At 41.4% G+C, this 115,822-nt stretch overlaps 2 protein-coding genes and 1 non-coding gene across 6 annotated transcripts; 2 read left to right on the top strand and 1 right to left on the bottom strand.

Moving 5' to 3' along the window:
• Positions 1 to 8,537: 8,537 nt before the first annotated feature.
• On the top strand, positions 8,538 to 29,388 carry CLUH (clustered mitochondria homolog). Of its 4 annotated transcripts, none has more exons than XM_045836272.1 (26): positions 8,538 to 8,760; positions 15,495 to 15,697; positions 16,506 to 16,677; positions 17,620 to 17,763; positions 17,960 to 18,084; positions 18,181 to 18,335; positions 18,414 to 18,539; positions 19,104 to 19,251; positions 19,475 to 19,567; positions 20,401 to 21,095; positions 21,777 to 22,000; positions 22,192 to 22,296; positions 22,437 to 22,537; positions 23,338 to 23,490; positions 23,577 to 23,639; positions 23,743 to 23,987; positions 24,232 to 24,316; positions 24,485 to 24,638; positions 24,719 to 24,858; positions 25,686 to 25,766; positions 25,845 to 25,970; positions 26,053 to 26,174; positions 26,468 to 26,561; positions 26,656 to 26,790; positions 26,873 to 26,946; positions 27,927 to 29,388. In XM_045836272.1, exons 1-26 carry the CDS (start codon positions 8,661 to 8,663, stop codon positions 28,111 to 28,113), a joined length of 4,050 nt encoding a protein of 1,349 aa, XP_045692228.1. In that variant the 5' UTR covers positions 8,538 to 8,660; the 3' UTR covers positions 28,114 to 29,388. The 4 variants fall into 4 exon arrangements, with proteins under 4 accessions (XP_045692228.1, XP_045692229.1, XP_045692226.1 ...); XM_045836273.1 differs by having other exon boundaries at positions 22,195 to 22,296; XM_045836270.1 differs by lacking the exon at positions 8,538 to 8,760 and adding an exon at positions 12,577 to 12,931 and having other exon boundaries at positions 22,195 to 22,296.
• A 7,348-nt stretch (positions 29,389 to 36,736) lies between these two features.
• On the bottom strand, positions 36,737 to 105,598 carry PAFAH1B1 (platelet activating factor acetylhydrolase 1b regulatory subunit 1). The gene is made up of 11 exons (XM_045836244.1): positions 105,219 to 105,598; positions 78,805 to 79,026; positions 53,271 to 53,355; positions 52,956 to 53,030; positions 51,386 to 51,592; positions 45,195 to 45,363; positions 43,022 to 43,124; positions 42,074 to 42,302; positions 40,412 to 40,513; positions 37,830 to 37,986; positions 36,737 to 36,921 (listed from the first exon to the last, which is right to left on the bottom strand). Exons 2-11 carry the CDS (start codon positions 78,834 to 78,836, stop codon positions 36,848 to 36,850), a joined length of 1,233 nt encoding a protein of 410 aa, XP_045692200.1. The 5' UTR covers positions 78,837 to 79,026; positions 105,219 to 105,598; the 3' UTR covers positions 36,737 to 36,847.
• Positions 86,434 to 86,536, top strand: LOC123817844. The gene has a single exon (XR_006785542.1). It is a non-coding gene; the product is annotated as a U6 spliceosomal RNA (small nuclear RNA).
• Positions 105,599 to 115,822: the final 10,224 nt, after the last annotated feature.

The raw sequence follows: 115,822 nt of genomic DNA on the forward strand, positions 1-115,822 counted from the left end.
CCTGACCCTGGCTGAGGCTGAGCCTTCTCTGTGTCACCCAGGGATCCACGAGGAGAGCAGAGCCAATGTCTAGGTGAGATAAGCCCTTCTCGCATCACAGCCCCCATGAAGAAGAGGGGCAATCCCCAATCATACCCTCTTTCACTCCATATGTTAGAGGGAGTGGGAAATCGGCCAGAAGCAAAGCCCAGGCGCACACTCCCAGCCCCCACATACACAGTGCCCGCCCCAGCCTGCCACACTCAGGGCTGCTGAGACCGCTGAGTAATAACCAGCCTGGTCGAAGTGTCCAGCCACTGGGATGCAGAGGCCAAGGTATTGGCACCCTTGGGACAGACAGTGCTGTCCAGTCTAACTTGGACCACAGTAGTGGCCTAGGGTCCTTGCTCCACCTGCCCCTGTCCCTACCCTCCCCAGTCTCTGTGTCTCCCCTCCAGGGTGTGTAACTCAGTGTACCCTGTCAACCCCCTTTCACAGTGTGACTGGGTGAGGAGGCCTCTCTCTCTCAGCTGTACTCACTGGAAGGGCTCAGAGGACTGTGGAAAGGAGGGAAAGGGTGCCTTTCTGGAGGTTCCCACCCAAGCCCTCATCTTTACAACCACACTTTTGGGGTGAACAGGGTGACTTTGTCATGTTGATTCTTCTACAGAGATGGTGAAATACTTTAGCCACCTGCCCACTAAAAGCCATAGCTGTCCCCACCTGGCCTCCCCCAGCTCTATAGCAATAGCCCTCTTCCTTCTCCCTCCGGAACCCAAGGTGTCCATCTGGAGACCCCTACCAAACCCCCACCCCAGGGATCCTCAGGTGACCCGCCTGCCTCTCCCGAAGTGACCCTGATTGGCACCTCCCAACTCCTGTCCCTCTTCCAACAACTAGAGGTAATGACAGTTCACTGTCTGTGGGGTGCTTGGAGATCCCCCAGATGAAAGGCTCTAAGTGCTAGGGCGGCTGACTCAACTCTCCGCCTGGGAAAGGAAATAAGACAACCCTTCCCACTCCACTCAGCAAGCTGGGGCAGATACAGGATCCAATTTTAACAGACATTCCCTTTTCCCATCCCTCTCCTGGACTAGAGACTCCCCTCTACCCCTCTGCCCTGCCCCAGGTTTGGAACAAAACCCTCAGGGAGCAGAATGGGACTGGAGACAGTGGCCTGCCCTCAGCTTCTGGCGCCCCCTCCCTTCCCCTAGCGTGGGGGACCCCCCCACCAAACTAAGCTTGGAATGCTTAGGTGACAAGAAGGGAAAGGACTGTTTCTTCATCCCTCTTCTTTGCACAGATCCCATTGGGAGAGGAGCGTGTTGACATGATGATCAGGGGCCCTGGTTGGAGCTCCAGCCACACTCCAAGTGTAGACAGACCCAGGAAGGAGAGCTGCAGGTAGGGACCAGTGGGCAATACCGTGTGAGGGTCTGTGCCCCTGTCTCCCCATATCCCACCCGCAGTAGCCTGCAGTTTGGGAAACCAGTCCAGGGCTGTTAGGGGGTAGCTCTTCCCCACATAAGCTGCAGAATGAAGGCTGCCTTTGTGGAGAGGAAGGAGGCCTAGGGGTGTGGAGCACCTCTTCAGTGCAGAGAGCCGGGGATCTCTGAGCACTTGCTCATGGTGGTGCCAGCCTTGAATGGGAGATGGGCAGGGCAGGGCAGAGGCATCCTGCTCCAAATTCTCTGTTGGCTGTGCTTTTTAATCCAATGCTTTTCAGAGTGTATTCACTCACCCACAGAAATAGAGCCCTGTGCTTTAGGGGTGATTGTCATATGCCTTATTCTTAATAAAATATCTGAAAAATCCACAAGCCAGACTTCTTTGTGGGCACCCCACCCCACCCCTGTCCCCACAGGTGTCCAGGAGGATATGGAGGAGATAGTGGTTTGGGAGTCAGCCAGTGGGTTGGGTGAGATTGGAAGCTGAGACTCTATAGAGTACACTCAGTGGATATTTCTCCCACTGGAGAAATATCTGGATATAGGGAAGAAAGCACTCATCTAAGATGTCCAGATGCTCGGGCCAGCCCTGTCCCTCTCTCCATGCTACCCCAATTCAAGTGAACAAATGAGACCTTATGTCAGAGGCTCCCGGCCAGGTTTGAGAAGGATAGACTGGAAGTGCCCCATACCTGGGATTGACCACTGTCCTGGCCCGGAAGGAATCCTTGCATCTGTCATCTCTGGCCATGGTGGTCCTCTTCCCTGACACCCAGCGCCATCTGATCCAGCCGCAAGAAGCCCAGCACCCCACGGGGGAGCCCTGTGCTTCTCCTCCACTAGGGCGGTTGTCCCGGGACTGCAGCTGGACAGCTCGGCACATCCAGCACCCATGAGAACTCCGGCCTGCTCGTTTCAGTGTCAGTCTGTGTTGCAGGAGGCTCTGGGGCAGTGATTTGCAACCCCTGGGCCTTGAGAGTTTTGAAAACATGCACTACCTGACTAGTTAGTCAGGTGCACTGACCTCTTTTTCCTTAGTTTGTCAAATTAAAAAATGACGACAACCCACACAATAATAGCTGTCCAATGTGAATTAATCAAAATTATACCTATCTTTAAAATATTTTATTTATTTATTTTTAGAGAGGGAGAGGGAGGGAGAAAGAGGGAGAGAAACATCAATGTGTGGTTGCCTCTCACGTACCCCCTACTGGGGACCTGGCCTGCGACCCAGGCATGTGCCCTGACTGGGAATCAAACTGGTGACCCTTTGGTTCTCTGGCAGGCACTCAATCCACTGAGCCACACCAGCCAGGGCAAAATTATACCTATTTTTTGTCAGACTGGCAAACATATATATATATTTTTGGTGTGCCACAGAATTTTAGGAATTAGCTTATATGTGCCATGAGATGAAAAAGGTTGAAAATCACTGCTCCAGGAGAAAAGGCTGCAGGGGACATACTAGTTTTGCCTATAACCCTTCTGATAATAGGACCCATTTCTTCCTTTCGGGCAACTACCCTTCTCCCATCTCAGGCCATGTGTTGGGAGCTTTGACCCCACATGTAACTGAAGTCAGGTGGGTCACACTGATGGGATTGACTCATGACTCAGTCTGAGCCAATGAGAGTTGATCTCAAAACTTTTACTGGAACCATTCATTCAATATGCCAAGTTAGGAGCTAGAGGCCCAGCAGGGAACAAAACAGAACTATTGAGAAAGTCAAACTCTTAGACAGCAAAAACGGCAGAATATCAGCTTGGAGTTCCGGAAGGCTGTTTGCTACCACAAAACATAGGGCTTGCTGAGTATAAAGCTTCACAAAAGAAGCAGAGTCAGTTGAGATGGAGACATTTCCTAAGAATTAAGCCACCTGGATCCAGCTATGCCTACAGCCCATATACCCTTGCCCTTTTCAGATATATAGACCAATAAGTCCCCTCCCCCACTTTTGTATTGAAATGGTCAGCATTAATTTGTGGGGTTTTCCTGATTTTTATTTTAAATAATTTTAGAATTAGGAGAAAATTGCAATAACAATACAGAGTTCCTATATGTCCCTCACCCAACTTTCTCTTAATGTTAACATCTTACTTTATCATAGCACAATTATCAAAACTGAGACATTAACATTGGTACATGACAACTAAACCACAGACCTTATTTGAATTTCATCAGTTTCTGCACTCAAGTCCTCTTTCTGTGCCAATATCCCACCCAGGATCCTTTGCATTTAGTAATTTGCTCTTGGTCTCCTCACTCTGTGACACACTTTTTAAAGCCATTTTGAGTTGAGTTTTAGTACCTTGCCAATCTCGAGTCCTGTTGATGTCCAAGAACAATCAGTGGAAGAAAAACAAGAGGACACCAACAATAAAATCAATTGAATAAAATATTCATGGAGCTCTGGGGAGGGGTGACTACTTCCAGCTGCCAGGACTGAGAAGGATTTTACCAGGCACAATAGTATCTAAATTTGACTTCACAGACATGGGATGGCTCCCACATCTGTCCCCAGGATACTGCTCTCAGGGAAGCTGGCATACAGAAAAGGTAAGTAGCTTGCTCAAGGTCACATAGTGAAGAAGTCAGAGATGGGGCTAGACTTGAAGTCACATGCCCAGTGCGTTCAGGTGGAGCAGGCAGGCAGACCCACACTGTCCCCTCTCAGTTCAGTTCCTTGCTTCAACCTCTGGGAATCAGGTGTGAACCCAGGATGGGCTGGGACCAGACTTGTTCTTGGCCTTTTATTTCCTGGGGCAACTAGAACAGGAAAGGCCTAGCCCTGGATAAGCACTGGCCCAGGACCTTTGGGTCCCATGTATAATCTAAAAAAAAAAACAAAGGGAGAGAACACAGGGAAGGGAGAGAAGGAATTGGCCTTAGGGTCCCTCCACAGACCCCTGGAGGTGCTCTGCTGCGCCCAGCCGGTATCACAGTGTGTGGTGAAGATGTGCTAAGTCAGCGTCAGATAGCTCAGACATCCTCTATACAACCACCTCATTTCACAGATCAGGAGACTGAGGCTCAGGGCATCTCGCTGATTTTTACCCCTTCCCTCCTGGCAGTTCTGCCCACACAGGTTTGGGGGTGAAGGAGGTGGAGCACTTCCTTCCTTGTAGGTCCCTAGAGTAAGGCCAGTGAGGTAGGGGGGCTCCCTCCTGCTACCCAGAGAGTTGGGAATTCTGAAAAGGTGGAGGGAAATAGGAATGCCCAACTGAGCAGGTGCATTCATCATAACAATAATTAGGGAGGTAGGAGGCTTTAAGCAAGCTAATTACATAGGCTAGATTTAAGCCTTGATAAACCTCCCTCTTAGCATCTTTACCCAGGGTCCCTAAAGATGGGAAACTGAGGTGCTGGGAGTACCACCCAGGCAGCCCTGCAGTCCCTGGTGGGGACTATGTAACAAGAGCCTGCTAGGGAAGGGAAGAGGACCCATGGAAGTCAAGTTACAGGTTCTAAGGTGTCTGGAACCACTTAGTCACCAGTACCCATGCTGACCAGTGGACACTCACAGTCCCTGACCATAAGGAGGACGGGGAGGAAGGCCAGTGTCTTTCCAGGATTCAGCCTCGTGGGTCTCAGCCAGGTGTTGTAAAAATGGTCTGAAGCTTAGGATTCAAGGGTCAAAGCATACAGTACTCAAAGGGGATATCTGTGCAGAAAGCCCAATAATTATAAATAACAATGGAGATCAAAGGTGAAAGGCTGGGCTGCTAGAAACACTTCCCCCTTAGCACCCTGTGGAGCCCTTGAAAGGACTGCTTGGCACTCCTTACACCCTGCTCATCCATTCAGTCAGCAAGCAAGCATTAAACACCGATAGTACATCTGAGAAGATGCTGGGGATACCCAGATAAAGAGGGTGTGGTCCTTGTCTTCAAGAAGTTCCCCGGCATATCAGCTGGACTCATCACTTGAGAACCAAACATCCCAGTTTGGCCAAGACAGTCTCGGTTTGTGCCTGTTGATCCAATGTCATTGTTAATAGTATCCACTTTCACTCTCAGAAGTGTCCTGGTTTGGATGATAAATTATGTGGTCACCTTAACCATAGCACAATATATAGGCAATGGTAGAAATAGTCAGGGAAAGTGGTGGGAATAGTTGCTGTCATGAAAATACATTGATGAAGGTAGCTTGAATGCAAGAAACAATCTGTTCACTGTGTGATCAGAGGTGAGACCACCTGCCCATACATAAAGTGGTCAGATGATGACTTCTTATGTGTATCTTTCTCCCAATCCTCAAGCCTTTTGCCCCCAGTGTTAAAACTCCGTTGCTTCTGGTTATGAGTACTATTACCAACATGAAGGAGGCTTCCAATTTCAATTTCAGCAACACAAGACTTGGTACAATTTTCCAAATTTCTTGAGTTCCATGAATACAAACCAAGTACCCGTCAGTCAAGAAACTGGTTAAGCCCTGGCTGGTATGGCTCAGTGGACTGAGTGCCAGCCTGCAAATCAAGAGGTCGCTGGTTCAATTCCCAGTCAGGGCACATCCTTGGGTTTCAGGCCAGGTCCCCAATTGGGGGCGCTTCAGAGGCAACCACACATTGATGTTTCTCTCTCTGTCTTCTCTTTCCCTTCCCCTCTCTCTAAAAATAAATAAATAAAATCATTTAAAAAGTCTTAAAACTCTCTAAAATGGAATGAGAAAGCTCTTTGTGTACTGATAATGGAACAATCTCCAGAATATATTAAATTAAAAAAAATCAGGGTAGATTCCTGGCCAGGTAGCTGAATTGGTTAGAGCATCATCCCCATATGCTAATGTTGCAGGTTCAATCCCCAGTCAAGGCACATACAAAAATCAATCAATGAATACATAAATAAGTGGACAACAAATTAAGGTTTCTCTCTCTCTCTTTTTCTTTCTCTCTAAAATCAATAAAAAAAATTTTTCACAAAACAAATCAGGGTGAAGAAGCGCAGGTACAGTATGTTACCATAGTATAACTCAAGGGATATATATAAATGTATGTACACACACACACACACACACACACACACACATAAAAATACACTCTTCTTATTGATTTGAAAGAGAGAGAGGAAGGGGAAAGGAGAGAAAGAGAGAGAGAAACATCAATTTGTTGTTTCACTCCTTTATGCATTCACTGGTTGATTCCTGAATGTGCCCTGACCAGGGATGGAACCTGCAACCTTGGAATATTGGGACAATGCTCTAACCAACCAAGCTGCCCAGCCAGGGCCATACACATACACTTTTATATGCAAAGAATCTTTCTATAAGAATATTAAAAACTTGATAAACTTGTTGATTCGGGAAGGGAAACTAGGTGGCTGGGGCAGGCAAGAAATAGCACATTTTATACTTCATGAAGTTTGACCCATGTGAATTTACTACAAAAGTGTAAGTAAAATTAAAATGTTAAAAAAAAGAAATAACTAAATGAGTGAACAAGTTCCTAGTGTCCTTCCTTCTGTGTCTGCTCATATGATTCCACTGACTTGCTCATTAGAATCCTTTTTACCCTTCAAAGCTCAGTTCAGAGCAGCGTCTTCTAAAAAGCCCTCCCCGACTGCCTCCTCTGCATTCATCAGAACCTTCTCTAAAGGCGTTTATTCTGCAGCCTTGTACACGAAGTTGCTGTGCGCATCTCACTGCATCCACCAGACTGAAACTTTTCCTGGCAGGGACTGGATCCAGTTTATCTCTGATCTTCCTGTAGCACTGAGCTCTTCCGAGTGCTACCATCATCTCTTCCTGATAGCTAAGTGAGGCTAGGCAGCTAGGGGTTTTTATATGACAGAGGAAGTGCCTTTCAGCGGGGTGAAAATCAAGAGACTTGCTTAGGTTTACAAAAAGAGAAAAGGTTGCAGGATGCAAATTTCCAATCAAATCCAGCATTAGGTTTGTGCACTACCCTGGCTGCCTGCCTCTTATGTACACCCAGCAGTCTGGTCTTGCTCTTATTTCCAGGCTTCTTGTGAAATAGTCCTAACTTATCTCTTGATAGTGGAGCCCAGTCTGCCTTACACACCACACAGCAAGCAACCAGAGCATTTCTCCCTTCTCTTCCTCCTGCTTAAATGTTCAAAGCTTTTCACCAACTCCCCTTCCCACCACCTGTACTGCAGGACAAAGTCCACGTTTCTTTGCAATTTTTATGAAGCCCTAGGGCCTGTCCCAGCCCACCTCTGCAGCTTCAGCTCCCCAATTCCCATTAGATCCTGGAAAATGTCAGGAATATGCTTTAAGTGCTTCCCAATGGCTTCCTGGGCCTGTGCATAGAAGACACTCCCCACTCTCTGCTTCTGGAATGCGTCAGTTCACTGGCAAGACCAGGTAAATGTCACTAGGCAGCATTCTTTGACCTCACATCTTAGTCCCCACCAAGCCTCAAACATCTGAAAATATGAACCACTGTTAGTGTCCAGGCTGTGGATTTGGTTGGACCAAGCTGTACTTCTTGCTCTCTGTGCCACCTTGGTCTCTGCTTCCTCCACTGTAAAATGGGGTGACTGTACCAGTCTGAAAATGAGAAATCACCTGGTGGGGCTGTCGAGGTTGCTGGCAGGAAGAAGCTCGTTGTGGCTCAGGACAAAGTTTAGTGGTCCATTTCTAACACTTCAACACCATTTGCCACTCTCTACCCCTGCCTCTAGTGACCAAACCCTTGGCTGCCCTCCACCCTCTTCTTAAAAAGCCAAGCATCCCAGCCCCACCGCTTCGGCAGGAAAGGGCAAATTTGGAGAGGAAGGCGATGAGGGTCACGCTAACATCGCAGATTAGAGACCGCGTGGTCACTTGGCGGTTTTGCAATTGGAAGCAGAGGACCATTGGGGGAGGGGACGGTTGGCAAAGGCAGTGTCAGGAGAGTCTTCACTCAAGGTCAAGGTGCCCGCCCTACTGGGAGGGAACTCCCGGGACTTCTCTTTGAAGCCCCGCCCTTCCACCAGGAGGCCTGAAGCCTCTCCTCTGAATCAGTGTACGTTCCCTTTAAGACATTCGGGGAGAGTCACAGCATTGGTGGCGGACCAAACAAGCTCCACGCGTTTTGTCCCTCGCGGGCCGCCGTGGACCGGGTCGGGCGCGGAGGCGGGGCGGGGGAGCGGCGGTGGGGTCAAAGGTTACAGCGCGCACCACGTGGGCCGGTGACTCCGTCCTTCCCGCAGCGGCCGCGGAGAGCAGGGCACTTGGGTTAGTGGCGCGGCGGGCGGCACCGACAGTTGAGCCGGACGCCGGATCCCGCCGCCATGGTCATCAAAACGGACGAGTTGCCGGCGGCCGCCCCGGCCGACAGCGCCCGGGAACCTAGCTCACAGGCTGGTGGCAAGGGGCGGCCGGGCTCAGCCGGTGAGTGGGGCCGGGACCAGCCGGGAGTCAGGCGGTGTAGGCTGGACCGAGCCGAGCGGGGGGAGCTGGGTCGGGGTTCCACGGGGACCGCCGCCTTTTCTCCGCACCGGTGTGGATTATATCTCGCTGGGCCTTCCACCGGGCCGCCCCCGCCCTGAAGGTCACCTTCACTGTCGCCCCCGGCTGCAGCCGGCCGGGGCTTCGCACGTGGGGTCCCGGGAAGGGCAGCGGCGGCAGGCACACGCGCGCCAGATCGCGGGGACACGTGCGTGCACACGCGGTTTCGGGGTGCGCCGCTGCCGTAGATGGATAGAATCGGCGGCCCCACCCCCTCTCTGCCCGAGTCCTGGAGAGCCCTCTGGGCTGGGGTCACTGACACTTGCTCCTTCACGTCAGGGTCCCAAGTGTTGCTGTGCTCGACTGCAGCCCTGCAAGCGAGGCTCCACTTAGGACCTCCCAGGCTTGGTTTGTGAGAAGAGCGCTAGTTAGGATGAGTTTTGTCAGGGGGTTTCTCTGGTACCTTCTCAGAGTTAAGGCTTTAACCCTAGGTCTTCAGGCTCCGATCTCTTCCAGGTTAGGGGTCTGCCTGTGTGTGGGGCCAAAGCCAAACTCCTTGGCAGGAAGAGGTGTTTGTGCCAGAACTTGATCATTAACCCGCCTTATTGCGAAAAGAGAGTCAGTTCACAGCGTCAGTTTTTAAGGCAAAGGTCGGCAGTGTGGCGTGGAGCTCCCAGCTCTCTCCCATGGGGACTGTGTGGCCCTGGCTTTGGGAGTGGCTGCCGGTTTCTCTGGTGGGGCCTGCTTCTCTCCACTTCTCCTGAGCCTTCTGTTCCCTTCCATCATGTCTCGGAGTCCAGCTTTGAGGCTGAAGTTCCTGCCCAGCCTGTCAGTTGTCAGCTCCACAGCTTCCTCAGAGCCTCAGGCATTGTCCGTGGTGCTTTTCTTCCCCGAGTGGAGAGCAGAACTACTTGTGTTTCCCACTTCCCCCCAACTCTCCTCAGCAGGATGAGTCGTTTTCGTTTCCCTGCCCAACCTCTGGTGGTGAGTTGGGATGTGAACAGTGTCAGGTAGGCTCTCTGACCCTGCCACCTGTCACAGCCAGTTTACCTTGTAGTAGGGGATGGGTATGGTGGCAGTTTTGCTGATTGCCTGGACAAGGCAGAGTTTGGGCTGAAGGACGGTTGATGATGATGCCAACCTTGCAGGCTTTGCCCTCAGGTGGCTCTGAATGGAGGGGCAGATAAGAGGGGCTGGCTGACTTCCCCTCTAGCAAAGAGACCTGAAGAGATGAAGCGACTTGCCCAAGGTCACATGGTAATTTGGCTGTTGAGAGCATTTGGATCTCCAGCCCAAGGCCAGTATGCCAAGGCTGCCCTGTGTATCCCGGAAGAAGCTGGGACAGACACATTGGCTGGGATCATACACTGATGTGAGGGCTGAGGAGGGGGAGTCTATTGGAGTGTTCCTCTGGGGGTCTGAGTGAGACCCCTCCTCAGCTACATGCTGAGAAGCTCTGTCTGGGGCAACCTGCTTTCGGGGAAAGGCACAGCTGTTTGTTTTGGGGAAACTGGGAGCGTACTATTGGTGGAGCACTGATTGACTTCCTTACGTTTCTGGGAAGCTAGTTTAGAGAGGTAGGACTTGAATTCCAGCCCGCCTGACTATTCGGAGAAGGGGGGGGGGGGTATTAATGGAGACCCACCACAGACTCTTACCCAGGCTTCTGACTTCAGGACCCAGCTCTGGAAGGCTCCCCCATCCTCTTGAGGAGGTGATCAGGGCCCTTTGTGGGGGGAAGCAAAGGTCACTTACCTTCTTGGGAATAAAGCTGCTTTTAGGGGTTAAGAGAACAGGCAGGTTTTTCAAGTTTGCAGTTGGTGTGTCTAGTTTCTTCTGCTTTAGGGGAGGGCTCCTTGGAGTTGGGGCCCAGAGCTGAGAAGGGGCTGGAAGACTGAAGAGGAGCCTGGGGGCTCAAAGGGGCTCCCTGACAGGATCTCACAGCTCTTCTCTTGGTAGGTCAGAGTAAAGCAACTTGAGGAGCCTTGGCCCGGGCCCTGCAGACCTGCTTCTGGCCTGGGGGAACTGGAAGGAGGAAAGAGAAGTGTCCATATCCTTGGGGTCTTCCATAGGCTGCTCACCTGCCCTCACCTCTTTCCCTTGAAGCCCAGGACTCCTGGGATGGGTGATGTGTCTTTTGGGGCCTTACTTCCTGCTGGAGCCTCACGTGCTAGGAGGCCGTGGCTGGGGCGGGGCCTGGCCCTGACCTGGCACAGTCTACCGAGTGAGGCCATGCCAGGCTGGGGAAGGCACACAGAGGCCACCTGAGATGGCCTAGTTTCTTTTCTGCCCCCTCCGTTCTGCTGTTCATGGGGTCCCTGTGCTCCCAGGCCAGGGCAGGGCTGTGGCTTATCTCTCCATTCTGATCTAGCCAGTCAAGACTAGGGATGTATGTACTCAGTGCTGTTTGGGTGACCCCTTCCCATTCTGCAGAAAACCACTTTTTCTCTTTCCCTAATGCCCATATACTCAGGAATGCTCCCTGTGATGAGAAGAGGGGGTGCTGGCCCAGGGGTGTAGAGGCTTGTGGGGAGATCTTATAGCTGGGGAGAGATTTGCCTCCCAGGCCTAGTCCTGGAGCCTAGGAAGGGTGTCCCTGTGGGTGCCACAGCCTGGGGGAGTTGCTCTCAGATGCCGAAGCTTGGGCATCTCACAGACCTGGGGGTTGTTTTGTTTTGTTTTGCTTTTTGTTTTTGACTTGATTTGGCTGCCCGTTGCCTCTGTGACCTTGGACAGCTTGCTTACTAGCTATCTGGAACCTCAGTTTCATCGAGTGAGATGGGCTGGCCGAGCTGATGGAGCAAACGGCTGTGGGCTGGGCCTGGAGTGAGCGTTAGCTTTGTGGTGCCCTGAATGGAGGTGACTGTCCCCACCATCGCCTGCCCCACTCCCTTCTCCGGAGGGCTAGGGTGTGTTTGGGAAGGAGGGTAGGATAAGAAGGGCTCTGCCAGGGCCTGGCTCTTAGCACCACTTCTGGTGTATGCAGGTTGAACCCTTGGTGGGTGCTGTGGAGAGGCTGAGGGCCTGGCCCGTGCGGGGCCATCAGGACCACCTGGGACAGGACTGGACTGGAGGGGAGGAGGCTGGAGTGAGCCTGGCTCCCTGCCTCCACCCTGGCTAGTGTGGATGCCGGAGCAGCCCTGGCTGGGCCGTGGCAACAAGTCAGAGGCCCTGGGAAGGCGCCCTGGCGAGGCTGGGCATGTTCTTTCTCCACATGTTTGTTCTTCACAGCTGAACAGCCTTTGGCTTCTTGCTGCCAGCTCTGCTTCCCTCCCGGGGGAGAGACTTGGTGTTCTCCTGGCAGAGCAGGGGCTGCTGGGAAGGGAAGGCAGAGCCTGCCAGCTTCTTGGTGGAGCTGGAGGCCTGGGGCACGGGTGCAGTTGTTCTCTGGGAGACTGGGAGCCCATCCCTCCTCCCACCAGAACCAGTGACTTCTCAGGAAGGGTCACCTGCAGGGGACAGCATGAAGAGGCCCCAGCCAGCCCCTTGACCCAGGAGGCAGACGGTGCTCAGCGTCTGCAACTGGTAGACAGGGGTGGCCACCTCATGGCCTGGGTCTGGGTCTGCACCAGCTGTTGCCGGCAGCTGGCTGAAGCGGTCCTGCCCACCCCTGCTGGGATTGGGGCTGAGGAGAGGACCCCCTTGCTGGGCCCTGCCTCTGCCAGCCAGTCCCCAGGGCCCTCGATCTTCAGGGGCCCAGGTACCCCAAACTCTGGGTTCTCCTGCCCCCCTAATAGCTTTGTCAGTAGTGACCCCCTTTCTGGGGGGCACAGGGAGGCAGGTCTGAGTGCTGGTAGCAAGTCTACCTGGGGTCATGGAGCCGCAAGGGCCTCCTGGCCCACAGCTGTCCTTCTGGCCGACCTTGAGCAGGATTCAAGGCAGGGGGAGTGTGCCCTTCCCGTGGCCGCCCCAGCAGGCCTGGCCCCACTGAAACCCGAAGCCAGCCAGAGCTCCAGCCCTGGGCCGACCAGCTGCATGGGGGCAAGGGTAGTGGCAGAGGCCGGAATGAGGGACACAGACAGCGCCGGGCCTGAGCCGGAGAGCCAGTTGCTTTGCTGCAATGGCGGTCAAGAGACTCCAGAGCCCAGGAGAGGTCAGCTGCTGACCATACCAGGTGGGCTGCGGGGGCAGTGAGCCAGGTGGCCCGCCTCTTGTAGGGAGATCACTTGGTCTTAATGCAGTGGTAGGGAGACTTTTAGGGTCCCTTAGAGGAAGGAGGAGGGCTAGGTCTCACTGTCCAGGGAAGTGGAGCCCCTGGGAACCAGCCACATTCTTTTGAAATCTGGGGTAGGAACCGGGTGCCAGGTGCCTTCTGGGCAGGCCCCCTGGGCTGCAGAAGGGAGAGTGGGAGTTGTGGCCACCCTTGCCTTGTCTTCCCTGCCCTCCTCCCTGTCCCCCCACCCCCGGCCCACACTCAGCGAGTGCAGCTGCCTGTCTAGGTCAGGTCCCTGATTTCCCACTTGTGGGGTCTCAGACTTCAGAGCTGCTGCTCTGTATTGGGTGGGGGCCCTTTCCTGTGTCTCTTCTCATCCCAGGGTCTTGCCAGCCTACAAGGCATTTCTCAGAAACCCAGTTGGGGGAAGTGCCCCATATCTTCTGCCATCCCTCTTTCTGCCTTTTGAAAGGGACCAATCACCGCCCTTCTCCCTGCCCTCCTGCCCCTGTCTGCTTCATCAGAGTCGTCCAAGTTCTCCCCTTGGTCTGGCTGCTCACTTGCTAGGGATCTGGGTCTGGCTGTGCTGTGCACGCCCTGGAAGGAGCAGTCCTTGTGCATCCTTGTGGTTCTCGGGAGTTTTATTTCTGGTTTGGAGAGATGTGCTGGGGAAAGGGACTGGGGTGGTGATGGTCACTGAAGGTTCATGGTGGCCAGGGTGGAGGGCAGTGTGGTGGCATGGTGGTGTAGGAATCCAGGGTTCATTCTTGTCTCTTGACCTTGGACAGGGCTCTGAACTTTTCTAGGCCTCATATATCCTAATTTGGAGGAAGGAGGAGAGGACTGTATCTGAGTTCCTAGCAGTCCTGTTTATCACTGTGTTAAGGGGACCCAGGGAAGAGGGAGTAGCCTCCCTGGCTTGCCCTTCTGTGCTGGGCTTATCTGTTTTCCCAAGGGCCCTGCTCCATGTTTCCGTGGGTCTGCATAGGGCCCATGCAGCTCTGGGGAAGTGCACCCCAGCCCCACTGCTAACAGCTGGGTGAGGAAGAGGAGGTAGGTTCAGGACGGGATGAGCCGAATCCAGAGCAGAGCTGGGTGAGCTGACCTGTCCCGAGCTGCCAGGCATGCAAGGGGCCAGTCTGGCTGCCAGGCAGGCTGGGTGGGAAGGCTCCGTGGGCCGAGTGAGCATCCAGGCAGCCTGAGTTTTGCCGGAGGGCTTCTGCGGGGAAGTCCCCTCTCCCCAGGTGGCAAGGCTCTCCTTTGTCCCCCTGAGTGCCTGGGTGTGGTTGGAAGGTTTTGTCACCTCTTCCCCGCCTCTCCACAGCATGTGAGTTGGGTGCTTTTCACAAATATTGGACTTAACGACATGTTTACAGTAATTAATTCATTAACTTAGTGCCTTTCTATTGTGTCTGGGCGAGAAGGGAGGAGGAAGATAGAGCACTGTTGTGAACGCCACCCAGAGTATGGCAGAACAGGTGCTCCGAGGGGGCGAGCCTGACTTTGGGGACACCGGGAGGCAGTAATTCTTTAGAGAGGAGAGTTTATTTTGCTTAGGTCTTGTTGAATGAATAGAAGTTTCTGGATGGAATGTGATATCGGGCAGAATAAACAAAAGCACAGATGGAAAGGAAGACGTGTGGCCTGTTCTTGGGCTTCGGAGTAGGTTGGTGTTACTACTCCTTGTCAGGGAGAGCTGGTAGGAGCTGAGATGGACTTAAGGTTGGTGCTGAAGGGTGTTGGCCTAAGAAGCTTGGACCTTGTGAGCAGTGGGGAGTATTAAAAGGTTCTGAGTAGTGCTCTTGAACTAGGGTAAGTGGCCTGTACCGGAGCCGTGGCCACAGAGCCCCAGTCCCATGACCAGTGGAGTTTATGTTGGGTGGCTAGATTGGGGTGAATTCCATGCTGACAACATGAGTCTTTGGTGATGCTGGGAGGGATGCTGCTGAGATGCTAGACATGTTAAGGAAGATCCTTGGGTTGGGCCCTCAGAGTGGCTTTGGTGCCCTGGCTGGTGTGGCTCAGTTGGTTGGAGCATTGTCCTGTAACTCAGGGGTTGTGGGGTTGATTCCCAGTCAGGGCACATACCCAGGTTGTGGGTTTGATCCCCAGTCCAGGCACATAAACAAGGCAACTAATTTATGCTTTTCTCTTGCATTTATTATGTTTTTCGCTCTCCTTTCCTATCTCTTTAAAAGCAATGAAAAAAAATCATGGGTTTTTTAAAACATTTTTAAAAAAGGAGGCTTTGGTGACCCTGTGGAGAGTGGTTTGGACGCCGGGCTCAGCTGAAAGCCAGACTGGTAGACCGAGGGGCGAGGGGGATGGGCGGGCCCGGGATGTGGAAGGCTTCTGGCAGTGGCCTGCAGTGGAAGCTGTGTGCCCAGGCTGAGGCTGGACTGCAGGGTCTGGGGAACAGGCAGGCACCATCCTACAGGGCATGTGCCCACCCTGGTGGGTGAGGTGGATGCCCCACCTGACCAACTAGGCCCATCTCACTGAGTCCCTTCCTTGTTGCCCACAGAGCTGCCTACAGTCATGCTGCTGAATGGGGACTGCCCAGAGCGCCTGAAGAAGGAAGAGGGGCCCACCGAACCGCCGCGGGAAAATGGGCTGGATGAGGCGGAGCCGGGAGAGGAGACCACTGGACAGGAAGTCATTGTCATTCAGGACACGGGCTTTTCTGTGAAGATCCTGGCCCCAGGGATTGAGCCCTTCTCCCTACAGGTGAGATGGAAGAGAGGTGCGGGGTCCAGGGGCCAGGCTGCTTTGGGAGGATGAGGGTGGAAAGCCAAGCTTTGCCCTTGCTCGCCCTGGCCCTCCCGTCACAGGCTGGAAGCCTACCTTTACCTTGCCCAGTGTCACTCAGCCAGCCTGGTGGGTGTGGGGATCCAGGTTCAAGCCATTGTCCCAATGCTATCGGACAGCTGGCAGCAAGGATTGCCAGCCCTGTTGGAGATGTATGGTAGTGGCTGGTGGTGTTGGGGTCCCAGGGCTCCCAGCCCTCTGCTCTGTACTCAGAGAAGTCACATCTCTCTGCCTGCGTTGCTACCATTTGCCTGAGAGGAGAGTGGTATTGGGAGAGGAGAGCTCACCCAGAGGTCATGCAGACTGGCAACTCATAGGGGAACCAGACAATGCTTTCCTGTGTCCTCTGTACCCACAGGCTTGGTCCCAGAGTAACCCTTCTTGAAGTGGGGAGGCCATTTGTGCCCTGGGGACCTTGACATTGGGCAAGGGAGAAGGCAAGATTGCTGTTTTCTTTCCACCATTGTTATGTCTCCTGCTGCTGTGCTCAGGTCTGGCTCATAGTTTAAGCCTGAGGATAACAGGGCCAGACTTTGCCCTGCAGACATGTGTGTACCTTGCACGTGCACACAGCTGCAGATGGGCTTGTGTGTGTGGACAGGGCCTAGAACTGAAAAGCCAGAAAGTGGGAAACTGATTACTTGGGGCATCGATTCTAACGACCCACGTACTTTGGGCTGGGGAAAGTATGTCCTCACCAGGGTGGTCGGGGCCTTCTCTCTGGCAGGTGTCCCCCCAGGAGATGGTACAGGAGATCCACCAAGTGCTCATGGACCGTGAAGACACGTGTCATCGCACCTGCTTCTCACTGCACCTGGATGGCAACATGCTGGACCACTTTTCCGAGCTGCGCAGCGTTGAGGGGCTGCAGGAGGGCTCAGTACTACGCGTGGTGGAAGGTTCGTCTTGAAGTTGGGCTGTCAGCCAAGGGAGGGCACAGAGAGGCAGGGCCAGGCGGCACGCCACCCACCCCGGCTGGCCAGTGATGAGCCCGTGGAGGCTCGGGTGGTGGCAGACTTGTAGAGGCGGCATGGGAGCACAGTTCTGCTTCTCAGGCTGTCCCCTGCGCACCTTTCCCCTTTGTGGGTTAAATATCAGGGTTGATTAAAACAGACAATACCAAGCAAGGGCTTGGCATTAGTCCAGTGAAATTCTGTAGAGAAAAAGCTATATCTCTTAAGGAAGTTAAACTTTCACAACCCTTGAGCAGGGAGGTCAGGCCCAGTGTGGAGTGATCAGCTGGCGTGGTAAGGCTGGTTTGGTTGCAAAGCAAAACCTGTGAACTTGGGTCTCCTGGGGAGAAGTGGCTCAAAGGTTTCAGATGTGTCTGCTTATTAAGAGGATATGTGGAAAAAATGTGACCTAACTCTGTCCAAAATGGGTTGATCGTGGAACCTCTCTCCTCTGCCACCAGAGCCCTCGTTAACATTTCACAAAACACACCCTGGGGGGCCAGCGTTGTCATTCGGTCCAGTCCGGTAGGCAGGTCCTCGGGCTGCCTGGAGCGTGCAGTCCTGCAGGCCTGCTCACCCGTGACAACACTTGTGAACAGAGCAGGGACGTGTGAGCTCCTGAGGCCTGTGTGCACTTCCACGGGCATTTCTTGTGCCTTTTGGCAAAAGGTACTTTGCGAACAAAGGTCCCTGCTGACCAACAGGCAGGTGTGTGTGTTAGAACCAGAACTCCAGCTCTTGTGTCTATAATGGGATTTGTAAATGGAAACCTACAATGGAAAAATCCAGACCCCCGTGGTAGTACTGTGCTAGACTTCTCTATGCCGGGTGGGTGGTTGCAGGGAGCAGAGCCCTGGCAACACTCTGCCGCCAACTCCCTCCCGCCAGAGCCATACACGGTACGCGAGGCCCGAATCCACGTGCGCCACGTCCGAGACTTGCTCAAGAGCCTGGACCCGTCCGATGCCTTCAACGGGGTGGACTGCAACTCCTTGTCCTTCCTCAGTGTCTTTACCGATGGCGACCTGGGAGGTGAAGGAAAAATTGGGGCCAGGGCTGGGCAGAAGGGCCAGGAGAGAGTTAGCCAGGGGCCGGCGAAAGCGCTGAGGGCCTGGCTGTCTTGTCTGCAGGGGGTGGGACCAGAGGCATGCATCCTGGGGCCAATTTACTGGGGGAACGGAGGGCCCCTCGGTGGCCCTGTGCTGACCACCAGCCTCGGGTCCCTCAGACAGCGGGAAGCGGAAGAAGGGCTTGGAGATGGACCCCATTGACTGCACGCCACCTGAGTACATCCTGCCAGGGAGCCGGGAGCGGCCATTGTGTCCCCTGCAGCCCCAGAACCGCGACTGGAAGGTGGGATTCCAGAGTAAAGCTGGGAATAGGTCTCCAGTGGGGTTGGAACCGCTGTAACAGGAGGCCTGACCCACTCATGCTGGGCCATTCCTGCAGCCCTTGCAGTGCCTGAAAGTGCTCACCATGAGTGGCTGGAACCCGCCCCCTGGGAACCGCAAGATGCACGGGGACCTCATGTACCTGTTTGTGATCACAGCCGAGGACCGGCAAGTCAGCATCACGGCGTCCACGCGGGGCTTTTACCTGAACCAGTGAGTCCTTGTGTGAGCCCTTTCCAGGTCTGTGGGCAGCCCCTTGGGGCGCCCTCCCAGTAACCACCCTCTCTGCAGGTCTACAGCGTACCACTTCAACCCCAAGCCCGCCAGCCCCCGCTTCCTCAGCCATTCCCTGGTGGAGCTGCTCAACCAGATCAGCCCGACTTTCAAAAAAAACTTCGCTGCACTGCAGAAGAAAAGGTAGCACCTCTGCCTCCTCTGTGCCCCTTGTCTCACGTGCCACCAGGAGATGGGGTGAACCAGCCAGCCTGAACTCTAGCATTTCTTTTTTTTAAATATTCTATCTATTTATTTTTAAAGAGGAGAAGGGAAGGTGAAAGAGAGGGAGGGAAACATTGATGTCTGAGAGATATACTTCTATTGGTTGCCTCTTGCACACCCCCAACTGGGGACCTGGCCCGCAACCCAGGCACGTGCTTTGACCAGGAATCTAACAGGCGACCTTTTGGTTCGCAGGCCAGTGCTCACTCCACTGAGCCACAGCAACCAGGGCTGAACTCGAGCTTTTCTGCCCTAAGAATCTGTGCCCAACACCCCAGAGCCTCCCTCAGGGAACTAGCTGTCAGCCAGGCCCCGAGATAGCAGTTCTAGGAGAGCTGCCCTCACGCTTTGTGGGACCCACCAGCAGCAGGTCTCAAGGCAGGGAGACACTGGAGCTGGTTGGGGGAGCTCAGAGAAGAAGGGCCCAGGGCAGGGTTCTGAGCTGGGCGGGCTGCCCCATCTCCCCTCCTTTGCTTGTCATAGGGTCCAGCGCCACCCGTTCGAGAGGATTGCCACCCCATTCCAGGTGTACAGTTGGACGGCCCCCCAGGCAGAGCATGCCATGGACTGTGTGCGTGCCGAGGATGCCTATACCTCCAGGCTGGGCTACGAGGAGCACATTCCTGGACAGGTGCTTGCAGCCTGGCTTTGTCCTCTCTGGTCATCTCCCTTCTTCTCCCCTGGTGGGTTCCAGGTCGGTTTCTGTGTGTGTCCCTGGAAGCTCCATCTGCTCATCTGTCTTTTTCACTCGAGAGCCTATGGGGCACTCTGTGGGGAAGAGGAGGACGGGGCTGCCCAGAGCAGGTTGTGGGGCATGGGCTGAGCCAGTGTCTCCCTCCCTGGTCCCTTTGCAGACCCGGGACTGGAATGAGGAGCTGCAGACCACGAGGGAACTGCCCCGCAAGAACCTGCCGGAGCGGCTGCTTCGAGAAAGAGCCATATTTAAGGTACCCCTGTCCCCTGGTGCCTGACTGGCAGCCTCAGACCCACCTGCCACCATTGCTGGTTTTCTGGTGGACAGGTGAGAAAGCAGGGCAGGCTGACAGGGTGCCCTGCGGTGTGTTCTGCTGGCCCCCGACTCCTTTTTCTGGCCTCTCGGAGCCTGGGGTCCATGGGCAGGAGGGGGACCTGCCTCCAGTGTGGGCAGGTGACAAGGTCCATTCCAGCTTTCTGCCCTCCACTGACTGCCATCAGGTCCTCACCTGGGCACAAATCCCCAACTGTGATGTTGTTAGTACTTTTCCTAAGATAAGAGACCTGAGGGGAAGATAGTGCTTTCGAAAAACAAAAGTTAAGTTTAAAGTCTTACAGCCCAGAGATGATAACGGTGAGAGTGAATCTACGTGCTCTGGTGCCGGCTTTGCCGGGGGGCTGTGCAGGGTTCACAGGCCCTGCCCTGAGCTCCCTCAGCACCTTGTAAAGGTCGGAGTCGGCGCCTCTGTTTTTGCTACTCCACTGACGAGAAAACGGGTCCAAGGGTTGGCTTGTCCGGGTCCACCCGGCACGGAAGTGGTGGGTCCCACACCCATTCCAGCCCTTCCACTACTTGTTAGTCAGCTAAGCTCTCTTTCCTCCAAGTGATAAGTTAAAAAAAAAAAAAAAAAAAGCTTTCTTTTTTTGCCCTTTTCCAAATGTAAGGAAACTGATGCTAGAGCCCTCAGCCCCCAAGGTAGCCTGCTTGTCTCTGCCACGTGGGCGAGCCGGGCCACGTGGGAGGAAAGCTGGCGTGCTCGCAGATGGGGCCTCTCTGGCCCTCCCAGCCTTGGCCCTTCCCCTGCAGGTGCACAGTGACTTCACTGCAGCGGCCACACGGGGCGCCATGGCGGTCATCGATGGCAACGTGATGGCTATCAACCCTAGTGAGGAGACCAAGATGCAGATGTTCATCTGGAACAACATCTTCTTCAGCCTGGGCTTCGATGTCCGCGACCACTACAAGGACTTCGGCGGGGATGTGGCGGCCTACGTGGCACCTGCCAATGACCTGAATGGTGTGCGCACGTACAATGCAGTGGATGTGGAGGGGCTGTACACACTGGGAACAGTGGTGGTGGATTACCGCGGCTACCGTGTCACGGCCCAGTCCATCATCCCCGGCATCCTGGAGCGGGACCAGGAGCAGAGTGTCATCTATGGCTCCATCGACTTTGGCAAGACAGTGGTGTCGCACCCGCGATACCTGGAGCTGCTGGAGCGCACGAGCCGGCCCCTCAAGATCCTGAGGCACTGGGTGCTCAATGACCGTGATGAGGAGGTGGAGCTCTGCTCCTCTGTGGAGTGCAAAGGCATCATCGGCAACGACGGGCGCCACTACATCCTCGACCTGCTGCGCACCTTCCCGCCTGACCTCAATTTCCTGCCTGTGCCTGGTGAGCAGCTGCCCGAGGAGTGCACCCGGGCCGGCTTCCCCCGCAACCACCGGCACAAACTGTGCTGCCTGCGCCAGGAGTTGGTGGACGCCTTCGTGGAGCACAGGTGAGGAGCATGGCCGGACTGGCCCTGCCAAAAGGCTTCTGGGCCTGATCCTGAGGGAGTGGCTTTGGGGAGTGGAGAAGAGCTGGCCCTGGCCACAGGCATTACAGACTCAGCTCTGGCCCTGCCCACGCCTGCACCGGGCTCAGACCAGTGGCTCTCAGCTGAAGTGATGCTGCCCCCCTATGGAGCGTGTGGAAATCTGTGAGGGTGTTTTTGAAGGTCCTGGTGCCGGGGACTGGGAGAGGGAACAGGGGGCGTCGAGGCAGTTGGCATTTAGTGCTTAAGGATCAGGTACATCAAATGTCCCACCCCATGAATAGTTTTCCCTCTCACCATACCATTGGGTTCCTGTCAATTTTGAGAGCCCTGGCCTGCTTGGTGAGCCACTCCCTGACCCACACCTCACCCCAGTTGTCCTCTTCCCATCTGAGATCTTGCTTTTTGCTGGGACCTGCTGCCCCTGGTAGAGGTGCTGAGCTGGCACATGCACATAGGCGCTGATGCTTGCATATGGGGCAGGATGTGGCCTGTGCTGTCAGGGTGTCCAGCCCCAACGTTTGTTAACCCCAGCCAGTCAGGAGCCTAGGGCTGGGCTCTGGGCCCTGTAGCCAGCAGGAAGGCCAGCGAGGCTGCTGCCAGCCCTTTCTTGTCCCTGTCTCTGTCCTGTCTACTGCACTCTAGGTATCTCCTCTTCATGAAGTTGGCCGCCCTGCAGCTGATGCAGCAGAAAGCCAGCAAGGTGGAAACCCCCACCTCACTGGAAAACGGCAGTCCACTCTCTTTGGAGTCCAAGTCTGAAGACCCTCTGGGACCCGAGGCAGGAAGTGAAGAGGAGGGCAGCAGTGCCAGTGGCCTGGCCAAGGTGAAGGAGCTGGCAGAGACCATCGCCTCAGATGACGGGACAGGTGCGGCTGTTGTGGGTGCTGGGGGAGCCCTAGGCCTGTCTGTCTTGGCAGCTGGTGGTTGCCACTGGTGGCTCAAGACCCAGTCAAAAAGAGGCAGACAGAAATCTTGGCAAGGAGCTTGAGGGAGGCTTCGGACAGTGGGCCCACCAGTGGTGGAATGGGCTGCCTCCCAGCGGGTCCTATCTCCACAGCAGACCCACGGAGCCGGGAGGTGATTCGCAATGCATGCAAGGCAGTGGGCTCCATCAGCAGTACGGCTTTTGATGTTCGCTTCAACCCTGACATCTTCTCACCAGGCAGGTGGTGGAGGAGGGCGGGCAGAGCACTGTGGGATCCTCGATGCTGGTGGGCCTGGTCCCCCACCTGAGCAATGCCGTCTGTCTTGCTGTCTCCACCTCCCTTCACCTGGCTCAAGCCTCTACTCTCCCTCCCACAGGCGTTCGCTTTCCTGAGTCCTGCCAGGAGGAAGTGCGGGACCAGAAGCAGCTGCTGAAAGATGCCGCTGCCTTCCTGCTCTCCTGCCAAATCCCTGGCTTGGTGAGGACAGGGCCACAGGGGCGGGGTTGCAGCAAGGGGGCTGCACAGAGGGCACTGGTATAGGCTCAACCTTGGAGGCTTGTGGGACCTTCACAGGAGTGACTTCCTTAGACCTGCTGACTTGCAAGGCGGGTGGGGCAGGATACTTTTCCTGGTTGTACAGAGGAACCACTGACCTGGAGAGACCAAGGAAGGCTGCAGATATAGGCTCTGCTCTCTTGTGCCCTCCATGTGGGCTGGCGGCTGGGCGCTGGTCCTCTGAGCCCGTGTGAGAGAGGTGCAGGGGGGCATCTGAGAGGAATGGGGAGAGGTTCTGTCCTCTGCACCCTCACAAGCTTTATATGTAAACCTTGTGAGTGCCGAGGTGCTTGCTCCCTACTAAGGTAGCTCCATGATCAGGTGGTACACTTGTCTCCGCCCTTGGAGCCGAGCCTGCCATGCTGGCCGCCAGGCCGCCCAAGGGGCAGTCAGCTCTGCTCCTTCCCTCCTGGTCCGAGGGCAGCCTGTGCTGCTTGTTGGTCTCTCTTGGTTCATCGCCTATGGGGTGCCCTCGTCCCTGCTTCCCCGTCAAGTGCACCTGGCAGTCCCCCAGTTTCCTTAGCTTGTGTGGAAGGTTGGGAGACAATTGTCATGTCCTTGCTGCTGCTTTGTCTCCTTCTCTCTTCCTGACTGGGAGCTGGGGTCTTCATCCCCCGCTTCCCCTTGGGTGGACCTCATGGTAGTGTGAGCTCCCCAAGGGAGACCCAGGGTAAGAGGAGGCAGAGGGCCTGGGTGGGGCCCTGATCTGCTGCAGCCTGCAGGTGAAGGACTGCACGGACCACGTGGTGCTGCCCATGGACGGGGCCACACTGTCTGAGGTGATGCGCCAGCGTGGCATCAACATGCGCTACCTGGGCAAGGTGCTGGACCTGGTGCTTCGGAGCCCGGCGCGAGACCAGCTGGACCACATCTACGTGAGTGGTGCTCAAGGTGGGCTGTGGACGGTGGGGCCTGGGCTCGGCCTGGGCTCACCACGACTTCCCTCTTTCAATCATTGTAGAAAATTGGCATCGGAGAGCTCATCACCCGCTCTGCTAAGCACATCTTCAAGACGTACTTGCAGGTAGCACTGTCTCCTCCCCCAAGGGGTAGTGTGGGGGCCCGGGGCAGAGCCCTGGGTCGGGGCCCAGGGGCCCTCATGACTTGGGTCCAAACCTCCCTCACAGGGAGTTGAGCTCTCGGGGCTCTCAGCTGCCATCAGTCACTTCCTGAACTGCTTCCTGAGCTCCTACCCCAACCCTGTGGCCCACCTGCCTGCCGATGAGCTGATCTCTAAGAAGAGGAACAGGAGGAGGAGAAACCGGCCTCCAGGGGCAGCAGATAACACTGCCTGGGCTGTCATGACCCCCCAGGAGCTGTGGAAGAACATCTGTCAGGAGGCCAAGAACTACTTTGACTTCAGCCTTGAGTGGTATGTGAGGGGCATGGCAGGCACTGGGGACCTCCAACAGCCCATGGGGCAGGCAGGAGCAGGGGATGGGGGAACCTGTGGTGGAGCTCACAGGGGGAGGGGGGGATGAGGGCTGTTAGGTGCTGGCTAGAGTGTGCAGGTAGCCCAGAGGGCACCTGGACCCTGCTCAGGTGGAGGGGCAGCTGTTGAGAAGAGGGAGAGATGGGAGGGGGGCCGCTGAGGCCCACCTGCTACCTCTCCCCAGTGAGTCTGTGGACCAGGCTGTGGAGATGTATGGCCTGCAGAAGATCACGCTGCTGCGGGAGATCTCCCTCAAAACCGGGATTCAGGTAGGCACGGGGTGGCCTGTACCTCCTGTGCCCAGGCTCCCATAAGGTCCACGGGGCTGGTATTGGGCGCTGTCTCTCCATACGTGGTGGCAGGTCGGGAGGTTCTGGCCATTGGAGCCTGGGTCTGAGGCAGCCTGTGGGTATGTGGGTGTTGGCTGTGTCCCCCAGGTCCTGCTAAAGGAGTACAGCTTCGACAGCCGCCACAAACCCGCCTTCACTGAGGAGGACGTGCTCAACATCTTCCCCGTGGTCAAGCACGTCAACCCCAAGGCCTCGGACGCCTTCCACTTTTTCCAGAGCGGACAGGCCAAAGTACAGCAGGGTGCGTGGCCAGGTGTGACCAGGGGGAGGGGGATTCCCTGGCCTGGCCCTGACCTTGCCACCCTTGGGGGTGCCCTGCAGGCTTCCTGAAGGAGGGCTGCGAGCTCATCAACGAGGCCCTGAACCTGTTCAACAACGTGTACGGAGCCATGCACGTGGAGATCTGCGCCTGCCTGCGCCTCCTGGCCCGTCTCCACTACATCATGGGTGACTATGCCGAGGTGGGCCTTGAGCACCCGTGGGGCTGTGTCAGCAGAGGTCTTGGGCCTGGCCTGGCATTGGGATCTGGCAAGTGAGGGAGCCAGGGCTGCGTTCTCACCCCCTGTGGCTCACTTCCTAGCGGGGCCTCTGTCTCCAAGGGGCTGGAGAGGCTGCTTCCCAGGGTTAGGGGGGGCAGGGGGCACATGGAGGAGCAGGCAGAGACCAGGGGTCCAAGGAGTCCCTTGTTCTTCCTGGGCCTCCCCCATCTCCACCACTACGTAGTGACGTCCTGGGGGACTCCTGTGGAGTGGGGTGAAGGCTGGGCCTCCCTTCACGGGGCCGCTGGGGGGGATAAGTTCTGAGACTCACCGTGTCCCGTACCTCAGAGATGCTCCATGAAGCCGCTTGGGGCGCCCCTGCTGTTGTCCTTGGCCAGTCTGCCGCCTGCTGGTCGGCCCAGGGCTCCAGGGGCTGCTGCATGTTTCAGGCCTGCAGTAGGCTCCCCAGTCACCTGCAGTCACAGAGTCTTTTGTCTGTGTATGGGTTTCTTTTGTTTTCATTTTTTAAATTTTAGCTTTATATTTGTATGCATGTATTTACATCATTTTGTTTGGAGGAAACAAGGTTTCAGACACAGTTTTAAAAGGTAGAATAGTCTCACAGTGGGGCGCACACACAGCTGAACTCTGCTGAACCCCTTCTCTGCTGCCTTTGTGTATAGCAAAAACAGGAGGTGCAGCCAGAGGGGACGGAGGCCAAGCTACTGTGGGGACTGGAGGGTCCAGAGTCAGGTAGGCGGGGTGCAGGGAGGCACCCACCCCAGGATGACAGTCCCCCTCCTCTCCAGGCCCTCAGTAACCAGCAGAAGGCTGTGCTGATGAGCGAGCGAGTGATGGGCATCGAGCACCCCAACACCATCCAGGAATATGTGAGTGGCTGTTGGGGTGGGGGCTGCACAGCTGGGTGGGCCCGTGGCCGCCCTGGCCTGACACAGCTGCCCCTGCAGATGCACCTGGCCCTGTACTGCTTTGCCAGCAGCCAGCTGTCCACCGCCCTGAGCCTGCTGTACCGTGCTCGCTACCTCATGCTGCTCGTGTTCGGGGAAGACCACCCTGAGATGGCACTGTTGGACGTGAGTGCTGAGGAGGGGTGGCGGGGCGAGCCTCAGCCCCAGGGGCGCGGGAGCTGACCAGGGCCCTCCCGACTGCCCCCAGAACAACATCGGGCTGGTGCTGCATGGGGTGATGGAGTATGACCTCTCGCTGCGCTTCCTGGAGAATGCGCTGGCTGTCAGCACCAAGTACCACGGGCCCAAGTCCCTCAAAGTGGCCCTCAGGTGAGGCTGCATTGGGCTAGGGGGCTGGGGGGCCTAGGCCCAAATACCCAGGGCCACAGGGACAGGGTCCCAGGAAGCACTTGGATTGAGCACGGGACCCAGTGCTCTGTCTTTGGTCTGACTCCTGAGGAAATTTCTGTCACCTTCCATTCCTTCTCTGAGTCCTGGGCTTGTTGTACCTCGGGTAGATTCTAGAGCAGGGTCTAGATTGATCTGCATACCCACCCCATCAGGCCCCCACTACCCCGGCCTATTCATGTCCTTCTTTTGCCCCTGCACCACACTTCCTGTAGCCATCACCTTGTCGCCCGGGTCTACGAGAGCAAAGCCGAGTTCCGGTCAGCCCTACAGCACGAGAAAGAAGGCTACACCATCTACAAGACCCAGGTGAGCCTCGGCAGGGACTGGGGGCTGCACCTGGGCCTGGTGCTTGGGCAGCCCTGATCCCTTCTTGCCTGTGCCGCACTCTCCCCCCCCGCAGCTGGGCGAGGACCATGAGAAGACCAAGGAGAGCTCCGAGTACCTCAAGTGCCTGACCCAGCAGGCTGTGGCCCTGCAGCGCACCATGAACGAGATCTACCGCAACGGCCCCAGCGCCAACATCCCACCCCTTAAGGTATGCCTGGGATGGAGCTGGGGGCCCCCACCCTAACCTCCCAGACCCTACACTATGACTCATCTTCCCTGCCACCCCTCAGTTCACAGCCCCCAGCATGGCCAGTGTCTTGGAACAGCTCAATGTCATCAACGGCATTCTCTTCATTCCGCTCAGGTGAGGCCCCTCCTCCACCTGTCCCCCACTCCCAGTTGGAAGTTGGCCCTTAGTTTTTTGTTTTTTAAAACATTTAATATATTAACATGGCTCAAAACTGGGAAATATAGCCGCAGGTGAGACGTTTCTGATGAATCCTTATGGAAATACTCTGCATAATTGAATAAATAACTAATTTTTTTTTTTCTTAAAGATTGGGAGAGAAACATCAATGCGTGGTTGCCTTTCACGGATCCCCTCCTGGGGACCTGGCCTGCAACCCAGGCATGTGCCCTGACTAGGAATCGAACCAGTGACCCTTTGGTTCGCAGGCCGGTGCTCAGTCCACTGAGCCACACCAGCCAGGGCTATAATCTTTCTTTTTACCTTTTTTTTTTACACACAAAATTATAGCAAACATGCATAGGTATTGGTGTTTTTTCCTTCACTTAATATATTTTGGCGCTTTTTCCAAATCAGTATGTGAAAAGTGGCTTCCTTCTTTCTCTGACTTCCTGCTATCCCAGTGTAGGTCTGTGACTTGCAACCAACCCCCAGAGCTCTGGTGTGGCCCTTAGAAATAATGTTGCCTTCATGAGCGCCCCAGTCTTGTCTCCCTCCCACGGGGTGGGACACAGGTTTGGTCAGCCAGCGGTTAGGGAGTTCATGGGGGCCCTTTCGTGTGCTGACCACCCTCTCAGCTCTCGTTTTCTGTGCGTGATCTGTGGGAACCAGCACAGGAGGCGGCAGGTTTGGACTGGGTGTAAAGGCTGAGGGGGGGCCGGGCCTTAACTGAGGCCTCTGGCGAGTGCTTGGAGTTCTTACTTCTCTAGCAGTTAGGGGCCTTTCTGCTCTCAGCCGGGAAGAAAGCGCTTGTTCCATGCATGTATCTCACCAAAGCACAAAGCCTGGTCTGGTCCCGTGTTTAAGTTTAAGCAAAGCCAGTGAGGTGACAGTGGGCCCAGGCCTGCTCTGACACCAACCCCCATCCTTCTACTCAGCCAAAAAGACTTGGAGAATCTGAAAGCCGAGGTGGCGCGGCGGCACCAGCTCCAGGAAGCCAGCAAAAACAGGGATAAGGCTGAAGAGCCCATGGCCACCGAGCCTGACCCAGCGGGGGCCTCAGAGGATGCAGCCTCCCAGCCCCAGGGGGCCAAGGACCCTCCTTCCCCAAGCTTGCAGGGGTAGAGAGAGAGAAATGGACAGTCAGTCAGTTGCCCTGTTACCCAATGATCCAGACTCCAGGAGAGGGGGGCGCGCCCTGCAGATCGGGAGAGGAAGCAAGTCCCTCTTCTTCCGCATTTCCAACCCCAACCCCACCCCCAGCATCCTCCTGGGACCCCGGCCTGGCCTGCCTGCCCGCCCCCCCGAGAGATGTTTTTGCACTGGTTCAATGAATATATTGATACAGAGGCCTAATTGAAGACACATGAATGGAGTGTGTGGGCATCAGTTCCCAGCTGGGGGGCAGGTGCCCCTCAGGCGCCCCCATCCTCAAGCAGGTGTGTGTGAGTGTGTCCATGCCCGTTAGCGTCTTGATCCGTCCTTCCTAACCTGTACATAGCCCGAGTCAGGTCCGAGTGGGTGACGTGCAGATGCAATTTCTCAGGTCATTTGTATGTTTGACATTATGGCTGCTGCTTCTGCTGCCACTACCCCTGGGCCCAACCTGGCTTGCAGCCCAGGTTTAAAGCCAAAAAAAAGGGGGAGCTTTCCTATGTCCTGGGATGGGGAGTCAGCCCTGTTGCAGGGCTGAAGAGCTGGGGTGCACTTTAGCTCTGTGGCAAGATGAGAGCTGCAGTGGCTTTGTTAGTTGTGGTTGGGTCTGGCCTGGCTGTGCTTGGGGTGGGGGGGCCCCTGTGCCCAAACTGCACCTGTCTGCCTCCTGCTCCCTGCTCCTTAGCCGGGGATACCTTGGGGGCTGTGGTCTGAATGTATCCTTCTCACCATTTTAACCTGAGCTGCCTAACGCACAGTGGGGGAGTGGGTAGGGCAAGGGCCTGGGGGAACCAGGCCTGAATCATGGATTCTGGGGGTAAGTTACCAGGTACAGGAGTGATTGTCATTTGTGGAGCCCAGCTCCCTACCTCGTTCTTGCCACACAAGCACCTTCAACAGAGAGTACCTCTGGGTGTGGCAGGTGGGGACAGCATGGAAGGTGGTGGCCCCCACAGGCCCCGGCTGCTCCCTCTCCCGCCTGCCTGTGCTGCTTCTGTGCCTGCTGTTGGAGCCCTCGGGGGGCCGGGAGTGCCCCCCTTGTGAGCTTGAGGGAGCTGTTCAGAGGGGAGGCCTCTGCCTGGGGGTAGCTGCTTATGGGTATGGTCTGTCCAAACACCTTGTTTCAAAGGGAGTGGGCGTGAGCTAGCAATCGAGGCATCCCCACAGCTGATCGAGAACTTTTTCTTGTTTTTAAACCACCACGTCTTCATTTCACATTGGAATAAAGTGCGTTTTTGAAACCTACTGCCCCAGCCTCTCCTGTGTGTTCTGTGCCGGTCTGTCTTGATTGTGAGGGCCGTTGTCAGAAATGTTATTAGTGAAAGGTTAATGCATGTGGATGTATATGAATTAAGTCAAATTCAAGGTTATTGTTTTAATGTCATTTATATGGGAGGAAGAGCGGGGTCATAGACACCTGGCTGGGGTTCACCTGGCTGCCAGTCACTAGACCCATGGCAGTGGTGCGTAGATGAACTTCACCTGTTGTTGCAGGCAAAGGAAGGCTGAGGATTGCCCCCGTGTGGGGCTTTGTGTGCACAGGCTGGAGTGAACAGTGCTGCAAGGTGAGGGCCCAGGCCCTGGGCGTGCTAGCTCTGATGGGTCACTGATCACTGAACTCTGGGCGTCTGTCCTTGTCCCTTTGCTTGAGTAGCACTCCTGGAAGGCCAGGAATGCTAGCATAGGAGGCTGTCTGACGTGCTATACTGAGGTAGTGTATCAAGACTCCTGGCAATCCAGAGAGATGGGAGAGGAGAGCCCACCTGGGCTGGCTGGAGTGGGGCCTGTGAGGTGGACGTGAGGGGCGGGGAGGAGCCTAGTGGCTGCTGCTGGAGCATTCTAGCCCTTAGACTCAGGTGTGCTTGAATGCTCTTTGGCGTACTTGGAGTTAGTTCTTTGTGTCTTTGACATTCTGTAAAAATTCCAACCCTAATGTGTTTTACATCCTTGGCCTTGAGGTTTTCTTCCAACTGTTGCCAAAGAACTGACCTGGGTACCTTGACACATGCTCCCTGTCACCCCCACCCTCTACCAGTTTCCTCTGCAGTCTCCTGGTTGTTCTGAACATGCCCTCCTATGGACTTGATCCTGTGAACATTGGTCACGTGCTTCACAGCAGTTTGGGGGCATCACCTTGTAAAGCTGATGGAAGTTGAGAATGGTTCAGGTTTAATTGCTATTGTACTGGGAAGGCCTGTTTTTCATGGTTGATCCCTTAAGCATATTAGTGGTATCAGATACCTTGACAACCCACATGACAAGGGGCTGTTTTACCAAGGAAACAAGGCTCTAGGTGTAAAACGAACCCTTTGTCTTTCCCTTTTCTTAGTTGACAGATTTCAATTTTTAAAAACCAGTGAGTGCAGGTGCTCCCCCTCCCGGGGGCATGCCCTCGCCTTTCTGATGCCATTGCCTCCCCTAAGCTCCAAGGGCCCTTCTTCTGCTTGCGTAACTTGTTTCCTGAGCCTGCGCAGCCCAGCTGGCTCAATTCCACTACCTCTGTAACTTTCTAAATAAACTTTGTTGTAATTTGAAAAAGAAAAAAGGTGAGTGGTGGCATCCACAGGTTGGGTTGCTGTGAGAAGTGGGAAGCGGTAGGTCACGGTCTGTATGGACTGAAATTTAGTCCAAGGGGTGTGAACCACACACACTCGACCAACCACACCTCTTCACGTCCCCCGAGTCCTATTCACTTTCCACTCTAAATGGACTTTTCTTGTTTGGATTTTTTATATACATATTACTTTTATAACTTGAAAATATTTTTAAAGATTATAACCAAATTAAACTTTTAAGGTATCATCTGTCTGCACTCCTGCTCCTCCAACTGTCATTGTTAAATATGAGTATTGAGAACTGTTAGACTACACTGAGGAATTCTTACATATCCTGCAGCTGAGAATAAGGTGTTTCCTTGCCCCTAACAGTCTAAATTACCAAATCAAATAAGGCATGCACCATCAGGACACCTACAGAAGGCAGGTGGTCCTCAACTGAAAGTGAAATATCCCCAATTAAGTTGGCAAGTCTATTGATTAAAAGAGGTGCAGACCACTCAAGACAAAATAAACCTGGGGATAAAATCATCTCATGTAGAATGATTGAGGAGCCTTTGTAAACTGCACGTGTGGGTGACCTAATTCTTGCTTATTCATGCCCAGCCTCCATCCCATTCTTGATGGCCATCCCGAGGTGGTGTGTAATGTGAGAGGTGCTCAGGGATGGGAGGGCCATTCCTGCATTACTAAGTTTAAAAATTGCTCAAAAGATGTCAGGTCCTTCTAACCCTTAAAATAGCTAGTAAGTTTTATACAGGCAGAATCAGGTAAGGCAAAGAGCAACTGTGTTTGCGTTCATCCCAGGCTCACTCTAATAAGCCCTTGGTGCATGAATTCACAAGCCAGCCCATTTTCTAGTCCGTAGGAGACAGCTAACATCTGCCAGCAGAAAGTATGTGAGAATAAGGACGTACGTTGAGAACAGAGTGAGTTGGCGTCTGACATTCAAATACCAAGTAATTTCCCTCCACCTCCACTTTAAAGAGCATTGGTGACTAAGTGGGAATGAAGACCAGCTAAATATTCACAAAGGAAAAAACTCCACGTGTCAAAGTGATGGTGAAAAAGGAGGGAGATGTGAGTTTAAATCCTAGGTACCAGTGACTTTGGTCCAAATCTCTTCTTCAGTAAGAAGTTAGCTAAATGATTTAAACAAGTGGCTCTCAAACTTGAGCCTGCATCAGCATTGCCTGGGTGGCTTGTGAAAATAGATTTACTTGGATACAATAGGTCTGAGATGGAGACCTACTTGCATTTCTAACAAGTTCCCAGGTGATGTTGATACTGCTGGCCTGAGGAGCACACTAATTTTGTTAGTGTGTTCTGGCACACCAGCAGTTGGGCATTATCTCTATGAGTCAAGTTTTACATAAGACTAGACAAGGACAGAGCTGTCACATGGTGTATGTACAAGGTTGCAACACCATTTCCCCAAGTGTTTCACATTTCCACTCCTCATTCACCATCGGGGACAGGCCCATGAATCTCGGAAGGAAGCTTGATGTGTGTGAAATACCAGTGAGTTACTCCACAGGTTTTGAACAGCTCAGTCATTTCAGGATAATGATCATATGGCAAGAACTCCACATCTGGATTTCAGTCTAGGGGAAAGAAGCCCTGCAAGAAAGCAGAAAAGCTGCAAAACGCAAGAAACTAACCTCAAACAAATTACTTCGCTGCTCTTGACCCAGCTTCCCATTTGCGGGGGAGAGGCTATTCCCAGTAAGAGGCAGAACCGGTTTGTGAGAGCCACCTCATCATTCAACATGTCCTTTATGCATGAAAATATTTGGCTGTAGACTTCTAGGGTGCCCTAAAGGCACTTTGGACGATAGCTGAGCAGTACTTGGGGAAATGCAAAGTAGGACATCTAACACATTTAAAGCACAGAGAAAGCTGTGTGTTTCTGGGGCAAGGGTTAACACACTGGCACATTTCAACCAAAATTTAAAACAAAACCCCTACCCTGGGCCCTGACCACCACGAGTGAGCCAAGTCTTTTAAAATAGGAGCTGTAGTAAGTCATCCCTGGCTTCAGCTCTGGCCTCGGCTGTAGAGACACTGTCAGAAAGTGCTGCTGGAGGGTAAGGAGGGTCCTTGGAAAATAGTCTGCAGCTCCCGAGGGAGGGAAGGAAGCAGACAGCAAGGGCAGTGCTGACACTGCCCTTAAGGAAAAACAAGGCCCTGCTGCTAATTTGCATCTTACTCCAAGACTGCTGCTTAACAGTTTCATTTCCTATTAGGACTCAAAGGTTTTAAACCTGTGCACAAGGAGACAAAAATCACATCTAGTTTTATAGGCATTTAATAGTTTACCAATTGGTACAATAAGATTTTTAATATGCAGAAAACATGAATAAATTTTGTTTTACACAGTCTGAGCAACAAATCTTACTGTAAAACACAAGAGCAATATTATATACATTCCTTTACTGATTTTTTTTAAATTGTGTCAATATCCTCAGTTAGCTCTTACAATCTGGGGAACTGTTTCCTCCAATCACCACCTCTGCAATGTTCATATGAAATCAATGCTTGCCTTCATGTCAGTGTCAGAATCATCTAACTCGGAAGTTTGTGTTTCTGTCATCTTCGAGTGAGCTTTAGGGATGCCCGAAGGGTAGGCAGGACAAGAAAGCAGCTACTTACATGATATAGTGGAAAGATAAAAAGGCCAGTTCAGTCCAGTCGTGACTTGTAAATCCAGCTTGCCCTCCCCCCACCCCACTGGAAAAAAAAACCCAAAAAACCAAAAACCTTTTCCACCAATTTTGTACATGTCGCTTCTCTACCAGGAGATTCTTCTTTGCATCATCTAGATTAACACATTGGACTTATATACAGCTGGACAGAAAGAGTAACCATTTTAAGTGCCTTGTCCTTCAATCCAACAATTTTAACGTCAGTTGTTTAAGGATTATCAAGCCACCACTGTCAACAAAACAAAATATCCTTTACTTTTAAATAGTTTTTCTTTAAATAAATTTACAAAAAACTATTTAATGAGTGATATTACCTGGAAGTTCACACAGAAACAGAAAAAGGCGAACAGGAGAGCAGGGCACTGACAGAAAGGAGACTGGGCTTGGTGATCTAGAGCCAAAGCTTCCAAAGACTACAGCGAGCCCCACAGCCCAGACGACTTGCTAACACTAGTGACTTCAGAGCAGTGCTCTGGGCACACCATTGGTCACACCACACATGGACAAAACTGGACGGTCTTGGTCTCCTAAAGTGCAAGATGCCATGTTAAAAAGCAACTATTCTCCAAGCGATGTCTAAACCACAGTTTCCGTGGCTTGCACTTTCAAGAGTGCAGCTAGGACTTCTTGGGCACATTGTATTAGGGTGGCACTGGAATGTCTTTTCACACACACACAAAGTCAATAATCATCTGAGGATGCAATTCTACCAGCTTTTTATTTCTTAAGTAAATGGCCAATTTGATTGAGAAAGTGACAAAGCAGCAGTGAACCTCTAAACCAATTAACAATTTCCTCTACTTACAATCCAAACCAGTAACCTCATCATTGTACTTATCCCAGGCAAGGCACAGGGTCAGACAGCAGACAGAGAAAACAGAGGAAATAGGAAGAAAGGGCATCAACAGGGCAATTTCAAACAACAGTGCAGGAAACCTCTGAAAATCTGATTTTGGACTGTGGATGGACCACTCCCCACCTTCATTATTCAAACAGGGCTCCTTACATTTGGATCCAGTTGAGGACCATCCCTGAGATTCAATGTTCGCTGCTTCTTAAATGGAGGGTGTCTGGTAACTCAACTAAGCAGCAGGCTGTGGCAATCTCCCAAGTAAGGATAACTGTGTTTACAGAGTAATAATTTTTCTCCTTCTTTGTCAACAAAAGTCACTGTATGCTGCGGGTAAAAACCCCAGCGGACAGCAGCTTTGTTTCCCCCTAAATTGGTACCATTTTTTCCTTTGTTGTTCATATCTATGAGTGATTTCTAGATGTTGTGGCTTACCCTTAAACAATTTGTGTTGCTACATGCTAAAAATGAATTAAAATACAAGACATTTATACATGTACAAACGAATGTTAAGATGCACCATGTCTATGTATATTTCTTAAAACAGTACAGGAAATAGCAGCAAACAAGAACAAAGATATTTTCCGTAGCTTTTGTAGAAAAATCCAGTCAGAACAGCTAAGAGGAAACAAAAAAGGCTTCTCAAGGTGAGCAGGGTTGTGAGGCAGTATTGTCCTGAAAGTTATTCTACTGTATTTAAGCAATTAGCTTAAGGTATAATTTTGTCCTCAAAAATAGCCATCAGTTCTCAAAACACCTTTCCTTCCAGAGACGTTTCTCAGGAATTAAAAACAAACAAACAAAAGACACAGGCTAGACATAAAGCTGCTTCTAGTAAATACACGGTCTACTCTCTGTGCAGCTACAGGACATTAACTCTAACCCTTTGTCTTTTTCAGAAACCAGATTTCCATTAAATACTAAAAGGAACATTTTAAAAACCACATTTTATACAAATGAATAAAATGAAATTCAGAATAAATTTCTTTGTTAAATTGTCTTTGTTATTTCATTTGTTAACTTTTCAAATCACCTAAAAAAAAAATCCCCCCAAAAAACAAAACAAAAAAAAAAAAAAAAAAAACAACTGTTGGTTAGCTAAGCAATGGAATTATTTATTAATAATATGTAATGGAATATTGTTTCCAAAGTCATAGACAAATATTCTCTTAAATTTACTTGTAGTAACTTTGGATCACAATATACAATATATCCAGGGTGTGTACAATGCTGAATAGCCAGATTGGGGGTAGGGACAGATAATAGATATGATTTCCCTTTAAGTGGGAAAAATTCCCACAGCTCAGAACTAGTTTTCAAAAGCATTAGGATCAAAAAGGGTTTATTCTAAAGCATGGTATTCCATAGCAAGATTTATTCTATTTGTATGTTTTATTACTTCCTCTAAAACCCAGGACCCAAGGACATGGAGGTTGTATGTGTGTGATATACATATACAGACTTATCCACTTAACAGATAGGTCCATATACTTATAAACATTTATATATAAACAAAAGGTGAAAAACAGTACATTTTTATGCATGCTTCATTAAACCCTGTCTTTTTATAACTTGTAAGTTAAACAGTTCAAACTGGTACCAGATTCATGTAGAAAAACAAACTGCTGTATTTCTCCCACTCCCTTAAAATGAGCATACATAGCTTTTCAGTATTTCTCTGTCATTATGTAATGCACATTGCACATCTCTAAAAAACATCAAAACCCAATAGTGACTTGTGTCATGACACACTCAATGGGAAGATTAAATTCTACTTGTAACTTGGAAGTCACCTCACTATGCAGTCTAACAGTATGAAGAATACAACTATAAGTGTGTCTAGTGTGGAAAATAGAAGCTTACAGTATTACAGTGTTTTTCCCCCCAACCTTACAAAGCATTAAGACCCAAATGAAATAAAAGATTTGCTATTAGCCACTGAGATTTTTCTTGAGATTTACAGTCATTTTCTTACATAAATATACCACTAGCCTAGGCTGCCAAAACAAATGTATCCTATTGATTTGGCAAATGTGTCATGACAAAAATTCCAATGTGTAATCCTCAATAATTACATAGATGGTTCAAAAGAGTTTGAATTGTAGCCTTATTATCTAACATCCTTGAAGATTTATTAAGCACACTTAAGTGATGTTACATAGATACACATTTCAGAAAAGAGCCCTAATAACCACCACTTTCCCCCAAAAGAGGCCATCAAATCAGGCACCAACAGAGAGCAGAAAGAAAAACAGGAATTAATAATCCAACATAAAATGACACTGTCAATTATTCAGTTTAGTGCCCTAGTTCAATTTATTCGATTTCTGCCTTCTTAGGCCTGGTGTGACCAATGCCGGCCCAGGTTTTTAAACCCTATGGTACTTCTAGACAACGCATGTAAATTTACAGTATACAATTTGGATTCACCATGCATGAATACTTTGTGTGTAACATTTAATAAGCTCAATCTACATCCAGAATAATTTACATGAAAGGACAATATTTATTTAAACAGAGCTCAATAGGGTAACCATGGTATCATCAGAGTGCATCCAGAGGAAAAAAGGGAGGAGGGGCCAAATGAGACTCAATCAACGGCACTCCCACACCTTTACTGTTTGATCTACACTGCCAGTAACCACATACGGTGCCGTCTTATGGAAATCTGAAAGAAAAAGAAAAGGCTTATTTTAAAATCAGGCTGAGCCAGACACAATTTTTAGTAAGTTGCAAAACAAGAAGTCCAAGGGCCAGGATTACTCATGTTTTCCCCTATACATACTCACGAATCCACCCCTAGAAGGTATCAAGCTAACCACCTAGGTTAGGGAAACAGACTTGATGAAGTCTAGTATTAATACCTCAAAAAAAAAAGTACCTACTTCCATTACCATCATCCCAAATGAGGCTGAATAAACACTTAAATCTAACAAAGATAGTAGTCTCAATGTATCCATTTACTGAACATGTACAATGTTCCAAGCTAAATACTAATGCTTTATACTCATGTTAAATCCTTGGAACCATCTATGAGGTAGGCATTAGTCCTACTCTGCTGAGGCTTTACCTTTATAATTAGATCCATCATTCCCTAGTGTATCATATCTTACTATAGTCACTATCTTCAATTCTAGGTTCAGGTCCAGATGATAGTAAGGATGCTTATGAAACTTCAACAGAATTCTCTGAGTTTCTAGTACATGATCACATACACCTGCCACTGGGAAAGTGCTGAATAAGATTTCTTTTGAGAAACTTACAAACTAATGGGGAGAAAAGTTATCTACTAGAGTCATCAATAAGCATCCTTTTCATAATTCTATTTTCTAAAATCAAAGTTGTGCACTGGAGAAAGTAATTTTTTTATTATAAGGCTTAATGATGATGAGAGAGAGTTAAGGTGAACTTAAAACAGATGTTAAGAATTTGCAAATTTTTTAATTGTTCTTTTCTATTCTGCCCTAAAATCCACCATCATTTCTTACCTGGAAAAATCCATATGGTTACATGAAACCTGTTATATCTGGCACTCCAAAAATCTAACTGCTCAGAAACCTCATAACTAATACATACCCAAGGAGGTAACAAAGTGTTCATGCGCATTGAGGGTCTTCATGCATCGCTTGTTCTTATAATCCCATACACGTAGGGTCTTGTCATCAGCACAACTCAAAATAAACTTCCCCCCAGAATGGAAAAGAACTCCACGTACCCAGTTATCATGACCCACCTTAAAAACAAAAAGGTATGTGACTTAGTGAAAAGATAAATTTAAATAACAGCTATGAAAACATTAATTCATAACTCGAAGCACACTGAAACTGCATGCACGGAAACATTAACACCAAAAAAGACAAATAAAAAAAAAAAGTCTAGGGAATTCCAGATTAAAGAAAACTGAAAACTAACAAGTAAGTGCAATGGAGCAGTGCTTAATTGACTCCTGGATAGAGGCAAATAAAGTTATGAAGAACACTACTGGGATTAACTGAAGAAATTATGTAGTATGTTAATAATGTTAATTTCTTGAGTGTGATAATTTTATTCTGGTTGAAGGTAGACTATCCTTGTTCTTAGGAGACACATGTACAAGATCTACAAGTAACTCAAATTGTTCAGCAAAATATACATAAACACATACAAAAAATGTTAACAACTTGGGGGTCTAGGTAAAGGATATACAAGTATTCACTCCATATCTATCCATCCATCCATCCAACCCCCTGTCCTAGCATGTCCATTTCTTTCAATTCAGCCTAAAAAATAATTAAGAAGGTACTCAGAGATTTAGTGAACAAAGATGTCCATCAAAGCACTGCATGTAATCAGCCCTGGCTGGTGTGGCTCAGTGGACTGAGTGCTGGCCAGCAAACCAAAAGGTCGCCGGTTCAATTCCCAGTCAGGGCACATGCCTGGGTTGAGGGCCAGTCCCCAGATGGGGGTGTGTGAGAGACAACCAATCAATGTTTCTCTTCTTCTTTGTCCCTCCTTTCCCCCCTCTATAAATACATACATACATACATACATACATACATACATAATCTTTTTAAAAAACCACTACATGTAATCAATGTAGAGTGTATCTAATGATGAGCAAGTGTCATATAACCTCTAAATTAAAAGTTTACTACAAAGCAATATGTACAGTATAACATTTATGGGGAAAAAAAAAGACCTATCATATTCACCTACATAGTAACATAAGAAAGAGGTTTAGAACTGCACAGTGTAACAGGGGTAGCCATCACATGTGGCTATTTAAACAGAAACTAACTAAAATTAAAAACAATCAACAATTCAGTTCTTCAGTCTCACTAGCCCCATTTCAAGAGCACCATAGCTGCATGTGACTAGTAGCTACAATGGTGCATAGTGCAAATTAAAAATAAAAAAACTACCAAAGCAATATATCCTTTGCCTTGGTTTACTCTGCCTTTGCTCTTATTTACAAAACTTTGTTCTTTAAAGTGACCTATAAAAGTCACCAATCACTAGACATGGAAATCTCTACAAAAGTCAAAGCAGCCCTGACTGGTGTGACTCAGTGAGACGGGCGTAGTTCCACAAACAAAAAGGTGGCTATTTGATTCCCAGTCAGGGCATGTGCTCGTGTTAGGGGTATGTGAGAGGCGACCAATCAATGTTTCGCTGGCACGTCGATGTCCCTTTCCTTCTTTTCCTCCCTCCTGTCCCCTCTCTCTAAAAATAAATAAATAAATGAAATCTTAAAAAAAAAAAAAAAAAAGGCAAATCACATTTCGTGTGGCCACACTAAAATAAAGCAGGAAAAAAGCACACACACCCCCACCTGCCTTCAACTGAAAAATAGGAGCCAGAAACTTCCAGGTAAATTGATGGTGACCTGTGTTGTTACAGAAGAGGAGAGCATATGCTTTCTGATTTTAAATGTGAACCATCACTTTTAACAGCAATACAGCATATCTGAACTTCGCCCAGGCTACTACTAGAGGAGAGTAATCAATTATTAATGGTACTTCCATGTGTCTATCATATTCTACAGAGAGATAATCACTTCAAAGTATAGTTAGCACTTAAAGAATCTCTAAAACATGGATGTCAAATTGCAAAAACTGCCACTGGATTAATGCCCACAGATGCCCTTAGAAATTTAAGCAAACAAGAATGTCCACAAGTTATATATCCTCATACTGAAATCTAGGTGATCCTAAAATGAGATAAGCATTTCTAAGTCATAAAGCCAGCACCATTAATTTCAGGATAGTAAAATAAACCAAATAAACTGGAACATGTGAAAAAGCAGGTATAAAGTTAAAGGATTCATATTAAAATGAAATACAGTAAAACAGAGAAGCAAACAGCTTCAAAAGTAAGTGAGTCTATACAAAGTTCTCCTTCACAGATGTATCACTTTAAAAGATACAAGTGGACTAGGATATCCTTCTGAGCACTGTCTTCCTAGACCCTTTATATAAGATGACATTGATTAGGAATAACTTTCATGTCACTGAAACAATGGAATGATAAAAGTCGAAGAAAACCTATCTTTATAAAGAAGATATTTTAAAGCCTGGAAGAATTTAGATTAAATACATATTACAAGGTATCACACCCAAGAAGGTATACACACAGTAGAAGGAGATAAAAACAGAAGCAGTGAGATTATTCAAACTTACAAGAGTCATAAGGCACATGCCAGTACTGACGTCCCACATCTTGATAGTTTTGTCTCTGGAACCAGACAGCAAGAATGGCCCAGGCTTGCCACTTTTTTTAGTCTACAGAAAACATAAAAATTAAGTTTCCCATGCAAGAAGTTATATAAGAACTTTAAATTACTTCTATCAGTGATCTGTATTTCTAATTTTATAAAAATGCAATTATTGACAAGAATTTTTATCTATTTAAGCATACAACTTGATGTTTTGAAATATGTATACACTATAAAATGATCACTACAATCTAGCTTATCAGCGTATCTATCACCTCACATAACCTCCCTTTTTTTTGGTGATGAGGACACTTAAGAACTAGCTCCTTAGTAAATTTCCAGTATACTGTACATTACATCTCCAGTACTTACCCATCTTAACTCTCAAAATAGACAAGTTTTTTAACATACGCAGCCATACCCAGGACCCAGGTAATATAAAAACAGAAAATGTCCACTTTGGGTTAAGACAATAGCCCAAGTATTGAGTTTCTACAATACCAAGAATGATAAACTTGCTGATCAAGAGTCTGTAATCAGAAGGATTTTTGCCCTGGCTGGTTTGGCTGGCCAGTGAACCAAAGGGCTGCCTGTTGATTCCCAGTCAAGGTACATGCCTGGGTTGTGGGCCATGTCCCCAGTAGGGGGCACTAGAGAAGCAACCATGCATCGTTTCTCTTCCTCCTTCTCTCTCCCTCCCCTCCCCTCCCCACCCCATCTAAAAATAAATAAAATCTTTTTTTTAAGAAAGAGAAGGATTTAAAAACTAATTCAGCATTCAAATTTATGACATATGGTAAGTAACCACCACCAGAGGGCAGTAAAAAGAATTTGAAAATGCAAACAGCCAACAAAAATAGATTACAACAGAACCTTCATTTAGAAAAATATTGGGAAGGGGGGGAGGGGAGGCCTCTGTGAGAGTTGGCAAAGGAGATTCTCCTCCTTCATTTGTTAAAATGTAATTTTTAAGAATCCACATTAGAAAAGTCTTAAAAAATAGTTAACTTTGGCTCATAACAATTTATTCAGAGATAATACTCTATAATTTACTTTTAGAGTATATTATTTAATATATATTATTAAAATATATTAATTTACTTATAAAGTAATCATAAAAAATAAAGTCATGAAGAACACAAGAATAATAAAGAAATAGAATAAAACTCAAGACTTCGTGCTTCTAATGATCAAGGGTATCAGATGCCTCCAATATGAAATATTCTTCATTTAAAACAAATATTTAAATAGTAAACTGCATTCCACCAAAAATTATTTTATAAATAATTATGTTTATTAAAAGGTGATTTTCTTCTCAAAGATAACTTTAACCTCTCCCATAAGTTTTATTTTGCACTGGTATACTCTTAAAACAATAGAATTTGATAAATTTGAATGACCACTTTTACTTTAGGAGAACCCCCACCACCATCACAGGCCAGCTGACAGCAATACCGTCACCAGTTAAAAAATATAAACACATCGGCAAGTTGAAAAGAGTAAAGAAGTTCAAGATTCAGAATGTTGGAATACAGATTTTCAAATGCATTAATGGCCCTGGATTTGAAAATCAGAAAATTCTGAGACACCAACAATAAAATCATGAAATGACACACAATCACAGTACCTCAGATCCTGTTGCTTCAGAGATGGAAGAATATGAGCTTTCTGGAGCCCAGGAAATGCACTCCACCACATGCTCATGTTCTCGAAGTTCAGCTTTGCATTCCTTTGTTGCCACAACCCATACGCGTACAGTCTGGTCATTGGAACAGCTGGCTATCAGAGTGCCGTCCTGATTCGGTCGCACCATACGTACCCATTCTCTGTGTCCTGTGAATGTCTTCACACAGTAGCTGTCAAAATAAGCAATAATTTACATTGTGAATGGCAATCCATTGGAAACACTTCCCAGAACCTGCTATGTGTACTGGAATAAAGAGAATGGCAACAAGTTAGTGAAACTGTATGCACATAAAGTCAGCAGAATAAATGTACATTCCTGGTTAATAAAAGATGAGGACAGGCTGGAAAGTCAAACATCAGTTAAAATAAGCTGATGGGAGTATCATTAAGGAGCTAACCAAATCAACAGAGTATAGAACGTAAAATATACAGAGAAAATCTTTTCAAAACTAAACACACACAATAAACTTAACAAAAACATTTCTAGCCACGTCGGGAAAAAGGCATGCTCTACTAATCTGAGTAAAACTGGTCGGTTAAGGTTCTATTTTAACTATCATGTAATTCTAAGCACAATCAAATTAAACCTAATAGGGGCATACCTGCACAAATGTTATTTACATTTTATTTCAACCCAAAGAGGGATCACCTAAAAGAAGACCATAGAGAAAATAAGCCATTACACAGAAAATGGCTCCCAAAAGACATGAGTTTCTTTTGTAACTTCTCTGTTCTTTTTGGGGATACAGTCAGAGATCAAAACTTAGGTTTTAAAGTATATAATACAACTGTCATGGTGATCATTACAGGTGAAAGCCAAAACCACTGGAACATTCAGGACACAATTTTGTTCAATCGCTTTAGCAGACATTCAACTAAATCTACTTACCCAGTTTGCACTTCCCACATTTTTATAGTTTTATCCCTTGAAGCAGACACTATATGATCTCCATTGGGCATGATGGCTACTGAAGAAACATTGTGGTCATGGCCTAAAACACACAACATGGCAAAGTACTGAGTGATATACCAAGAGAAATTAAAACCTCACTTTACCATTAGATTTCACCATGGGATTTCAAATAATACAGCAACTTTAAACATACTGGGTTTTATATAAATTTGAAAGAAAGTAAATTTAGATTTATGCAAAAAAAGTTAAGGAACTAGTGACAATTAAAAAAATCTACAATGAAATAAGTAGTCAACTCAATTTATGATTAAATTTCAACCTATACAACTGTTTTAAAACCATAAGGCATCAGTATCATCAACATCTGAATATACAGGAGTAGATAAAAGTAAGTTTATAACTGTAAGCACATAAAACAGTTTATTCTTGTATTATTATTTATTACCTTTCTTTTTATTATTATTTTGTATACCTTCTTATGGTTTATCTTTTAGGTAATGATAGCTAGTAAATGAACCTACTTTTGCCCACCCTTGTATTAATACACTAAATGTTTATGTAGGAACACTAGAAAAAACACATTTTTTCCACTGTTGATATTTTAAGATATAAAATAGAAATAAAATCTGCAAAGCTAAAAAAATTAGGTAAGAAAAAACACCACTATATTTAAAATAGTGGTTGAAAATTTTTTCTTGGTGAGGTTCATGGAGGTAAAAAATGCATTACTCCATATACATTATTCATAATCCTAATCAACTACCTCTGAAGGAAAAAGCCTCAGAGAGTCCTCAAAACTATCATAGTATTTTAAGAAAATACAATGGCTGGAAAGAACTTTCTTCTTAAGTTAGAAAAAGACACAGACTGCTTAAAAACACGTATTAGATTTTACAAAAGGATTCACCAGAATTCCTTTACTTGGTAAGCTCCTTCAATGCATTTACTTAGGGAAGAAAACACACCCTTCAAATTACACCCACTATGCAACCACATAGCTTACTCATGTGCTAACATCACGGGATAATCTCTTTAGAAAAAACTTTTATTATTAACACAGTATGTGTCACATATATAAATCCAAACACTCAGACCTCATCATCTTTAAAGAAACAAAAACTCTTATTTACTGAGCACCTTGTATGTGCCAGGTACTAAACCAAGATAATTAAGTGCAGGAATCCCATTGTTTCATTGCACTTTGCAATATAAAAGCTTTTGCTACACTGCACTTCATAGATACTGTGTTTTCATCAACATACAGGCAAGACCCTGCACCAGCAAAAAGATTATGACTCAATGAAAGCACAGATGGTAATAAGAATTTCTTTAGCAATATAACGTTTTTAAAATTAAGGCATGTTCTTTTTTTACACATACTACTACTGCACACTCAACAGACTACAGTATAGTATAAACACAACTTTATATGTACTGGAAAACCAACAAATATATTCGTGACTCGCTTTATTGTGGTATTTACTTATTGTGGTAGTCTGGAATCGAACCCTCGATTATCTCCAAGATACGCCTGTATGTTATTTTATCCTCACAACACGTGTATGACTTAGGTATGATTACCTCTATCTTGCAGATGAAAGAGGTTAAAATTTCCTAATGCCATAAGTAAACAAGTAGAAATTTGAACCCAGATATCTGATTCCAAAGCTCTTTCCACAAAGCCAAATTGCCTCAGAGAAAGTCTCCACGACAAAACCCGGGACAACAACCTAACAATGTGACTACAGTATATGTGGAACATTAAAAAGTGAGCAAGGAAATCTGGATTCCAGCTTTTACTATATCCCTTCTCTCTGAACTTTAGTTTCCCAATTGAGAAAAGTGAAGAAACCCAGTAATTTCATTTTCTCAAAGATATGCAGATAGATGTCTTAGCAGTTTTTCTTATCCAAAAATATTTTAAAAAACAAATACTTTATGTAAACCACTTAGAGATACTTAAAACTTTGTAACAAAAACAACTTCCAACTATGGCAGCTTATCCATGGCCTATCTATCATATGGTCCTCCACCAACACAGGCAATTAAGAACTGAGTGAAGGGAACCTACACACTATTAGAAACAATATTCTTCTGTCTGCAATGCCATGTTAAAATCAATATCAAAATACTATCCTCTGCTCCTTACCGTGCATGGTTCTGATGCATTCAAAGCCCTGAAAATCCCATAGTTTAATGGTCATATCTGCAGAACAGGAAGCCAGAAGCTTGCCACTGTGGTCAAATGAAATATCCTGTACAGAGTCTGTATGCCCCTTAAGAGTTCGTTCAAAATCTCCAGTCTCATAATCCCACACCTGTCACGTGAACAGAAAATTGGTTATTATCAACCCATCACTTTCTCATTTCACATTTGCACTCAGCAGGCCAGTCTGGCACTTTACTAATTAACTGAGAAAGTGACAAAGGGTAACTGTCTTAGAAATTACCACATCCTCAAGTATAAATTGATCTTCTCTCTATAGAGAAAACTGACAGTGCAAGCCTTATCTACCATACACCTAATTATACTTGTGACTAGGTATATAAAGCCACAAGACAAAGTCCCTTCCCAGTCTGATAGCAGGCAACAGACATGCAAATAAGTAAATTTAAATACAAAAAAAGTTTGGGGGTGGGGAACTATACATAAAATGGAAGGAAGATAAAGGAGTAAGGATTATTCGATTCTACTAGACAAGCAGAACTCGGATATCTAAGAGGCCAAGAAGAGAGTTCACATGATGTAACTCCATGAACAGTAGATTAACAAAAGAATGTCATTCTGATGTAAAAACAAAGTCACAGTCACATATTTTAAAGATGACTTTTCTAAGGGAACAGAAATAATGTGCTATCAAGAATAAATACTATTAGAAACAGATCTCAAGAACATTTTGATGGTCAAATGCAAGTCTGAAGTTTAATCTTTAACCAAAAGCAATTACATTGCTCTAAAATCAAATGATTGATTCCATTCTTCCCATAAGTTCAAATTTAGCTGTGGCAGGGTATATATGTCAACCAATTTAAAGAAACTTACAAAATGCATTTTGAAAACTTGGAAAATGACCTAAATATTCAACATGGGTAATGGCTAAAATATAAAATTTACAACTGTAAGGAATTTATGACAAGCATACAATGTTATATAAAAAGAACACATAATTACATGAGATCATAATGACATAAAAAATGAACCTAAGAAAAAAATAAACTACCTTATAAAAATATTTAATAGAAAACTTCCATACCCTTCCCAATATGAACAAAAATTTTTTTCCCATTTCAGTATTCACATAGTTCTACATGGAAGTGATTGCTGTGTTTAATTTTGTTTGATTTAGCCTTTAAGTATTTTGTGGTTTCTTGATGCTATTGTACCATCAGTGGCATTTTAAAATTTCAGTTATTCATTGCTACTTTATACAAGTACAATTACCCTCTGTATATTGACCTTGTATCCTTTGACTGTTAAATGTAGAGTTCTAGCAGCTTTTTTTTTTTGCAGATTCTTTGGGATCTCCTACCTAGATCATGCCTGCAAATAAAGACGGTTTCATTTTTTTCTTTTAAATCTGTATGCCTTTTATTTCTTTTTCGTCTTACTGCACTGGCTAGGGACTCCAGTACAAAGGTGAATGTAAGTGGAAGGGACTGGACATCCAGCCTGGCCTTGGTTTCTGATCTCAGGGAAAGCACTCAGTTTCCAGCAATAAGTATTATGTCCACTGTGGATTTTTTCATATACCTTTATATGTTTTATCAGGTTAAAGAAGCTCCCTTCCTAGCTTGTTCAGTTTTTCTCATGAATGGATACTGAAATTTTGTCAAATGTTTTTTCTGAACCTGCTATGTTTCACTGCTTATATATCACATTTAATGTTTTTCAAATGTAGAACCAATACTGCATTATGGGATAAATCCTACTGGGTTATCATATATTAAAATTTTAACTGAACTGTTGGATTCAATTTGCTTGTAATATGTTATAGGATCTTGTGTCTATGTTCATAAATGGTATTGTATTGGCCTATTTCTTTTGTAATATCTTTGTCTTACTTTGTTATCTCAGTGTTTAATTCTTAGATAGAATTAAAGAGTTCAGATGACTATTTCACATACTGAAAGTAAGTAGGTTGATCTTGAAGTTCACTTCAGTTTCAAGTTAATTTTCTTTCCCTATATTCATTAAATAATACTAAACGTTTTCTCTAAAAATAAATATAACCAGACAATGAAATGTGTATCTCTTCATAAATGGTGAGCAAACAAGGCATTTCAGTTCATTTATAACTGTCAAGAATTAGTAGGAATTTTATTTTTCTTTATATTTACCTTTTGGATGATTATAAAAGTAGTAAATGCTCATGATAAAAAATCTATAATGCACTGATATAAAGGAAATAAAAAATATCTCTAACAATGGCATCTTTTTTTCATTTTCTCTATGCCCTTTAAGTATAGTGATTATATATACTTCATTATATTTCCTTTCCCGTCTTCCTTTTGCTTCTTACAATAAGAATTTTTCAGTGCTGTTAAAAATTTAGTATTATTTCTTAAAAGTATTCCTACTGCTGGCTAAAATTTTTCATTACAGAAAATATACATGTGAAAAAATCTTTGAATATTGAAAAATTAACTGTCCTCATTTTGCAATACTTAGGTCACAGTGATGGAAAAAAGAAAAATTTGGGTCAAAAAGTGTAAATTTTCCCAGCTCTTCATATTTTCTGTAAAATTGTTCTCCCATTAGATTGTATCAAAGTAATGAGAGTGCCTGCTTCATCAAATTCTTATCACCACTGGGAATTCTCACTTAAAAAGTACAATATCTTAGCAGATTGGTATATAGAATTTTCATTTTCATTTCTTCTACTATTAGTAAGACCAAAACCTATTATTGTTGATTAGCCGTTTTTCTTCTATTAATTATCTGTTCATGTTCCATGGTTCTTTTATTTTTTTTAAGATTTTATTTATTTATTTTCAGAGAGAGGGGAAGGGAAGGAGAGAGAGAAACATTAATGTGTGGTTGCCTCTCGTGAGCCCCCACCAGGGACCTGGCCCGCAACCCCAAGCATGTGCTCTGACTGGGAATTGAACCTGCAACCTTGCGGTTTGTAGGCCCGCTCTCAATCCACTGAGCTACACTAGCCAGGCCTCACGGTTCTTTTTTTTAAACTGAGATACTTGTTTTTCATATTTGTTTGAACTCTCTATATATTAAAGTTGGCAATCCTTAATCTGCTTTATTAGTTAAATGTATTTTTTAGTTTTGTTTGTTCACTTTTAAACAAATATTTAAGAATTCTAAATAACAACCAGCAATAGTTCAAAAATTTAAATGATGTAATTAAATATACTGTCATGAACTATTTATTCCAAATACCAACCCTCTAACAGTTTTCCTGTATTAAAGTTCAAATGTTGATGATGTCAATCAATGGCTCTAAAAGGAAATTCCCATTTATAAACTAACACAGACCTGCAGTATTTACCAGATGCACAAAACAATTATTTAATATAATAAAAAATTTAATTTTGTCTTAACTGTAATGCTGGCTACAGTTTTATTTTGTTTTGTTTTGTTTTTTTAATGATTTTGTTCAATTATTTTTAGATAGAGGGGAAGAGAGGGAGAGAAACATCAATGTGTGGTTGCCCCTCGCATGTCCTCTACTGGGGACCTGGCCCACAACCCAGGCATGTGCCCTGACGTGGAATCTAAATGGCGATCCTTTGGTTAGTAGTCCGGCACTCAATCCACTGAGCCACACCAGCCAGGGCACGTTACCTACAGTTTTTTGAGTCCTCACCGTCTATCTAAATCTGCCAGGCACTATACTGTTATGTACATTATATACATTACTTCATTTTAAGCAAAAGAATCTTATGACATATTTTTAATCCTCTTTCCCAACAAAGGAGAGAACTGATCCTTAAACTTAATCACTTTACCCAATACAGTCACAAAATTACAAAAAACTCATGTGTTCTCCTTTGAGTTTTCTGCAAAGTAATTCTATCACAACTATCACTTAGAAATCACCTAATTTAACATAACTAAATAAAGAAAATATGAAAGAGGAGTAGAAAGGGTTTTTTTTACCTTTCTACAAAATATTTGACCACAAAATATTAAAGGAATTTATGAGAAAAAAGCTTTATGAATAAAAATGAAAAGAACACTATTTTTGATAGTAGATGGCTAAACACTTTAAATCCAAAGGAAGATGTGTTAATGGTGCTGAAACACTGATGACACTAAGTACTCCTTTATAGTATACAACTGACACTGTGTTAAGCAGTTTCCCTGTAAAACTCATTTAATCCTCCCAAAAGCCCTGAGATAAGTATTAATTATCTTCATTTCACAGATAAGGAAAGGGAAGCATAAAAAGTTAATTTGCCCATGATCACACTAATCATTAAATGGGGCCTGACTGGTTTAGTCAGTGGGTTCGGCATAGCCCCACAGACTAAAAGGTGGATGGTTCAATTCCTGGTCAGGACACGTGCCTGGGCTGCAGGCCAGCTGGGGACGTTGAGAGGCAACCAACTGATGTTTCTCCCCTTTTCTTTCTCTGTCCCTTCCCCTCTCTCTGTAAATAAATAAAAACCTTTTAAAAAATAAATAAAAATTTTATCAAACAGCTGCGTCAGTACTTAAACACAGAATCTGTGCTCTCGACCACTAATTACCCTATAAAGCCTCCATGCAAATAAAACTAGTTTTAATTCATTAAAAATCATGATTCATTAGGAACAAAATAAGGTGTTTCTAGATTAAGTTTAATCTAAAAAGGAAATAAAACTAAATACAAATGCATTTTATTAATGAAACAACCCACCACGTGCACACACTGAATTAAGACTAAAAGGAAGGGAAACTGAGTAGTTGATGAATATGTGGTATGATTATAGATAATTTTAAAACTTTGTAATATTTTATTTTTTTCCATGGGGTAAATGATGTTTATTGGTTCTCTATTTTTATAACAGGAACATAGAAAACTTAGAGTTATAAAACAGATGTAAAGAATATATATACCTTGGCAATCTAAAAAATAATAAGGCTTACACAAAATTATCTGTTAAGAGAAAGGAAATGAGTATGTACCATTTGTAGTATTTTAAAGTTGACTCCACAGATATATTTTAAGACATTTACAGTTTTATTTATGCTTTTCGACCACCACTGCAAAGTCAATAGTTAAGACTAGGTTTTCAACCTATTCAAGAATGTCTGCCTTTACCCCTATGCCTCATGATAGGGCAGTTTTTTAGCAGATCAGCATAAAATCAGTAATTTAAAGACATGTCTACATACATCTGAAAAACAGCAATATATTAAGGTATTAGGTATGTAATCATCTCATCCTACAGAAATACGTGATGAACACATGAATTTAAGACTCCTCCAATGACTCTGCAGCCCGCCCCATGGATCACCACCCTACAGGATAGAAGGAAGCTGCTAATTAAGAAACTAAAGAAATCGTGTAAGAAGAACATAAAACAATGTTTAATATAAAAACCGGTTAAATATAATCACAATTATTTCCTGAATTTTATGTTAGACTGATTTTGTGCAATACACACAATCTTAACAATCTACCTACATTTTCTTAAACCTCTACAAATATAACTTAAACGGAAATAAGCCTTAGAAGAGAGACACCTACCTAAACCTTTTAACTATAGTTGTCTTTCTGCAGGTGGTTTATACAACTGTCATTGTCTGGATCAGAAAGAATTTTAAGTACAATCTTTTTTACTGATGAAACACATAACTTATAAAGTGATATGCCTCTGTTCTTACACCTGGGAGAGAACTACTGTTTAGTTTGGAATCAAAGCCAATACTAAATACATCAACGAGAGCCCAATTTAAATAAATCCTTTACTGAAATTCTTCTGCAGAATACATTCATCTGCTGAATTACTAATGTTGTAATCCTGTATTTTCATCTATCACTTCTGCTTAAAAGTCACACACTTACATATTGATTATTTAAGAACAAAAATTATTCAAGCACTAGGTGACTGAACTATTGTGCAACACTAAATTAGCCAATTCTCTCAAATTCATCAGTGAACTTATTTGGCAGCTTACCATACGGGAGCTACAATTTTATTCTAATGTTATTCTAATTCTTTCTTTTTTTAACACTCGAACCCTATCTAATTTTGTATTTTAAGGATTAGAACAAATCAGAGTTTCAAAGACTCTCTACTTTCTCTCTTTTTAGGTCTTCATTAATAAAATTTGTTTCACCTAATTAAACTTAAATCTTCTTTTTAGAATTATCTTTCATCTTGAAAAAAAATTACCTTAATTGTAGCATCCTCTGAAGCAGAGACCATAACACTGAACACAGGGTGGAAAATGACTCGAGTGACTGGACTCCTATGACCACTCAATGCATATTTTTCTGGTGGACGGGGAATCCATTCTTTTGGGTCTCGTTTCTGACCAAGAGGTCCACCCGATGTAAATTCTTCTTTCGCTTCATTTAGTTTTGATTCTAATTCCATAACCTGGAGAATCAATATGTGGTTATATACACAGATAGACTCCAATAAAATAATATATCTGACATTAAAAAAACCCTGCTTTTATTTTACATATGTGTGTGTACGCATGCAAGACACTTGAAAAATTTCAGTAATTTACATTCATCATTTATTAAAAATTATCTATATTATCAAAATTTTTGTTGTGAGACAAAATTGAAAACTGAGAAATATTCAGTACCAGTTTGACTTTAACTGAAAAAATTTTTTTCAATTTATATCTATTATTGAGAGGAATAGCAGTGCACTAGTGTTGATCCCTGTAAGTTTGCTACTCTTAGTAAATTCTTCCCAAACCAAGTATACATTATATATGCTAATATTAATATTTATAATAAAAGCCAATATTTATTTAACATCTATGTATTTGGTACTTTTCTAAGAGTGCTTTACACATTAATTCATGTTGTAACAATGTTATTTATTTATTCTAGCTTTGGCTACAAGAAGTATAAATTTTAGGACCTCAGTATTATTTATTGCCTTCATTTTACAAATCAAAATAAAAGCTCAGAGATAAAAATAACTTAAGGGCACACTTTGGTGTTCTTTTCTCAGCACCATATTGGCTCCATGCGTTCTTCCTATCCAAACAAGTACACAAGTCAGTTCTTATAGAAAGGGTTTTTTTAAAGATTTTATTTGTTTATTTTCAGAGAGAGGAGAAAGGAGGAAGAGAGCAGGAGAGAAACATCAATGTGTGGTTGCCTCTCTCACACCCCCTCCGGGACCTGTCCTGCAACCCAGGCACGTGCCCTGACTGGGAATCGAACCAGTGACCCTTTGGTTCACAGGCTGGCACTCAATCCACTCAGCTACACCAGCCAGGACCACAAATAATTCTTTACTATGAATTCCCTAAAGTCTGGTTTATGTAGATTGAATCCAGCCAGTACTCAAATTGCACAAGTTAGCAGGCATCAACACTGATCTGTCTGAGTCAAAGTTTTTTATAATGAATAGATGTATTCTTATTTGCCTTTTCAAGATTATATATAATTAGCCCTGACTGGTATGCCTCCGTGGGTTGGGCATTGTCCTGCAAAGCAAGGTCGCAGTTTGATTCCCAGTTAGGGCACACACCTGGGTTGAGGGGCCAGGTTGCTGATTGGGGGACATGTGAGAGGCAACTGACAGGTGTTTCTCTCACACACTGATGTTTCTCTCCTTCCTTCTCCTTCCCCCCTCTAAAAATAAACAAACACATCTTTTAAAAAAGATTAAATATAATTCTTAATTCATGCAGAAAAATGATTTATGTCAGTATTTCAGAAAGTTTGTGAGACCACTCCAAATACAGCTAACTTCAAAGAAAAAACTCAGTTACCTTCTTTTGTAATCTAATAACGGATGTCCACTTTTTTTCCAAAAGACCAGCATATTTCTTATCTAATTCTTCATTCTAGAGGGAAAAAAATTAGAACCTTTAAAAAAAAAACGGCTCAAGTATGATAGTTCAAGCCATACAGACCATTGGTCTTTGAGTCTAACCAAACATTACTAAAAATCTTATTACACCAAAAAAGGGGGGGAAATTAAATTTAGTGCCAAATAAATATAACAAATGATAAGATCTGTGAATAACTGAGGTGACTACTGATACTTAAGTAAATCCACTTATATTTTTAAAAGTCAAACATACCATATCTAATTCAGCTTCCTTTTTAAAAACAGAATATGCCTCTTCATAGCCATTTGAACGAAGATAATCTGCTATAGCTCGATTTCTGAAAGAAAACAAATTCAAATGACTGCTAAACAAAATTTCATTTCTACTTTGAAGAAATATTGTATTAAAAAGCTCATGACCGTCTTCTCTTCCAAAAATTAAGTGTTTCACAATACAAGGACCGCCCCCCCCAAGCCTCTGAAACATTTAGCCCTGTCATAGGACATCCATGTATTACATTATTCTTGAGCTTTTAGCTTTAAGTTTCTAATGTGATGATTATCTTATAAACTGTGGGCACTCTATATAGGTCAAGAAATGGCTTATATAATTAGGTATCAATTTGTAACAGTAGTCATTAATTTCATTCTTGTTTACATTTAGTCTTTCCTTACTACTTGTTATGCTGATACACACTCAAGGGCTAGTAACTGAAATTTGCACAAAGACTTGTTCTGATAAAAATATAATTAGTATTTTAATATTATAGACATCTTTAAATCATTAGAGTGGGTGAAAAAGAGCACAAGCTATACCAAGTTAGTATACTATTAGAGAATAAGACATTTCAGTTAGAATGATAAAGAAATCGAAGCTGAATTAACAGATTTCTTTTCATTCCCTCCTTACATTCTTTCAAAGAGAAAATTAGCTATCTACCTCTTAAGCCAATGTATTCCTCTATCTCAATTTTTTTTTGAGCCTTAAGTCCATTGTGATACAAACTGTCATTTGTGTGGAACTTTCTTTAAGACAATGTAAATTAATTTAAAAGTTAATATACACAAAAGGTTGAACAAATTTTACATATGTAAGTACACAGTAAAGTGTCTTTCCCGCCACTGACCCCCAATATTCCATCCCTGAGGCAATCACTTTAGTAGTATTTTATGTTTTCTTTCAGAGATAACCTACTTATTAACAAACATCCTTGCATAGCCCTTCTAGGGATAATACCTGTTTTTAAAACAAACTGTAGTATATTACATATGTGTTATAATGTCACATAAACTCACCCTTAACAATCATTCTTTATCAGATGTAAATCTGCTTTTACTTTTATATTTTATTCCACTATGGAAACATGCTTTTACTACTACAAACAATGCTGCTATGACTCTCCTTGTGTAAATACCAATGCCACTGGCCAGTAATGCTTTAGGAAATAAAAACACTACCAGTAGTATAGAATTGGTGAGATTACTTTTTAATTCACGGCATATTAAAAACATCCCATTCCTAGATAAGGAAGTTGAGGAAATGTCAATTCTTACTATTACTGTGAATCTTACTATGACTATTACTATGTGCTACTCATATCACAACCACCTGCACCTTCTGGCTTGCTCTCCTAATGATAACTTCATTCATTAAAGAGTATTCTCTCTACATAGAACTGAAAAATCTACTTCTTAATTTCGACCAAGTAGTTCTACTTGGGCCTTCCAAAACACCACAAAATGGGAAACAAGCAACATCTACTTCTTAGATTTTCTTCTTTTACTCTAAAAAACCAACAGCAAGCAAATAATGGGCAATATGTCAAGGGTAAACAAATCTTATATAGTACTTATAAATATTTAATGTTCCCACTTAGTTCCACTCCTACTTCAGGGTCAATCAAGCCCTAATGCCTGAAACTCTGCCTGCACACACTTTACAACTCTGAAGCTCACATAACAGATGATATGTGTATATTACATATGCACAAATTATAACGATTATAATCTTAAAAGACAAATGGTGATATTTTTCCTGGTAAAACTACTGAGAGGAGAAAAATGCAAACTGACTATTGTGTTTTCCTTATTAAAAAAAAATTCCAACACTTTGAGATTACCAATAACCTCTTTCAGCATAGTCTTTCCATACCATGATTTTTGCCCACATGTTCAAATCACGTGCACAATATGCATATGAATGGCTTTTAATAAAGTAATTTAATCAGCTAATTTCATTCAAAATGTGAAAATCTTTCCTTATCAGTAAATATTGTTAAGTTCCTACACCATCTCATCAATGTTATAACAAAAAGATGATATTCAAGGACCTGCTGTATTGCAGAAATTAAAAAAATTAACACCTACTCCATGTTAAAACAAGTTACATAGTTATTATACTCAAACAATATTCCATTATATAGATGTACCAACTTTTATTTACCCAATCATCTATTGCTAGATGGTCAGGGTGTTTCTAAGTTTTTACCAGTTTAAACAATGTTGCAAATAAATATTCATAGAGCTAAAGCCCTTTTCATATCTCTACATCTGAGTCAAAAGATACTACAGATTGAAGGCTTGTGTCCCCTCCCACCCCAAATTCTTATGTTGAAACCTAATCCCCAATGTGATGGTATTTAAAGGTGGGGCCTTCAGGAGGTGATTAGGTCATGAGAGCAGCCCATACAAATGGAATTAATATCCTTTTAAGAGACTATAAACCAAGAACTGAACCTCACTAGACACAGAATCTTCTAATGCCTTGGTCTTGAACTTCCTAGCCTCTAAAAATGTCAGAAATAAATCTTCCTTATTTATAAGCCACTGAGGTTATGGTATTTGGTTGTAGCAGCCAGAATAGACTAAGAGATAAAGGTTGTATATATTTTCGGACATTTTGATAGTTATTGTCAAACTGTTCCCCAGAGTTGTACCATTTATACTCTTACCAGCAGTTACAATTGTCATCCCTTTACAATCTTTACCTTTCAAACATTTTAGTTAATATTTACTGACTAAACAGTTGGTAGCTTTCCACTTCGGTTATTTAACTTTTATTAACATGAACTAGGTGTTCAATTTTTAGAATTTCTGCAGTACAGCAGGTGCTCAAATAACATGATTTCATCATAACTTGGTGAGTGCCTTAGGACTTAGCTCTTTTTTATATAATAATAGTTCTCTTCAGGTCCAGAACCTATCAATGATGTTAAGGGAGAACTTACTGTATATCCAAATTCTGTAGCTTAACCCAACATTTCATTTTTAAAAGATGTTGTGTGGCAAATACGATTAACTAGAAAGACATAGGTAATTCCAAATGTACATAAAGCATCACCTCAAAATATCTGTATGTTATATTTATACCTTTTATAAAATAAATCCAAGCTAAAACAACATACACTATTTTCTTTAGATCCTACAACCATCTTGTTAAAATAGATAGAAAAGTCTCTTATTCTCGTATTGGGCATTGGCAGACTGATTTATCTAAGGTCACAAAACTAGCAAGTAGTGAAATATTTAGGAAAATAATTCCAACTGACATTTATTGAGTAAGGGTGGGGAGAAACTGGCTAAGCAGGTAGAGTTCTGAACCTCCCTCTTTTAAATAGAATTGTTCCATTTTTAATATATTTCCATACATTTTATTTCTTCATAAATGTTTTCAAAATGGACTTACATTGCTGATAAAAAACCCTACATATAAATCCTTGAAACCAAGAATGACTCACACTTTTAACCACTAGGCTTTTGGTATGATAACTGACCAGATGTGAAAGATGGGGAAAAATAGTTAATTCCCAAGTTTTGGGTGGATAATAGTAACATTTACTTGGACAGGAAACACAGAAGGAAAAAAAAGAGGTAAGAATATATATAGCTCAGTTTTAAACCTTTTGTCTTAAAGTAGCCAAAATATATTTAAGTAATGATATATACTAGAAGAGGTAACTGAATATACAAGGTGAAAAGCTCAAAAGAGATCTGACATAAGAAAAGGACTTGGGAAAATTAGCAAACAGCTAGTGACTCTAACTATGTAAGTGGTGAAAGAATCTTCAGAAGGGACATATAATGAGAAAGAAAAAAGGAGATTAAAAAGTAAATAATGAAAACTTGTCAGATACTGTAAGAAGCTTCAGGTTATATGCCAGCTATACTTCAGTAAAAAATTAATTAAAAAAAAAAAAGAAGCTATCAGAAAGTGAAGGAGCCTAGTGAGAGAATTAAGAGAGATGACAGCAAGCCAATGGAGAAGAGAGTTTCAGCAAAGAAATGAAAATGGGTAACCATGACAAATATCTGAGAAAGGTCATATAAGTCTAAAAAGTATCCAAGTAATCTGGCTACTAAAAGGTCCCTGTTGACTTTAGCAAGTACATTTTCAGAATTTGAAGCCTCAGCATTCCATTCCACAATAAGGTTTCATATGAGCACTGCAAAATATTGGAGCTGGGAAGAAACAGTGAATTTTGAAAATATCAGTGATGGGAAGCTCCAGTCAAGATAGCATAGGTAAACGTAGTAACTTGGAACCTCTACAGCCACATCAAAATTACAACTAAATTATGGAACAGCCATCATTCAGAATGCCTGTCCTATAACCAAGAATATAAACGCCACTTCAAGACTGGTGGAAACTGATAGAAGGGGCAAAATTCGCAAAGGGCTGGTCTCACATCCACATGTGGAAGGAGGGTATCACCCTGGCTGGTGCAGCTCAATGGATTGAGCATGGTCCTGCACACCAAAAGGTTACCAGTTCAATTCCCAGTCAGGGTACATGCCTAGGTTGCAGGCCAGGTCCCCAGTATGGGGGGACATGAGAGGCAACCACACACTGAGGCAACCACACACTGATGTTTCTCTCCCTCTCTTTCTCCCTCCCTCCCTCCCTTCTCCTCTCTCTAGAAATAAATAAAAATCTTAAAGAAGGGGGGGAGGATATCTTGGTTTCAGAGGTCACCTGGAGGTGACCCCTAAGGGGTCCCAGTCCCACACTGGAACTCTCAGCCCAGGATTCCAGTGCCAGGAAGAGAAATCCCCAAAACAAAATCAGCAGAGATTGTGGCTGACTGATCATGGCTCCTAGAACCTCAAGAATTCCTATTCAAGGGCCTGCACACTGACTTGGACTGACTCTGGGCTCCAGCACTGGGGCAGCACATGAAAAGGCACCAACGACTATGGGGCACCAACAAGGCAGCCCCCTTAAGACTATCAGCTGATTTTTCAACAGAAAGTTTGCAGGCCAGAAGGGATTGGCATGAAATAGTCAAAGTGATGAAAAGCTAAGGCCTACAATCAAGATTGCTCTACACAGCAAGGCTATTATTTAGAATCAACAGAGAGCGCTTCCCAGACAAGGAAAAAAAAAAATCTGGAGTTTATCAGTACCAAACCAATATCACAAGAAATGTTAAAGGATCTCCTTTAAGAAGAAAAAAAAAAAGATAAAAAATAATATGGCAATAAATACATATCAACAATTACCGTATTTTGGACCATAAGCCACGACTAGGTTTTAAAGGAGGAAAATAGGAAAAAAATTTGAAGCAAAAAATGTGGTAAAATATTTAATAACATAAATAACATAATTATTTCACCAATGTAAATGTAAACAGAACTCAACAGCAGCATTAACAACTATTATTCCTCCCAAAATTGGGGATGGGGTGTATCTTCTAGTTTGGACAATATGGTACTTTAAATGTAAATGGAATAACTCACCGATGTCAAACTCATTTTCACCAGGGGCCACATCAGCCTCGCGGTTGCCTTCAAAGGGCTGAATGTAATTTTAGGACTATATAAATGTAACTACTCCTTAACAGTTAAATGAGAGTTTGGCGCTGCCACCAGGTAGAAACAAGGTGCAGGGCTGGATAAAACAAGGTGGAGGGCCAGGTTCAGCCCACAGGCCTTGTGTTTGCCACCTGTGGATTAAATACTCCAATCAGAAGACATTAAGATAGCTGAATGGATAACAAAACAAGACCCTGGCTACAAGAGACTCACTTCAAATCAAGGGACAGAAGAAGAAATTTTATGAAAATGGAAATGAAAAAACAAAAACAAAAAAGCTGGGGTAGCAATACTTATACCAGACAAAACAGACTTTTAAAAAAACTATAACAAGAAACAAAGAAGGACCCAGCAATTACACTTTTGGATATTTATACAAAGAAACCCAAATCACTAAATCAAAAAGACATATACATCCATATGTTTACTGCAGCATTATTTACAATAGCCAAGATATGGAAGCAACCTAAGTGTCCAATAGATGGATGGATAAAGCAGAAGTGGTACATACATACAATAGAATATGATTCAGCCACAAAAAAGAATGAAATCTTGCCATCTACAACATGGATACACCTAGAGGATATTATGCTAAGAGAAATGAGTCAGAGAAAGACAAATGCCACATGACTTCACTTATATGTGGAATCTAAAAAACAAAATACATGAACACACAGAATAGAAACAGACTCATAAATACAGAGATCACATTTATTTATTTTGAGAGGGGGACAGAAGGGAGAAAGAGAGGGAGAGAAACATCAATGTGTGGTTGCCTCTTGCATGCCCCCTACTGAGGATCTGGCCCGAAACCCAGGCATGTGCCCTAAGTGCCAACTGAACCAGCGGCCCTTTGGTTCGCAGGCCAGCACTCAGTCCACTGAGTCACACCAGCCAGGGAGAGAGAGCATTTGACAGTTGCCAGATGGGAGAGGGTTTGAGGAAATGGATGAGAAAAGTGAAGAGATTTAGGAGTACAAAATGGCAGTTACACAACAGTCATGGGAATGCAAGTACAGCGTAGGGAATACAGTCAATAATATTGTAATAACTATATATGGTGTCAGATGGGTATTCAATTTATCAGGGTGATCACTTCCTAAGTTTTATAAATGTACAGTCACAGGGTTGTACACCAGAAACTAATATAATATTGTACATCAACTGTAATGTAAAAATTTTTAAAAAATCAGTAATGGAATTTCCTTCTATTAAATGAAGCAAATATTTAGTTAATAACCCTATGACAGGTGAGAGTTTAGAAACAGAGAGAGAGCACATGGCGTCATGAATACAATACTGAATCCCCTGCAAAGCAAGATATATATATAAAGATACGAGCCCTGGCTGGCGTAGCTCAGTGGATTGAGCGCGGGCTGCGAATCAAAGTGTCGCAGGTTCCATTCCCAGTCAGGGCACATGCCTGGGTTGCAGGCCACAGCCCCCAGCAACCACACATTGATGTTTCTCTCTCTCTCTCTCTCCCCCCCTCCCTTCCCCTCTCTAAAAATAAATAAATAAAATCTTAAAAAAAAAAAAAGATACGACAAATAAATCAGACTTTAAATGAGTCTGATATCATTAGGAATAGTTGTACAACATATTAATGTATAAAATCTACAACCCAGACCCAGAAGAGTCTAGTCAATTCTACTTTCATATCAAATACAATTTAGTCAGACTTCTTAGTCACATGTCAGGCTAGTGATGTTGAAAGAGTCAAGAAACAGAAGTCAGGTTCCCATGGACAGCTAATTTTGGCACCATCACTCTCATTGCCTCAGCACTCAATATGTAAGCCAACTACTAACCCAATGAAGGAGTACCACCATCGCTTAACATAAGAAATATACTTAATATAAGTAAAACTAAATAATCCCTTGGTTTTAACCACCTAAAAGGTGCTTTTAGGGTTTGCTACTAATTTCAGTTGTTGATCTTGAGTTGATTTTCATCAGTTTTTTATTAAACATAAAAAATATCTCTTTTGAAACTAATGGACGTCAAGGCACAAGTTTATAATAATCTCTCAAGGCTTTAAATTAATGATTTCAATTAATCTATTAAGCCTCAGGAGAGGTAGAAAAGCAACCAATCACTAGAATAAAGGAAAAATTCATGTAGAAGTTAACACGTCATTTTGAGTACATGAAAACCAGCAATCCTTTACAGAATCTAAGAAAATGGTTAAAATCAAAAGAACTGAGATCAAGGACTTTTATCCAGGAACCGACTAGACAGAGCTTAAGCTTACATATGGAATAGGACCACACCAGAAATACTCTATCACTGCTTTTTTGAAACTATTACAATAACAAATGAGATTGTGTTTGTTTTCTACACTATTTCAAGTTTATTAAAATGTCAGGATTAGGTTTTAAGCATTTATCTGACTTCCTACACTGTACATTGTCTTTTATTCCTCAGGATAATTTTGTAGGTATAATATCAGTCACAACACTACACCACTACCAACCCACACACACACTCACAACTGAATAAACAGAGATAAGATTTTTAAAAACTACTCTGAATGCTATGAACTGCTAGTTAAAAAGTAACTCTAAAAAAGACTGGGTAACATCATCAATAAAAGCAGACTACTTCAGTGTCCGCAGCATCTCTTACAAATTTAAATTGAAGCACAGGGAATCACAGAACATGCATTAGAAGAGACTAAGATAGAATCTGTTTTTCAGAGATAAAGAAACAGGCTCACAGAACTCAACTGACTTTCTGGTAGCAAGTGAATCAAATTTGGGTCTTTTGAAGCCAAAATGATGATAACAGTGTGTGTTTGTTTGTTTTGTTTTAACTATGTACTCTAGCATTCTAAGATTGAATTAAAAAGTGTGAGACCTCTATAAATATTTTTAATTTCATTGTTCATATGACAAGAAACAAAGTTAAGTCAAAAGCTGACAGACTAACATGTTTTCTTACTGGACAATTAAAAGAGATACACACTGGCTGGCATAGCTCAGTGGATTGAGCGTGGGCTGCGAACCAAAGTGTCACAGGTTCGATTCCCAGTCAGGGTACATGCCTGGGTTGCAGGCCATGACCCCCAGCAACCACACATTGATGTTTCTCTCTCTCTCTCTCTCTCTACCTCCCTCCCTTCTCTCTCTAAAAATAAAATAAAATCTTAAAAAAAAAAAAAGAGATACACAGAAAAAGGCTGACCTTACATATTTAGGAATTAGGAAAGCAATGGAGTTAAGGTGCATTGTTCTAAAAGGCTGCAGTGGCCCAATGTATCAGGGATGCCCACAGGGTTATTATGCAGGTACACATTAAGATAATAGAGAAGACCAGGCAAGATCAAGCATATAAATTTACATCACCAGAAACACACTGTTATCTTTAGCGCCCAGTTCCTGAAGACAATCCTCACACCATCAAAGGCTACACTATTTCAAACACCAAGATGATCTCCATAGTCCTGAGAGGTCCTGAGGAAGGTGTGAATAAAGTTCATTTTAAGCAAAGACACACTACTGAGGGTTGTCACAGGACATCCACCAAGGCTCAAACAGGTAACGACTTCTTATATATGAGACAATTGCCCACTGAGTCTTTGGGGAAAGGACAGCACAGATGTGATGAGATCCTGGTCATAGGTCTTGCACCTTTCTAACCTCGTGTGCCCTAAAAAAGGGTGACAATGATCTTCCTTCACCATCATATTTGAAAGTACCTACTTCAAAAGGGTAGTCCAGGATTCAGCTACTACCAGTTCAGGGACTAGCATAGCAAGAGGTCACAAGAAGACCATTCTAGCAGTGCTAAAGAAAAGGAGAATGAAATTTAGACATATCAGGGTGAGTGGACCTTCATCTTCGCCATTAAGCAAAAAAAACATGTGTCTGGTATCCTAACCTATCAGTTACCATTTATCTTCAGCAGAGATATGGGACCAAGGTAACATCAAAACCTATCTACTACCTCCCTGGCTAGTGTGGCTCACTGGATTGGGGGCTGGCCTGTGAACCAAAGGATTGCTGGTTCAATTACTAGTCAGGGCACATGCCTGGGTTGCAAGCCAGGTCCCCAAAAGGGGGTGCTCATAGGCAACCTCACACTGATGTTTCTCCCTCTCTTTCTCCTCTGTCTAAAAATAAAATAAATAAAATCTTAAAAAAAAAACAACAACTATCTACCAACTAAGGATACCATATTGTATTTTTAGTCCAAGTTTTAATAGGCTCCCCATGCTTTCTACTAGATGCTTTTTTCCTACTGCTTTTCATCCTTTTCCATATATCGTACATAAGCAGGAAAAGTGTAATAAGCTTGTCTCTTTGATGCCAAGAAGATATTTTAGTCCAATCTTCACACTGCATTTTTTTAACTTTTTAAAAAGGTTTTATTTATTTATTTTTAGAGAGGGAAGGGAGGGAGAAAGAGAGAGAGAGAGAGAGAAACATCAATGTGTGGTTGCTGGGGGCTATGGCCTGCAACCCAGACATGTGCCCTGACTGGGAATGGAACCTGCGACACTTTGATTCACAGCCCACACTCAATCCACTGAGCTACGCCAGCCAGGGCTCCACACTGCATTTTTAAAGCAAAAAGAAAAAAAGCCATTATTCTTGTTCATTCTCATATTTAAACAAAAAAAAATCTGAGTAATAAAACCCCAAAGCAGAGGTTACCATTGAACAGCAGTTTAGTTTTGATATACCACTTATTTATGTTTGCTTCTTTACTTTCTTAGACTTGTTACTAAAAATAACCTTACTCAAAACTAAGATAAATGAAGATATGATTATATGACTTTACTTTAACTTGGCCAAATTCCCAATTATGTTGTTTCACGTTAATGATCCATGGCCTAGTTTTAGTCAAAGGTCAGCAATGTCTCCAGAAAGGGATAGACTCTGCCTCAGTTACTCAATACAACCTGCAACTTCCTAACATATTCTCCCCTTTCCTCTTACTTTAATATAAGTCTACAGTAATTGTGAGACATTTACTTAACTGTGAGATCTACTTGGAATAAAGTAAAATAATATTTTGCATACCTAAAAAACCTATAAGGAAAAGTCAGGCTGTATAATAATAGTAATGGTAGTAATATGCTACCATGTATTAAGAACATGGAAACATTTACATTTTTAAAATGTAAAGAAAATTTTCACTGTAAAACAAGGAAGAGGGAAAAGATGAGTGTCTGTTACATTCCCAGCTTCTACCAGGGAATATGAAAAAGGATTAGGTTGTGGTCTTACCTTCACTGAATACCAGGATAGTCCATAATCTACAATACTGGTAATAATGGATTTACATCTTTAGAATTAGTATCGATCAAGTCATTAATGTGTGGCTTTCTTTCCACTGCTGCCTGATGAATCATTTACTTGTCCCTCATCCCCTTTCATTGCTCTCAAACACCTAAATGCATCCCAGCCTTCAGCTGACCTCCAACATCATATGGAAAACAGACGCAACTTAGCATATATAAGTTTCTCAAATTCCTTATTGGAATTTGTGGCACCAGCCTTCCCTTCCACACATGTCTTTTCTTCTAATATAATCCTCTAGAATACAGTCAAATCCTTCAGTAAAATGAAATATGATGTGACACAACATAAGGGCTTTGTATGAGTTCTACGGAATGTCAATTTTGACTTTGAGGATAACATCTTATCTTTAGGAATGCCTACATTATACCCTTTGTCAACACACACTGAAATACATTTTTGAGACAATCAGCAATTTTGTGATTTTGGTTCATATTCACAAATAAATCATTTATTTTTATTTAGTGACTTATTGTTTTTGACAAGCCAAGCATTAAAAAGAGGAGAAAACACCAGTACTCCTACAGTATAGGATGTCATAACTTATTACCTGGAATGATCAGAATATAATGCATTGTACTAAGTGAAATACGTCTATTAAAAAAAAACTTCAAAGAATAAAATGATTAAATATAACACAAACTAAGAATATCTTAATCTAACCCTGGCTGGTATAGCTCAGTGGATTGAGCGCGGGCTGCGAACCAAAGAGTCGCCAGTTTGATTCCCTATCAGGGTACATGCCTGGGTTGTAGGCCAGGTCCCCAGTAGGGGGTGCGTGAGAAGCAACCACACATTGATGTTTCTCTCCCTCTTCCCTTCCCCTCTCTCTAAAAATGAATAAATGAAATCTTAAAAAAAAAAAAAAAAATATCTATCTATCTATCTATCTATCTATCTATCTATCTATCTTAACCTCCCTCTGAAACAGTGTCAAAGCAGTAATCTGGAATTTTAATGATCACTATATATAAAGTGATAATATAGGCAATCTGGTTAAAGCTTCCATGATTATCAACTTCTTAAAGTTTAAAAAATAGCAGAACTTCAAAACCTAAGCTACATAAAAGCAGTATATTCAAAAGTTTGTTTAAATACATATTTACTTTTATAGTCAATATAAAATAAAAACCTGAAATTGTGAGAATATGAATTACAGTTACAGTCTCAATTCAGCCCCTGCACCCAATTCATTCATGTATTTTGCTTCTGTTCCCCAGTCTGAAGAATTTTAGCCCTGGCTTGTGTGGCTCAGTGGATTGAGTGCCGGCCTATAAACCAAAGGGTGGTTGGTTCAATTCCCAGTGAGGGAATGTGCCTGGGTTGTAAGCCAGGTCCCAGTAGCAGGGGCATTCAACAGGCAACCACACAGTGATATTTCTATCCCTCTTTTTCTCCCTCCCTTCCCCACTTTCTAAAAATAAATAAAATCTAAAAAAACAAACAAACGAACAAACAAACAAAAAAAAACAACACAACCCTAAGTCACACAGGTAAGCAGTGCCAACAGCTCACTTACAGTATCAGAGGATGTTTCAATGAAAGAGAACCATAATGTTTAAAGATTTTTTTTAATTATTGATCTGAGAGAGAGAGACAGAGAGGTATCAGTTTGTTGTCCCAGTTATTTGTGCATCCATTGGTTGCTTCTTGCATGTTCTCTGATCGGGGATCGAACTTGCAACCTTGGTGTATCAGGATGATACTCTAACCAACCAACTGGGCTACTTGGCCAGGGTTGAGCTATAGATTTTAAAAGAAGTGGGAAATACCTGTTTGAAAGCTGAATCACTAACAAGATCAAAACACTGCTCTTATTCCTATTATATAGATCCTAAAGCCAGACAAGAGGTGTCCCAAAAGCACTGAAGCAACAGTGAAACCTTGGTTCTGAAACAATTAGGTTCTTGCCAAGTAATTCATGCAAAAATCGTCTCCACTGTCTAACAAAACTTCAGATCTCAATTCTCTATCAGACAACCCTTTCATGCCAATACCAGTATGATCAATTATGCATCTCTCATGTGACAAAGGAGAATCAGTTTTTGGACAATTCATTTCTCAAAAAGTTTTCTCAAACGAATTAAGTTCAAGAGCTGAGGCTCCACTGTATTTGTAATAGAATACTACCATGATGCAAGATACTGTACCCACACCTGTCTTTACAATTATTCACAACACAATGACAATCTGCGTATGTGCCAGAGGCCCTGTCTGACATCTAGCTCAACTCCATAAACATGTGTTGCTGTAGTGTATTCTCAAACACAATTTTAAGAATGTAGTAGTTAAGTGGAGAGCTTTACTTTTTTAAACACGAGGGCAGAATCACTTTATAATCCATGCTAAATATATATAGTGTTCAAATATATGCAAAGGAAAAGCCTGAATATCTCAACTGCAAATGTTAGTTTATTAAAGTAAAACATCTTAAAAATATATTATAATCATGAAAAGACATGGAAGAAATATGAAATGCATATTGCTAAATGAAAAAAGTCATTCTAAAAAGGCTATACACTGTATGATTCTAACTTCCTGGAAGTGACAAAACTGTAGAGACAGTATCAGTGGTTTGAAGAGAGGAAAGAATGAACAAGTATATGGATCATGGGATTTTTAAGTCAATGAAGCTGTCTATAGGTAAAGCAGGATTTAAGAGAACGTTACAGAAAATTCAGCTTTACATGTGCTGGTAAGAATTAGCTAACAGAGATAAACAATAAATTATCCAAACTGGCTTGAGATCCTTTAGGAAGGTAGTAGGCTCAGCTGTGAAAGATCTGGAAAGCTGAGAGGCAACGTGTCTTAGGGCCAAAAACTGTACTAATATAGAAGAAAGGTATTTTAACACAACATACTCAAACTGTTCTTTCCTACAAATAGAGCTATCTTCAAAGATATTAGTAAAAAGGAAGGATGCAATATAGGATCCAAGCAGAGTTTTTTAAAAGGAAAAGGAGAAAAGCAATAATGCAAATAGCACAAAGAGAATATGTTTAAAAGAGGAAAAATAACCCCAGAAAGAAGCAGAAAATTATAGATGAATACTCTATATTCTCAAAGAAATCTAAGGTAACAGAAAAAGATAAAATAAAAGGAATCCAAAAGACATATGATAAAACCAAATATAATAAAAAATAGGAAATATAGGCAATAAATGTTGTAGTAACTGTATAGTGACAGGTGGGGAGGGGTACTAGACTGATCGGGGGATCACTTCGTGAATTATGTAACTGTCTAACCACTATGCTGTACACTTGAAATGAATAGAAAATAATGTCAATTATATTTGACCAAAACATACATATTAAAAGAAAATGTTCCTCAAATAAAAAATCTCCAAAGTCTAGTTTAGTGAACATAAAGGTAAAATTACAGTGAATACCTTGGTAAAAAGCAGGGAGAAACACCAGGCTGACCTAAAATTTTTCCACTGCAACCCATGATTTCAAAGATTATCTACAGTTTATTTGTTTAAAAAAATCCATTCAAGTCTTACTTTTAACAAACAAGTAACAAATACATTTGCCTTATAAACACTGAAACAATACTGTAACAAATCTTTATTCCACCTTTACTCAATCTCATTCTCTTCAGAGGCAACCACTGTGAACAATTTAGAATATCCTTTCAAGCTTCTGTCTGTGCAACTATAAGATATAGGCACAAAAGAAATACATAAATATAGTTGTGGAGAGTGTTTAATATAAATATATCATACCATCTTATTTAGCAACCTGATTAATTCACTTACTAGGTCTTAGAGCTCTTTCCATGTAGATACACATAAATATATCACATTTTTAAACTGCTATATAGTATATCTCATAGAATGGGGGTATAAGTTTTAGGTAGTTACCAGTTTCTTACCACTGAAAACAATGGAACAAACATCCTTTTACATAAATATTCCTGGAGAAGTGTTTGCATATGTATTAAAAAAGTTCTTTAGAAATATGAACTGTTAGATCAAAAAACCTATACTTTTAAAGATATTATCAAAATGACTTGGAAAAAAATTCTAACAATGCATAGTCCCACCACCAACAGGAAAGAACCCATTTCCCTACACCCTTGCTAGCAAAGGCTATCATCGGAATTCTTTTATTTTGGATATTGCTTGGAGAACAAACCATACCTTGTTTTATTTACAGATGTTGAAAATTATTTAATTATTTATTAGCTTTTTTGTTTGTTTGTTTTCTTTGTGGATGGCCTTAGTACTATCTTTTTCTCCTTCTTCTACTGGTTGTAATAATTTGTAGCAATTTTTTTAAGTTAACCTTTTTTTAAGGTTTTATTTATTTAATTTTAGAGAGAGGGGAAGGGAAGAGGGAGAGAAACATCAATGTGTGGTTGCTTCTCACGTGGCCACCACCACTGGGGACCTGGACCGCAACCCAGGCATGTGCCCTGACTGGAAATCGAACCAGCTACCCTTTGGTTCAAAGCCCACGCTGAATCCGTTGAGCTACACCAGCCAGGGATTATGGCAATTTTTAAAACTCCATTATATTATTCTAAATGCCATTTCTTTGTTACATGTGTCACAAATATTTTCCCCAGCCACTTACTCCTTTATATTTTAATTTTGTTTGAGGTCTTTCTTCATATGGATATTTTATATTTTGCTATAAATTAACCAATTTTTCTTTTGGTTCCCATGTTTAATATCTCTAGGAAGTCCTTTTATACCAAGAGGTAGTATTTTCTTTTCTCTTAAATTTTTATTTATTGATTTGAGAGGCTGAGGCAGACACAGAGAGAGGAAGAGAGAGAAACATCAGTTTGTTGTTCCACTTATTTATGTATTCATTGGCTGATTCCTATATGTTCCCTGACTGGGGATTGAACCTGCAACCCTGGCACATCCAGACAACGCTCTAACCAACTGAGCTACCCAGCCAAGGCCAAAGGCAGTGTTTTCCTTTTATCACTTTCACATTGTTATTTGGTTTGTGTTTAACATTTGGGCTTTCACTTCATCTGGATTCAAGTTTACTTTATTTAGTACAACAAAGTTGTACTAACATCATTAGCTAAATAGCACATCTTTTCCTATTGATATAAAATGCCATCTTTATCGGATGCTACATTTCCAAGATAAATGGGTCTGCCTCTAAACTTTAATGTTCTCCTAACCTATTTGTCTACGCCACAGTATTTTATTTACTAGCTTTACAGTAATGTCTGAAAATGTATACAATTAGTTATTTTCTTATTATTCCTTTACATTTTTTTCTCAATTATTTTTCTCTTCCAGATTTTAGAATTAAGAATGTCAAACTCACAGAAAACTTTGTTTAAGTTTTGATTGGGATTGTATTTAATTTGGTTAATAACTTGGGAATTCTGAAATCTTTCTATTATTCACTTTTTTCACCATAAGCACAGCAAAAACGTATTTTCTACATTATCTAAAAACAAAAATAATTTCTTTTGTATGCCATCTTGTTTCTGACCACTACACTAAATCCAGTAATTCTAACTGTTGATTGTTTTCAATTTGTTATACTATTCAATATCTTTATGTCTGAGTTCATATTAAAAAATTAGACTGTTTTATTATTTTCCTCTTGCACAGTATTTCTATCAGGGTTATTATAGCCTCATGAAATGAGATCCTAAATTTTCCACCTCTTTCTATTCTGGAAGAGACAATATAATCTGGGAAGTTACTGGTCCTTAAAAACTCAAAAAGAATCAAGAGTTTAGGCTTGAAAACTGTCTAAGACTTGAAGTCTGTAACTATGTTACAATTTTTTTATAGTTAGTGATCTATACAAAATTTGCTACTTCTTCGTTAACCAACTTTATTATATATTTTTTTTCTTAGAAAATCACCCAGGTCATACATTTATGACATTTAATAAGACAGAACATTCTCATAATTAAAAAATCATGTTTCAGTTCATTTTATGTTGACTTTCTTATTACTATATTGTTCATTTGTGTATGTTCTCCCTATTAATCAGTTTTGTCTATTTTATGGTCTTTTTAAAAATCTAGTTTTTAATTTTACAATTAAGTTTATCAGGTAATATTCTCTATTTTATTAACTCTTGCTTTTACTTATTAATAATTCCTTCCCTCTGCTTCCTGCGGGCTTATTTTGTTATTCTTATTTTTGAATTAAATATACTTCATTTTGATCTTTTCTTCTTTTTTTTTTAAAGATTCATTAAAGACTATCTAATTTTCTGTGTGCTATGTTGGCTATAACCCACAGGTTTCTGTTAGGAGTACCCTCATTATTATTGACTTCTTCACTTCCTAAGTTTCATTTTGACCTCCTATCACCAGTTTTAGAAGTACACTTTTAAATATGCAAGGTTTCTCTTAGCTCTCCTTTGGCTATTAATTTTTATTTTTATTTCATTATGGTCAGTAATAAGGTCTATGTGACTTCTAGTTTTTTGGAATTGCAGGTTTTTCTTTGTAACATAATGAGTGGCAATTTTCCCCTTAATATTTATATAACTCTAAGTGGGGAAAAAAGTGGAAAATATTGGTCACCCAATTTCTACCTGTCATTCATTTATGGGAGCAAGAAAAATAGTATTCCCTAACATGCAAAGACTCAAGAAGATCCATTTATAAGCCCACCTTGACAAAGGTACATAATGACAAAATCTACCCAACAGAGTAATCAAAATTAGAATACAAGAAGGGTTCAAACTCATCAAATTGCACACATGAAATATGTGCAGTGCTTTTGTATGTAAATCACACTTCAATACAGCTGTTATTTTAAAAAATATGCAAAAATGAGAAGTTGTAGCACAACAGAATTACAAATGAGCAACAAATCAAGCAGAATGCAATTATCAACCAGGACAACATAAAAATATATTCATCTTTCATGGGGAAAAATGAAAAAAATCTGATAAAAAATTAAAGGTCTCAACTTTGTTAAAAGTAACTATTAGGTGAACTAACAACAGATAATACCATTTCCAAATTCACAGAAAGGGTGATAAAAACAGGTTGTAAAGTACAATTCTATTTTATAAATAAGAAAAAAATTCATGAATTTTAAATAAACACATGGAAAATATCTGAAAAGATTATAAAATACAGAGGTAATAGTGGCCACCTCTGGAGAGTGAGACTCAGAAACTGAGGTGGGGGGCTAATGTTTACATTTTGACTTACTAATTTTGGTAACAGAATTCTGTTCAATGAATAATGAACTAGAAATCAGAAAACTGGTTTTGTCTCTAATACTACTCATGAAGCTAAATAATTTTACTTTCTATAATCTTGAATTTATCTATAAAATATATTTGTCATACCCACATAAATGTTTTTTATAGTATTCAAGTTTATATACATAAAAGTAGAAAGAACATGGAAGGCAGGCAATACTGTACACATTTGTTCAGTTGAATCACATTTAGTAGCACTGCTCAAAATTACCTTTTTCAAGTATTTAAAAATTCATTTCATTTCTACCCAAAGAATATCTCAAAGAATTTTATAGGTTAAATGCTGACCAACCTATAAGAAATGCTAAAATATGAGGGGGTACACCTTGAGTGCCCAGCTTGGGAGATGAGAGAGGCTGTGCCTCTGGACTCTACAGAACACACACTGCATTAGGCCATTCTACCAAGCCTGGGAAGATAGACATAGCAGCTCTACCTAATACACAGAAACAAACACAGGGAGGCTTCTAAAATGAGAAACATGTCCCAAATAAAATAAAAGAACAAAATTCAAGAAAAAGTACTACTAAACAAGATGGAGAAAAGCAATCTATCAGATGCAGAGTTCAAAGCACTGGTTATAGGATGATCAATGCATTTTTAAAAATATATTTTACTGATTATGTTATTACAGTTGTCTCATTTCCCCCTTCCCTCCACCCTGTACACCCTCTCCCACCACACTCCCCCCTTTAGTTCATGTCCATGTGTCATAAGTTCTTTAGCTTCTACACTTTCCATACTATTCTTACCCTCCCCCTATCTATTTTCAACCTATAATCTATGCTACTTATTCTCTGTACCATTTTCCCCCCTCTCCTCCTCCCACTCCCCTGTTGCTAACCCTCTGTGTGATCTCCATTTCTGTGGTTCTCTTCCTGTTCTAGTTGTTTGCTTAGTTTCTTTTGGTTTTGCTTTAGGTGTGGTTGTTAATAATTGTGAGTTTGCTGTCATTTTACTATACCCTTTTTTTATCTTCTTTTCTTAGATAAGCCCCTTTAACATTTCATAAAATAAGGGCTTGGTGATGATGACCTCCTTTAACTTGACCTTATCTGAGAAGCACTTTATCTGCCCTTCCATTCTAAATGAAAGCTTTGCTGGATAGAGTAATCTGGGATATAGGTCCTTGCCCTTCATGACTTGGAATACTTCTTTCCAGACCCTTCTTGCCTGTAAGGTCTCTTTTGAGAAATCAGCTGACAGTCTGATGGGAACTCCTTTGTAGGTTACTGTCCCCTTATCTCTTGCTGCTTCTAGAATTCTCTCCTTCATTTTTACCTTGGTTAATGTAATTGTGATGTGCCTTGGTGTTTCTTCTTGAGTCCAACTTCTTTGGGACTCTCTGAGCTTCCTAGACCTCCTAGAAGTCTATTTCCTTTGCCAGAATGGAGAAGTTCTCCCTTATGATTTGTTCAAATACGTTTTCAATCTGTTGCTCTTCCTCTTCCCCTTCTGGTACCCCTATAATTCGGATGTTGGAACGTTTAAAGATGTCTTGGAGGTTCCTAAGCTTCTCCCCATTTTTTTGAATTCTTATTTCTCCATTCTTTCCTGTTTGGTTGTTTCTTTCTTCCCTCTGGTCCACTCTATTGTTTTGAGTCCCAGTTTCCTTTTCATCACTATTGGTTCCCTGTGCATTTTCCTTCATTTCTTTTATCATAACCTGCATTTGTTCATCTCATTTGCAACCAAAATCAACCAATTCTGTGAGCTTCCTGATCACCAGTGTTTTGAACTGTGCATCTGATAGGTTGGCTATCTCTCGGTCGCTTAAAAGGATGAGTTCTGGGGCATTGATTTGTTCTTCTGTTTGAGCCATCTCTCTCTCTTTTTTTTGGTCTGGTTGCTCCTGTTACAGTGAGGGGCGGAGCCTTAGGTGTTTACCAGGGCTGGGCACACATGTCACTAGATTGTGACCTATGTGGGGGCGGGGTCGAAGGGAACCAATGGCGGTTGCTCCGTTCTCCGTGGGACCTCAGTCCCTCCTCTGGGATCCTGGGTTGCACGCTCTGCCCTGCTCCACAACACCGCCTCACTGGGTCTGCCAGCTGCCACTTGCGTACTCAGGGACGACCCAATGCGATCTTGCGCATCCCAGATGCTTTACGCGTGTCCCCAGATGCCTTATGCGCCCAACTCTCTCTGCTCTCTGTGCCGTGACCCGCGCCCAGCTGCTTGTCTCTGCCCCTCCTACCGGTCTGGATGAACGGGTCTATTTCAACTTCTTGGCTGTCCAACTTCCATTCAGATAAATTTTCTATCAGTTCTGGATGTTATTCTGCCTCTAAATTGTTGTTGTTCCAATCTTGGTTGTGCATGGAGGTATGGTGCATCCACCTATGATCAATGCATTTACTGAGAACCTTGACTGCAGTAAAAAAGGACTAGTTAAAAACGAAGGATCTTGCCCTGGCTGGTGTGGTTCTGTAGATTGAGCACCCACCTGAGAACCAAGGGGACGCTAGTTCAATTCCCAGTCTAAGGCACGTGCCTGGGTTGAGGGCCAAGTCCCCAGTAGGTGGCACATGAGAAACAACCACACACTGATGTTTCTTTCCTTCTTCCTTCCTCCCTTCCCCTCTCTCTAAAAATAAATAAATAAAACCCTTCCCCTCTCTATAAATAAATTTAAAAAGTCTTTTTTAAAAAATGAAGGATACACTAACTCAAATAAAGAATAATTTACAGGGAATCAAGAGTAGAGTAGGTGAACCTAAGAATTGAATCAGCAATTTGGACAATAAGGAATCCCAAAAACTCCAATCAGAACATCAAAAAATAAAAAGCATAAAAAAATTGAAGATAGTGTAAGGAGCCACTGGGACAACGTCAAGCACATCAACATTCTCATCATGGCATTACTGGAAGGAGGAGAAAGAGTGGAAGAAAGTGAAAACGTATTTGAAAAAATAATGATAGAAAACTTCCCTCACTTGGTTAATGCAAAAGACATACAGGTCCAGGAAGTATACAGAATCCCAAACAAGATGAATCCAAAGAGGCCCACACCAAGACACATCATAAAATGCAAAAGGTTAGCCATGACCAGGTTGCTCAGTAGGTTAGAGCATTATCCCTTACACCCAAATGTTGTGGGTTCAATCCCCAGTCAGGGTGCATAAACATCAATGTTTCTCTCTCTCTTCCCTCCTCTCTCTCTAAAATCAATACACATATCCTCAGGTGAGGATTTTTAAAAAACAGAAAATGTTAAAAAGAGAATTTTACCTGGCTGGCGTAGCTCAGTGGATTGAGCGTGGGCTGGGAACCAAAGTGTCCCAGGTTCGATTCCCAGCCAGGGTACATTCCTGGGTTGCAGGCCATAACCCCCAGCAACCGCACATTGATGTTTCTCTCTCTCTATCTCCCTCCCTTCCCTCTCTAAAAATTAATATAAATAAATAAATAAAAATCTAAAAAAAAATCAAAAAAAAAGAAAGAAAGAAAGAAAGAAAGAAAGAATTTTAAAAGTACCAAGAGAAAAGCAGTTAGTTACCTAAAAGGAAGCTCCCATAAGACCGTCAGCTGATTTCTCAACAGAAACTTTGCTGGCTGAAGGGGTTAGCAAGAAATATTCAGAGTGATGGAAAACAAAGACCTATAACCAAGATTACTCTGTCCAGCAAAGCTATCATTCAGAGTCAAAGGACAGATAAAGAGCTTCCCAGACAAAAAAGCCTAAAGGAGTTCATCACCACCAAACTAGTACTGTATGAAATGTTAAGGGTCTTCGTTAAGAAGATAGGGAAAAGATAAAAAACATGAATAAAGTGGCACTAAATGTATATCTATCAATAACTGAATCCAAAAAATAAAATAAAGGAACAAGCAGAACAGAAAGACTCATAGGTATAGAGAACATGTTGATTGTTGCCAGATAGGGAGGGGTGGGGATTGGGGGAATGGGTGAAAAAGGTGAAGGGATTAAGTACAAATTGATTGTTCTAGAATAGTCATGGCAATGTAAAGTACAGCATAGAGAATATAGTCAATAATATTGTAATTATGTACAGTGTCAGATGGGTGTGAGATTTATTGGGACAATCAGTAAGTTATATAGTGTCTAATCACTGGGGTGTATACTTGAAACCATTATATTACTAATGTAATAATGTATGTCAACCGTAATTGAAAAATAAAAAGTTTTAAAATATTGGAAAAAATCCCACTAAATTATTATAAAGGCAAACTGAGCCCTGACCAATGTGGCTCAGGCGGTTGGGTATCACCCTGTAAAACAAAAGTCTGCTGGTTCAATTCCCAGTCAGGGTACATGGCTCAGTTACAGGCCAGGTCCCTGGTTAGAGGTGTGCTAGAGGCAACTGATCAATGTTTCTCTCTTAACATCAATGTTTCTCTTCCTCTCTCTAAAAATAAATAAATAAAATCTTTTAAAAAAGGGCAAATTTAGGTGCCAAAATTTATCTTATTTGTAAGAGGTACATAATCATGTTTCCATTGTTTTCAAAAATAAAAAAAGAAAAAAACCTTCATTTTATTCCCTTACTAAGAACTGGAAGAGTCTGCAATTATTTCCTAAATTTACATTTAGATCTGTTAAGACAAATTTTCTGCTTGAGTACCACTAAGTCAATTTTTATCTATAAGTCTCTACAAACTTAGCCACTAAAATTAGGTTCTACCTTTCTCAATTAATTTTTGTCCAAATAAAAAGCTCTATTTGTGGCCATAATGTTTAACTATTCATTTGAAAATGAGAGTAAAAAGCATGACTTGAAGTCAGCTGACACAAGACATCTAGGAAAAAGATCTGAATTGACTTAGGACAGATAAACCCAACTTATTTAAAGTAATCTAAACCACACAAAGAGGAAAACAAAACAAAGCTAATCAAGTAACTTGCAAGCCCAGTACAGTAAGGCCTCACTTCACATCATCAATAATAGATTTAATAAAATGACAGATAATGAGATGAATTTTACCATAGGCTAACTGATATAAAACAAAGAGTTAAGGTCCTATGGCATTTCATCAATGTTGTAATAAAATGAGATGCCTCTGAAGCAAATGACATTATTTGAGGATTTGTTGTATTTGATTATATATTGTCTTGGGCAGGATGCATGAGTGGAAAACTGCATACAAATTCTAAACCCTTTCCAGCAGGACTTTTTTCTTTTTGAAGTGGCATGAACGTAATTCTGAAACTATTTTAGAAGTATTACAAGATTGAACAAATGACTTGAGACTCAGTGTATTAAAAGAAGAGAGAGACAAATACCATAAAAGGAAAGAAAGAAACTAGAGGAATTAGAAATATCAGTATAGTCTGGTAATTTCTAAAATAAGTATGGGTATATGTGTATATATCTATCAGTGGTTCTCAGCTGGACATTCTGCCCCCCAAGAGGACAGTGGCAACATCCAGAAATACTGTTAATTAAGGCATTTAATACGCAGAGGCCAGGCATGTTGCTAAACAACCAAAAGTGTACAGGACAGCCCCCATAGCAAAGACTTATTCAGCCCAAAATGTGAACACTACCAAGATGAGAAACCTTAGTACACGTGTATACCAGGTGTCTGTATGTGTTTATATATATCTGTATTTCCTAGTTCTGTCTCTTTAAAGGGCCCAGAAGCAAAGACAACCCAGTAACAATAAGTACACTTAGTATCTTATATCTTGATGTCTAATACCTGATGTCTCCACTTAGGGAATCAAGGCTTGTTATATAGCACTGCTGATTCTAGGGTTAAGGCAAGATTGGTACACAATAAGCCTGGAACATATTGTTATGACAGAAAGTAAGAAAGTGCACATAAAAAATGATAATGGTATATATAAAAGCCAACTGTCTCCTATGGGATAATCTAGAACAATTCACACATCAAAGCAGTAAAAATAGCAGTGAATGATGAAACTATTGAAAATGAGAATCTATGAGCTCATACCAATAATGAAAAGACAAGTAAGTAAAAAAGAGAAAAAGAAGGTCCCTTGGTTACAGTAAAATGCTTAGTGCTGATAAGCAAATGTAGAAAGAGTAAGTGTTGAAAAATTATTACTGTGCAACCATGGGGGGCGTGGCACGAGGGGAATATTGGTGGGAAATAAGAATGTTTGCATGATCTTAAAGTGTCACCCCCATTATTTGTTAAAAAGAAAGGAAGAGTAACTATACAGGAGAGAAATCAGGGATCTTCACTGAGGGATCAAAATTAACTTCACTGAGGGGTGGATGAACATTATGGGTCTCCTGAGAACACAAAATTACTTACGCAGTATCCTGGCCAAGAATGCATACACTGAATCTACTCATGAGGAAACATCAGACCATTGCAAAACAGGGAACATTCTATTCAAGAGGAGGGGGGCTTCAAAAATGTCAATGCCATAAAAGACAAAGAAAGGTTTAGGAAATGTTCCAGACTAAATGACACTTATAACAACAATACAATACCTACTCCTGGACTGGATGGTGTACTAGAGAGGATTAAAATATTACCATAAAGAACATTACTGGGTCAACTGACAAAATTGAAATATAGAAGGTAGATTTATAAATAAAAGTATTGTTTCGATATTAAAAAGTTACTGAAATTGCAAACTGTACTGTGGTTTGATAGAAGAATCCTTATTCTTCGGAACTGCACACTAAAAGCACGTGGGAGAAAGGTCCTTGATGTATGCAACATACTTTCAAATGGTTTAGGAAAAATATATTTGTGTGTACATACAACTACAGAGTGCAAATGATAAAGAAAATGATACAAAATCTTAATAGGTGAATTTACATAAAATTTAATATATGTATATATTCTTTGTACTTATCTTACAAATCTAGAACTTTTAAATTATTTCCAAATAGAGTTTTCTTAAAAAAACAAACAAACAAACAAAAAAACAACAGGAAATTTTTAAAGACCAGAACACAAAACTAAATTTTCCCACTATATATTTCACCTACAAAAACAGAATGCTATAAAATTCTTTATAATAGCAGTGGTCAAATCATTTTCATGCCTATCTAATTAATGTATTTGCATATTAACTATTATGTTATCTATTGCATAAAAGTTCAAATCCTCTCTAACAGCCAAAGGATGATTAAAAAATACAGTAAGGCAAAGGAAAGGCCTTAGCAGTTAATAACAAAAAAGCTTTCATTTTTCTAATACATAGATCCACATAAAATAATTTAGAAGTGCTCTGACGCACCTATCTTCCAAATGAATGTGATAATATATTTAAGACAAACTTAAGATAAAACTTATCCCAAATAATTTGTTTGTTTTGCTTTTTGCTTATACACAACAGGTCACAAGGGTACGTAATGCTATGTCAAAGTAAGACCCAGTTTTAAAATCAGACCAAACTGCCCACATCAATATCTAAACACTCCTAACAATAGTTTTAATTTGAGGACAGATCTACCAAGGCTATATTTTAATTTACTACTTTGTCCTTTATAAGAGAATATTAGAAACTTACAGTTCATCTCGTTGTCTCTGGGACAGCACCATTTTGGCTGTAATGTCAAGCTTATTTGATATAGTGGTATGTCCCCTCCTTTGGGAAATCAAAAAGCTCTGTGATCCCTGGATTTATAATTAAATACGCCACAAAGTGGCTTCCACACAGGAGAAGATGATTCTTTCACAAGTGAATTCAACAAGTAACCAGGAGAGAGTCAACAAGTAAGATTCATTCCACCTGAGGAAAAAGAGAGAAAAGATTATTTCTTTCCCTTAGAATTTAAATTACTTCTAAATTATTACTGTAGTACACACTTTCAAAGATGAGATTTATTGTGATGCTAATATGAATATTAGCTGATTTATTAATCTACTATGAAAATCAATACCAAAATATATATCATTTTATGTATTTTAAATTATCTTTAATAGTTTACAGGACTGTTTTTAGATTTCCCCACTCCCAATCTGTATAACTTTAACCAGTTTCACCTCCATAAATTCAATAAAAAGGAAAAATAAAAAAATTTTTAACTGGAAAAATAAAATAACTTACCCTCTCCCTACCATGTCACCCACCAGATATACTCATACTAACTTATTAAATTTCAAATATTAACATATAACCTCTCTAAGAAGACTATGATACTCCCTTTAAAGATAATAACAATTCTAATTTATCAGAAAGGTATAATCTGAAATAGGCATGACAGATGATTTCAGAAACTGTCCACAAACCAAAAGGTTGACAACTATAACTGAAATAACCTTCAAGATTAAATATCAGTCACCAATAATCTTAGAATAGCTAATATTGGGTTGGCCAAAATGCTTATTACATTTTTTCCATAAGATGGCTCTAGTAGTGCTTAGTTGTCTTTTAACTTCATTCAAAACAATTTTGCTAGATTGTATTGTGATAACTGTCATATCAGCATGCATAAAAAAATCAAAATTAGTGAATCTTTAAACAATATTTTATTTATTATTTATTTTTAGACAGCAGGTAAGGGAGTGAGAAAGAAAGGGAGAGAAAGATCATGTGTAAGAGAAATATTGAGTGCTTGCTTCTCACCCGCCTCCTACTGGGGACCTGGCCCACAACCCAGGCCATGCGCCCTGACTGGGAGTTGAACCAGCAAGTGACCTTGCAGTTCACAGGATGATGCTCAATCCACTAAGCCACACCAGCCAGAGCAAAATTGGTGAATTTTTATGTGGCCATTTAAATATTAAAGATGGAAGAAAATACACAACATTTCAACATATTATGCTTTATTATTTCAAGAAATGTAAAAAGGTAATTGAAACACAAAAAAGATTTGTGCAGTGTATGGAGAAGGTGCTGTGACTGATCGAACATGTCAAAAGTGATTTGTGAGGTTTTTTGGTTACTTTTAACATTTTGGCCAAATAATTCTCTTCTTTGTGGCTACCTCCCTCCCCACCAGGGGCTTTCCAAATAATTCTTTGCTGTAAGGCTGTCTTATGCATTTAGAAGATGTTTAGCAACACCCTTGCCCTCTACCTACTAGGAGCCAATAGAAGGAGATAGCCAACATACTCAAAATATCCAAATCACCCATGTAACTGATAAAAGTAAAAACGTGTCTTTTAATTTTACGAAAAAACATACAGACATTTTGGTCAAACCAATATTTACAAATGTAAATAAACTAGTAATGTAATGCCTAACTAATGCATTTCTTAACTAATACATTTAATCAAAAAATAATTTGCCCCAGCTGGTGTGGCTCAGTGGCTTGAGTGCTGGTCTGTGAACCAAGAGGTCGCTGGTTTGATCACAGGCAGGGTACATGCCTGTGTTGCGGGCCAAGTCCCCAGTTGGGGGCATGCTGTTTCTCTCTTTTTCTCCCTCCCTTCCTCTGTGAAAATAAATAAATAACATCTTTTTTAAAAAATCAAGAAATAATTTAAGCCCTGGCTGCTAGGGCTCTGTGGATTGAGTGCTGGCCTACAAACCAAAGAGTCACTGGTTCAATTCCCAGTCTAGGGTACATGCCTGGGTTGCAGGCCAGGTGCCCGATAGGGGGCACACGGGAGGCAACCACACATTGATGTTTCTCTCCCTCCTTTCCCCTCTCCAAGAATACGTGAAATCTTAAAAAAAAAAAAAAAACAACAGCCCTGGCTGGTGTGGTTGCTCAGTGGATTGAGCCCTGCGAACCAAAGGGTTGCCAGTTCGATTCCCAGTCAGGGCATAGGCCTGGGTTCTGGGTCAGGTCCCCAGTGGGGGTATGCAAGAAGTACCACACCCTGATGTTTCTCTCCCTCTCTTTCTCCCTTCCCCCCTCTAAAAATAAATAAATACAATGTTAAAAATAAAAATAAAAATAATTTAATATTATTTTACTTCATTTTGTATCCTTCAGAATCACGTGTTTAAAAAAAACATGGAATGAAAGCCCTGGGTGGTGTAGCTCAGTGGATTGAACACGGGCTGCAAACCAAAGCATCGCAGGTTCAATTCCCAGTCAGGGCACATGCCTGGGTTGCAGGCCATGGCCCCCAGCAACTGCACATTGATGTTTCTCTCTTTCTCCCTCCCTTCCCTCTCTAAAAATAAATAAATAAAATCTTTAAAAAAAAAACACACAAAAAACATGGAATGAACCGCCCTAGTTTTTAGGTACTCACACAGTAAGCCAATTCTCTAATCTAGTTTTTAGACAATGTTACTTAATATTTCAGAGCCCCTTCTTCACACTTATAACATTATAAAATCAATTTCTATACAATATCCAAAAAGTATCACAGTATAAATAAAAGAAAAATCAAACTTTCTTAAAGAATTATTCTTCAAATCTCCCATTAAAAAAAAAGTAGTCTTATCACATTGTACAAAAATAAGAGAGAATGTCTACTGTATTTAGAAAATGTATTTGAGATATTCTCACTTAAAATGCAGACTGATATTACAAAATTAAATCGGAAGGGGCACTTTAAAGAAACAGAAAATCATCCTCCAAATGAAAGGAAATGAAATTAACATCTAATGAAGGGCCTGTGGGACCACTGATTATCAAGAGACAAAACATGGACAGAAGAGACAGAGAATACTTCTTTAGTACCTTTTTTCATGCCTCAGCAGGCACTATTCCAGGCACTGAGGATATAGTGATGAATAACCTAGTCCAGGAAATATGAAAGAGCAAACCCTGGTTTTAAAAATGTGAGCTCTGAATGAAAAAGTGAGTACCCAGATGTTCCCAGTGGCAGCTGCCATTTTAATGGAAATCCTTCTATATTGAGCAATTCTAGTAAATATAATCAGGGATTTATTTTATGATCTTTAATTATACTTCCAACCTGGAGGGCAGCTAGCTCAAACTGACAGCTGAAAAACATCACTACCTCTATGTCTAAATCAGAGATATATGACTGTGAATAAGAAATAGGAGATGGAGAACCAAACACAATGGACAACTCAGAAAACCATCCCTCTTGGTATTTAGAAACTCCTAATTATGTAAGCCTCACTTTCTAAGCCTTAATTATCACCAAATTAAAGCATCTAGGGTCTCATACACTCTGAGAAAGGTCACAGTAGGGTAAGGATTACTTGATGGTGGTGACTATCTGAATTGTCTACAGGTTTCTTGTATTAACTTAAACAATGGTAATCCACTGACAGACAATCATATAAATCAAAGTGAAAAAGAAACATGGCAAAAATCCTTGTTTTAATCAGGAAAAAAAATCCACTATATTATGTACATTACAAGGTCTTATTTAATTATAGAGAGACTGTTTCTCCCCTAAAAAAGCACATGGATGTACAAGAATAACAGTACTGGAATACAAGGATGATCTAAAAACCAAACAAGACAAACCATTGAATGTATGTTGGTGTACTGCATACGTTAACTTACTCATTTAACATTTATAAAACACTATGCATGTGCCAGGAACCATGTGTAATGAGGAAAATAACTTCATCTTACACTCAAGAAGTTACAGTCTACTGGAAGAGTCATCCAAGAAATGGGCAATTTAAAGTGTGAAAAGTGTGACAAGTATTACCACATAGGGGATGACGACTCAGGATGAAGGTGAGTAGGTTGGTAGGAGGCTTGATCACAAAACACACTCAGGTCTTTACAATTTGTCCTAGGAATAATGGGAGCCCTTAGATTAGCTTTTAGGAAAAATCATTCTTACTTCTATAATGAATGGACCAGAAAGACTGGAAAGGAAGAGGCCAGATAGGAGGCTTGCAGTAATGAAAGGGATAGATAGATGATGGCGATTCGTACTAGCATAGCAGCAGTAAATGAAGAGAATTAGATGAATTTAAGTTATTTAAGGGGAAAATCTTTGTGTAGGTGACTAGATATGGGCAGCAGGAAAGTGAGAAAAGTCAGCTAAAAAGTCAAAGACAACTTCAAGAGATTTCTGGGTCTGAACTTAGTTGAACAGAAAACGAGTGAGGGGATGAGGAAAGTATAACTCATTCCATTTTAGATATGTTAACTCCAAAGTGCCTGTGAGATTTCTAGTGTGAAGTTGTACAAACAAGTCAGCTCTGAAGAGAACCAACCTACAAAAACGAAGACTGGTACTTACCAGCTTGGAGGTGATACAACTGAAGCCGTTACATCGGCTGAGATTGACCCATGGGAGAATGTGTAGAGCAAAATAAGCAGAGCCAGGCACATCAATGCCAACACTTAAAACACACCCCCCGCCCCCCCAGAATCTAACAATTGAGGCTGAGAGAAGGCAGTTAAAGAGGTAAAAGTAAAAACAGAAAAGAGAGGCAAGTATTTCAAAGAGAGGCAATCAACAGTATCCAAAGATATCCAACTATTGAGCAAAATACAGTCTTAAATAGGTCTGCTCCATTAAGTATTTAAGTATAGAGCTCACTGATAACCTTGATAAGAATGGTTTCGGTAAAATGGTAGGGACATGGTTTAACATAGCAAAAACCATATTAAATGGACTGCTGAGTACAAAGAGATGAAGTAAAGACAGTACCATAAATAAATATCTTTGAAAGAAATGGAAATGTTGAAAAGCCATTTTTCTGGTTGTTTTCTATTCCAACTAAGTGAAATGTTTAAATGCGATAAATAGACACCCCCCCCAAAAGACACAGGGAAAGTGGACAAATGAATTAAGAATTTTAATTATCACCATTTTCACCTTGTAATCAATCGAAGGCAGACAACTGGAAATGACAGAATAACACAACATAACCTATAAAGTATTTTTGCCAAAAAATCGAATCTGAATCTGTTCAAATGTCTGGCTCCAATTATCAATTTGCAAGAAGTATGGATGGCAGAAGAATATGCTTAAGACACCATGGGATAAACCAGCAATATCCAGACTGTGAAAAGCCCTATAAAATAAATGACCCAATTTCTTAAAATAAATTCCAAGAAGAGAAAAAGAGCTAGAAAAGGAAATTTAAATGAGACAAGGGATATATCAAACAACTGCAGCTTATAAACCTTATTTTGATCTGGATTAAAAGAATTAATTGTAAAATGAACAAACCAGTGAAAAAACAACTGGAGAAGTTTTAAAACTGGGTATCTGATGATATTAAAGAATAACTGGGACTTTTTCAAGAGTATTAATAGTATTGTGCTTATTTTTAAGTCTTTTAGAAATACATAATAAAAAATTTATCAGTTAGCCGTGGCTGGTGTGGCTCAGTGGATCGAATGCTGGCCTTCGAACCAAAAACAGTCGCTGGTTTGATTCCCAGTCAGGGAACAAGCTTTGGTTCCAGGCCAGGTCCCCAGTTGGGGGCATGTGAGAGTCAACCACATATTGATGTTTCTCTCTCTTTCTCCTTCTCTACCCCTCCCCCTAAAAAGAAATAAATAAAATCTGTTAAATGGAGGGTTCATCACACTATGCCCTAATTTTGTTTATGGGTCTGATATTTTCTAAATAAAGTATTTTTTTAATCACAGGAAAATAAGAAACAAGGAGCTAAGGACAGAGAGAGAGGAATGCGATCCAAACTTAGAAATCTTACATATAAAGATGGGTCACCTCTTCCACCATGTTAGAAAGAAGAATGCAAATATGTTTTTTATATTTTGGGAAAATAGGAAGTAAGGTCATTTGCTGAATAGGCAGGATAAGGAAGAAGGCATTAAGAGGCTTGAAATAGCTGCTATGGAGAACAAAGAAATGGAACAGAAAGAATGTTTTTTAGATGGAAGACTGAATTTTTAGTGGTACCAATGTACAAAGATGTGATTTTTTTTTTTTAAGCAAGTATTTAGCTATAGCTGTGTCTGCAGCTACAGTCCAGCTGCAGACACAGAAGAGTTAAAGGTTTAGAGATCTAGGGTTAGGATGACAATTTCCAAAGTTTAGCGTGATGAATGTATAATGAGAGATGAAATAATAGTTCAAAGAGCCTAAACTGCATTGTGTAGAAAGTGAAAACAGGAAAGGAAAATTGAGAGTCCTAGGGATCAAGAAAGCAGGTCTCTAACCTGAGAGAACAGTCAGAGAATGGAAGATTAAATTTAAGACTTCCCAATTTGCTGTTAACTGTATGTTAATAATGTTTTATACAACTAGCTAAGTATTGAGGATACATGATAAAGACAATGCAGATGAAGAAAATGTGGTCTTGAGTCTGTAATCAAACTCTATAACCCTGAATAATTCATCTAACTTTCCTGGAAAGTAGATAACATCTAAGGTTCCTTTTAACTTAGATATTTCATCCTCTATCAATTTCCTACCTTTAATATATAATTTTTTTTGCTATCAGAAAGTATAAGTATGTGATTCAGTTATCATACTTCAGAATATAATGTACCTTTCCAGTTACCTTTTAGCTTAATATATTACTATGTAATTGCAAAATATCACATGACAATAGAAAAAAATGATTCTCAAATGGAACAAAGGATATAGTTTGAAGTATTTTGCAATTAACAACATATAAGCAACCATACAAATAAACCAGGCAATACTGTCCTACCAACTGGTGAAGGAGTTCTTAATCTTTTTTTTTTTTTTTTTTGAGGGGGGGAGGGATGAAGTCCACTGGATTCCTTTGAGAATGTGATGAAAGCCTGGATCTTTTTGCTCAAAGAAGCACTTATAAATATAAACAAAATATTACATGCATTTTAGAGGGTTCAGAAATCCTCCTCAAGTCAATATAATGAATGAAAAGACAACATTTTTAAGAAATATTTTGGCAGTCCTTCAGTAATCCCTTCTAAGCTACTTGTATATATTACAAACATATTTCAAAGAGTCTCATTTATTCATTTGCACATCAATATCCAGGCATTAATTTCAGAGATCAGATCTGTGTTGCCTGAGCCATAGAAACAGGCTTCAGTATGCTTTTTGGAATGCAGAATTCTTTAGCATTCTATATACTCTAATATATCCTGTTATTTGCCACACCAATGCAGCTCTCTTAGCAATGTTTTACTACCTGGGTAAGTACCTCACCACAAAAAGAGAAAGGGGAAGAGTAAAAAAGAAAAGATAAAGAAAATAATATCACATTTAAAAAATCTTATAAAACAGAATGGTGAGTGACTTAGTAATTTAAATCTTTTCATTTTAAGTTTCAATGTGGTAACACAGAACAAACTTTGTTCTTATCAGAACAAACTTTATTATTTCAGTGCTCTCTTTGGCAGCACATAAACTAAAATTGGAATGCTAGAAGACTAGCATGGCCCCTGTGCAAGAACAACACACAAATTTTTGAAGTGCTCTGTATTTTTTAAAGAAAAAATATTATTTATTAATAACCTATTTCATACATTGGCCTTTGCCAAGTAGGAGTTTATGTAATAAGGGGAAATAACCCAGAAAATTAAGGATGTGTGTGAGGGAACACAAACAGTAGAGACATATGGAAATCACGAGATTTACTTATTATTAGATGTAAAGTAGGCATTTAAGAGAGCCACTAGTAATTGGGTGATTACCAATGGATCTAGCTCTTAAGAAATTGGCACTTGATAACAGTTTATTTAAAGAGGGTTAACAGATTATCTACCTTGCTTGAACAGTACATTTTACAGCTCATAATCCCATTCCAAATACTCAGATACAGCAATGAGGCGCGGCAAAAGCTACTATAAATCAAGATTTATTGGCCCTGGCTGGTGTGGCTCAGTGGATTGAGTGCCAGCCTATAAACCAAAAGGTCATTGGTTTGATTCCCAATCAGGGCACAGGCCTGGGTTGCTGGACAGAACCCCAGTAAGGGGTGCACTAGAGGCAACCACACATTAATGTTTCTCTGCCTCTTTCTCCCTCCGTCTAGAAATAAAATTAACAAAATCTAAAAAAAAAAAAGATTTATTGAGCACATTTTCAGACTAATTTTCAAGAGCTAAATAAAATCTGTTGTTTTCCAATTAACTGTATGCTTCGTGATACTCTGCAAATCATCAGGATTTTAAAAAAATTAGTTCCAAAAAACAAGGTTTTTCTTAAAGTACTAATGGCACAAAAGGTATTTTATTAATCTGTATGACTATTCGTATTACAGACATACCTCTTGATATTTTCAAATATTTTTACCACCTTATCCATTATCCTTACATAGATTCTGTACACAATAATCCAATGCAGAAAACAAAAGCTAACCTTTTCTTAAAACATTTTTTCTATAGAGGAATATCTGTCTATAATTTAACAATTTAAGATTTTGATTTGAGTTAGACAAATAAAAGCTACTTTCTTAGTTATGCTGGCTATACATGGTGTTTTAAAAGAATTAGATCAAGGTTTAAAAGGCAAAGGTAATCAGTACCCAACAAAAAGAGATATAAAACTTGGATACTCATATCACCTGTCTTAATGTTCCTATCTAATAATCTGTTTTTTAGACACTCAAAAAAGAATCAAACTGCAATATCATGTAAGAGAATACTGAGGTAGAATTACAATAAAGTTCATGAGAATTAGACAATTTTTTTTATTTAGAGCCTGTACATTTCTATTCTAACATAAATGTTGCAGTTCCAACAATGTTGTGAATGCAAGACTTCCTCTATTTAATATTCAAAGCTTTATTTTAATAAAATATTATCCAATTGTTAACACAGTATTGGCAAAACAAATTAATGGTGTTGTATTTTCTTGTTTTAATTGCCATACTGAAATACTAACAGGGTTAAACCATATGAAACTGCCAATAACAACAATTACACAGGTTCAATCTAATACTTACCAATGGTATCTTAATAGCATTAGCAAAGTTCTTAGCAGCTGGTATAAATAGCAGAACAGGAATTTATTTACATAGTGGTTTCTGTTTTAATTTACTTTTAGAGAGAGGGGAAGGGAGGGAGAGAGGGAAGGAAACATCAATGTGCAAGAGATACATGGGATCTGTTGCCTCTCACTTGCCCCCACTGGGGACCTGGCTGGCAACCCAGGGATGTGCCCTGACTGGGAATTGAACTGTAGACCTCTTGGTTCGCAGGCCTTCCCAGGCCAGCACTCAATTCCCTAGGTCACACCAGCCAGGGCTTTTACATAGTTCTGATGAAAAACTAAGCAAATAGAGCAACTCCCTCCTCTGATATCAGTTTTTTGTACATACACATATTTAACACTTCTCACACTACACTGTAATGATCTGTCTTGATGATGTCTCCTCAACTGTCCTCCAAAACTGCAACAAATTTATTCCTCATTGTGTCAAATATCATGGTAATTAACAATAGGTATCTAGTTGGTTTTTAAATCCTCACCCAAGGATATATTTATTGACTTTAGAGAGAAAGGAAGGGAGAGAGAGATCAATGTGAGAGACAAACATGGACTAGTTGACTCCTGTACATGCCCCAACTGGGGATGGAACCTGCAACCTTTTGGTGTACTGGAAGATGCTCCAAACAACTGAGCTATATACTGCTACGGCAGTATTTAGTGTTTTTAAATGACTACTACAGGCATCACAGTAACACTAAAAGAAAAATGTATTGTATTCTCAGAACTAAAGATGTATAACTTTATTCTCATCCTCTTGTCTTAAAAATTCCGAAACATCATAATCTGAAATATGGGCAATATCTAAGTCCAGTTGCTTGGGGCTGGTTTTGATGTAATTTTTTTTCTTTTTAAAGATTGAACACTAACATATCAGAGAAAAGTACACCAATTTTAAAATTCTGTAGAAAAATCAATAGGCTGTCTTAATAGTGAAACTTTAAAAATTAAAGACCTTTATTCATACTCCTCATCTGGTTTCTGCTTACAAACGCTACATTTTCAAGTGACAATTAGATAAACATAGCTCCAACAGCCCTGTAGATCTGATTTTTTTAAAGTCAAAAGTAAGTCTCACACACACACACACACACACACACACACAAATACACTAAATTAAAAGAAGAAAAAAGCTTGCTAATATTTCTGAGCATACAAACAATAATAAAAGACATACTATTGTTCTATGTGTATTTTTTTAAGCATAAGGTATGGTTAACACTAATGCAGTTAACCCAAAGGAATTAACAACAAAGGCAGAAATCACTGTAGTTCTTAAGAAAGGGAACAATGTTCTAAAACTGGTTATTTCATGGTGATTGTTTTGGAGATAATATATGAGATATTAAAACAGGAGGAGGCTGGAAGATGAGAGAGGCTTGGACTAGGATGGAAGCAATTAGAATTATTTGAAAAAAGAGCTTTATGGTCAAATTGCAATTATGCAAAAGCGGAATTTTGGGCGGGGGGTAGGGACACAATTCACTAGTTGCTCTTGGAGGATGGCTTTCTCTAGGATATGATCTTGGTCCCAAAGGCAGATCTCTTGTTTACAACCGAAGACAAACTGCCCAGGTGTTATGACTACCCAACTGGAAAACCTGAACTAATTTTAGATTATATTATTACCCACACCAATGTCTGCCTCCAATGAAACAAATAATTGAGAAGTAACTATATTCTCAGTGTCAATTATTCAATTTATTTACTTAGAATGTACCAGGTACCCAGTACTCAAACCAAACAATATATATCTGTGGCCATCTAGCACAACACAGTTAACTATGTGCCTCATCTGTAGAAAGCTACATGTGACATAAAAGCAATGTTTAGTCCCATCTCATAAGAAACTTACAATATAGTTCAAGATATAAGCTATACAGCCCTGGCTGGCGTAGCTCAGTGGATTGAGCCCAGGCTGCGGACCAAAGTGTCAGAGGTTCGATTCCCAGTCAGGGCACATGCCTGGGTTGCAGGCCACGGCCCCCAACAACCGCACATTGATGTTTCTCTCTCTCTCTCTTTCTCCCTCCCTTCCTTCTCTAAAAATAAATAAATAAATAAATCTTTAAAAAAAAAGATATAAGCAATACAAATCCTTTCATTCACTGACTATTATGCTAGACTCTCTATGAGGTTTTAAAATAAACAAACATGAACAAAATGAAATCTACCTCTAAGGGAGCGTACAATCTAGTTAGAGTGAGGTAGGAGGGGTAGGAACTGGAAAGCAGGTAACAGAATGTAACACAAGCTAAGGACTGACCAAGTCAGCCTTCTAAACTGTTTTAAAATGTTTAAAAAAAAAAAAGAAAAAACAGAACTTGTCTGAATATAAATCCCATGATAGAATGACAACAAACTTACAGCTATTAACAACCAAACCTACAAAACAAACAACTAGAACAGGAACAGAATCATAGAAATGGAGATCACATGGAGGGTTATTAGCAGGGAAGTGGGAGGAGAGAGGGGGGAAATGCACAGAGAATAAGTAGCATAACTAGTAGGTAGAAAATAGACAGCGGGAGGTTAAGAATATTATAGGAAATGTAGAAGCCAAAGAACTTATATGTACAATCCATGGACATGAACTAAAAGGGGGATGTACAGGTGGGAGGGGGTGTGCAGGGCAGAGGGGTATGGGGGGGTGGGACAACTGTGATAGCATAATCAGTAAAATATATTTTTTAAAAATCTCATGATAGGCCCTCTGACAGCAAGTTGAATAGGTACATGGAGGTTCCAATATCAACTTGGTCACTTACAAATTATGTGATTTGGGGCAAATTTTCATCAAACTTTCTAAGTCTACAACCCAGAAAAGGGCTAACTAACATTATCACCTACCTGAAACAGTAGTAGTGAAGCCTAACGAGATAATCAGTGTCCAGGGCTTGTCTACCATTTTACTTCCCTCAATAGAGCTCAAGAATAGTGAAGATGTGTAAAGATGACAATTTCACTTTGAAAGCTACAATACAGCATGGTACCTTTTGCACTAGGTACACACATAAGCGAAGTAAAAGACTGTTATCCTAGTGTCCAAGGACAGAGAACAAATCAGTTTTGCCAGCACAAGGTCACAGAAAGTAAAGGTAGGATGCTCTATTACTATTATCACCAACCACCTTAATCACTGTCACAATAATTATCTACCAACATTGAGTATTACTGTGTATTAAGTACTGTTCTAGACTCCTTAAATGCAGTAACTCATTTGATACATCAGGGAAAAAATTATATAAGCTACATGAGAAAAACTTGTAGATTACCAATTCACAGAAAAAGAAAATTTCTTTCAGATGAAAAAAATTAGGGAAGGTTGCCAGGAAAAAGAATCTGGTACACAGATTCAAAGGATAGGCCAGAGGATACACAAAGAGGAGGGAGGGAGTGGTAAACAGTGACAGACAAGAACAGAATATATCTTCATAAGGCTGAATCCCAGTATACATGGCAGGCAATACGAAAAAGGATGAAAATGTAAGCCAGGACTCATTAAGTCCTTGAGTGCTCATTTAGGATCAGACTAACATGCCCTTTGCATTTTCATATACATAGTTCCCTAAAGATAGTAAAAAGCTGATGATAGATTTTTAACAATAAAGTGACTTGAGTCCTGATGGATGTGGCTCAGTTTTGTGGCATCTTCCCACAAAACAAAAGGTTGCCAGTTCGAACCAAGGTCAGGGCACATGCCTGGGTTGCAGGTTTGGTCCCCTGGCAGGGCACCTATGAGAGGCAACTGATTAGATGTTCTTTTTACCTCAGTGTTTTTCTCCCTCTCTTTCTCCTTTCCTTCCCCTCTCTCTAAAAACAATAAATAAATAAATAAATAATCTTTAAAGAAAAAAGAAGAAAAAGAAAGTGACTTGAGAACTGTGGTTTAGGAAAATTAATGATTGCTTTATGTAATATCCCATATAATCCCCCCCCATTCTTTACTATGGCTAGTAATACCCAGTTTTCCAATTCCACCCAGTCAGCCAAACTACAGATCTGAGATGTTTTCTAGTATCTCCCTCTCCCCATCACACTACTCATTCACAATTCTACCTCACAAATCTTTCTCCAGTCAACAATTCTGTCACTATTGAATTTTAAGCACTAATCATTCTTTCCTTAAAAAGACTCCTAAATGACTTTCAAACTCCAATTCATATTACTCACTGGCTCCCACATTACCTATCTAAAATATACATCTGATCATAATGCTCGCCTTTGCTTGAAATTGTCTGATTTCTAAATTGCCTACAAACTATACAGAATATCAAATTCTATCAATCTGGCTCATATGTACTTTTCCATGCTCAGATCCATATGTACCCACACTACAATCCCTTCTACCAAACTGCTTTCCAGATTTCTTCTCATGTCCACTCCCATTCATTCAAGGTTCAGTTTAAATATCATCTTTCCCAACTATCTTTAGTGGGGATATTTGCAGGTACTGCAAAAGCCTAAGTGACAAATATCATATACACTGTAAACCATACAATACAGGACCCAGATTTTATAACTACACTGAATTTCCTACCCATTTAATTATTTCATTAAGAATCTAGAAAAAATTCAACTCTAACTGGTAGCTCAGTTGGTTAAGCAATGTTCCGCAAAACACAAAGTCTCAGGTTTGATTACAGGTCAGGGCACATGCCTGGGTTGTCAGTTTGGTCCTCAGTCTAACAAGAGGAAACTACTTAATGTTTCTCTCCCTCTCTTTCTCCCTCCCTTTCCCTCTCTCTAAAAATAAATAAACAAAATCTTTTCAAAAATCTAGAAAAATTCAAAATCAAGCAAATTCTAATTTCTTTTTTTTAAGATTTTATTTATTTATTTTTAGAGAGGGAAGGGAGGGAGATAGAAAGAGAGTAATATCAATGTGCGGTTGCTGGGGGTTCTGGCCTGCAACCCAGGAATGTACCCTGGCTGGGAATCGAACCTGAGACACTTTGGTTCCCAGCCCCGCGCTCAAGCAAATTCTCATTTCAACCAAGTTTTTTTCCCCCTTTTGTAAAACTGACAGAAAAAAATTAAAATTTGACAACTCTAGAAATAGGGAGGGAAGCTAAGATTTATCTAAGGAATGAGGCAGTGATGAAATACTCTGGCTACCAAAGTTTATTTATTATATATGAATAAAAACGAGAAACTGGATACAATAGAATTAACAATTTTTAATTTTTTAATGACTCAGCAGTCACTTCAAATTTTTACAGTGTTACCACGATGTTATTTATAATTACAATATTAACATAGAGATATAACATAAAAACAACATAAAATCATTATTCAAGCTTTCTGGCTCTTTGGATTTGGGCTACATGAGACTTTCCTTCATAACAGCATATTGTTAAAGAAAAATTTATCTCCACCTACTGGAAAAAAATAGCTAAGGCCTATAAATTTAAAAAAAATTAAAAACTATTACAAGCTGTTTTCATTTTTATGAACCCATCACAATATGCCCCCAAAGGCTCAAATATCACTAGCACAGAAGACTCTAAGATCCAAAGTACTTTAAAAATACCACTTTTAAAATGTTAGAAATAATACTTTATGTGGGAGTCAACCTTGACCCTTTTCTTTTTCCCTCTATATCCAATTAATTTTACCAGCCAGGTTTACCTTCTCAGTATTTGTTAAATTATTCTGTTCTTACCACTACCTACCACAGTTTACATCATCATCTCTTACACCTGGACTAATTTCAATTAAGACTCCCTAAATCCAGTCTTGGCTTAAAGTTAGCAGCCCTCAGAGTCATCTACTTCAAGTACAATCTAACCATATCACTTCTCCACTTAAAAACAACCCTTCAGCCCTGGCTGGCATAGCTCAGTGGATTGAGCGCGGGCTGCGACCCCAAGTGTCGCAGGTTCGATTCCCAGCCAGGGTACATGCCTGGGTTGCAGGCCATAACCCCCAGCAACCGCACATTGATGTTTCTCTCTCTCTCCCTCCCTCCCTCCCTTCCCTCTCTAAAAATAAATAAATAAAATATTTAAAAAAACAACCCTTCACTGGCTCCTATTTTATATTTATTTAATAAACATTTAATATAGCACTTACTATATAATAGTCACTGCTTTAAGTGTTTTACATGTGTTCATTTACTTCTCACAAGTACCCATGACATTTAAACAACTAGCTTTATAAAGTTGACCCTTGAAAAACAGGAGGGTTTATAGGGCTGCTGACCCCCCACACACATACACACTCAAAAATTCATGTGTAAATTTTGACTATCTCAAAACTTGACTACAATTGTCCCTTGTCCCAGGGGACTGATTCTAGCACCCTCCAAGTCCCTAATAAAAAAAGCATAGAACAATGCACATAGTTGGCCCTCCACACCTGAGGATTCCCAATGGCAGATGAGAAACCTGGATATGGAGGGCCAACTATACATTGAATATTTATTGAAAAAAGCCCACATATTAGTGGACCCAAGCAGTTCAAACTCCTGTTGTTCAAGGGTCAATTTTATATTTTTATATATTTACATATATATAGTTATATAACACAGCCATCTATGAAGCAGAAATGGAAGCTAAACCCAGGTATCAGGGCTCTTCCACAGTCAGTGCTCTAATCACTACACTATGCTACCTTCTCCCTGTTTCCTAAAGCCCACATGCTTTAACACAACTCAAACTATTTGATTAGGTTCCTGCCCACATTTCAACTCTCATTTCTAATCAAGCCCCACTCTGCTCACACTCTGGTAACACTGAGAACCTTGGGTACCTTTCCTCTCCCACTTTGTGACCTTTATGACTCCACTGCTATCTGTCCCATCTGTAGCACCTTCTAGTACTCAGGACAGCTCCTACAACAGAGTGCACTGAATACACTCCTATGAAGTATAAAATTCCTCACAGTTAGTGAGCAATAATACACAAAAATGTTCTATTAGTTATTACACTGATGGACATATAAAACACAGAAATACCCTGGCTGGGTGGGTCAACTGACTGAAGCATCATCCAAACACCAAAAAAACGGTGGTGGGTTTGATTCCCAGTCAGGTTGGGGGTACAATTCCCAGTCAAGGTGTGAGTGGGAGGCAACTGACCAGTGCCTGCCTGCCTCTCTCTCTCTCTCTCTCACACACACACACACACACACACACACACCAACAAATATATCCTTGGGTAAAGTTTTTTTTTAAATACAGCATTTTTTTAAAAAATACACACATACACACAAAACACCAAATGTTTTAGAACTCATGTCTTCAATGCATCTAATGGTTATCCCGTTAAAACATATACAAACAACAATAACCAAAAAAAAAAAAAACCCTTTCACCAAGTTTGGTCCTTTCTCAACTCACTCTTGTTCCTTCATAACATCCACATCTACTGGACAGCCCAAACAAGAAAACAAACAAAAACCTCATCTCGATTCCTCACTTTCTTCATTCCTTGTCTCCCTCACTTCCCATATCCCAACCTTTTCGGCACCAGGGACCAGTTTCATGGAAGACAACTGTTCCGTGGACCGAGAATGAGGGATGGCTTTATAGCCTGCCACCAGATACAGCTTAATCGTCACTTGCCCCTTACTAATAGGGTTTTGATGAGAGTCTGCAAGCAATTGATTTATCATGGTCTCTGTGTAATCAAACCTCTCTACTAAAGATAATCTGTATTTGCAACCTCTCCCCAAAGCTAGCATCATTGCCTCAGCTCCACCTCAGATTATCTAGCATAAGGAGCCTGCAACCTAGATCCCTCACATGCGCAGTTAACAGGAGGGTTCAGCTTCTAGGAGAATCTAATGATCTGACAGCAGGCAGAACTGAGGCAGTGATGAGAGTAACAGGGAGAGGCTGTAACTACAGATGAAGCTGGGCTCACCACCACTGACCTCCTGCTGTGCAGCCCCATTCCTACCAGGCTACTGGTCTGTGGCCCAGGGGTTTGGCGACCCCTGACATATCCAACTGGTTACTAATTTTATGCATGTGTCATCTCTCTCAAATCCATTCTTTCAACCTGCATTTAAATAGTCTCACAGTCTATCTGCTTCCATACACTCCACAGTTGCATCTTCCACAATGCTAGTAGTGCCTTTCTAAAAAAGGAAATCTAATGATGTCACCATAACTCAAAATCGTCCTCCACTGGCACCTCAAAGGGCAAAAGCAGTGGTTCTCAAAAACAATAAAACTAGGGAGCTTATTAAATATGGAGCACACCCAGGCACTATTATTGCCTTTCCTAAGCTCCAAGGGCCCTTCTTTTGCCCTGTAACTTGTTACCTGAGCTTACGCAGCCCAGCCAGCTCACTTCTCTCTACTACCTCTGGTGACTTCCTAAATCAGGGGTATCAAACTCATTTTCACCAGGAGTCACATCAGCCTCGTGGTTGCCTTCAAAGGGCCGAGTATAATTTTAGGACTGTAAAAATGTAAGTACTCCACAACTGCTAAGGAGTTGAAATTACATTAGGCCCTTTGAAAGCAACCATGAGGCTGATGCGGCCCCCAGTGAAAGTAAGTTTGACAATCCTGTCCTGAATGAACTTTCTCCTTTGATTTGAGTTCCTTAGCTCTGAATTCTTTCTTTGCCGAAATCAAGTCCTGAGGTCTAACTCCACCAGTAACATGAGATGCCATTTTGCTGCTAACAATCTTTCTGGAAAGTTTTTGTTGTGGATGACATGTGTATTGACACATAGTAAATATTTGGAGTGGGATCATTTCTATGGCAATTTTACCATTGACCCCTTGCTCTCTCATTTCAAATAACAAGAAAGGAAAAATGCAGATATACGAGGTGCACCCCCAATTCCACTTATGCAGTGGAATTTCTACTGCATAAGTCTAAGATGGAGACTAGAAATTTACATTGTTTAACAGGTAAAAATCCACATCTGATGAAGATGGTCCATGTACTTGTACTACCCTGTTTTACATGCCAGATCAGGGCAATGTACTCACTTTCCTCTATACTCACCCATCACTCCAGCTACCCTGAACTACATGGGACTTCCCTCACAAACCAACATGTACTTATGAGACTGTCTACAAATGTGCTAGAACCCCAATGTAACAAGATTTCTTCAAAACTGTTCAACCAAAATCTTTGTGAAGACTTCCTTGAAAATTCTCGGCCCTCATCTCACCAAGTAGATATTTTTATTACAGCACTATTATGCTACTTCTGTAGACTAAATATGTATTTACATACTTTAAGATCTTTGAGGGCAGGAAAAACATGTAATGGTGTGGGATAATTTTTTAAAAAGTGGAAACCCTGTCCTGGCTGGGTAATGCAGTTGGTTAGAGCACCACCCTGATATGCCAAGGATGCAGGTTCAATCTCCAGTTAGGGCACATACAAACATCAACCAACCAATACAGAAATAAATAGGACAAAAAATTGATGTGTCTCTCTCTCAAAACCAATAAATAAAAAAATTTCCCTGGCTGGTGTGGTTCAGTGGCTTGAACTCCAGCCTGAGAACCAAAAGATCACCAGTTCGATTCCCAGTCAGGGGACTTTCCTGAGTTGTGGGCCAGGTCCCCAGTTGGGGGCATGCAGGAGGCAACTGATCCATGTATATTTCACACATTGTATGTTTCTCTTTCCCTCTCTTTCTCCTTCCCTTCTTTCCAAAAAGTAAATAAATAAAATCTTCTTAAAAATTAAAATAAAGAGTAAAAAACCAATGAGATTCTCTATGCAAGTATTATAATGGATAAAAAAACAACTACAAGAACGGTAATAACTGTACTCCTCAATCTTAATCATTTTCCTTAATGTAAAATAAGTATTCAGGACATGGGTCTACCAGTTTTGTTTCTAAAATAAGAGTCTAAGAGTCTAAATAATCAAAATATCTTGTTTTCTCTGTTGTCGTACTTAAAACTTTTTGAAGGAAGGAAGGAAGAACAAAGTATGTTCAAACACTAGATCTGAACCAATGAGTAACATACTCTACTTAATCTGCTTCTCAGATCATAGTAGTCTCCCTCTAAACAAGTCCCAATATAGGGAACTCTTCTCTAAAATCCCAACACTAAGCTCACTTTGAGTAATTTCTAGAGGGATATAAATTCACTTAAATAAGCTTCTTCAAAGACTTCCTCCGAGACCTGGCTGATGTGGTTTAGTTGGTTGGAGCACTGTCCTGTAAACCAAAAGGTCCTGGGTTCAATCCCCAGTCAGGGCACATGCCTAGGTTGTGGGTTCAGTCCTCTGTTGGGCTGCATATGAAAAGGCAACCAATCAATACTTCTATCTCACACTGACATCTCTCTCCCTCTGTCTCTCCCTCCCAGCCCCTCTCTCTAAAAATCAAAGCATGTCCTTGAGTGAGAATTTTAAAAAGACAGAGAGACTTTCTCTGATCTTTATTTTCCAAACTATTAAAAACTAGAAAATTGGGGGGAGAGCATTTAAATTAATAATATTTAAAATTCTAGCCCTGGCTGGTGTAGCTCAGTGGATTGAGCACGGGCTGGGAACCAAAGTGTCCCAGGTTCGATTCCCAGCCAGGGTACATTCCTGGGTTGCAGGCCATAACCCCCAGCAACCGTACATTGATATTTCTCTCTCTCCCTCTCTCTCTCTCTCCCTCCCTCCCTTCCCTCTCTAAAAAAAATAAATAAAATAAAATTAAAAAAAAAATCTAAGTGAAATTTTTCTAATAATATAGATGTAAATTGTATTAGTAAATAGGGGAGAGGAGATGAGTCTGCCTTACAAAAGAATTTCAAACAATATATGTAAACACTCCCCACTCTGGGACACGGAACTTTATTCACCAAAGGATAAAGTAGGAGGAAGGAAAAATAGTAACTTTACAACAGAGAAAATGGCTCACACTACATTGACCAAGTGATGAAGGTTAACACCACCAGTGAAGTTCTGTGGGTATCAGATAGCCCCTGACATATGAAAAGTGCAGTTCACCTCTGGTAGTTTTCCCAAAAGGCCATAATCCTAGTCTACTCATAAATAAATAAATAAATAAATAAATAAATAATCGGACAAATCCAGTTTAGGGGCATTTTACAGCAGACCTGACCAATACTGCTCAAGACTGTTAAGGTAATGAAAAGAGAGAAACTGTTAGACCAGAAGAGACTAGGGAGACATAACCAAACGCAATGTGGTACCCTGGATTGGATCTGGAATAAAAAGAGGATATTAATGGAAAAACTAGTGAAATCCAAAACAAGTTTGGAGTTTAGCTAATAGTAAATGCTAAGACTGACAAATGTACCACAGAAAGATAAGATGGTAACAATGGGGAAAACTGGGTGCAGAGTATTTATAACAACTGCACTATCTTTACAGCCTGTCTGTAAACCAAAAATTATTCTAATATAAAACATTAAAAAAGTAAAAATGTGATTATTAAATTAATATTTTAAAATACAAAAATTTTCTGATTGCTAAAATAAAGTTGTACTTTGCAGTGAAAAATGTTTATTTGCAGTATATTTTTATAAAAAACTAAATTTTTCCATTTGGCATTTATTTACACAGCACTTATTGCCTACTAAGAAACTATGAAGCCATCACTGGTTTCAGATACATATAATGGATACCAAAGGGCAAAGAATCCTCAATACTAATTCTTAAGAAACATACTCAAAAGTATAAGAACTATATTTATATGCATATTCATAAGCTCAAACTGTATATTAAATTATCTTCCTTAAAAAAGTGTCTAAGAATAAAAAAACATTTTTTTAATATTTTGTTTATTTTTTAGAGTGAGGCGAAAGGAGAGAGATAGGGAGAAAAATGTCTATGTGAAAGAAAAACACTGATTAGTGTGCCTTGCAGATGACCAGATCAGGACCGAACCCACAACCCAGGCATGTGCCCTGACCTAGAACTGAACTAGCAACCTTTGGCTTTGCCAGATGACGCCCCACCAAAGTTTTTTATTTCAGGGCCAATAAAAAACATTTACTTAAGGATTTACAGGACTTTTATCATTCAATATTAGTAACCACCCTATGAGTTGGATATTATCAACATTACCAATTAACAGGTATAGAAACTGAGGTTTCTCCTCAAGGCATTTGGCTGGTAAGTTGTGTAGTTAGGATTAGAATCTAAAATATTCATATATGGTTTTAGTCAACAGCTTTAATTTTCTCTGATAATGGTAAATGTATGGCTTTGTCTCACCCTTAAACATCCTTCTATCTTTGCCACAGACTAAAAGTGGATTAATCAACAATGTACAAAATCTTAATAAACATAAATCTTTGTATGCCTTCAAAAATTAAATCTTAAATATTTTCTGATTATCTTTCACTCCTATCAAAAGATAGTCTCTTAGAAAAAATTTTAACAGCCTAGCTTAACTGTAAATAATTCTTGTCAACACCAAAGAGCTCAAGAGCAAACAATCAAAATGCAAAGAGCAATTATAAAATGCAACTGTCCAGTTGGGTTAATTCACTTCTTATAGTTGAGAATTTTCTGGCCCTGATAACTAACACAAATGTGATGCTGTTCCCTGGGACAATGTAAAGTCTCTGTAAAGGAAATATAAACTCTTTTCCTTCACCTTAATTCCCAAGAGATCACTGCAGGTTAGCTATTACAAAGAACTAGAGAATAGCACATTTCCTTTCACATAAGCCTGCATTCAATCAAATGCAACAACTATCTACTCGTTAACACTACTTTTGTTTACCTAAATATTAATTTGATATTTAATTATTCTTACTACCTGTACACCACTATATGCATGCAACAAGTCTTTATTTACTTATTACTACTGTAAAGCAATATTGGGCATTTTCTGGGCACTTAAATCTCTAAGGCCTTATGCAGGCAAAAGAGTTAATAAAAGACCATATGTTTAAAAAATGTCAATTTAAATAATGCAGGCAGTAAATGCCACTGATTTTCACCATTGTAGGAAAAAATTAACAAACATGAGAATAGTCATAAAAAAAGTCTATTCCATTAAAAGAAAAGAGTGTTTCCTTGCTCGTACAAGGCAAAATCCAGTGGTTCAGTGCCTGTTATATTTACCTCATTCTAACTAACTGAACATGCGACCTTAAGAAAAGAAATTCTTAGTTTGTCTTCTGATCCATAAAAATACCAACCTACCTCAAAAAGCAGTTGACAGGAAAAAAATGAAAGTGAGTAGCATATATATTTACAAATCTCTAGGGAAATGTTTATGACAGTGTTAAAGGACAACTTCAGAGGATACCTTTCCAGAAGTATCCTTGGCAAATGCAAATATCAATCCTAACTAGGCAAGGTAAGATTCAACCAAGAGCCACTATCTTTTAAAGAGAAAAACAATAAAACAAAATAATAAGCACTTAGGATGTCTCTATCCAATTAGTATAAAAACATTTCACAAATATCAATTAAGGCTATAACTGCCATGGCAAGTTTAAAGATTATACCCATAGCAGAAGCTAAACCAAGGTTCCATTGAAATGACTAGCCCAAAGTGTCACACCAAAGCAGCAACAAGGCCAAAAAAATGCAAAAAGCCTTCACTGCAGTTAACTATTGGGTTTATATAATACACTATCTTTCTTCATGAAGAAATGTTTGTCCTTCAGTAACTAGGATTTACTCTACAACTAAGCATCTTCAAAAGAGTAGATTTTTTCATTTCATAACTTGTATACCATGAATTCTATTCTAAATAGAGCAACTTTTTAAGTAAAAAAACTATTATAGCTGCATTGTAGATGACAGAACAGTGGCAAAGAATTTCCACTTCAAACTTAACTCTCTTTTTTCAATGTACATGAAACAAGTTGCCTGTCATTATGAAATATTTCACAAAAGAGACTTAGAGGCAAGTAAAATAATCTTTTAAAAGCACTGCAGACATGGCCAGCTCAGTTTAAAATCAAGTTTCAAGTCCTTTTGGCAAAACTGTGCATGATTCACTGCTTTAGAACTCAATGGGAAGAATTGGAAAATTCAGTTTGATTGCCTTAATATTTTGTTTGGGGTTTGTTTTTTAAAGACATCTCCATCCCAATGTTGATAACTTCCATAGTTTCCATGGCTTATTTATTAAAATAAGCTGTGAATAATATGAACCACATATAAACAAAAAGTAGTCATATATATTATATTCTTGCACTATTATTTTTATATGTACATAATTTAGTACATAGGGATCATTTACATTGAAAAACGTATAGACTATGAAACATGGATGTTCTAGCTAGAAAACCAAAAATTATGATACTGACTTTTCCGTTCCAGAAACATATTCAAGTCTCTTGTGTACTAGAGTTACTTTATCTGGAAAAAGAACCAAGTAATTCTACTAAAAAATAAAATGTATCCCAATCTCATTAAAAGTTTTATGAATATAGGATTATGAATAATTTTAAAAAATCGATCTCTAAATTAAGCAAAAGATTCTGCCACGAGTATCAGAAACATACACAGATACACATTTGGAACTGAAGCTCTCAATTAAGTCAAAATATTTTAAGTTCCCAATCAACTAATAATCTACTGAAAAAAAAATCACTACTCTTAGTGTACTTCTATAACTACAAATACTAGGGATGGGAATATGTCAGACATATAACAGTGATTTGCCATTCCTAACCTTACTCATTCCTTACTATATGAACCCTGCTTTCTAATCACATTAAAAATAACAAAAGCATAAAAATATAACACACTGAGAGTTATAAGGCTCATTGAAATCACAGTTACCTCAAGAATTCAACATTCTTTTGAATATGTCTATTCATCTGAATGTTTGATACGAAACATTAAAGTAACCTCCCCTCCCTTATGGTAGGACCTTACAAAAAGGACCCTTTCAAGGGACAACACACGAGCCTTTAACACAAATTACCTTATCCTTTTTACTCATCTTTGATAATCATTATTTTTTAAAAAAATCATAGCTTTACTGTTTTAATGCAAACTAAAGCAAAAGAAAACATCTGTAGTGCTCTTATTAGATTTCTGCAATATTTCTATTTCTTGCCAAATGTTTCTGGCATTCAATAATGTACACTTACTTGACTAAAACAATAAAAATGTTAAGAAGGGCACATACACATGTGTGGGTGTGTTATATATACAGGTTCATATAGACAATAAGTGTCTGCTTTAGAACAGGGACATTGCTTTTTACCTCAATTATTCAATACCCACCTTGCAAAAAAGGTGGAAACTAAAACATTAGATTTTAAGATTTACTATAGAAAAATGCCTTTGTAGAAGCATCAATTAGCACCAAATAACCTTACAAAACACAAGTAAGAGAAAAAATGCTATGAAAGGGTAATCTAAACCTAGCATTTCACAGATTCTGCTCTCCTACTCCACCCAGGCTCAATGGCTGTTCACAGCATCCACAAATATTAGCCCATTTTTAAAAAAGGGGCCGCAGGGGCACCAAAACAGGGCTAGCTCCATCAAAATCAATATATGCAGAAATATTTTGTGAAAAATTGGGTTCTAGTCTGATTTTTTTAAAGCTTCAAATTTGTTTTAGATCCCCTTATGAACAAACCAAACAACGATCATTTATAATAGAATATGAAAAAATAAATCACTCTAAATACAAATTACTCTTCTGCTTTAATAAAAAGTGCAATTTGCAACTGCCAATTATTTTTGCAAAACTGTGTCCTGAAAGATCCCCATGAGATTAAAAGCTAGCTAATGCCATAGATTCAAATCAAAATTTAAGTAAAAGCTTTTTATATGTTTAACATTATCTTACTACAAAATATATACAAGCAGGAAATTTTCCTGATTAAGAGATCAGACCCTGCTGCAATTACCCTGCTATAAAAATAAATAAATAAAAATTTAAGCAAATACTACTGTGGCAAAAGGGGAGGGATAACATATGAAAGGCCAAGCACTCTCCTCCACCCTAGCCTCAAAATGAAAATCACACTAAACAATCCATCCCCCATCAAACATAGAATTACCAAAAATGGCACAAATTTTTTGTTTAGCCTTTGAAATGTTATGAATCTCAAGGACTGTGTGTTTAAGTAGCGGTCGGAATATCAGTAATATCTTCATTTTCTCCAGATTGCCTCTTAAGGAAAGGGGGAAGGGGGACCTTGGCATGACATCGCCCATTGAGAACCACAAACCTTATTCTTCTCTTCAAAAGCACAATTTCCCAACCAACTGGTTGATATAAATTGGACCCAGACCCAAACAGAAAATCTCCTGCCCTCCTGCCAAGGAGTTTCTTGCCAAGTCACTGAAGAAAGATAGAATAACAAAGCCAAGGCACCTTGCTCTCTTTTATCTCGATATTAAAAATCTCCTCCTCCTGTCCACTCGTATGCTTAGAGGAGTTAAAATTTGCCCACCATCTCAAAAGCACTTCTCACCTGGGAGACTAAGGAAGAAGGCACTGCGTTTCTTCAAAGAGTGGGGAGATTAGATGTAGGGGAATAGCTGAGGGCCTGGAAGCTCAGTGTTACAACGTCAAAAGGCAACTCCCGTTTGAGAAGCCAATGGCAGAAAAAAAATCCTGCCTCATTTGGCGGGTGGATGCTGCAGATGGTTCAGCGGGCCAGGCCGCTCTTTTTAGAGGATGTGAAGGCTGGACCACCGCACAGGAAGGCCAGGGAAGAGGCTGGCCATCCTCCTCAGGTCAATCCCATCCTAAGGACAGGCGGGGGACGGAACTCCTGGAAGGCCTGTGGGTGCCGCGTCGGCCCTAGGCTGGGCCCGGTCCTCGAGCCGCGGACAGTGGATAAGGTGGGGAAAGCCGAGCTCGCTTTCTGTGGCCGGGGAAAGGAGGGCCGAACCCTTTATCCAAGATCAGAGAGCGACCTGCTCTCCACGCCCTTCCTACCGAGGAATACTTTTCTTGCTAAGTCACCGAGGGAGAGGGCGATCCCTTCCCGGGAAGGGCCGCGGGTGGAGCTGAGGCGGCCTGGCACCCCAGAACCCGGGCCGGGAAGGAGGAGAGTGAGGGCAGCGCCCTCAGCGGCCTGGTCTCCCTCCTCTCGGGTGCCTCACTCAACGGCCGTCGCGGCCGCCATTTTGAGAGCGAGGAGAGAAGAAGAAGGAGGCGGCGGCAGGGGGAGGGGAGAATGGGAGGGAGGGGACCGGCGCAGCCACATCGTCAGGCCGCCGGGCTCGGCCCGCAGCCGCCCGAGCTCAGTGGAGAAGACAGAGAGAAGGGCGTAGACCCTTGTCGCCTTACCGGAGCGCTGCACAGCTGCCTCCGCAGGGCCTCTTCCGTCCTTCACTCCCATCCACCGGCGGGGGAGGGGGAGAGGGAGAGGGAAGGGAGGAAGGAGGGAGGGAGGGAAGGAGGGAGGGGGAGGATGGCGCGCTGGGCCCGGGCCCGGGAAGGGGGAGGGGAGGGGAGCGGACGGGCTCCTCAGCCGTTCCGGGGCTCGAACCCAAGCCCGGCGCTCGCGGTTTCTCTCGCTCGCGCCCGGGCGCTCCCCTCTTTCTCTTTTTTGATCCCTAGACTCCGGGGTCGCTGCTCTTTCGCTAGCTCACTAGCTATCTCGGCCGCCAGACTCCGCCGCCGCCCCGCCGCTCCAGCTCCGTCTGTCACAGGAGCTGCCCCAACGCCCTGACGTCACTGCGCCGCCGCCGCCGCCCCAGACCCGTCGGGAAGAGGGAGGGGAGAGGGCCGAGAGCGGAGGAGGGGCTGCAGCGCATGCGCCGGCCTGGGCCCGGCTTGAGGCTTGCTGTTTTCCGCTTAGCAGGCGGGTGGCCGGCTGGCGCGGCTTGGCGGTACTCGAGAGCTAGTAAGCGAGTTTGCGCACTAGGCTCTTCTCGCGCCCCGCACACTTCGGTAACCTTGGAAATAGTCTCTTGGTTCCCTTTCCCTAGACCCTCATCTCACGAACTCCGCCTCTGTTCGCCTCCCCGCCCAGCTCTTGCCTGTAAACGACGTTATCCCGCTCCCCCGACCGACAGCCGGACCCGTGGGCATCCCTGGATTCCGGGGCCCCGATTGGCTTACAGAATAAAGCCGAACCTGAGCCAAGCTGCCGATTCTTCTACCTCCAGCCTTTGGGTTTATTTCCCAGTTGGGGGTTGGGGGTTGGAAGTAGGTTGGGTTCGCTTGGGGAGAAGAGTTGTTCGGGTTGGAAGGCTGATGGAACGCACAATTGTCTTCACTGTTATTATAGATTTTTAATTGGGAGGATTCGCTTTTAGATGTGATTCAGCTATTCTTTTCCTTAGTCACATACACACATCTGAAAGTCTGGAAGTCTAAAAACTGAAGCCCAAAGAAAGATCTGGAACTTTTTCCCTACAAGGCGCGCGCGCGCTTGTGTGTGTGTGAGTGTGAGTGATGTAGCTAAATTATGGGTTGAAATACTGATGATAAGTCTGGGGGATTTGTAGTCAACTTATTCACACAGAGACATTCGATTTCAAAGAGTCCAGATTGAAGGTCCTGAATCATTCAGTACGGGATATTCTTTTAATAACAGGTATCAAGTATTAATACTTCATCATTAATTTGCATTGTCCAAGGAACCTTTCCTGAAACATAAGTTTAGGGTTATATTCATTTATTTTATTACTTCCCTTTGTATAGATAAATACATACACTGTCTTTAAGCAGCAACTGAGTTAAGGAAAGAGATAACTTGGGCGTGAATCCTGGATCAGCCACTTAACCAGAAATACCACCTTGGCTAAATAACTCTCTCTGGCCTGAGCTTCTCTGTAAAATAGACGTAAATAACCAATTTGTAAGGCTTTTGTGAGAATTAGAGAGGGATGTTGCATTCGTAAAGTATATTTTGCTTTAGTAGGGAATGACGGGTAACTCCTGTACCTATTACTTGTTTTGATACCAAAACAAGTGTCCTTTTATCAAGAAAGGTGGTCTTTATCCCTGGAGGAGTTAAAGAGGAACATGAACAAATTCAATGAAAAAATTGTCTGGAAGGTTTGGGTTTTCTCCTTCATTAAGGCAGAGAAGAAAATCAAATAATCTCTGGAAGGTCTTTTCCAGGTTTATAGTTATGGCATTCTCTAGATGAAAACAAGATGAGGCACAGGTGTGGTCTGTGCTTCGTCCAATAACAGTCAATAAACATGAAATAAATTAACATCTCTTGTTCTAAGAATCTACCTTCGGTTCATTTCTGCCTTTTAAAATATTTATTATTGCCTGATATCACACTAGTTAATATTTAATCAGCTGAGTAAATCAGTTCTTTATTCTTTAAAAAAATGTTCTAAAAGCCAACAAAATTGCCCAGGAAGGAACCAGAATCACGTTGATAAACACTGATTTAATACAAGGAGGTAACACTAAACCCTATGAACCTTGGGCTCATAGACTCATGTATTTAGAATATTTTAAAATATGTACTAAATTGAGATCAGTATATTTCTATAGCAATCTTTCAAAAAAAACCCAATAAACTCACTTGGGAAGAATGTATGAAAACTTTCTTCCTCAATAATAATTCTTCTGAACAGAAATAAAACTGTCATGTGTTTAACCTGATATGGAGCAATTCACTCTGGTTCTGTGCACTTTCAGTTGCTAATGTGATAGATCCATCTTAATCAACACTTGTCTATTGAGAATGGAAAATTAGGACATCTATACTGTCAATCATAATTCATAAGGACTTACATGAACCTACTACATCCACCCAGGAAACATTTAATAATGAATATTTGGGATGATGTTTCTAAAAAAATTAAGTATAAACATCCATTTTACTTACAACTGAGTTCATCTGAATTAGAAATCTTTGTTTTTCCAGCAGACATTTTCAAAATGGAAACATTTGTTTCAATTGCTGTTGTAAAATGAACGTTACCTTAAACAATTCTGCAAATAAGCTAATTGGAAGAAACACTCCAAAAATACTGCTATTGGGGAGAGTATAAAATGTCTTCTAAAAGTAGCTCCAAAACAAAAATCTCTTTACAATGAGCACAAATGTTAAAATATTATTTTGGGAATTAAACTATCCTCTGTTTACAGACAAACACATTGCTCTGTGTGTATATTTGATAGAAATTTGCAAATGGTGAGAAGGTCGCTTTCAGGCCTACAAGTTACATGTATCATTTGAAAGAGAACCATGACCCAACTGGTAACAGACTCACTCCAGGAGATTTTAGCTCATTAATTTGTGTGCCTGCATTTCCCCAAAGCATGGACATGTCAATGAGGGCAAATCCAACTAAACCAGTCATTCTCCATCTCAGCATCATGGCATCCACATGTGTCACGAGCATTGGGAAGCCATAGAAACAAATTAAAGGCTATTAAAAAATTGAAACTCTCAGCTGGACATAGAAATAGTATTTAGAACTAGGACTTTGTAATCTAAAACCTTTAAAATATATATAAAAATAATTTCAAAGTGCTAACTTAAACAATACAAAAAGATGTATTATTCATTCTGGGTTTCACCACAGCAGAACAGGTGAAGGGGTAAAACAAACTTTCTTCCGTTCTGTGTCTGTACACCCAGTACAGTAAAAGATTAATTCTCATTTAGAGGACTTAAAGAAGATTTTATGAAGGAAGTGATTTAAAGCAGACTTTTAAACATGGCTAGAGTTTTAATTAATTCACTCAACAAATATTTACTGAATGCCCTCTATATACCAGACCCTGTGCTAGGTGCTGATGAACAAAACAGATAGAATCCCTGAGCTCATGGAGTTTGTATTCTGGCAGAAGACAGGCAAAAAAAAGGTGACAAAGCTATAAAGGCAATACAGTAATGAAGTGGAGAAAAACAAGGGACAGCCCTAGTGAGTGCAGTAAGAGAAGATATTTCTGAGGAGTGAGTGACATTTAAGCTGAGGCTTAAATAGCTAAGAGATTCCAGATTAAGAAACAAGTACAAAGGCAGGAAATGAAAGAATGTCCAGGCAGATGGAGTGAAATGATGGTGAGGAAGAAGACCTCTTGACCGCACTGGTCTAGAAATGGACCATAAGACGCACTCCCCCCGCGGCCCCCCACAAATTTGGGAGGAATAATGGTTGTTAATGCTGCTGTTGAGTTCTGTTTACATTTACATTAGTGAAATACTATGTTATTTATATTATTAAATATTTCACCACATTTTTTGCTTCAAAAGTTTTTTTCCTATTTTCCTCTAAAACCTAAGTGCGTCTCATGGTCCGAAAATACAGATTTAGAAGGAAAAAACAATCCCCATGAAAATAATTTAATTAAAATCAAAATGAAAATAGAAACAGTGGAAGTGGTTTAATTCTGCTAATACTAAATACATCTTTCCCTAAAAATTCACTGAAGTTAGTATAATTCTGATTAAAACACTTGGATTCACAAGTGCTGAGTCAACATTTCCTTAAAGTCAATTCATAACAGTAAAACTCCCTGGATCTACAGCTACACTCTCCAATAGGCATATATTATGAAACAGCAATGTACTGTAATTTGAAATTTTGTAGTAGTCACATTTTAAAAAGATAAACTTACTTTTTAATCTTTTTTCATACTCTTTGAAATCCAATGTATACATATTTTATACTTATAGCATATCTGAATCCACAGTAGCCACATTACAAGTACATAATAGCTCATGTGGCTAGCAGCTACTGGACTGGACAGTACAGGTCTGAGGGAAAGACAGTGCAAGTAGAAAGAATGGTTTGAGCAAATGTATGGAGTTAAAAATGTGGAAGGCAAGTTCTGGGAACAAGAAATGGTTCCAATACAGCTGAAAAGGAGTATTTGTATATGAAAGAGGAGTGGAGGTAGGTGGAGGGCTGTGGAGAGGTGAAGGGAGAAATACTTGGGCTCTAAGCCTGGGAAGATCATCTGAACTGGATTTGAATATCTTGAAGCTAGTCTGTCCTGTTTGCAATGGAACTGCTTATATTGTTTTTGTGTGACACCATAAACTAATAACCTTCATCTTCCAAAGAGAACTTTCCTTGCTCCCTTCAATAACGTACTTTTATCCCCTCCCAGTTGCTAATTCTACTGTCCCTCCTTCCACCATTGACTGTACAGAGAAAGGAAGGACTGAATTCCAGATCTCCAAATGATGGTCCAAAAAACCACTAATGCTAAGTTATATCAAGACATACCCTAAATCATGGTTTTCAGACTTTCTTTTTTTCCAAAGCTTATTTTTTCCAAACAAAATATTGTACAGAATGCTCACATATATTTTAGAAAAGCAAACAAACATAAACAGAGCTTCCCTGTTTGAAGTAGCGGCTCTGGGGCTCAGCTGACACTCCCCCCACCCTATTACACCTATAAGAGAAAACTGCTATCATCTCACTGTACATCTTTGACAGCATTCACAAATCATACCAGGTTCATTTCTTCATTTAAAAAAATTGGAAAACTAACTCCATACTTTTTTAAAAGTCAGTACTGGCTGCCTATTTAGAATTTGTGATTTCCTCCTGGATTCCAGTATATAGTACATAGATAAACAAAATGATATTATCTTCCCCCAAATCACTTTTGATACATACATATACCCTTAAAATATGTAAAATTTTGTTCCAAATATCTTCCTCGTAAAATTGGGCCTTGTTTTAAATGTGAATTTTCTAGAACTGAAAACAGGTTAGTGGGAGCACTGACAGCTGAGATGAGAAATAATTTGAGACTGAAGGTCTGTATACCTCGCAACCCACAGCCTACTTATCTGTAAGACTGCTTCTTCCTTCTCACTAGGTATTCGTTTCATATACTGATGATTTATACCACAGCCAAAAATTTGGAAAATGCAGAACATAATAAAAAGTGAAAATCCCAATTCCATAATTCAGATATAACCACAGTGAAAAAATTATATATACATCCTTTCAATTTTTGGCTTATATATAATTATTTTTACAAAATCAGAATCTTAGTTTAAATGCAGTTTTGAATCTTAACAGCTTTTAACTGAAGGTTAAAAGTCAACATTTTCCCATGCCACTAAATGATCTTCAAAAGCATGATCTTTTAATGGCTGCCAAATAGCCCACTGTACTTGTGTTTTTCATAGGGCCACTATAGGTGTCTTGGATGGGACAATCCTTTTTTATTTCTGAGTCAAACTTTTTATTTTGAGGTCATTGTAGATTGGCATACAGTTGTGAGAAGTAATAAAGAGATTCTTTATACCCTTATACTCTATCCCAATAGTAAAATCTTTAAAAAAAACTACAGTAGCATATCCTCCTGGCTGGTGTAGCTCAGTGGATTGAGTGACAGACTTTGAAACAAAGGGTTGCTGGTTCGATTCCTAGTCAGGGCACATGTCTGGATTGTGTACCAGGTAGTACCCTCATGAGAGACAAACACACATTGATGTTTCTCACCCTCTCTTTCTCCCTCCCTTCCCCTCTCTCTAAAAAAATAAATAAGTTTTAAAAAACACTGTAGTACCATATCCAAACTGAGATATTGACATTGATACAACATACAAAATATTTCCATCAATAGGATCGCTCCTATTGCCCTTTCATAGCCAGTCACACCTACTTCTTTCCCGCCCCAGCCCCTTCTCATGCATCAATACTACACAGTCTTGATTCTTATAGTTGTATGGTAAAACTTAACATTGAAAAAAGAGTGATTCCTCCTACTTTTATCTACTTTTTCAACATTGATTTAGCTCTTCTAATTCCTTTGCCTTCCCATATAAATTGCCAAAAAATCTTGTCTATATCTACAAAAAAAACCTGATGGGATTTTAATAGTAGTTGCAATAAGCCTGTACATCAAATTGACATCTTTACTATATTGAGACTTCCAATTAATGAATACCATATGTTTCTCCTTTTCTTTAGATCTTTTCTCCAACAACAATTTGCAGATTTCAGTATATAAGGTTCTATACACATTTTGTTAGATTTACACCTAAGTATTTCTTGGGTTTTTTTGAGTGATTAGAAATGAATTGTATTGTTAATATTGGTGACCACGTTTTTTTATTACTTATATATAAAAATGCAATTCATTTTTGTATGTTTATTGCATATCCTGCAACTTTGCTAAAATCACTGATTGATTCCAGGAGGGGTTTTTTTTTTGGAGAGTCCTTGGGATTTTCAATGTAGACAATCATGTCACCTGAAATAGGGACATTTTAATTATTTCCTTTATAGCTTATATGGCTTTTATTTCTTTTTCTTGCCTATTGCACTTCCAGCACTATGTTGAGTAAAAGTGATTAGAGTATCCCTGGCTGGGTATCTCAGTTGGTTTGAGCATCATCCCAACAAGCCAAGGTTGTGCCTTCAACCCCCCTCCACTGCCACCCCCATCAGGGCACAAACAAGAATCAACCAGTAAATGCCTGAATAAGTGGAACAACAAATTGATATTCCCCTTTATCTTGTTCTCAATAAGTGGAAGAAAGCATGCATACTTTCCATGTTAATAGCAGGTATTTTTTTTATCAAGTTGAGAACGTTCTGAATCCCTATTTTTATGAGAGGTTTTTTTAATCATGAAAGGGTACTGGATTTTGTAAAATGATTTTTCTACAGCAACTGTTATGATAATGTGATTTTTCTTTAACCTGTTAATATGTTATGTTATACCAATTGATTTTCACATATGAAACAGCCTTGCATCCCTGGAATAAATCCCACTAGGGTCATGATATATAATTATTTTTATGTGCTGAATTCTAATTGCTCATATTTTGTTGAGGATTTTTGTATCTGTATTTGTGAGGAATATTGGCCTGTAATTTTTTGTATGTACTGTCTTTCCTGGTTTTAATATCAGGATAATACTAGTTTCATAAAATTAACTGGCAAGTGAAGATATAATTTACCTATATCAAGAATGGAAAAGGGGATACAGCTATAGAACCTGAAGAAATCAAAAAGATAATAAGGGAATAATATAAAAGACTCCACACACATAAATTTGACAGTTTAGATGAAATGAACCAATTTCTCGAGAAACAAAATTCCAATTCACCCAACATGAAATAGGTAATTCAAATAAACCTATAGCTATTAAGAGTATTGAATTTATAACTTAAAAGCTCTCAATCCAAAACAGCCTTTGATCTATTTTGAGTTGTTTTTTGTTTATGGTATAAGGTAAGGCTACAACTTCATTCTTTTGTAATTTTCCCAAAACCATTTATTGAAAAGACTGTCCTTTGCTCATCAAATAATTTTGGAACCAGAATTCCGGCCAAGATGCAGGTATAGGTAGACACACTGTGCCTCCTTGCACAACCAAGATAGGGACAACAACAATTTAGAAATAGAATAACAACCAGAACTGACAGAAAATTGAGCTGTATGGAAGTTGGACAACCAAGCAGTTAAAATAGACACGTTCATCCAGACCGGTAGGAGGGGTGGAGTCAGGCAGCCAGGCAGAGAGGGGTCTTGGCACAAAGAGCCGTGGAACTGGGCGCATAAGGCATCCCGGGCACACAGGTGGATGGCAGACCCCGGGCTCGGGGTGGCTACCAGCAGACCCAGCAAGGTGGTAATTGTGAAGCAAGGCACTGCTTGCAACCCAGGGTCCCAGTGCCAGGAAACAGAGCCTTGGGACACTGATTGAAAACACCTGTGGGGGTTGAGGCACAGGGAGAGACTCCCAGCCTCGCAGGAGAGTTCGTTGGAGAGACCGATGGGGTCCTAGAATATGCACAAGCACACCCACACAGGAATTAGCACCAGAAAGGCCCAGTTTGCTTGGGGGAAGTGGTAGAAGGGACTGAAGTCAGACAGAGAGCGGAGCAAGCACCATTGTTCCCTCTCGGACCCTGCTCCCACATACAGCTTCACAACCCAGTGACTGGGTTGCCCCACCCTGGTGAACACCTAAGGCTCCTCCCCTCATACTTAACAGGCACAACAAGACAAAAAAAATGGCCCAAATGAAAGAACAGATCAAACCTCCAGAAAAAATACAACTGAGCGACCAAGAGATAGTCAACCTATCAGATGCACAGTTGAAAACACTGGTGATCAGGATGCTCACAGAATTGGTTAAATTTGGTCACAAATTAGATGAAAAAATGAAGGCTATGCTAAGTGAAATGAAGGAAACTGCACAAGGAACCAATAGTGATGGAAAGAAAACTGGGACTCAAATCAGTGGAGTGGACCAGAAGGAAGAAAGAAATAACCAACCAGAACAGAATGAAGAAATAAGAACTCAAAAAAAATGAGGAGAGGCTTAGGAACCTCCAGGACATCTTTAAATGTTCCAACACCCAAATTATAGGGGTACCAGAAGGGAAGAAGAAGAGCAGCAAGTGGAAAAGTTATTTGAACAAATAACAAAGGAGAACTTCCCCTAACTGGTGAAGGAAATAGACTTCCAGGAAGTCCAGTAAGCTCAGAGAGTCCCAAAGAAGTTGGACCCAAGGAGGAACACACAAAGGCACATCATAATTACATTAGCTAAGGTAAAAATGAAGGAGAGAATTCTCGAAGCAGCAAGAGATAAGGGGACAGTAACCTACAAAGGAGTTCCCATCAGACTGTCAGCTGATTTCTCAAAACAGACCTTACAGTCAAGAAGGGTCTAGAAAGAAGTATTCCAAGTCATGAAAGGCAAGGACCTATATCCCAGATTGCTCTATCCAGCAAAGCTTTCATCTAGAATGGAAGGGCAGATAAAGTGCTTCTCAGATAAGGGCAAGTTAAAGGAGTTCATTATCACCAAGCCCTTATTTTATGAAATATTGAAGAACTTATCTAAGAAAAAAAAGATGATTAAAAATATGAACAGTAAAATGACAACAAACTCACAACTATCAACAACTGAACCTAAAACAAAAACAAACTAAGCAAACAATAGAATAGGAAGAGAATCACAGAAATGGAGATCACATGGAGGGTTAGCAGTGGGGATAAGGAAGGGGGAGAATGGGGGAATAGGTACAGGGAATAAGAAGCATAAATGGTAGATACAAAATAGACAGTGGGAGCTTAAGAATAGTATGGGAAATGGAGAAGCCAAAGAACTTATATATACAACCCACAGACATGAACTAAGGGGGGAATGCTGGTGGGTGGAGGGGTGCAGGACAGAGGGGAATAAAGGGGAGAAAACAATAGGACAACTGTAATAGAATAATCAGTAAAATATAGTTTTAAAAAAAGATTCTCTCTTTATTTTTAACCTTTGGCATTTTAATTATGATATGTCTTGGAGTGGGTCTCTTTGCATCCATCCAGTTTGGGATTTTGTGCTTCCTGGACTTGCATGTCTATTTCCTTCACCAAATTAGGGAAGTTTTCTTTCATTATTTTTTCAAATCGATTCCCAATTTCTAGCTCTTTCTCTTCTCCTTCTGGCACCCCTATGATGTGAATATTGGACCTCTTGAAATTGTCCCAGAGGCTGCATATACTATCCTCATTTTTTCAGATTCCTTTTTCTTCTTGTTGTTTTGATTGGTTGTTTTTTTCTTCCTTATGTTCTAAATCATTGATTTGATTCTCAGCTCCACCACTCTACTGCTGTTTCCCTGTAAATTGTTCTTTATTTCAATTAGTGAACCCCTTCATTTCCGATTGGATCTTTTTTATGCTGTTGAGGTCCTCACTAGGTTCCTTGAGCATCCTTATAACCAGTGTTTTGAGCTCTGCATCTGATTTCCATTTCATTTAGCCCTTTTTCTGGAGTTTTGATTTTGGCCATGTTTCTTTGTCTCCTGATTTTGGCAACCCCCCTGTGTTTGTTTTTATGTATTATGTAGAGCTGCTTTGACTCCGTGTGTTGGTAGTGTGGCCCAATGTAGTAGGTGTCCTATAGGGTCTAGTGGCACAGCATCTGCAGTCACCCAAGCTGGGTACTGGAGATGTGCCCTTTGTATGGGCTTAGTACACCCT

This window comes from Phyllostomus hastatus, unplaced genomic scaffold, assembly GCF_019186645.2.
Source record: "Phyllostomus hastatus isolate PE091 unplaced genomic scaffold, TTU_PhHast_1.1 phas_contig_210, whole genome shotgun sequence".
In the NCBI taxonomy this organism is placed as follows: Eukaryota; Metazoa; Chordata; class Mammalia; order Chiroptera; family Phyllostomidae; genus Phyllostomus; species Phyllostomus hastatus.

Bases quoted from the DNA above. Each gene is read 5' to 3' on its own strand.
- CLUH (XM_045836269.1), top strand. From the start codon at position 12,793: ATGGGGGCAAGGGTAGTGGCAGAGGCCGGAATGAGGGACACAGACAGC. The intron at 18,540-19,103 runs GTAGCACCTCTG...TGCTTGTCATAG, and splicing joins GCTGCACTGCAGAAGAAAAG to GGTCCAGCGCCACCCGTTCG. The intron at 24,317-24,484 runs GTAGGCACGGGG...TGTGTCCCCCAG, and splicing joins CCCTCAAAACCGGGATTCAG to GTCCTGCTAAAGGAGTACAG.
- PAFAH1B1 (XM_045836244.1), bottom strand. From the start codon at position 78,836: ATGGTGCTGTCCCAGAGACAACGAGATGAACT. The intron at 53,031-53,270 runs GTATGTTTGACT...TTTTCCCTCTAG, and splicing joins AGGAAGCTGAATTAGATATG to AATGAAGAATTAGATAAGAA. The intron at 51,593-52,955 runs GTAACTGAGTTT...TTGATTCTCCAG, and splicing joins TTATTAGATTACAAAAGAAG to GTTATGGAATTAGAATCAAA.